The 144,179-nt window shown below is 45.0% G+C and overlaps 3 protein-coding genes across 3 annotated transcripts; 2 read left to right on the top strand and 1 right to left on the bottom strand.

Annotated features, from left to right (window-relative positions):
* Positions 1 to 2,022: 2,022 nt before the first annotated feature.
* LOC117055017 (cryptic protein-like) lies at positions 2,023 to 7,692 on the bottom strand. Its single transcript, XM_033164337.1, has 6 exons — positions 7,654 to 7,692; positions 6,742 to 6,791; positions 6,447 to 6,620; positions 4,846 to 4,960; positions 4,197 to 4,297; positions 2,023 to 2,267 (listed from the first exon to the last, which is right to left on the bottom strand). The coding sequence occupies exons 1-6, from the start codon at positions 7,674 to 7,676 to the stop codon at positions 2,146 to 2,148; spliced, it is 585 nt and encodes a 194-aa protein (XP_033020228.1). The 5' UTR covers positions 7,677 to 7,692; the 3' UTR covers positions 2,023 to 2,145.
* Positions 7,693 to 32,630: 24,938 nt separating this feature from the next.
* LOC117054748 (uncharacterized protein C14orf119-like) lies at positions 32,631 to 33,032 on the top strand. The gene has a single exon (XM_033163799.1). The coding sequence runs from the start codon at positions 32,631 to 32,633 to the stop codon at positions 32,940 to 32,942; it is 312 nt and encodes a 103-aa protein (XP_033019690.1). The 3' UTR covers positions 32,943 to 33,032.
* Positions 33,033 to 42,929: 9,897 nt separating this feature from the next.
* On the top strand, positions 42,930 to 113,704 carry LRRC2 (leucine rich repeat containing 2). The gene is made up of 9 exons (XM_033164561.1): positions 42,930 to 43,050; positions 53,369 to 53,514; positions 78,119 to 78,326; positions 80,621 to 80,777; positions 91,635 to 91,771; positions 104,651 to 104,796; positions 106,271 to 106,426; positions 108,494 to 108,630; positions 113,599 to 113,704. The coding sequence occupies exons 2-9, from the start codon at positions 53,390 to 53,392 to the stop codon at positions 113,646 to 113,648; spliced, it is 1,116 nt and encodes a 371-aa protein (XP_033020452.1). The 5' UTR covers positions 42,930 to 43,050; positions 53,369 to 53,389; the 3' UTR covers positions 113,649 to 113,704.
* Positions 113,705 to 144,179: the final 30,475 nt, after the last annotated feature.

Raw genomic sequence — 144,179 nt, 5'->3', positions numbered from 1 at the left:
ATCTTGTGGTAAATCTCAAAACAAGAAATTCCTTGGCAGATCAACTACAGATGCAAAACACACTGTGTACATTACGGGCTCAAGTCTGCCTTTTAGAAATGCATCTAGCAGAAGTTTAAAAACAAATTTCAAGTAAAGTCCAAGTGAGAGGATCTAATGTAATTCAAGAGTTTCACTGTATGTAGCCCAAAAATCATATATGAGTATTTTCTCCAGATTATGGGAAAGACAGTTTGTAAAAAGAGAGAGAGAGAGAGAGAGAGAGAGAGAATTTCACAGCTTGATAACAATGTGTTCTATAGGCTACTCAAGGATAGCAAATTAAGCCCTCTGTCACCAAAAGTCTATGCATGTGGCCACACTGGCTGATGTTTAAAATGAAAGGAAAAATAAATGGGTGTTCAGGCTTCTGTATTTCCAATAATACAAGCCACCTGGAAAGTTTGTTGAAGTGTGGCATATAAAATGGGCAACATTAAAACACGACAAAACGGCCCATTTATTGGTAATTGCCTGCAAGGAATGGATTATGTGGGTTTTCTCATGCATCCCATGCTAAACATTTTTAAAAATTTATTTATTACAAATAAATATGCTTAGCATGGAATTTTGAGTTTATGGTTAGTTGGTGCATCAGACTGATATACAATGTGCTTGCGTGATCTGTGTGGAAAAGGAATGGCAGTTTGGAATGGACTGAAGGAAGCCTTCAAAAGCAGCGATGCAAATTTGCCCTAACTCAGGATGCTTGAGGAGTCTGTGGATGCTGATAGGAACTGACCTCACTAGCCTGCAGATTAAAACATTCAGCTACGTGCTGGCTTTTGCACTTCCCAAATGTTCCGACGCAATTTGCGGCTCAAAACGATGTCTCAAAATGCAATTGGAATACTCTGGTTTCTCTTCAGATCGTATAAATGCAATTGGAATGCAAGTTCTCATGCAAAGTTTCAAATTTCATTTAATGGGGAAATGGGACAGAACCGACATATGATTGAACACATGCAAACGCGATGAGTACTGAAAATAGATTGGTTCATTAATGTTCCATAAGTTGGAAAGAAAAATCCAATGCATTTTCTTCTTTCAAGGAAAAGAAAGTTCCAGAATATACACAACATTTACTGTTTGCAGCACCTAAGCCATAGAAAATACATTTTTCTTCCACTGGAAGAGTCAGCACCAGAATAAAGAACTGCTTAAATCAGCTTTAAACAGAAGTTAACAAAAAACGGAATTAATGCATTATAGTGCTTTTTCATTAACAAACACTAGTTTAGGCTAATCTGATCCAAAACACCCACCCACCCCACAAAACCCCACATATATTAAATAAAGTAGGAACATCGCCACCCGACCCCACCCCCACTCACCTCTCCCCCCTCCACTTCTCTTTTCTTCCTAATGTACAAAAAAATGAAACTGATCTGTAAAACAAATTACTTGAGGGAGAGAGAGAGATTGCATATACTTTTGTAAACCAAGAAAATCTTTAATAAAAATGCATTTAAAAAATAAAAATAAAAAACAAACACTAGTTTAATACTGGGGCTAATCTTTGAAACAGATGTTAGCCACTGTAGGGCTTGCACTTCACAAGGGATAACCTTATGACTGGTTATTCCAGCATCTCACTGGTTCTTCTGAGATGCTCAGAACAGGACTTTTGAGACCAATTTTAGGGCCTAGCGCAACCACCAGTCCCAATCCTTCAGAGTCAAAGTAGCATATCCTTTTCAGATTTAGCAATGTGACCGACATCAGGATGGGAAACCTACAGCCTCCCAGATATTGTTGGGCTCCAACAGCATCTGGAGAGCTGCAAGTTCTCGATCCCTGGAAACAAAAATGTCAAGTATCAGCCCCTCTTTACTTCTTGAGCAATTTTCTGTGGACATCGCAGAAGTGAGGTTTGTTGAGTTTACTTTGAAAGTAGAACTGGGAGTTTGAAACGACGACAGGCACTACAAATTTTATATGTGGCATATGCACTCTATATGAAAAAAGAAACCCTGTTAAACAGGTAAATTACGAAGGAAAAGCAGTTGAGTGTCCTTTGTTTTAGCCTTTAGTCTTCCTTCTTCTAAAGGGCAAGCAATCATCATAAGGCAAATTGTGGTTATGAATACCAGTCTTAAAGAGTTTTCACAACAGGTAGAGTAGTCCGCAGAGTGCAAAGAAACAGCCTAGGCAGAAGCAGCCCATTGTTTTCTTTAATCTTTGGCCATTTGAAAGTAAATGGATCCATTGCTCTTCCTCGCTTACAGCTGAGAAACAAAACAGAAATGGTCAGTTTGTTAACAGGGGGGGCCCTCGGCAAAGAATTTCAACAGATTGTGCAATTTCCTCTGCTTCTTTGCTAAAGCTAACATCTGCTGGAAGCCAATCACAGATCCTATTCTCAGTTGAGAGGTGCAAATGCGGACCATGAAGAATCCTTTGTGAGCCAACTTATCAGCTCTTGCAGGCATTAATCACAGCATAATCAAATGTAAATACAAACCACAAGGAAGTTAATAGAATGGCTTTTATTTTTAACCCTTTCCTCACAAGTAAAGGAAATAAGCAGATTAATACCCCAAACTTACAAGGATCACATATTACACTGGAACCTCTAAGTTTAAAGCCATATTCTTTCCTTAAAAAAATTATAGGGAGGAAAAAATACTGAACACTGAGAATAAAGGCATTAAGAATGGAGGTGCTGGACTAAAGTTCTGCACTTTTAACAGCCGCAGGACAAACAGAAATTCAACTGGGGAAGTTCTTCCCCGAAATAACATCTTCTGTTAAACTCCTGCTCCTTAAAATGCACTTAATTGAACTGGGAGAATCATTATTTTGGTGGGGATGCATGTTTGAGAGCAGTAAGGATCACACTGTTAGCATATATTTTACATATAAATAGCAGTCAAGCAAGTGTGGAGTTAGTTCCTGGTATAGCCTAATTGCTCAATGAACTTTGTTAAGATAAGACATTTAAATAACAGATATACATAACTGACTGGCTTTCATAGATTTCTGAGGCCAGAAGGGATCATTATGATAAAATTTAATCTGAACTACTCCAACACGACCCATGCATTTGCGTGTTTAGACCTTTAACCTCTCCCTTAAATAAATTCAGACAAGACTCAAATTTTGGTTTGGTTTTTGGCAGAATTTAGGCCACACCTTTATTGATTACAGCAAGTGATTGGTTGCATAGGCTCTGGTTCGACTAGCTCCCTGCACCCTTGCAGGTAGCGCTGACCCAGGGCACCAGTATAGGCCAGCCTAGGGTAAACACCTGGAACAGCGGAAAGCGGGGTCATGCTAGTCCACCACCCTGATGACCCCCTGGACTTGGGCATGGGCACAACCCCTCTCAGGGTTGACCAAATCATTGAGTCCCTGGATTCCTTTAACGGAATACCCTTTGCATAGGGATGGCTAGAGCGTTCTGCCACCCCATCACCGGAACCAGAGCCTATCCGCAACCTTACAAAGTTGTGACAATTTGCTATGCGGCAGGCAAAACCCAAAGGGCACCAGCCAATCAGCCAAGTGGGGGAAATTCCTGCCGTGCCCCTGTCCCAATGACAGATGGCACACGTCGGCATAGCAAGGTCAAGCGCACAAGCCCTAAATATAGGGAGAGGTGGGCGGGTGTTCCGATGCACTGGCCCAAAAGAGGAAGCTCAGGGACACGTGCATGGGCTATATGTAGGTCCCTCAATCCATTTAGCTCGCGTCCCATTGGTCAGATTACACCCATCATCGAGGGACCTACCAATAGGGTGCTGTGGCTATCCAAAAGCTCCCACCCACAACACAAGGGTTTGGTTGCCAGGTCTCACCGCAACACCTCTTTGAGGACCTGATTTCCTTAAATTGCTCTACAAGAAACCTCTTGAGCCTTATTTTCTGCTTCCATCAAATATTCAGCAACAGGGACAGGAAACTTCAAAACTCAGAATGCGGGAAGGTTCCCCAGTGTTATGGTGTGTTGTGACTTTTTATTTGGAAGTGTTTCAAATAGCCTGGAGAAAGGAAGCTACATTGAAATCACCTTTGTTGCTAAGCTCTCAGAAGCTAGGATCCTTCTGGAAAGGTAAATAAAATGGAAGCTCAATGGTGACAAGTCAGAATGATGAAGGACCATCAATATACTGTATAGCAAATTAGCAAAATGATGGATTGAAGTTTCATCTTACCACAGTTTTGCGGAGACAGACAGTGCAGTTTACCAAAAGCACACCGACAAAGATGGCAACTCTTTCGTATCCATTGTCCATGTTTGAACACGCCACAGTTGCTGCCAAGGACAGATCAGAAGGTTCAGAACTTTAATATAGATATTTTATCATCACCATCATTAAAACAGCAGCATAGGAAAAACTTAAACCCAGGCTAGCAGTCCACAGAAAGCGTAACATAAAATAAAATAAAAATCCTTCCAGTAGCATCTTAAGAGACCAACTGGTATGTGAAGAAGTGTGCAAGCACACGAAAGCTCATACCAATAACAAACTTAGTTGGTCTCTAAGGTGCTACTGGAAGGACATTTTTTTAAATCTTTTATTTTGTTTCGACTATGGCAGACCAACACGGCTACCTACCTGTAAATAAAATAATAAGCAATTATAGTTTAGAAATCCTGCTCTGTCCTCCGTCCTAATTCATGCCAAAGAGCATCAGCCTCCAGTGAGCAGTACGAAGGTAAATAGGCGAAAAATATTGGGAGATCAGCTGCATCAAAAGCCTTTCCATCGGATTCACTAGGTCTTTCCCCCACCAATCGACCTTAATTATAAGCAAAGCACGTCTCTCCAGGAACTCATGTCTCCCAGTCAGTTTCCTTACCTCTTTCTTTGATCATATTCACAGTATCTGCCTGTGAAGTGTTGGGGGCATGCACAGAAACTGCCCAGGATGCAAGTACCTCCATTTTGACAGCAATCCCGGTCCAGCGTTTTACCTGGAAGCGAATAATTCCACGGTTTACTAAGAAACAGACCCCCCGCTTTGAACCTACTTTCTCACTTGCTCCACCAAGTCTCCCTGGCTGCCAAAGGTCTGATTTTTATTGGCCTTGAGGGGGGACAATAAAATTAGCTGCCTGTTAAGAGTGTTTGCTCAGTTAAGCCCAGTTTGTTTGGATAAGGATTAAAAGCACACTACTAGGGATTACTCAGTGGCCAGGGAGCAACCCCCTGGCATGTCTCTGATGAAGAAGCTTGTGGACGTCATATAAGTCCACTTTCCCAGAAGCAGACCTCATTCATCACTTAAATAAATGTGGGTTGTTGTTTTTTTAAAGTAGCACCACATTTACCAAAAAGAATGGAAGTCAGATTTTTCTTATGATCCCCTAACAAATGTTTGTGAAACAAAGATTGCTCCTGGATTTGCAGATTTCTGACGGGTTGTTGTTTTGCGGAACACAATGAACTGATATAAAATTAACAAGCACATGGCCTTGTTTTTTATGTGACATTAATAGCAGAATAACATCTCATGCTCTTCTATTAGCCTTGGCTAGGAAGACTATTTCTGATATAACTCAATATAGCTCAGTGATCGACCTAAGCCATAGACATATTGCGAACTGCAACACTTTCCCATAGAAAACTGAGGTCCAGCAAAGTTACAGGGAACCAGGCAGAGGGCCTTCTCGGTAGTGGTGCCCTGTGGAATGTCCTCCCATCAGATGTCAAGGAAATAAACAACTATCTGACTTTCAGAAGACATCTGAAAGCAGTCCTGTTTAGGGAAGTTTTTTATGTTTGATGTTTTATCGCGTTTTTAATATTCTGTTGGGAGCTGCCTAGAGTGGCTGGGGAAACCCAGCCAGATGGGCGGGGTATAAAAAATATTATTATTATTATTATTATTATTATTATTATTATTCCTGTTCAGATATCCAACAGCATAAAAACTGCTTGAACCACATAAAATATTTTCACAGAATTGGCACCCATGAACATCGGAGTATTAAATTAGAAACGGCACAAGGGTTGGGGTTAATTGACAGCAGATTCCCAATGAACACATCTGCATTCATTACATTTTTATCCCACCCTTCCTGCAAGGAGCTTTAGGTGTCCCTCAGTTTAGTCTCACAACAACCCTGTGAGGTAGTATAGGTTAAAGTGGGTGACCGGGCTCAAGGTTACCTAGGCTGCAATCATGAAAACCATTGAACACGACGGGTTTTACCTCCAGGTAAGCATATCGGGGATTGCATTCTCAGGAAGTTTCCTGGCAGAGCAAGGTTTTGAGCTTGGGCCTCCTTTGCCCAAGGCTATATATTTCAAAACTCTTTACCAGACTTTTTGCCTCTGCTATTTCTGCAAATACAGATGGCTGGGACCAGTTGGAATCCAATGACATGTCGAGGGCCACAGGCCATATAATGTTTGTTTTGGCAGCATGCAAAGATGGCAAATGACATTGTTACCTACTTTTAGTAAGACCAGTGAAAGGCACTATCGGCTTATCGAGCTGTTTCCTGCTCTCATAACTCTGGTTCATCTCATTGAAGATATTTAATGTGGTGAGTCGGTCTTTGATGTTATCCTTTGGGGCTGTGGCATCAGCAATTTCTCCAGCATCATGTATTTGCTCTTGTCTGGACCCTTATAGAAGACAAGGTGATAAAAAAGATGATATAAGTTTGTTCAATGTGTGCACTTAAAAAACAACAACCACAGAGTGTTGAGGGGAGGGGAAAAAATAGAAGAAGAGGGAGCTTCTCACCTTTTCCAAAGTGAATGCTTTGCAAGGCCAGAGTCAGTGCTAAAATAAACCTAGAAATGCAAAATCAGAAGAAACAGTTTGTATAGAAAAGGGCTTGAGAGAAAGGTACATGCCAAGGCATGTCTACTCAGAAGTAAATCCCACTGAATTCAATGGAACATGACTCCCAGGTATTTTATTTAGTAAAAAGGTTTTCATGCTCTTTTTTTTCATTTACAAACAAGAAACACCAAAGTGGTTCCAGTCACAATAAACTCAAAACGATATCCCATAAAATGTCTCATGGTGTAAGTTAGTACATAGGAATGCCATCTTAATCGTAAGGTAAAGAATGCAATACTAAACACACTGCGTGGCAATCGGCATAAGTCATACTCAAGAGTAGACCCACTAAAAACACTCTCTGCTCTAACAATGGCTTACTTGGCTATCACCAGCTAAGGAGTTGAGGCTGCAATCCTACTGCTGCTTACCTGGGAGTAAGCCCCATTGAACTCAGTGGGACTTACTTCTGAGTAGACATGCTTTTGTACTGTACTGCAAGCCAAAACTAAATTCCATGAGACTTCAAGCTGAGAATCTTACTCTTAAAAACTAGAGGAAAGCAGCTGAATGGATCAGCCACCACTGTTGCCAAATGGAGGATGCTATCCTGTACAACCATAGAATCCTAGTTTAACAGCTGCATTCTCTTTCATAATATCACCAGGGCAGCTGCTTCCTAAATACATTTGTAGTCTAATTAGTAAAACTTTCTACAGCTCTGTCAATTACCATTAACTCTCGCTGGAGCCAAAATTGCAAGCTTCTGCATGTCTAAAATTTGCTTAGAATTTGCCTCCGTGCATGCAAAGATTTAAAAAGGTGCCTCCTTGAAACCGAGGCAGTTACAGGATATAAAAGCAGACTTACCTGGTGTTTTGTTTCCAATACATTTTCCTGCCGTTTTTTAAAAGCAATGCAGTTTCCAAGGGAGAGCTCTTTGGGCTGTTCTGTGTAGCTGTCTTTACTCCAAACATAGAAGGAGTAACTATAGCAACAGTGAAAAAGAATTGCATATGTATATATCTCTAGCCTAGAGCATCACAGGAGAAACGTATGGCTCCTAGTAGCTCCTCTGCTGGTAAATACTTTGCAGAGGTACAACCCATCAGTTCTAATCTCTCTGAGCTGACTGGTTCCTACCCCTCCCCTAAGATACATAAACACTTCTTGCTGGGGGGGGGGACAGTCACTCACAAGCACTCACAAGCACAGCAGGCGGTAAAGTTGATCCTTAACTGGGAATCTGCTTTAGCATTGGTCTTCACCTAGTGGGTGCAATGCTTTGCAACACCATCAAACATGAACATGATATCTCATCACCTGGGAATTAGATTGAATCTAGCATATGGATTGCACACCTATCTATAAAAAGACTTTGTGGCTGTAACATCCAGCTCATAGCTGTCAACTTTTCCCTTTTTTAAAAGGAAATTCCCTTGTTCCAAATAGGATTCCTCGCAAGAAAAGGGAAAAGTTGACAGCTATGATCCAGCTTCATTCTTCTTCTTCTTCTTCTTCTTCTTCTTCTTCTTCTTCCATAAACACAGTTTTAACAATGAGTCCGTAAGTGACTGTGGAGGCCAATTCTGGATCCACAAGTCCTTCCACAGTGGGGATATTGGTTTCCGGGCGGGAGTTGATCACGGTGTGGATTTGCCAAGTGTGCATTCCTCTTAGCACATTTCTCCCTTGTGTCCTGAGTTCGAGTGTCTTCAAAGCCCATGACACCTTTGGTAAAGACAGTTCTCCAACTGGAGCACTTGCAGGCCAGTGTTTCCCAGTTGTCAGTTTTTATAACACTCCCTCTCTCTCTCTCTCTCTCTCTCTCTCTCTCTCTATATATATATATATGCCTTGAGACAGTCTTTAAACCTCTGTTGTTGACTACCAGCATTACACTTTCCATTTTTAAATTCGGAATAGAGTTGTTGCTTTGGAAGACGATAATCAGGCTCTTCTCCTCTTGCAAACACCCCATAACTTGTGTAGCATCTCGCCTGGTGTAGAGTTCTGGAGAACTTTAAAGCACACAACATTTCCATGCCTTTTAGGTTGGTTCTGCTGAAGGCATTGTGTTTTTCTTCCTGTTTGCTTAAATATTATTTTTAGGGGACAGGTCAAAAGACTGGAATACGGTGACCAGACACAAGACTGGAAAGGGGGACTCCAAAATTTTAATAGTTGTATTGAAGGCAGGATTTTGGCAAGCTATAACTCCTCTTCTACACAAGTGCTAAAGGTAAAGGGACCCCTGACCATGAGGTCCAGTCACGGACGACTCTGGGGTGACAATTTGTTGTTGACAAAGGACAGCTGAACATATAAAGGGCCCCATTACCTTCAGTAGCTTAGGGCCTCATCAAACCTAAATCCGGCCCTGTATGCAGGTAGTCATCTCACTGAGAAAGCTGTGATTAAGAGGTGACAGAAATAAAAGATGTTTGCGTGTCCCTTTCCCATGGCTTCACTGATGGTGAGGGGGTGAGGTACTGCCTGCTTGCCCCACCCTTGATGATGACATGGCGGATGCTGTTGGCATGACTCCTGGGTTGGAGAAATGGCATTCAAATGCCCCCTCCCCCCTCCGTGCTGAAAGACTGTGGGTGGGTGGGATCCCTGCTTGATCCAGGAGATGCAATTAGTACAGCATAGTTCCTGACAGGAGTTAAGACCCTGTCAGAAAAATAGCACCTCTGCTCAAAAGATCAGCGCTGCTTGCTGATTTGCTCCTGGGCCAAGTTCACGGTGTTAGGATTAGCAACAATTTGGGACCAGTTTAATTGTGCGATTGCCTTATCATGGCCACTTCGATCTGCAGAACTGCGACTGTTACAGGGATTACATTATCGAAAATTCTAACCGTAAAACTCTCTGCCTATTGGCAATACTCTTTCCGGCTTAAAACATTGTTGCGTGTTCACACCCAGAGACCTCCCCACTAAATAAATTCACACTTGACTCAAAATTTAGTTTGGTTTTTGGCAGAATTTAGGCCACAACTTTATTGCTTACAGAAAGTGAGTGGTTGCATAGGCTCTGGTTCGACTAGCTCCCTGCACCCTTGCAGGTGGCGCTGACCCAGGGCACCAGCATAGGTCAGCCAAGGGTGAACACCTGGATAAGCGGAAAGCCAGGAACAGACTATGTCCGCCACCTGGACTTGGGCACGGGCACAACCCCTCTCAGGGTTGACCAAACCATCGAACCCCTGGATTCCTTTAACGAAATACCCTTCACATAGGGATGGCGAGAGCGTTCTCCCGTCCCTATCACCTGAACCAGAACCTATCCGCAACCTTACCAGTTGTGATGATTTGCTACAAGGCAGGCAAAACCCAAATGGCAACAGCCAATCAGCCAAGTGGGGGAAATTCCTGCCGTGCCCCTGTCCCAATGACAGACAACACACGACAGCATAGCAAGGTCAAGTGCACAAGCCCTAAAAGTAGGGAGAGGTGGGCGGGTGTTCCAATGCACGTGTGAAAAGAGGAGGCTCTGGGTCATGTGTATGGGGTATTTAGCTTGCGTCCCTATTGGCCTGATTGAACCCTGCATCGAGGGACCTACCGTTTGGGTGTTGTGTCTGTCAATCATACCCACCCACAACGCAGGGTTTGGTTGCCTGGTCTCACTGCAATACGTGCCCTCTTTAAGGGAGGACCTGATTTCTCACCAAGCAATCCTGTCCTCAAGATATGCTGGCTGAGGGACCATAGGTTATGGCAGAAGCCATGCTCCATCAGCAGAATACAAGATACACTACTGCTGCCATGACAGAGAGGCTTCTGATTGGCTGCAGGAGCTTCTGAACGCGGCTTTCACGGCTTCTGATTGGCTGCAGGAGCTTCCTTCAGCCAATCAGAAGCCGCGCCTTGGTTTCCAAACATTTGGGAAGTCAAACGGACTTCCGGAACGGATTCTGTTCGACTTCTGAGGTATGACTGTAGTGGCAATGCTGAGTCTTCAATAGATCTAAAACTTAGTTGCATACCACCCAGTATATCCATCTCTTTTGTTGGGGGAAGTGTAAGAACCAAGAGTATGGAGCACAGATGAAATAAATGAATTGGGGAACGATTAATCTCAGGTTATTTTCCTCTCAGGACTGTAGTATTATTTAACCCTAGTTAATGACTGATGATGTGATTGTGCATTAGACACCAACATTGCACTTATAACTAATATATTTATAAGTTGAATAGTATTATATTGTATGAAATATTTCTATGTTACATTTGTGATGAACTTTCTTAAAAATGCACTTTTTAATAAAGGAAGAAACTCTGAAGAAAAACATATAAAAGAACTAGAACTCTCTCTCAGCATCCAAGGCTTATATTTGGCTCACAATGCTGTGGATTGAAGGCAGAACAAACAGAGAAACAGCACAGTTATTAGTTTTCAGGAGAGATAATCTTTATTTAAATGTTACTTCTGACCTGGGTATATTCCTAATAAAAAGACTCCTAGTTCTATATTAAAAATTGTGTGTGTGTGTGTGTGTGTGTGTGTGTGTGTGAAATAGATGAAATTTCACACTTGGTGCCATTTGCTAAGATCAGAAGGCTGATTTAACTGAAAGGCAACAGTAAAACAACTGGGAAATGTTTCTCACCATGTTCCCACATTCTGTTCCTTTTTTTTTTTCATGGCATGCACACAAAAATGGTATAGGCATTAAACCAACAGATGTAGAATGCCGAGCTGCTGTTTTCCCTTGACTGGCCTGCAAAAAACGTTTGGCACTAAACTGCTGAATGGCTTCCAATATTTGGTGTCAAGAAAGCCCATCGGAAAGTGATTGCTCAGGCCTCAGAATCCGAGAGATGGCTCTCTCCTCCAGCTTTATCAGAAGCAAGATAAGACTGGAGACATTAAGGAACTGGCCCTGGAAATTTCAATCAAGCTTTATTTACAGTGCTGCAAGATTAAACACTGCAAACTGGGGAAAGGACCTTTCCTCTTTGTTTTTGCAGTGCTTCAGCATAATAGGATTGTCAGAGCAAACTGAACAAAGCTGGACCTGGCATGGATGCCCGATTAACCCGCGAAGCCACTGGTGTTGCGTATCGAGGACCTCAATCCACCCCCCATTGACTTGACACAGGAGACAGATTTTTGGTTTGGGTTTTTGGCAAATAATTTAGGGCCACAACTTTATTTAAATACAAATTCGGTGAGTGGTTGCGTAGGCATTGGTTCAGACTACTGTCACACCGGGACAGAGGCTGGCCTAAAACCAGCAATTGGGAGAATGCGACTGAGGAGAGTTAAGGACCGGGGGGAAGCAACAGGTCCCTCTTCCTCAATGGTCCCGGGGACTCGGCTTATGGCCCTAACCCCTACCGGGGGCATCGGACAAAGCATAAGAGTCGCTGGATTCCTTTAACGGAATTCCCAGCATCAACCTGATTCTGGATGGGCAGTGCCCAATCCAGCAATCCACACAGGAACCAATGCCTAACCGCCAACCTTACAAGTTGTGACAAGTTGCTACTGCAGTAGGCAAAACCAAAAGGCACAGTCAATCGGCCAGATGGACAAATTCCTACTGGGCCCCTGCTACAAAGCAGACGACCCCATGACAGGCAGAGCAAAGTCAAAGCAGAGGCCTAAGAAAAAAGGGGGGGCGGGACGGGTGATCAGCAGCCGAAGCCAAGAGAAGGAACACCCTACGTGCAGAGGCTTAAATAGGACGCTAAGCTGTCCATCACAAATTGCAACATTAACTTTTGCCCAGCAACTCCTAACTGACCATTAGCTACTAAGGCCGGCTACCGGCCCCACCCCCACAGGAAGGGAATGTGTCTTGCCAGGTCCCAATCGCAACACGTGCTCTTACTCATGGTAGAACCCGATTTGCAATGGTCAGCTTACCACTCTACCTGCAGTTATCACTCAAAGGAAACCTTAGGGAATGGCATCCATCTCCCATGTGCCCTTTCTATAATTGCCACCCTGAACAGAGAACCAACACAAGGAACGCTGATACCAAATCCTACATATATTAAGGAAAATAGAAACATCATCTCCCCACCCCACCCTCCCATCCCACCCACTTCCTTCCCCCCCTCTCTCCCTAATGTCTCAACAACTAAAATTGATCTGTAAAAATGTTTTATGGAAAAATATGAGAGACATTACACACACTTTGTAAACCAAGAAAATCTTTAATAAAAGAAAAAGAAAAAGAAAAGATGTGAAGGGGGTGGCAACAACAAGAAAAAAACCCTTCTGGGTTTGTTGCTCTGAATATGGACAGCCTGAAACCCACATCGCTCTCTTTTAGAAACTTAGGCAAAACCTGTTTAGTTCAACTCAGACCTTTTTCTTAACTTGCTGAGGTCTGTCTCCCTTGCCAGTATTTTAATGTGAGATCTCTCTTTTTGGATGGAGAGTGGTACAAACTTGTTTTAAAAACACAAAAAGGAAGGAAGGGAGGGAGGGAGGAATCATTATTCACAACTATGAGAACTGTTCAGAAATGTCTGCTGCAACTCACCTACCTCTAAGTGAGTTGACAGCCAGGGCAGTGTAGAGGTTAAATTGTTGAACTAGGACCTGGGACATGAGGGTTCAAATCCCCACTTGGCCGTGAAGCTCACTGGGTGTCACTTGCCCCTCAGCCAAACCTACCCCACAAGGTTGTTGTGGGGATTAAATGAGGAGGGGAACAACTATGTATGTCACCTTGAACTCCTTGGAGAAAAAATGCAAACAGCAAATAAAGAGTCTGAAAGCCCTTCTTCTTCTTCTTCTTCTTCTTCTTCTTCTTCTTCTTCTTCTTCTTCTTCTTCTTCTTCTTCTACTACTACTATTGAATTTATATATCGCCCTATACATGGAGGTCTCAGGGCAGTTCACAGAATAAAATCAAAAGATAAAGCCCCCAAATACATAATCAAAATAAAAGCAACAACCCAATACCCCCCCCCAAAAAAACCCACATTTTAAAAGGGCAGAGGATGTAAATCAGATCAACCAAAGGCGTGGTTAAAGAGGAACATTTTTGCCTGGAGCCTTCATTATAAAGTGGTACCTCTGGTTACATACTTAATTCATTCCGGAGGTCCGTTCTTAACCTGAAACTGTTCTTAACCTGAAGCACCACTTTAGCTAATGGGGCCTCCTGCTGTCGCCGTGCTGCCAGAGCACGATTTCTGTTCTTATCCTGAAGCAAAGTTCTTAACCTGAAGTGTTATTTCTGGGTTAGCAGAGTATGTAACCTGAAGCGTATGTAACCCAAGGTACCACTGTATACCTTTAGGCTTCCCACAGATGGGGAGCCACTGCAGAGAAGGCCCTGTTCTCTTGTTGCCACCCTCCGGACCTCTTGAGGAGGAGGCACACGAAGGAGAGCCTCAGAAGATGATCTCAGGGTCCAGGTAGGTTCATATGGAAAGAGGCGGTCCTTGAAGTATTGCGGTCCTGAGCCATTTAAGTCTTCATAGGTCAAAACCAGCACTACTGTATACATGTAGGGACTCTCAGTTAGGAAGAGTTTCTACTGCTATCCCCGCCACTACTGCTGCTACTCTGTCCATCATCGATTATGCCCTACTTTTCTACAAACGTACAGAGAATGACCTTATTATGTGTGCTACTTTACAGATAACAGTCCTCCACGTGAGGGGCTCTCTGAAAAGTTGAAGGGCTATCTGGTCCAACAGCTGATATATAAAGAGCCATGAGAAGGAAAAGTAGAAGCATTGAAGCTGCCCAAGAACAACTCCAAAGCAGGTCACCTGATCACAGGCTTCCCCACTATAGTAAAATGTATTTGATGTCTATTTAAATTACGGCCATTCTTTCTAAATCTGCATCTAACAGGATATGCAAATTTTCATGCAATGTTGTGTCAGCTTTTGTCCTCTTTTGTGGTGAGGTACAGTATTTGCTGAAGAATTTCCTGTCTCCCTTGTTTCAGGCATCAGATCCAAGTGGGAGGGGGGCAGCACCATCCAAGTCCTTAAATGAGATTTCTAGTTATTTTGGTGCCAAAATATTTGTGATTATGCTGGCTGCTTTTGTTCACCCACAGGGATTTATTTGCTGTAATATCAGAATGAGGCAATATTCTTGGAAGCATTTTGTTTCCATAGCTTTGAAAGGTGTGAAATACTGAGGTAAACTTGCTCCACTTCAGCTATTGTCACCAAATTTTCTTAGGACAAGTGTCCTCGCTCTTCTAACTCCTTAAATTTTATGCTTTCTGAATGGCTTCTTGCTGCTTTTCTTCCCTCATATTTAACTGAAAAATAAAATTATTGATAAAAAAACAGTTAAATACATCAATTTAAAACATTTTAAAAATAGAAATGTTGATTGCAACACATGCCAACATTCTACATAACTGGATAGGCTTGTCTAAAGCAAAATGTTTTGTAGTGTGAAGGACATTCGGCTATTAACTGTGTTGACTTTGTGTAGCCAATTTTTGAATGCGTTTTCCTTGCACTATTCATCATCAGAACCACACAAATACCTTGTCTTCTTCTTCCCACCCCGCTGTGTCACTGTACTGTGATGTCCTTCAGCACCACGGTCACTTATATTGTTTAAAGAAGGTGTCTCTGAATGGCTGCCCAGCAATTTATCTCCATTCGCATACATTTCTAAATAGGGACGTCCCATTCCATAATAATAATTTTACTATTTATACCCCACCCATCTGACTGGGTTGCCCCAGCCACTCTGGGAGGCTTCCAACTATATAAAAACGTAACAAAACATTTAAAAGGTTCCCTATACAGGGCTTCAGATGGCTCAGGATTCGGACAACTCCATATCCTCCAACATTTCTCCAATGAAAATAGGGACGTCCTAAGGAAAAGTGGGACATTCCGGGATCAAATCAGAAACTGGGACAACTTCTCTAAAATGGGGACTGTCCTTGGGAAATAGGGACACTTGGAGGGTCTGTGCTCCCCCTTGAACTATCTCAGCATCTCGTCTAACTCCATTTTGCAGCATTTACCCTGGACTGGTCTCCATGGTTCCCCGCTGCCTTTACTGATTTTTTTTAAAAAAATATCTTTATTAGATTTTATAAAACAAAAACAACAACATATTCAAACATAAACACAACAATACAATTATTTAAAAAGCAAACCTACAATAAAAACATACCTACAATAAAAACAAACCTACAATAAAAAACAAAAAATCTTATTTATTATCACTGTCCTTCACATTGTATATTGACTTCCTCCTATCTCCTCTTCCTGCGTTCCTTGTCTATCATCTTTAGTAATTTCTAAACATCTTGCAAAACCTTATTTACTATAAAAATACCTACTTATTAATCTTAACTGTTATCTTAACTCATATTTCATCTATCTTAAACACTTAACCTAACTCTACATCTACAGTCTAACTTTTCTTCCAAATTATATCTAATTATCAATCATACAATAATTTTTTAAATACAATTTAAATTTCTTCCATTCTTCTTCCACTGCGTCGTCCCTCTGATCACGAAGTTTCCCGGTCATCTCTGCGAGCTCCATATAGTCCATCACCCGCTGCCTTTACTGATTAAGCCGCCACCTTGTATCTCCTGCACCTTCCAGCTCAGACTAGATTTTGCAACATCAACTGCTTTTTGTGTGTCGAGGTCCCCAAGCCACCCCATAAATAAACACACACTTCGCACAGGAATTTAAGTTCAAGGTTTTTTGGCATAATTTCTGGCCACAACTTTATTAAAATACAAAATGTGAGTGGTTGCTTAGGCCAGTGTTTTTCAACCTTTTTTGGGCAAAGGCACACTTGTTTCATGAAAAAAATCATGAGGCACACCACCATTAGAAAATGTTAAATTTTTTTAACTCTGTGCCTATATTGACTATATATAAAGTAATTTTTCAAATTTTCCCACGGCACACCAGGCAACATCTCACGGCACACTAGTGTGCCGCGGAACAGTGGTTGAAAAACACTGGCTTAGGCATTGGTTCCGACTATCTGTCCCCGCCTGGGGGCAGACTGACATCCGCCCGCCTTACGGAAGTCAGTAAAGGGAAAACACTTTGGGGAGAGAATGGGAGCCGGGGGGGTCAGGCCCTCGCCTCTCCCCTAATGTTCCCAGGGGCTCTTGCGTGGCCCTAGCCCCTGACCAGGGGGTACGGACAAAAGCATGGTGAGCCCCTGGATTCCTTTAACGGAATTCCCCGCGCAGCAGCAGCATTGGAGGGGCAGGCACAGCCAACCACTTCCCCTCCACCAACCAATTTTAACCAATGCCTAACCACAATCCTAATTGCTACGCAGTAGGCGAAAACCAAATGGCACCAGCCAATCAGCCAAATGGAAAAATTCCTACCAGGCCCCTGCCCCCAAAGCAGACGACCCCATGACAGGCATAGCAAGGTCAACGCAGTAGCCTAAATTATAAGGAGGGCTGGCAGGTGATCCGTTGCATGCAGCGAAGAGGGGCTCACTCTGCGTGCCAGCAACCTTTATAGCCTCAGGGCTGTCCATCACAACTTGCTACATGCGATTCCCCCCAACGACCCACAGAGCCCAATCATAGCCCTTGGCCATCTAAACGATCCCGCCCAGCAACAGAGGGGTGACTTGCTGGCCCCCACCGCAACATGTGCTCTCCATGAAGGAGAACCCTCTTTGTGGTGTGCTTGTTTGTGGAGAGCCAGTGTGGTGTAGTGGTTAAGAGCGGTAGACTCGTAATCTGGGGAACCGGGTTCGTGTCTCCACTCCTCCACATGCAGCTGCTGGGTGACCTTGGGCTAGTCACACTTCTCTGAAGTCTCTCAGCCCCACTGACCTCACAGAGTGTTTGTTGTGGGGGAGGAAGGGAAAGGAGAATGTGAGCCGCTTTGAGACTCCTTCGGGTAGTGAAAAGCGGGATATCAAATCCAAACTCTTCTTCTTCTTCTTCATCTTCTTCTTCTCCAGGCCACAGCCTGGTCCCATAGCTACTGTTTTTAGAAGACCACAAAGGGTTCATGTTCTGGTCTCATTTGAGCACTGGGTCAGATCCTCATATTAAGAAATGGGTCAGCTGCAGTCCAATCCGTTTTTGTTCTCCAGTCCCTGCTATTTGACATTAGGATGAGAAGCTCCAGAGCAAAGCTACAGATACAGCTGCTCCTGTAATAGCTTCTAAAACCTCTAGGCATTTATTTTCCTGAAATGTTTCAAGTTGAGTGAGATCTTCAAAATCTGCTTCCTTAGTGCTTTGGATTTGATCTTGTGCAAAACGAAAGCAGCCAACTTTGTATATCAATTGACTGGAGGGTTTCACAAGTGTTTCAATTTGCTGAAATTGAGCCAGAGAATGCCAAGTCCCCCCCCCCCCCCCGGTTGTGTCTTGGGGGCAAGCAAGGTAACACAAAGCCAGGATGGCAGAATTTAGCTCTTGTTTATATAGCACTGCAGTTAAATCAGGCCCAAGGCTGCAGATGAAGAGAGTTGTCTCTCTGTCAGCTTTAAGTCTCTTCAGTGTGCCTGAATGTTGTAAACTTGAAAACAAGATTAGCACTGATGTACACAAGAGCAACAAAAGGACTTTACAAGGATCTATACAGATAGAATCAAGTTCTTAGGGAAAGCTATTGAATAACATGTTAAGCTTAACTTGGGAATTATCTCTTGAAATTGCTTCTCCTTTTTCAGGTTGTAGGTGCTGGGAGACACCAACACACATTTAAGAGAAAGTGATCAGTATTGTCTTAGGTATTTGTTTGGGGATATTTGGCTAAAGTAGCAAGCTTTTAATTGTGCTTACACTTAAATGATGGCAGGGAATGTTTCAAACTCATCAGAGTTAAGATGATGTCCCATCTAGCTTTGAAGAGTTTAGCCTGCTGGAACACAAAGGGCTTTTGTAGCTAGCAAATTAAGAAACATATCATAATCCACATAACTGATTTATTGTTCTTTCACATTAAATACAGTATCTGAAATTGTTAGGAGGCTTTAACATGTTACGCATGGCAAAGATAATAATAATAATAATAATAATAATAATAATAATAATAATAATTTATTTGTACCCCACCCATCTGGCTGGGTTTCCCCAGCCACTCTGGGCAGCTTCCAACAGAGATTAAAATACATGAAAATACCACACATTAAAAACTTCCCTGAACAGGGCTGCCTTCAGGTGTCTTCTGAATGTAAGGTAGTTGTTTATCTCTTTGACATGAGATGGGAGGGCGCCACTACCGAGAAGGCCCTCTGCCTGGTTCCCTGTAGCTTTGTTTCTCACAGTGAGGGAACCACCAGAAGTCCCTCGACATTGGACCTCAGTGTCCGGGCAGAACGATGGATTTATTTTCTTTTGATCATGGTTCCCCTCCTCTCTCTCCTGTCTTTCAATGCAAAGCAACGCCACCATGCTAAAAAGCGGATTGTTACCCACTCTGGTTTGTGGTGTGATAAGGCAGGTTAAAAACTGAGACGGATTCTGCACGATTCTGCATTCAAGAGTTGGAAGAATATATTTGACATGGGGGGGAGATGTGGGTGTCCACAGAAATAATTTAGGGGTGGGGTGTCTATGACTTTTAACTACAGGCTGTTTCCCAGAATCCCCTTATATTTCTATATATTTACAGACCACTTAATGCCAAAATAGATGCTGGCAGCGGTGCCAAAACAAAAAGGAATTCGGGAGCTTTATCAAATGCTTGTCTTAATCAAAGTAGACCCATTGAAATTAATGGACATGAGTAATTTCGGTTCATTAATTCCAGCAGGTCTACTCTGGGTAGGACTAGCACAGGATACAACCCAAAATTTCAAACCTGTGGAGAGGATTCCCTTTCTCCCTTCCTTTCACAAGTCCATATGTATATATGTCCAATAGATATAGTGAATGTAGGAAATTGCTTTCACCGAGAAGGTGCAACTGTTTAAATTTAGTGTCCGTAATAATTTTGCCCGTGCTCTGCCGAGAAAATGATGTTGCACTAAATAGCATTTGGGATCTTGCACCTGTCCGCTTTTCCTGCCGAGGTCATAACACACATGTCTTTCCCCCTTTCTCTCGGTTTTTATAAATGCTATTAACTTTTAACAAGCCCAATACTCTACTGGTGCATATAGAGAGACTACTTAACCCTATATAGCTGTGTGTGAACCTTTTCCCTCTCCCCCTCCACGTTACCAACTTGAAGCACCTGATGATGACCCATAAGCTTTTAGAACAACAAGGCCACATTTCTCCACCGTCCAATTACCTCCATAAAGCGAGGAGTTATGTTTCCAGTGTAAATGCTGAGATGGAAGAGGAGCAGGAACAGGAAACAAATAACGTGACTTAGTGAACTGTTCAGGTTCCTTGGGATCTCTTGGCTGAAATGCCATTCTGAAAGATAAAACTGCTTTGAACATGCTTCTGAAGTTGAAAGAAGGACGCAATAAAGACAAAGAGCAGAAGTGGAAAGTTGTCATGGGAGACAAGGAAGGGGGCGATATTTTTTTTTAAGACCTTAAGCTATGAAATGGGAATCTAATCTGTTTCTCAGCAGGCTTCTGGGTCTGAAATGTAATTTCTGTTGTTACAGTAAAATTGCTTTTCTTACATGGATTTTTTTGTTTTTTTAAAAACCTTCATTACCTATAATTAATTTTTCCAGTCACATTTTCCCCCTCACATAAAAATGAAAATGCCCTTATTTTGTTCTGTGCAGGGTGGCAGACAGGAGGATGACCAATATAAGAGAACCCAGCATGAACAGTTTCTATGAATTTAAGACCGCTGCTATGAACTTATTGTTGTGATATTATGACATGACGAGCTGCGAACGCTGCAGCAAGGTCACAAGACTCAAGAGTCATGTTTCCTCTCTGTGGGAATTACACTGGGCATACCAGCTCCCACACATGTGATGTCATTGTATTTTACTATTGTACTGTCTCTTTTCTGTTTTGCATCAGGAGATGCAAGACGCATTAAGACACAGCTCTGAATTATGAGCTGCTACGCAGAGGCATACTCTGCTCTTTATCTACAATAAAGTAGATCTTAGCCAAATGGCTTGTGTATGTTGTTTTCAAGCTGGGAACAACTGCATATTACAATTGTGCCCCTGGACTCAAGAAGCCAGAGGGCACGGAAGCTTCGTCCGCCTTGGGGGTCAGTCTCTCAACTTGCCCCCGCGGGAAGTTTTCATAACATTGGTAGCAGTTGGCTGGTTTTCGAACATCGGACCTCTGATTGACTTCTGCCTGATGTTTATCTGCCGGCAAAGAAAGCAGCCTTAAACTGTGTGCTTCGTTCCGGGGGAGTTATTTCGTGCTGAAGACGGCCGTTTCCCGCTGTGAGAAGAAGACGCGTTAATTGGACTGTGAGTAGCCGGACTGATTTACGAGGCAATAAACCTCAGAAGGCTAGGTTTGTTTGCTTAAATTGCTTTCTGAAGACAGAGAGTGAAAAGCCTGCTTTTCGCCAATATGGCAAAGGATAGCAAGCAGAGCAGCAGCTCCCTTTGTCCACTTCTCACTGATGAAAATTATCAGACATGGCGTATTAAAATGGAAGCTGTGCTTACCAGGCAGAATTTGCTTGATGTGGTCACTAATGCCCCTCCACTGCTCCCTGGCCCTCGATGGCTGAACAGGGATAATCAGGCGAAGGCGACCATTGTTTTGCATCTTGACCAATCTCAGTTAATACACGTCAGAGATTTGGTCCACGCTAATGATTATTGGGTTGTTTTGCAAAATGAACATTTAAGGATTGCGGCAGGAAGTTCCATGCTGCATTTCCAACGTCTCACCAACCTAAGGTTAAAGGAGGGAGACAATTTGCGTTCGCATCTTAACCATATGAAAGAATTAAGAAGTGAACTCGCACAACGCAACGTTCAATTGAACGAAGATGTGTTTTGTTTCATGGTTTTGAATAGCCTCCATGCCGGTTATAGTGCTATTGCATCACAGCTAGGTGCCCTGGATGCTCAAAACTTAATCGTGGCCAGAGTCTTCTCAACTTTGCTAAATGAGCAAGATCGTTGTGCTGCTCAAAATGAGGCTAATGGAAGGGGGAGTGAAGCAAGAGCGTCCTCAACCCCACCTAGTGGTCCAACTGAGCATGTGCAAGCTCTTAAAGTCATACGCTGCACAAACTGTGGAATGAGAGGACACAGTTTCCAGACCTGCAGAAAGCCCAAGAAAGGATCTAACCAACAAGCCGGTGGATCTACAGGCAAGGCACAAGCCAAAGTCTCCAAAGGGCGCACATTTGCATTGCTTACACAAGGCGTGCAGGAGCAGGATGACATTGACATTGACCTGGCTTTTGTTATTGACTCAGCTGCCAGTCACCACATGACCGCAAACAAGCGTTTATTTAAGACTTTTAAGAGGCTGGACTCCACCGTGTCGCAGGTGAGTGGAACACACCTGAAATCGACTGGAGTTGGAACTGTTTATCTTCAGAGTCTCCAGCTATCTATAAGCAACGTTCTCTATGTGCCAGAAATTGCCTACAACCTGCTAAGTGTACCGCAGCTTACCGAGAAGGACTGCGAGCTCAGGCTGCGCAAAGGACTGTGCACAATTTATAAGGATGGAGAAGTTATCCTTACAGCTCAGAAGAACAAAGATGGACTTTTTTTACTGTCTTTTGAAAATACTGACTGTTGTTATGATGTTGTTGACTCTTATTTTGCAGGAGCTGAAAAGTCCAAGGAGACTACCAAACAGCCACGCAGAGAAAAGGTCACAAGATGTTTCCAGCAGGTCTCTGCTGATGTAATAGGGCTTTTGCCACAATCTAGAGGCGGAGCTACCTGTTATTTATTGCTGTGTGATCAATTCTCTAAATTCTCATGGATTTACACTATGAAAAGTCCGCAGCAAGTCTTGGCCAAGTTCACTGAATTTTGTGCTAAGATAGATTTCATGCATGATGGCAAAATTGAATGTTTGTATACTAATCAATTACCAGTGTTTGATTCACAGGAGTTCAAGGACTTTCTAAGTCAACATTGCATTCGGCACAAAGTTGCTGTCAGCCAATCATCATGGAACAAAGATTTGTGTGTTAAAATTAACACAATACTACGTGAGGGTATGCAGGCGCAATTGCTAAGTGCAAAGCTGTCTGAACAGAATTGGGCTGAAAGCCTATCTGCCTTCACATATGCATGGGTCAGGAGTGTTCCAAAAGGAATGGAATGCTCACCTTATGAGATACTGTTTAACAGAAAGCCTTCTGTTAAGCATCTTAAGGTTTTTGGTTCTCAGATGTGGGTGGAATCACTTGAAGGTGCCACCATCCAAGGCATTTTTATGGGCTATGAGAAAGGTCAATACAGAATTCTATTGCCTTCCTCAAACACAGTAATTCTTACTCAGGAGGTAGAACCTACTGTAAAGCCGGAGACACAGATTCTCCAAAGCTTTCCCATTGATGTCAATACATATGAGGACACTGACACCAGCAGTAGCAGTGCAAGCTCAACCACGGCTAGTTCCGACACAGGTGACACTGTCATTGAGAGAACTCATGCTATGACCAGGCCATCTACAGATGATGATGTGCTAGGATCTTTAGAGCCACTGTTTACAATTGGTAAAGTTTCTCCAAAAAGTCCTGTTCAGGAGAAACTCAGCAAAGAGGATCTACATCTTGTGCGTAGATCTGAGAGAGTAACAAAGGGTCAGGCGCCCAAACGTTACTCCAAAGAGTTTGCAATCTCAGCTGTTGCAAATGTAGCTGTAGTTTGCACTCAGGCTCATTTCACAGGTGTGAAAAAGCCACCACAACAGGTTGCAAAGTTCAACACTGTTTCTGCCAACACACACAGAGCAAGTGCTCTGGTCCCCTGGAGAGTTGGTTATCAAAGGCTTCAACTGGTAGAACCAGTCTCAGAGAGTTCCAAGGATGGAACAAAGACATCAGATTCATACTGTGTATATGATAACTGTTTGTTTACTTCTGTTAATAATGCCTTAACTTTCGCCGCTCTTACATTGTCTAATATCGGGGGAGGATGTTGTGATATTATGACATGACGAGCTGCGAACGCTGCAGCAAGGTCACAAGACTCAAGAGTCATGTTTCCTCTCTGTGGGAATTACACTGGGCATACCAGCTCCCACACATGTGATGTCATTGTATTTTACTATTGTACTGTCTCTTTTCTGTTTTGCATCAGGAGATGCAAGACGCATTAAGACACAGCTCTGAATTATGAGCTGCTACGCAGAGGCATACTCTGCTCTTTATCTACAATAAAGTAGATCTTAGCCAAATGGCTTGTGTATGTTGTTTTCAAGCTGGGAACAACTGCATATTACAATTGTGCCCCTGGACTCAAGAAGCCAGAGGGCACGGAAGCTTCGTCCGCCTTGGGGGTCAGTCTCTCAACTTGCCCCCGCGGGAAGTTTTCATAACACTTATGACACCCTTCTCTACAAACTCCCTCTTGATTTATATTCTCACAGGCCACTTCGCAGGGCTGTATTAACACTTGGTTGGTACCTACCTTGCTTTGGAGACTGCTAATGGGCCACATGAGGACCCAGGTGGCGCTGTGGGTTAAACCACAGAGTCTAGGGCTTGCTGATCAGAAGGTCGGCGGTTCGAATCCCTGCCACGGGGTGAGCCCCCGTTGCTCGGTCCCAGCTCCGGCCCACCTAGCAGTTCAAAAGCACGTCAAAGTGCAAGTAGATAAATAGGGACCACTCCAGTGGGAAGGTAAACGGCGTTTCTGTGCGCTGCTCTGGTTTGCCAGAAGCGGCTTTGTCATGTTGGCCACATGACCTGGAAGCTGTCTGCAGACAAATGCCGGCTCCCTCAGCCTATAGAGCGAGATGAGCGCACAACCCCAGAGTCGGACACGACTGGACCTGATGGTCAGGGGTCCTTTTAATGGGCCACGTGACAGGCAAAGTAAGGCCTCTCCATTCATCTTCTCTACAGCAGTGTGTAGGACCATTTCATTCTCCTGGCTGTTCCATCACTGACCTTAAACCAGAGACGGGGAACCTGTGACCCTCCAGATGGTGTTGGACTACAGGTGAAACTTGAAAAATTAGAATATTGTGGAAAAGTCCATTTGTGTAAGCAATTGTTTTCATTAGCTACTGGAGTTTAATATATGAGATAGACTCTCAACTTTGGGGTTTTGATCAGCTGCATGCCATAATCATCACAATTATAACAAATATCTCACTTTGCATGTCATGAGTCTATCTCATATATTAGTTCCACCTTTTAAGTTGAACCTTTCCACGATATTCTAATTTTTCGAGTTTCACCTGTATATCTCTCCTTGTCCCTGAACCGTTGACAATGCTGGCTGAAACTGATGGGAGTTTCTTTTATTTATTGAATTTATATACCGCCCTATACCCGGAGGTCTCAAAGAAAAGATCACAATATATAAAATCAAAATAAGAACAATAACCCAATAACACCCCCCACTCAAAAAGAGCCACATTTTTAAAAGGGTAAAGGGTGTCAATCAGGTCAACCAAAGGCCTGGTTAAAATGGAACGTTTTTGCCTGGTGCCTAAAGGTAGGTAATGAAGGTGCCAGGTGAACTTCCTTGGGGAGAGCATTCCACACATGGGGAGCCACTGCAGATAAGGCCCTGTTCTTGTGTTGCCACCCTCCGGGCCTCTTGAGGGGGATGCACACAAAGGAGAGCCTCAGAAGACGATCTCAGGGTCTGGGTAGGTTCGAGTTGAGTCTAATAACATCTGGAGGGACACAGGTTCCACATCACGGCAAGAGGACCTGATGGTAACAGCTCTCTGCCCACCTGGGATTCCCAGGAACTGGCATTCAGAGACATTTTGCCCCTGATAATGAAGTAACAACATAGCCATAATGACTAATCGCCTTTGACAGGCTTATGCACCATGAATTTGCCTAATCCTTTTGTAGAGCCATCCAAGTTGGTGGTCATTGCTGCCTCTTGTGGGAACCAGTCCCATAGCTGAACTCTGTGAAGTACAGTGGTCAGTGGCGTCGCTAGCCTCTGCGCTGCTGGGGGCGGCGGCAGCGCAGAGGCACCCCCCTGGGGGAGGGGCACGACGCACGTGTATGCAGAAAGGGGGGATTTCCCCCTTTCCGAGGCTTTTTTTCGGCAGGGGGTGGTGACCAGCGAGGAGGGGGTGACAAGCGTGCCCCCCCTCGCTGGTCGGGCCCCCCCCCGCCGAAAAAAAGCGGGCGGAAAGCCTGGAAAAGAAGCAGAGCGGCGCTTAAACGCGCCTACTCTGCTTCCTTTCCAGGCTTTCCCCGCCCCCCCGCGGTTTTTTTCGGCGGGGGGGTGACCAGCGAGGAGGGGGTGACAAGCGTGACACCCCCCCTCGCTGGTCGACACCCCCCCGCCGAAAAAAGCGGCGGCAGCACCCCATCCGTGTGCTGCTGCTCCCGGGGTGACGGAGGGCGCAGCGGCGCGTGGGAGTGGCGGGAGGGATCGCCCCCACCCCCCGCTGCTCACCCTGTCACTGGGGGCGTACCACCCCCACCGCCCCTCCCCAGCGACGCCCCTGACAGTGGTACCTCAGTTTTTGAACGTCTCCGTTGACGAACATTTGGGTTTTTGAATGGTGTAAATCCGGTAGTAAGTGCTTTGGTTTTTGAACAAGCCTTGGAAGTCGAACATGCCATGCGGCTGTTGCTGAGTGCAGGATCCTGAGGCCCAGTTGTCGGCTATTGAGTTTTCGGTTTTTGAACGTTTCAGAACTCAAACAGTCTTCTGGAACGGATTACGTTCGAAAACGGAGGTACCATTGTATACATTATTTTGTCCTGAATCTTCCAACATTCAGTTTTCTTGGATGTCCACAAGTTCCAGCATTATAAAAGGGAGCAAAACAACCATGCATAATTTTATACACCTCTGTCACGTCCCCTCTTTAAATTCTCTAATTTAAAAATGTAAAGGTAAAGGGACCCCTGACTGTTAGGTCCAATCTCTGGGGTTGTGGCACTCATCTCACTCTATAGGCCGAGGGAGCCGGCGTTTGTCCACAGACAGCTTCCGGGTCATGTGGCTAGCATGACTAAGCCGCTTCTGGTGAACCACAGCAGCACATGGAAGCACCGTTTACCTTCCCGCCGCAGTGGTACCTATTTATCTACTTGCACTTGACGTGCTTTCGAACTGCTAGGTTGGCAGGAGCAGGGACAGAGCAACAGGAGCTCACCCCGTCGCGGGGATTCGAACCGCCGACCTTCCGATTGGCAAGCCCTAGGCTCTGCGGTTTAACCCACAGCACCACCTGCGTTCTCAAATTTAAGAAGCTCCAAATGTTGCAACCTTTCCTCATGGGAGAGCTGCTTCATCCCTTTGATCGTTCTGTGTTGGGTGCCCAGCAGTTCCCCTCAGCCTCAGAACATTCATGATCTGATGTACGTGTCTGAGTTTCAGACTTGTGATTTGCCCTCTATCGGGACGGAGCCACGAGCCCCACTCCCTCATGTTCCCAGTTAGTAATAGAAATGTTTCATGCAACAGCTCCTGCTGAGAAGATCCTGGCCCTGACAGATAATCAATGGCTTCCAAGAGTAGGTCAAATCATTTCACGCCGGCACACGAAAGGCAGTTTAAGGCAGTGAGCATGGGAGTTCCAAGGAGACAATTTTAACATGCTATTTTCTCAAGACAGAGCAGGGTATATTGACAGAGAGGATGATGAGGGGGTGTATGTCTGCTCGGCAGTCCAATTCGAAGGATCAGATGCAGCCATCTAGAAAAATAATAATAATAATCTCTCAGTTTGCAGGCTTTGACAGCTCTCCCTGCCCTCACCCCAATATTGGCTCTTCGTCTGTATGGCACGGTGGACTATGTGTTGGACTAGCTGCCCAGGGTTCAAATCCCCACTTCAGCCACAAAGCCTAACCTACCTCACAGGGTTGTTGTCAGGATAAAATAGGGAGGAAAAGAACCAGGGGCACCAACTTGAGCTCCTTGGAGGAGATATACATGCAATAAAACACAATAAAAATAACTTAAAAATTTAGTTTTTCTCGCCATTGGCTATACCAGCCTTCCACCACTGAACCGCCCTGAGATCTAGAGGTGAATGGCAGTATATAAATTAAATCAGGCATAGGCACACTTGGCCCTCCAGAGGTTTTGGGACTACAACTCCCATCATCCCTGACCACGGGTCCTGTTAGCTAGGCATGATGGGAGTTGTAGTCCCAAAACATCTGGAGGGCCAAGTTTGCCTATGCTTGATTTAAATAAATAAATAAATAAATAACTGGTTCTCTGTAGAGGTTTTGGACTATAACAACATCAATCCCACAAGCCAAATGTTGGCCCTCTAGGTCTCTGTATCTGGCCCTTGACACTTTTTCCAGGGCATGCCCCTGAGCAGCCTCCTTGGGTGTTTTTGCCTTGCTGGAATGTGTCATTGAACTGTGATAACGGTCCCATCCTCACTATAGATTTAAAACGGTCTCATACCACTTTAAACAGTCACAGTTTCTTCCTCAAAGAATTCTGGGAAATGTAGTTTGTTAAGGGTTCTCCTTATGCAGATCTGAAATCTATTTTTTATATCAGGCATAGGCAAACTCGGCCCTCCAGATGTTTTGGGACTACAACTCCCATTTTCCCTAGCTAACAGTACCAGTGGACAGGGGATGATGGGAGTTGTAGTTCCAAAAACATCTGGAGGGCCAAGTGTGCCTATGACTGCTTTATATCTTCACACTGGGGAGGGGGGAAATACTCTTAAAAGAGGAGTGGGCTTCTTATATTACATTAGAAAAATCAGAGACATCTCACAATAAATATCAATAAAAGGAAATTTTATTAGTAAAATGATATTGATTTTGAATTTGTTTTAAACTGTTTTTAATGTATTTTAAATTGTTGCAATCCACCCTGGGATTTTAGGATGAAGGACTAGTAATATTGAGAGAAAAAAGTTGTTGTTAGGTATTTGTCAATTAAAAATAGAGTTGCCTATGGCTGAAGAAGTTCTCCTCAGGATATTTGAAGAAGTGTGCATGCACACGAAAGCTCATGCCAATAACAAACTTAGTTGGCGGGTGGCGCTGTGGGTTAAACCGCAGAGCCTAGGGCTTGCTGATCAGAAGGACGCCGGTTCGAATCCCTGCCATGGGGTGAGCTCCCGTTGCTCGGTCCCAACTCCTGCCCACCTAGCAGTTCAAAAGCATGTCAAAAGTGCAAGTAGATCAATAGGTACCATTCCGGCGGGAAGGTAAACGGCATTTCCGTGCGCTGCTCTGGTTTGCCAGAAGCGGCTTTGTCATGCTGGCCACATGACCCGGAAGCTGTACGCCGGCTCCCTCGGCCAGTAAAGCGAGATGAGCGTCACAACCCCAGAGTCGGACACGACTGGACCTAATGGTCAAGGCTCCCTTTACCTTTAAGGTGCTACTGGAAGGAATTTTTTTATTTTTTATTTTGTTTCGACTATGGCAGAGCAACACGGCTACCTACCTGGTATCTGAAGAAGTGTGCATGCACACGAAAGCTCATACCAATAACAAACTTAGTTGGTCTCTAAGGTGCTGCTGGAAGGATTTTTTATTTTTTATTTTTATCCCCTCAGGATGTCATTCGCTTACAACAGAAACATGGCATCCCCCAGGGCAATGAATTTTGTTTAAAAAACCCCCCCACAAAGCCTAATTTAAACATATGGAAGAAACTTACGCAGCTTGTCAAACACACTTTCTTCTTGCAGAGGCTGTAAGTTTGGCACCAGTTCCAGCTGTGCACAGCAGGCTCTTCCACTTAGAGCTATAGCTGTGGACATAAGAGGATCGGCCCATCTTCTGAGCCATCGAGGGAAAAGTTCAATTACTATTGGAGGAGCTTTGTCAGGAGGCTCTGCTATGATCCGAAAATCACAACATGGGATTTTAGAAATAATGAAACACAGCCCCTTAGAATGCAAGCAAGTGTTTCACTTGGGGGGGTTGACAATTTGCTGACTCGGAAACAGAAGGATGGAGAAGTAAGATTAGCGGAGTAATCTTCCAAAGCTCGGGGGGCCAATTGTATCTTTTTCTCTCTTTCAAAACCACACACTGTTCTTTTATTCCATTGGCTGCCTTTATTCCTCAACTGTGCATCATAGTTTAAGGGCTTAACAATCTTTGGGGCCTCCTGCTGCTGTCCCCCATCATCCTGATGAGTGGTCCTCACTTTGATGAGCCAAAGCGGATGATCGCTTCTTCTCCTTATCTGTAACTGCTTTCCTTTTTTCCTGCCTGAAATAAAAAAATAATCACTGATGTATCTCCAATAACAGCCTGCCCCTGGTGGGAAGGATAGCAGTATGTGGGATTTCTGATGATGAGAAATATATTTATTGTGGGCTGTATCCAATGCTGAGAAGGAACACACAAAACTTAATGGACTTTAGGTTTGTTGTGGCCATTAATGTCAATGCGTCTACTCTGAGTAGAGTATAACTAAAACTGGATACAATCCTATTTATTTGGAAGGCTTATATACACCTTCTCCCTAGGCTTGCCGGAAATTTGACAGTTATTAATAAGGTGGCATTTGATCCGCTGTAAACAATTACACAGACACTCGAGAATCACATCCAGACAGACAATAGGAAGTGTTGCAGCTGCTTCTGCATTTCTCCCATGAAAACATTGCAAGGAGTCCTATTCTTGATGGAGCACAACTGCTTCTGCCATTTCATGTCCATTGTACAGTATCCTCTAGGAGACACGGGTGGTGCTGTGGTATAAACCATTGAGCCTCTTAGGCTTGCCGATCAGAAGGTCAGCAGTTCAAATCCCTGCAATGGACTAATAATAATAATAATAATAATAATAATAATAATTTATTTATACCCCCGCCCATCTGGCTGGGTTTCCCCAGCCACTCTGGGTGGCTTCCAACAAAAGATTAAAATACAATAATTCATCAAATATAAAAAACTTCCCTAAACAGGGCTGCTCTTCTAAAAGTCAGATAGTTGTTTATTACTTTGACATTGGATGTTCCACAGGGTGGAAGCCACTACCAAGAAGGCCCTCTGCCTGGTTCCCTGTAACTTTGCTTCTCGCAATGAGGGAACCGCCAGAAGGCCCTCGGTGCTGGACCTGTGTCCGGGCAGAATGATGGGGGTGGAGATGCTCCTTCAGGTATACCGGACCGAGGCCGTTTAGGGCTTTAAAGGTCAGCACCAACGCTTTGAATTGTGCTCGGAAACGTACTGGGAGCCAATGTAGGTCTTTCAGGACCGGTGTTATGTGGTCTCGGCGGCCGCTCCCCGTCACCAGTCTAGCTGCCGCATTCTGGATTAGTTGTAGTTTCCGGGTCACCTTCAAAGGTAGCACCACGTAGAGAACATTGCAGTAGTCCAAACGGGAGATAACCAGAGCGTCCCAGATATAACCAGAGTGAGCTCCCATTGCTCTGTCCCAGCTCCTGTCAACCCAGCAGTTTGAAAGCACACCAGTGGAAGTAGATAAATAGGTACCGCTGTGGCGGGAAGGTAAACAGTGTTTCCGTGCACTCTGGCTTCCATCACGGTGTTCCGTTGCACCAAAACCGGTTTAGTCATGCTGAGCGACATGACCCAGAAAGCTGTCTGTGGACAAACTCTGGCTCCCTCGGCCTGAAAGCGAGATGAGCGCCGCAACCCCATAGTCACCTTTGACTGGACATAACCGTCCAGGGGTCCTTTACCTTTTTTTTTTAACCACAGTATCCTCTGACCTTTCAGAAGGAGAATAATTGAATTGAACTAATTTCCCAGCAGTGACAAAGATCTGAAGTCATTACTGTGGCTGTCTGGGGATGGGAATCTTCCCAGTATCATTTTGTTTTGTGTTCGGATGTGAGCATTATGCAAAATTGCTTGCAAGCTAACTCAGTAGAGAGTTTAGAGAGATACAAACAGTTGCTTGTGCAAACTTTGCTTTGGGCAGAAACATGGATTCTGGGGTGCCTTTTTGTTTCCTTGCCTTGGTTTTTTCTGGCCTTGTTTCTTACAGAAAGCAACAAAATCCTCCCCCCCCACCACCACCCCAAGATGTAAGCTTCTGTGTGCTGGTTTCCCTTACATCTGCCTCTCCTCTTGGTGTTAACTTCAGCTGGCAGCATTACAGACCATTTGAAAGCAATGCTAAGTGTGAAGCTGTCAGTGAGGAGTCACTGAGGAAGTGGCAATAGCTGTTAGGAGCTCCTTTGCAGAAATATCCTGAGTCCTGGAGCTTTGTTAACCCTTCCAAAGTCAATTACAAAGGGATGAAACCCAATTGTGGTGCCGCCAAACCTTAGTTCAAAGAGATTTTGCATCTGAAAAGCTTCAGTTTCCCCAGGGCCGAAACTTTCTTACAAATCCTTCTGTCTTCTACATTCTTTCAAGCCCAAGATATTTGGCAGGAATAACCCAGGGATATATTTGCAGGGATACCACCATTTCCTGAGTTGCTGGCAGCCTTAGCTGTGACATGACTGGTATGATTTTTTTTTTGGCTTGCCATTCAGGAGTTAAAGGCACTAGTCCTCTGGAACCAATAGCTTAAGAATTGCAAACATAGCTCTGCTTCATCCCATGTTAAGTTTTCTCTTGCCCTCACTTTGTATTTCTCTCTTCTACAGTCTTACTGTGCTGTGTTTGAGATGAGTTGACCTGAAATCAGCGTTTGACCTGATAAGTGTACAGTAATATTCATGGCACGCTCTGTAGAAGCCACAACACCTAAGTAAAATTGAGGAGACTCTCGCCATGTGATTACTTTTCCCATTGAATATAATGTAATGAACACTGCAAAAAATACTTTTTTAAAAAAAAAAAGGGAAGTAAAGGGAGTCTCCTCCCTGAGGTGAAAAATGGAAGGGGCAACATTGGGTGTCGGGACGGGAGGAGGTGCGTGTTGAGCAGGGCGTGGACTCAGGATGTCTGAACCGCTGCCCCTGCACTGGCTGTCGGGCTGGGCCCCGGCGCAACGAGAGCAGTTCCTCCGCGACCTGGTGGACAAGGCTGTGCCTTGGAAGGTGCTCCCCCTGCTGGAAGGGCTGGCGGGGCTCAGCGTGGGACCCGGGAAGCCCCCCTCCATCTTTGAGTGCCAGATGAGGCTGTGGGACCAGTGGTTCCACAGCTGGTCAGAGGCCGAGCAGAACGAATTCGTCGGGCAGCTGGAGGAGGCCGTGCCGGATCTGGCCTCCCGGTTTTACCAAGAGGTGGCGGCGACCGCTGGGAAGGCGTAACAGGGGCTGAGTAGCGCCTCCCCCTACTCAAAAACATTATGCAGTGACTACTTTTACATTCCTCATGGTTGTTCCAGGTCCTCCCCCTCCCCCCAATTTTCTCAGTCTTATGTGTGACTGTCAGTTGTAGGGAAACAGAATAAACATATATACCCCCCCCCAAAGGGAAATAAAATACTAATAGTGAACTCTGTTCTCGGAGTGCCATTCTTATGTTGCCAAAATGGCAGCAGCCAAAGCGAGAGAGCAGGGTATCCATATGCTCAGGTGAAAAATGCACCTCTGGGTTATTTGTGGGGCATAGGAATTCGTTCATCCCCCCCAAAAAAAGTAGTCCGGCCCACCACATGGTCTGAGGGACGGTGGACCGGCCCACAGCTGAAAAAGGTTGCTGACCCCTGTGTTAGTGCAAGGATTTCTGTTAAAAAGCAATGAAACATTCATTTCTTTTCTTCCCTTGCTCTGTGCACCCCCTAAGTCTGTTTTAAGGGTTCCCCCAACTCTCTGGATCAGATGAAGTTCCACGGCACAACTGGAAATCCTTGTGCTGATAGGACCTGTTAGCTGGATGCCACCCTACTTAAAGCAGCCCATCGAGAATTACGTTCACGCACAGAACGCTACCTGCACATTGAAAGCCTCTCCCCTTCAATTGAGCTAGTAGAGGGGGAAATGAAATGGAGTCTTCTGTAAGAGGTTTGGACTGAGGCAAGGAAAAGAGAGACAAACACCTTTTAGATTATCCTTTTGACAAAGGTGCTGTGCTGGCCCCAAGGGTTTGTCCGTGAAGCGAGGTCCAAGTCCAGTCCTGGGTCTAGGGGTCCAAAGGAGGTCAGTCCGGCGGGGAGCGAGGCAGGGAGCAGGTCAAGGTCCAAGTCAGGTGCAGGCACAAGGTTTCAGGTTGAGCATACACTTGCAACTAAGTTGCTCACGCAACTTGAGCTGGGTCTGGCTGGCTTTTATCTGGCCCTATGCTTAGGGCGGCCCTGATCCTCCGGAGACTTGCCTCTCCTCCGGGCCTGGAGGCGAGCACTCCTCCTGAAAGCACTTAGCTCTCTTCGCCTCTCTGTCCTGAGCCTCTGTAGCTCAGGAGAGGCTGGTGGGTTACTGGACCCAGGGGCTGCCTCAGCTTCCTCTGAAGAGGCTGGGAGTGGAGCACCTGCAGGCAATGGGTCCTTCCTCCCATCAGGAGCCAGAGCAGACTCTGCTGATGCCTGCACCTGGGGATCCAGCACAGGTGGGGATCCTTCAGGCTCAAGCCCTGGCCCCGGCTCAGCTGGTTCTGGAGGCGGGGAATCCTGTGCAGGCTGGGATCCCTCAGGTTCAGCATCAGAGTCTGACTCCCAGGCCATCACAGGTGCACTCTTGGGTCGAGGAGAGCTGTTATGATAATACGTTAACAGTCTGAACGCACAAGCCCAGATAAGAATGATCGGCTTCTGAAGTTCCCCAGGAGGAGCGTATTAATTTTGCACGGCACCTGTGAATGCCTTAAACTTTTTCCAGTTGTGGTTGGAAGTATTAAAACCTCATTTACAGATCACAGTGATTGATGCCGGCCCTAATGGGACAACTCACTGCAACAAATTAGGCACTTAGTGCCATGTAAACTGGCCTCTCCCCCCCCCATCATTACCTTCTCTCTTGTTAATTATTTTAAAGTTATTGTTTCATCTCTGTGTAAGCCACGGACAGAAGTCATTAGTTCTTTGTGGAGGGTTTCTCTGTTCTTTCCTGTAATTTGTCATGGCATATAATGGAGTGCAGTGCCTCTACCTGTAATTACCTTTTGTAATTACCATGCACATCTCCCTCCCTCCCTCTCTTTATTGTAATATTTGTGTGACAGACCAAAAAGCAATATATTTAATGGAGGGCTCTCATTTAGATCTTGTTATTGATATGGCAAGCTCTCTAGTGACATGACAACACACACAGCCTTTAGCAAATTGATTCGCTTCCAATTATTATTATTATTATTATTATTATTATTATTATTAATGTACTGCCCTATACCCAGAGATCTCAGGGCAGTTTACAGAATAAAATCAAAATATAAAACCCACAAAATACATAATCAATATAAAAACAACAGCCAAATAACCCCCCCACAAAAACATATTTTAAAACCTCTCCTCTTTCACCCCCTATTTTTTTGGGGGGGGGAGGGGGGCTGACACTCATATGCACATACATTAGCCTACCGAAGAGTTCAGTGCTTCATAACTTTGCTTCCCATCTGACCCACCTCTATTAAAAAGGCATTTTATTGGAGGTTATGCCAGGTGATACAAACTCCATGGTGTCTGATTTGTGGTAGCTGTTTAACACATGTGAGGAAGCACCTGATTTTGAAACGAGGTGGTGAATATGCTTGTGTGAACTCATCCCACAGTTGCACTGCAAGGATTGGCTTGTGAAAGCAGGCTTGATTTCAGTGAGTCTAAACCCATAGCCTAAATACCTTCTTCAGACATATTACCTAAGAAGAGGGGTAGGCAAGGCTTACCAGGCATGGGCCGGATCACTACCGCGGAGATCCTCCGTGGGCCGGACCAGGGCAGTGTGACACCGGAAACCGCGTCTGCACATGTGGCTTCCAGCAAGTGGTATTCAGCCATCATGGTTAGTAGCCATTGATAGACCTCTCCTCCATGAATTTATCCAGTACAGTGGTACCTTGGTTCTCAAACTTAATCCGTTTCGGAAGCCCGTTCCAAAACCAAAGCGTTCCAAAACCAAGGCACGCTTTCCCATAGAAAGTAATGCAAAACGGATTAATCCATTCCAGACTTTTAAAAAACAACCCCCGAAAACAGCTATTTAACATGAATTTTAATAACGAGACCATTAATCCATAAAATGAAAGCAATAATGTACTGTACTATAAAATAAACAAGACATTATTGTAGATGATAAAAATCAAAATTAATTTTTTTTCTTACATGCACTGATGATAGTCATTGTTTGGATGGGGTGCTTTTATCCATTTCTGCAGTCACACTATCAATCAATCAATCAATCAATCAAATTAATTGAAAAAGCCTCAAAAGCAAAAACGCAAAATAAATAGCAAAAACAAAAGTGCCAAACTTAATCAGTTTCGGAAGTCCATTTGACTTGCGAAATGTTCAAAAACCAAGGCACAGCTTCTGATTGGTGCAGGTGCCCCGGAAACAATAGCTGACAGCCATACCGGATGTCCGGATTCCGAAAAACGTTTGAAAACCAGAACACTTACTTCCGGGTTTTCGGAGTTTGAGAACCAAAGCGTTTGAGAACCAAGGCATTTGAAAGCCACCCAAGTTGGTGGCCATTACTGCCTCCTTGGGAGCCAGTTCCATAGTTCCCGTGTGAAGAAATATGTTCTTTTATCCATCATGAAGCATCATCCGATGTTCATGAATTCTCGTGTTTTGAGGGAGGGAGAAAAACTTTTATACCTCCAATTTCTCCATGCCACGGATAATTTTAAAAACTTTTATGATATCACCTCTACCTTGAAAGGCACTTGAAAGACTGCCAGAATTTATTTATTTATTATAAATTTATTTGTTTTTTTTCAAATTAGTATTTTACAATCACATATCCAACATACAACATAAAAACAAGGTTCCAAAAAAATCTCCTGGACTTTCCTCCTCCCCTTTGTAGGTCCTATTATTAATCATTTCCTCCTGCATCTTTTATAATAATCCAAATCTTTTACATCTCTATTATATCCAAAATTCACCATTAGACTACAAGTGTTATTCCAATCCTACTAGTGATTTGAACTGTTTTTAACAATGGTTTTTAAGGTAAGTTATAAAATTTCCCCAATCCTTATTAAAACTTTGGTGTTCCTGATTTCTGATTCTTCCAATCATTTTTGCCAAACTAGCAAAATTTAGTGCCCAGAGTATTCCATGGGAATTTAAGCTACAATCATGTGCACACTTGTTGTTGTTGTTCAGTCGTTCAGTTGTGTCCGACTCTTCATGACACCATGGACCAGAGCATGCCAGGCACGCCTATCCTTCACTGCCTCCCACAGTTTGGCCAAACTCATGCCAGTCGCTTCGAGAACGCTGTCCAACCATCTCGTCCTCTGTCGTCCCCTTCTCCTTGTGCCCTCCATCTTTCCCAACATCAGGGTCTTTTCCAGGGAGTCTTCTCTTCTCATGAGGTGGCCAAAGTACTGGAGCCTCAACTTCAGGATCTGCCCTTCCAGTGAGCACTCAGGGCTGATTTCTTTAAGGATGGATAAGTTTGATCTTTTTGCAGTCCATGGGACTCTCAAGAGCCTCCTCCAGCACCATAATTCAAAAGCATCAATTCTTCGGCGATCAGTCTGCACACTTACCTAGGAATAAATCCCATTTTACACACCGGGAATTGTGAGTACATGTGCACTGGATTGTGTTGGAAACTGTGCTGAAAATGCAAAGCCTGTGAGACGCAGAATTCCAATAAACAGAAGAAACCATTACTGATTTGGAAGACATATGTCCTGTCATTTATGTAAGTTGTGACTATGATCTGCAGCAGGTGTGGTGCTGAACTACAGCTGCTGTTATAACCTGCCCATTGGCCATAGACTTCCAGTGTCATTATTTGATGTATGTGACCCATCAGAGCACTAACCATCTTCAGTCAGCAGATGGCACTGTGAGTTTCATTGCTAATACATCACCTCTTGCAATGCATGCTCACCCCACCCCGCCCATGGGAAATACCCACAATATGGGTGTAATTATGACAGTCCTGTAACAACAATAACAAGGGGATCTGTGTTGGTCCATAAAGGTAAAAAAAACAAGTCTGCAGTTGGCTAGTGTCTATATTAAAAGGTAAAGGACCCCTGACAGTTAAGTCCAGTCGCAGACGACTCTGGGGTTGCGGCGCTCATCTCGCTATACAGGCCAAGGGAGCTGGCATTTGTCCGCAGACACTTTCCCCAGGTATTAAAAGGTAAAGGGACCCCTGACCATTAGGTCCAGTCGCTGACAACTCTGGGGTTGCAGCACTCATCTTGCTTTATTGGCTGAGGGAGCCGGCGTACAGCTTCTGGGTCATGTGGCCAGCATGACTAAGCCGCTTCTGGCTCACCAGAGCAGCGCACAGAAACACCGTTTACCTCCCCGCCAGAGTGGTACCTATTTTTCTACTTGCACTTTGACGTGCTTTTGAATTGCTAGGTTGGCAGGAGCTAGGACTGAGCAACGGGAGCTCACCCCGTTGCGGGGATTCGAACTGCCAACCTTCCGATCGGCAAGCCCTAGGTTCTGTGGTTTAACGCACAGCGCCACCCGCGTCCCTTTCCTGGTATTAGGAGCCACCAAAAGTCTCAAAAATGTGTCAAGCTTTCGTGACATCTTGTACTCTTCTTCTAGCAAGATGCTACACAAGTTAGAGAAGGTGGCTGGATGAAGAAAAAATATAAACAAAAAGGGGAAAGAATTAAGCTACAACAGCCTCATAGTTATACTTTCACAATTATTTGAGCGGGCAAGATTTTCTTTGGGTTATCCAAACAAGCAAAAGGGGTATGTTATGGGGGACAATAACTTCTCAATTCAGGGATCAGGGGCTACCAGTTACACACCTTTTCCTGTTTAATAGACAAAGGTTGCATATCATTAGCACCTGCAAACAGACAGAAAACAAGAAGTGAAGTATGGGTGTAGCCAAGGGGGGGGGCAGGAAGGGGCAGCTGTCCCCCTAAATAAATAAAAATCAATAAAAAATACATAGCAAACTGAGGTTCTTCTGCCCCCCCCCAACAAAAGGCCTGTCCCCCTAACAATAACCCTGGCTATGCCCATGCTGAAGCCTCTCATTGCTGGAAAAAGCTTCACCTGTTGATATTCTGCCTATTTTCATGGGCTTGCCGATCAGAACGCCAGCGGTTCAAATCCCCGCAACGAGGTGAGCTCCCGTTGTTCTGTCCCAGCTCCTGCCAACCTAGCAGTTCGAAAGCACGCCAGTGCACATAGATAAATAGGTACTGCTGCGACGGGAAGGTAAATGGCATTTCCGTGCGCTGCTCTGGTTTCCGTCATGGTGTCCCGTTGCGCCAGAAGCGGTTTAGTCAAGCTGGCCACATGACCTGGAAAGCTGTCTGTGGACAAGTGCCGGCTCCCTTGGCCTGAAAACAGGATGAGCGCTGCACCCCATAGTTGCCTTTGACCGGACTTAACCGTCCAGGGGTCCTTTACCTTTACCTTTACTTTCACAGCAATTGGTGAGGTAATCATAATGATCAGGGGCATTCTTTGGAAGGTTAGTCTGTGGATTGCTGGCTTTTCAATCAGCTGCAACAGTGCGTTGCAGGGGCGTACCCAGGATCAAAACAAGGGGGGGGCAAGCCATGGTCATTCAGGTTGTGACATTTCAGCACGGAAAGGCGAATGAAACCAAAATTTTAGGGAAATTATATATAATTATAGCAGTGCTTTATTACGGTAGTTATTACAATTATTTGCTTGATTTTTAATTTTTTTTTTAATTCTAGTTACATGTCTTATACCAGGGGTGGCCAACTCCCAAGAGACTGTGATCTACTTTCAGCAGTGATCTACCCCCGTTTTTTGGGGTTCAACTCAAAGTTGTTGACCTTTTTGGGGGATGAGGAATGCCCCGTTTTTTAGGGGTTCGGTTTGTTTTTAGATTACTGACCACATTATGTAAACAGCAAACAAAAACAGCTTCAAAAAAAAAACAGAAAAACTTTACCCCCCAAACAGAAAGCCCCAAATGGCTGAAAAACTCAGTTTCCCAGGATCCTCAGCCCTTGCAAAGGAACTACTCAGCACGCAAGGGAACTCAGTTTCCAAAGCTCCCTTGCAATGATCAGCCGGCGCAAAACACACACACACACACACACACACACACACACACAGAGTGTTGGCCAAGAGCTCAATTGCTATTGAGATTTTTGGGAGGGGGAGAAAGACCAATAGTTTTTAGGAGAGCCTTTTTTACCTTTTAGGCTGCCGATAACCATTTTATTTTATTTTATTTTATTGTTTGCTTCAGGCCCCCCCCCCTGCCCCCTGGGTACGCACATGGTGCTTTGCATTGTAGCTTGACAATCAGATGATCACATTTGTCTTCCTGCTGAAAAAGGCTTTCCCTGAGAACTCCTACTTATAGAGCCATTGTGAAAGGCATAGCTAAAAAAGTTGACTGAAACATTGATCATCCTATTATCTGTGATCTCCCTCCCCTGCCTTTTGACTCAAACTCAAAATTCATTGCTTAAAATGCTGGACTTGTATTTATAGTTAATCGGAGTGAAAGCGGAACATAAAACTAGTTTGCCGTGTTATGTTGACAAAAATCAATCGATCAATCCTATAACCATGGAACTTTATCAGTAGCATAATATAGTTGACAGTGCGATGCTCTCTGTGCAGTTTCTGAAGTGGTGCATTATCATTAGTCTCGGTTTACATTCAGTCACCAGAGGAAAGTGCTCACTCTCAAATATACATGAGAAAAGCTCATTTGAGGCAATATGACCTTTGTACATTTCGAGTAATTTGAAAGCCCAGCTTTGAAACCATAATCATAGTTCCTCGGCTGACCGAGAATGTCTGAATGTTCAAAATAATAAACCAACCCTTAGAAATCAAGAAATAAACAAAAATAACGAGATCTGCAAATGAGCTTCTCTCTCTCCCCCCCCCACCCTGGGTTACTGAATCCTTCAGACACACATCCATCAAACTTACCTCTGCAAACATGAAGGCTAGAAACTTGCATCTGAGCCTTCTAAAAAATAAAAACCAGAGTGACCTTTTAGCCTTGTGTAGTAAGTGGCTCATATTGATTCATGTTGCTGTGGAAGAGGGGAATGCACAGAAGCCATGATCCAGTGGAAGACATTTCGGCTGATTTACTGAGTTGATTGGGATGAAAGGCTAGAATTTGATGTGACACCAATGGCCTCCTCGTACGTTCGGTTCCTTGTCTAATGAAAGAGGCCAAAGGTTAGCTGATGGTTGGTGACATTCTCACTACCGTAATCTGCTCAGAGTAACTGATTCTGTTGCCAACAGCAGACATGGGAGATGGGGAACGCAGTGGGGATTGGAGGGTTAAAGCTCCCTGCACCCTTCACACTGGGTTCCCAATCCATATTGTGGGTCCTCGAGTTTCCTATTGGACTTTAAAAACAGCAATTCATAAAAGTGCTAATTGCATGCATGGCACTGTGCCTACTTTCGGCTCTTTTGCAGCTGAATAAGAAGCCGAAATCAGCTTTTTATTAGCAGAATTAGACCGAACCAAATAAGATATTAAACCAGAGTAAGTTAAGAAATAAAAGAAGGGAATAAAAAATTTATAACTGTGCGAGAAATTTGGGTAAAAATTAACAAATACAGCGATGTTAATTGGAAGTCCTTTTGTTTGACAACAAGTAGGTTTTAAATTTTGATAACTACGCTGACTTTTTGTGTTGTCTTGTTTTGTTCTGTTTTTTGTGTTGTTTTTGTTATTAAGCTTTTTGTAATTTTGTAATATTTGTTGGATGTGTTGGATGTGTGAATTGTGTGAATGTTTGTTTTAAAAATAATAAAGTGTTAAAAAAAGAAGAAGAAGCCGAAATCAGCAGCTGCAACTTTCCTCTGCAAAGAAATGCAGCGACGGAGGAGGCAAAACCCCTTTCTTTTTTGCCTGTTGTGCAGTGGGCAAAAGCACGATGCTTCAGCACATAGCCGACGCTTCAGCACATAGCCAATGGTGGCAGCCTTCTGCAACAGCCTTCTGTTACGGCCCCGGCAACCTGTTTACCGAGAGTCCTTGAGTGCTTCCTGGCACAGCTACTTCACATACATTTCAAAGTGGCTGTCTCAGAGATGAAGGCCTGCCAGGAAATAAAAGTTGGATCCGTTCCTGAGAGCCCTCTTTGTGACTATATCAGGAAGCACAGAGCCTGCCAAGTTCAGAAGGGCAGTGGCACCTAAACAGTGAGCGTGTCTGGCCAGACTGTTTTGTGACTGGGCCCCAGTGCTGTCAAGTATCCCGTTTTCCCCGGGATTCTCCCTTATTTTAAGCAGTTTCCCGCTGCTCTGCCTTATTTTTTTATTTCCCTTAAATTTCCCGTTTTTAATGGAAGCAGCTCCTCCCCTGCTGGCCAGGGACTGGGTGGGAAGACCTCGCCTACTTGGAGAGAAAAGCCTCAGCCCTCAAAGCAAGTGGGAGCCGTTTCCCGCGCTTACAGGGGGGTTTATTCCTCCCCCTGCATCAGCCCCTATCCGTTGCCGCCGAGCCCCTCAGCCGGCCAATAGGGTTAGCTGGCGGGCGGAGCCTGGCTGCCTTTGAGCAGCTGCTGTTTCTGTCCTGTTTTGATGGGATCAGACAAGAAGATGATGGGGCTCCATTGCGCGGAGCACATGGCTGCCCTCCTCTTTGCTCCGCTCCGAGCCCGCTTGGAGTTTACATTGCTGCTCCGCCCACTTTTGCTTCTGGCTCCGCCCACCACTGACATGTGACTGTCCCCGGGATAGGTGAGACTGCTGATCCCTTATTTTCAAATCCGAAACTTGACAGCTATGGCCCCTGTCCCCAACTCCTGCTCTGCAACACCACTCCGGTCACCCTGTAGCCATGACAGCTGCAGCTACTTTCAGTTCTCTTTCTTATTTCCTTATTTTATAAAGAGGACTCCAGTCTGAAGGAAATTAGTCTAATTCTAACAGAGTATCAAAAAAAACAAAAAAACAAAACAAAAAATCAACTTGGCTTCTTTCTTCCTGGAATAACACTCTGGCACCTCTGTGTGATTTTAACGAATGCTGGGACTACAGGTCAAAGGAATGTTGTTTTTATCACCCTCGCCAAAGTGCTGTTAAGATGCTTAACCTAGTAAAAGTTCCGTTCTTTTATCCGAACGGAGCTTTGCAGGGCTGATATTTCGAACCACAGATCATGTTAGCACATTACAAATATAGAACATTAGCAAATCTGGAAGGCCAGTCACGCTGGCAAGTTTAAACAAATAGAGATACGGGGCTGACCAACTGCTACGTTGTTGCTGTAAACAACCTCAGAGTTTCCAGTTTTCCTTGCCACACAGGTACACCGAGGAGCTCAGAACAATAGTGCTCTTTAGGTGTAGGTAAGTGGTCCGACTGTTTTGCTGGCTGTTGAGATGACAGTGGTTCGGATCTGTTGGGGATCAAACATGCAAAGTCATCAGTGATGATTGATGCTGCTAATAGTGTTTTAGTGCCTGCCAAAATGTGTGTGTTTGCGTGAGAGAGAGACAGAAGGAGAAATTAATAAATAAATAAATATATAGATTAGAGATATAAAGTTTCAGCCCGAAACATGATAGTTTTTGGGTACACTTGGTGTTTCATATACAATGATAAGTTAACTAAATGCATTCATTACACCGACCTGAACTTGCAATGTATATAATGAGGTGTGTGTGTGTGTGTGTGTGTGTGTGTGTGTGTATGTGTACACACACACACACATACCTGACTGCAGTTACTAGTACTCTCTATGTCTCCACTGTAGAAAACAAAACAACCCCTGCCTCCTAAAAACTGTACTATTCTATCTCAAGGGCATAGGTTGGAGTGAAAATGATTTACTATATTAAAAAAGAGAGAGAGTTTTGGGAGATTGGCTATTTATCTTTGTTGCGTGTCAGGATCTTGAGTGACGTTTAAAAGAGTTATAGAACGTATGCTCATGAAGGTCACGTGCTAGGTATCTAATGGATGTAGAGCGGATCTGGTAAGCTGAGAGACATTTGTGTGTGAGAGGGAAAGTGTTGCTGCAGATCAAAAAGTTACGTTGCAGATGAACAAGTTATCACCTGGCGCCTATCGCTGTAAGAAGAGGATGCATGTTAGTTGAAAAGTGAAATACCAGCAGGGAGTAAATATTAAGGCTGGAGACAGATGTGGTAGACAGGGTTATTAGGGGCTCCAGGTTTGGAAGAAGAAGAAGAAGAAGAAGAAGAAGAAGAAGAAGAAGAAGAAGAAGAGAAGAGTTTGGATTTCATATCCCGCTTTATCACTACCCAAAGGAGTCTCAAAGCGGCTAACATTTTCCTTTCCCTTCCTCCCCCACAACAAACACTCTGTGAGGTGAGTGGGGCTGAGAGACTTCAGAGAAGTGTGACTAGCCCAAGGTCACCCAGCAGCTGCATGTGGAGGAGCGGAGACACGAACCCAGTTCACCAGATTATGAGTCTACCGCTCTTAACCACTACACCACACTGGCAACATGCCTCAGTTTCTGGAGGACAACCGGAGGAGAAGACTATTGCTTTCATGTCCTGTTTATGTGGGTTTCCCATAGGCATCTAGCTCTATATTGTCTATGCTGACTGGTCATGGCTGTCCAGAGTTTTAGACAACCTGGACTTTTTAAAATGGGAATTAGGCACATTCACCAATGATGATAAGTCTATCAATGGCTACTAGTCATGATGGTGATATAGAACCTTTGGAATAAGAGACAGTTTGCCACTGAATACCAGTTGTTGGGGATCATGAGTGGGAGAGAGTGCTGCTGTGCTCATGTCCTGCTTGCAGGCTACCCAAAGGCATCTGTTTGGTCACTGTGAATAGAGAAATTTGGACTAGACCGACTTTTGGTCTGATCCAACTCTTCATATATTCTTATTAGGCTGCTAATTTGTTATCACTAAGCAGTTTAAAAATACAGTTGTTAAAAGGACATTGCATGATATTATTTTACTCAGAGCAGACTTCTTTAAATTAAATGGACCAAACATAGTCATGTTCATTAATTTGAGTAAAACTTAGAAGAATACCACCCATTAGCCCTACTGACCAACAACAGCATCACCTGTGGGGGTGGGGTGGCTCTCTGACAGATTTCAATTTCAATGTGTGTGTGGGGGGGGGGGTGACAAAAAAATTCCTGCACCGGGTACCACCTGACCTTGCTACGTCTCTGGGCCTAGCGGGGAAGGACTGGAGCTCAGTGGCAAAGCACTTGTTTGCCTGCAGATACCCTCTGGTTCTGGTATGGCTGGGAGAGAACCTGGTCTGAAACATTGGAGAGCTGTTGCCAGTTGTTGGAGACCCAGTGAATGAGAGAGGCCAATGGGCCAACTCAGCATATGACAGCCTTAGATGCTCCTAAGCTGCTATCAAACAATTCGTTGTAATTATGATAACTATTCACGAAACACTGATATTTGGGCAATAAAATAAAGATGAGAAAGATGAAGTGAAATCAGCAAGGAAGGAAGGAGCTTCAGCCACATGGCAGGAGGAGGAATCTGTCTGCGGAATTGTTTGGGCATCTCAGTCAAGAGAAAGGGGAATACATCCGCAATGAATCCCTCTCTGCATGTAGCTACAGTAGCATCCATCAAGTTCGATGGGAAACACATTAGTGCTATGAGAGCAGGGGAAGTACAAAAAGTACTTTCAATTGACTACTAATTAATCCATAATTAAAGACATAATTAATGAACATCCCAAGAGGAGCTTAGACTTTGTGGGCAAAGATTACAGCAATAAAAGAGAACCCTCTTGATAATATAATTTCCTTTGATGATTTACTGGATTTAGGGCGCTGCAGGTGATTCTCTTGCAGAGGGTGTCGAACTGAAGGGGTGCAAAATTGAAACTGTCCGTAATTGAGAAGATTCATTTGCGGGAACCAAATTTTAGTCTTGCATATGGCGCCGTATTACGAAAGTCTAGCCCGGTCTACCGTGTGTATGAGGAAAATGACAAGTTTCCACAGGTGCTGTGTTGCTCACCTTTTGGGGCCAGTGGGCACATCTGGACTTTTGTGAAAGTGCCCTGGGTGCAAATGAAAGATTGGCTGCTTTGGGGGCCTGGCATAACACAAAATGGCTGCTATAGCTAAAAGAGTGGGAAAAGAGACAAGCTCACACAATGGTGAGGGGCCTCCCTCCATTAGAACAGTCAAGTTGCAACCATGACATATATATCCCAGAGCATGTCACTACTGTCCTTGCCAGAACCAGTCGTCCCAATGTGTAGGGTTGCCACATGCCCTGTATAATACAGGATTGCCCTGTATTTCAATGTATAATGCTACATCATTGATACAGTTTTGTCCTACATTTCAGGTCTTCTCTCTCTCTCTCTCTCTCTCTCTCTCTCTCTCTCTCTCTCTCAAGTTAGGGATCCTCTCCAAATGCGTGTGTTTTAAAGGGTGTGTGAAAGGTCATCCATTTAAGCTCTGGGTACCCAAGCACAGATAGATTTACAAATTCATGTCTGGCTTCAGGAGCTGCTTGGAAGTCCCCATATGATGGTGGTGCAGGGGCTCTAAGATGCAGCTTCCGGGCTGCCTCCACCTTCCCTGACTTCACGCTGCCTATCAGAGCTTGTGTGCAAGCAGGAGGGGGCAGGGATCTCTCAGTTAGGCAATGGGAAGCCTCCCTTCCCAGCTGATGGATCTCCGCCCCCTCCTGCTTGCACGCAAGTAGGAATGGGGTTGGGGCTGCTCCTCTGGGAAGGGATGCAGAAAATAGTAGAAAAACAAGAACTCAGGCCACAAGGATGATTCAGTTGATTCAAGTTTTTCAAGTCTCTTATGGATAGATTTATTTCTTAAAGTTTATATACCAGGTGATATTAATGTGCCAGGACAAGGCCCTGTTTCGGTGATTCTTCTTCAGCTAATAGAGTCTTAAAGTCTTAAGGTCGATGTGTACCGGCTGCTTAGAGTTAGTACACTTTAAGAAATAAATCTATCCATAAGAGACTTGAAAAACTTGAATCAATTGAATCATCATTGTAGCCGGAGTTCTTGTTTTTCTACTATTTTCTGATGGGAAGGGTGGCATCGCACTGCCCAGACTTCGCTGCTGTAGGGGCTAGGGGCTGATGTAGGGGGAGGAATACACCCCCCTGTAAGCACGGGAAACGGCTCCCACTTGCTTTGAGGGCTGAGGCTTTTCTCTCCAAGTAGGCGAGGTCTTCCCACCCAGTCCCTGGCCAGCAGGGGAGAAGCTGCTTCCATTAAAAACGGGGAATTTAAGGGAAATAAAAAATAAGGGAGAGCAGCGGGAAACTGCTTGAAATAAGGGAGAATCACGGGGGAAATGGGATACTTGACAGCACTGGCCGCCGCTCTCAGCCCTTCCATGCCTGACCCACCGCACCACTTCCCCACCACCACTGAAGAACCAACAACTCAGAGGCCCCTCAGTCACTGCCATCGCTGCAACATCAAGGTCCCGAACGTGTAGTATTTATTTATTTATTTATTTCAAGTGTCCCCAGATTCATTGAAAAAAATCTGGTAACCTTAGCCTAGATGAGCTTTTAGTTAATGAGTGCTGTGAAATGTAGTTTGCGAAAACTACATTTCAACAGAAGATTCATCTTGAGAATGTGTTAACTGTGCACGTTAGTTTCAGTCGAACCTCAGCACACCTACATCTCTGGCAGAACTGGGTCTGCAGGCTTCCCTGCAAAAGTAAAATAAATGGAGGGGAAATATGTAAATGGTATTGGTTTCCGCAAAACAAATACATAAACAAAACCAGGAAGCCAGGACCGACGAGACGTGCAAATAATAAAAATTCCATTTCTGAAGCCTGAAACTGTGAATAATGTTGGGAACGTAAGTAACACTAATGTGGCACGCAGTGACTGTTGAATAATAAAAAAGCGGCTTCAGATCTAGCCGTTGTGCGAATGGTAGCAGCTGCTTTGAAAATGCTCTGAAAAGCAGAAAAGGATTTTGCAGCAGCCCTGCTGCATCGACTCATTCCTTTTGTAAATCTGAGGTAGCAATCGGAGAGGCACCGGCATGATTCTAGCTCAGTCTGTTAAACACAAGCATATTGATTCAGGCGCGGTAAATTCTCCATGTGTAAATACAGTCATACCTCGGGTTATGGCCGCTTCATGTTGCGTGATTTCGGGGTTGAGAACACGCCTCCCGCACAGATCGCGTTCGCAACCCGAGCATCCACTGTAGGTATTGGTAAAGCTAGGATTACCTGCTCCTATAGACTCCAAAGTCTATAGACATTACCAAAGCAAAGACATTACCTTGCCGACAAAGGTCTGTATAGTTAAAGCTATGGTTTTCCCAGTAGTAATGTATGGAAGTGAGAGCTGGACCATAAAGAAGGCTGATCGCCGAAGAATTGATGCTTTTGAATTATGGTGCTGGAGGAGACTCTTGAGAGTCCCATGGACTGCAAGAAGATCAAACCTATCTATTCTCAAAGAAATCAGCCCTGAGTGCTCACAAGAAGGACAGATCCTGAAGTTGAGGCTCCAGTACTTTGGCCACCTCATGAGAAGAGAAGACTCCCTAGAAAAGGCCCTGATGTTGGGAAAGATGGAGGGCACAAGGAGAAGGGGACGACAGAGGATGAGATGGTTGGACAGTGTTCTCGAAGCGACTAACATGAGTTTGGCCGAACTGCGAGAGGCAGTGAAGGATAGGCGTGCCTGGCGTGCTCTGGTCCATGGGGTCACGAAGAGTCGGACACGACTGAACGACTGAACAACAACAACAAATAGACTCCAACGTGCGGAGCTTGTCACAGGCGATGCCGTTGTAAATTAGTCATCAGCTCCCCTTTCCCCAGTATTGGACACTTTCTTCTCTGGCTGTGACCCTCTTCCTTTTTATAGTGTATTGCCGAAGAGACCAACTTTCACGATCTCTCTGAGTGATAGATCATAAAGCTGAGTGAAACAGTGGCGATGTATCATCTAAGAAAGGTGGCCTGTGACCTCAAGAATAATTCAAAAGCCTTTAGGAAAGATGGGCTTCGCCAGCAACAGATATAGTAGAAAGTCGTGCAGAAACTGCAGCTAAATGCCCTTCCACCCGAATCCTGTGAGCTGTATGTGGCAAAAGCTCATCCAAGAGAAGAGGTGTCATAAATCAGCAGATGTTTTCTGACAGTTTTCCCCCATAGCGTGAGCAGCTAGGCAGGGAGGATTTATCCAAATATGCCTTATTCAGATATACTACGTAATACGAGCACTTCCTTTGCCAGCACAGAGCTGGGTATTTATGGGCGATGATGCAGGTGATAAATCGTACATGAGTCAGAAGGTGGAAGCACGGGTGGTAGAATACAAAACGAAAGGCTTGTAACTGGAGGAGGTCGGTGTACACATTTGTGATTTATATCTGCCCTTTGCCATGCAGTAGGAGCGTATCACACAGAAGTGAGATGAGAATTAGTCTTCATTATGGCAGTGCCCTTGAATTTCTCATGAGGATGCCCACTAGCTTTCCCCAACCTCATGCCCTCTATACTTTTGGACTACAATTCCCATCATCCCTCGCCACTGGTCATGCTGCTTGGTGCTGATGGGAGTTGTGATTCTAAACATCTGAAGAGCACCAGGTTGGGGGAAGCTGCTCTAAAATGTCCCTTGCAGGATAGGGTACGGGAGTCCTGGTCCTAAGGGGGCTGCCCTTCCTGTGCTAGCTTGCCTTCTCTTGATGTGTGGGCATGCATGTGGTTTCTAGAAAGCCACCTGCCCAGGCATTGACCATACTCATAAGAATATAGGAAGCTGCCTTATACTGAGGCAGATCATTGGTCTATCCAGCTCAGGACAGTCTACATGGAGTGGCAGGAGCTCTTCAGGCTTTCAGGCAGTGTTCTCTCCTGGCCCTTGCGACGAACCTCCAGTTCAGACTCTCCCCTTGTTACTAAGTAATATTTTTTTTAAATCAGGTGTTCTGGGTCAAATTACCATGCACCCCACCTGTGCCTCTGAGGTCCGTCTGTTATTGCCTTTCCCTTTGATTAATAAACTGGGAATCTCTTAGTAACGGGAGTTTTCCTGTCCAGCGGCCGTGGCCAGTTATATCCGCTGCTCTGGGCTTCGGGGGTTAACCTCTCCTTTGCCTATAGTTCAGGGCCTCTCTTTATTAGATCCCCTCACTATATCAGTTGACTAAGCCCTCTTAGCAACTCTGTGGCAATACTAGGTTTTCCGCCCACTAGCCCCTCCTGAGGGAACTCTAAGACACAAACTATCGCCTTTCAGATTAGTTTTGCCCTTTCCCTGAGTTCCCCTCCTCAAGAGCTTATATAACTCGCTGGACCAAAAGAACGACGATATTATCTTGGCTCAACAAACAAGAGATCTTTATTTATTACAGAGCATAACGGTTTCAGTATTGGTTCATAAGCTTAGTTTCTTAACAGTGTAGATTCTACTTTTCAGCAACATAAACACATCTTCAACAATCCTAACCTAACCTAAACCTAACCTCGCCCCACACCCTCCTTCTTCAGTCACCACTCTCCAACCCTCTCACACACACAACCTCAACTCCCTTCTAACGGCTGCTCCCTCCTTTTAAATAGCGGAATGTCCCGCCTCTCAAGGGGTGTCTGCCACTCAAACTGGGGAGCCCGTTAACTCTTACAACACCATGGGTCTCTAAACAGCCCCTAACTTAAGCCCTACCTGAAGATGCTGAGAATCAAACCTGGAATCACCTGGATGCAAATCGGATGCTCTACCACTGAGCTACAGCCCCTCCTATTTGCATTATACAGTGGTACCTTGGTTCTCAAACTTAATCCGTTCCGGAAGTCCGTTCCAAAACCAAAGCATTCCACAACCAAGGCGTGCTTTCCAATAGAAAGTAATGCAAAACGGATGAATCAGTTCCAGACTTCTAAAAACAACCCCTAAAACAGCAGTTTAACCAGTGACACCATTGATCCATAAAAGGAAAGCAATAAACAATGTACTGCAGTCACACAATCAATCAATCAATCAATCAATCAGTAGCTGAACTGGGTTCCACACAAAACAAATAAATAAAAATTCCTTCCAGTAGCACCTTAGAGACCAACTAAGTTTGTTCTTGGTATGAGCTTTCGTGTGCATGCACACTTCTTCAGATACTGAAGAATCTGCTGGAATGAATTTTTTATTTTTTATTTTGTTGTGACTATGGCAGACCAACACGGCTACCTACCTGTAGGTTCTACACAGCCACAAAAAGAAAACAAAAAAGTCGCAAAAATGTAAAATAAATGCAAAAACAGCCGGAACCTCAGTGTGACACTCAAAACGGAAGTGTGGGACACAAATCGGAAGCATAACACTCAAAACGGAACATGTTCAGCTTCCAAAAAAAGTTTGCAAACCGGAAAGCTTACTTGTGGGTTTGCAGTGTTTGGGTTCCAAGTTGTTTGAGTCCCAGGGCATTTGAGAACCAAGGTACCACTGTATACAGTATATATATATATATAGGGGGGGGGGGGCATTAATTTTTAAAATTGTAGCCAGAAAAGTGCTTTACTGCTACCGGTATTTAAAAGTTCAGTTACAAAAATTAACAAACATACAAGGGCGTCAGACAAGGGTGCCTTTTGGCTCCACTACTTTTTAACTTCTACCTTAACAACCTAGTAGCTGCACTAACTGATTTGGATTTCCACCCGCCAAAGCTCGCAAACCGGCACATTCCCGTCCTTCTATATGCCGACGATGCGGTTATCCTATCCAGAACACCAGTCGGTCTCAAAAGGGCATTAAGGAGGCTTGCTATATATTGCGAAAGAGAATGCCTCAAAATCAATTACCAAAAAACTAAGGTAATAGCGTTTGGGAAAAAATCAAAGCCCAGAAGCTGGGAACTACAAGGACATAGATTAGAGCAAGTTTCCAACTATAAATATCTCGGAATGGCAGTACAGGCCATAGGAGCAAATAAAATGCATATAAATTCTGTTGGAAGCTCAGCCGAAAAATCCGCAAACTGTATTCTCAAATTCTACAGAACACAGGGGGGCTTCTTCGTTCCGGCGGCCCTTAAGTTATTTAAGGCCAAAGCGCTGGCTCAGCTCCTCTACGGAACCTTTCTAGGCCCGTCCTCCTCCTCTTTCTCTCCCTTGGAACGTGTACAATCTAAATTTCTCAGAGCCCTCCTGCACGTCCCCAAATGCGTATCCAACGCATGGATCAGACTCGAAACGGGAATGATGAGTGTGGAGGCTTCAATACGCCTAACATCAATTTATAAATGGCTGGCTCTAAATCTGAAACCCCAAGGGATTGCACCACTGATCCTTTGCGATCAGTTTCAGTCCGGGTGGCAGTTAGCGGTCCTGAATTCTCTCCAGAATATGGGCCTTTCCCCCCAAGCCCTCTTAAAGATGGATCCAAGGCAAGCTAAAGTAACAGTCAGACAACGACTCAGTGACATTGAAAGACAACAGGACTGTTCAAGATGCCCTGAATACAGAACAGGAGAAATCGAGAGATACATAGCTGCCCCGGCACCTTACCTCTCCTTTCTCCTGTCAAAAAACTCAAGAAGGGCGTTTACTCTTGCCAGAAGTGCGGCATTGCCCACGCCAGTGCTGGAGGGGCTCTATAAAAAAATCCCATACGCCCAAAGACTCTGCGCATGCCCACTAGGGGAAATAGGAAGCCCTGAACACTCGTTCTTCAGATGCCCTCTATATGAAGAAGCTCGAAGGGAGATCATGGACCCCATACTGGTGAGGTTTGCAAGCCTCCCAGAAAAGCAGTTATACAACCTGCTCTTGTTAGGTAAAGACCCGATGATTACCAGGGCAGTTGCCAGATTTTGTGTCCAAATTTGCAGATATAGACCTTCTTCTCAGCCCATCTAAGTTTCTCCTCAATGGAATCTCGAGCGAGCCGGGCTCAGCCTTCTGCAGCCACTATTTTAAATCTTTAACATTGTAATGCAATTAATATTTTTTTAAAAAAAATCTTGTTCAAAGAGTTTTATATATGTAACATCCCCAGAAAGTGTTTCGTCAAAGGGATCCGCTGTATTTATTTTTATTTTTACTTTACCTCCTTTTTAAGAGCTGGTCTTTGACCGTAATAAAGAATGATTTGATTTGAACAGAGTTATAAAATGGTGCTTAGTTAGCACAAAGGGTGTTAAGCTGTGACAGGTCACTCTCCACGTCCCTTCAAAGAGATGCAAAGAAAGTTCTAAAGACGTAGCTGGAAGTGTTCGATGGATTTTAAGAAAGTCGGCTTCAAAGTCGGCTTCAAAGATGAAAGCTGAGTAGAATTCCATAGGAAGAGATGCTGTAGCACAAAAGAGTTCAGAAGGGATTTCCTTTACGTTGAAATGAATATAGGTTATGTAAAAAGTTCCATAAATTACGTAACCCGTATTAAATAGTGGACAGAGAGATGAACAACATATTATTTGGTGGAAACCACACTGCGGCAGGATGGAAACAGTACTGAAGGTGATGAATAAAGTAAGGAATATGGATTATTAAAATTATTACAAATACTAATTCTAATATTTTTTTTTGTTTTGATTTGATTGTCATGTCCTCATCTGAAATGAGGTCTGAAAGGATTGTATGCTATGCCTAACTATATTATCTTATTTTATTTTCTTTGAGTCATCGGCCTCTTTTTCCTTATACTGACGCCATGTTAATAAAATTGTTATTGCAGGAGAATCTTAATGTCAGCAACATGGGGCATCAGGTGATCATATTAGACTTTTCGGCCATAAGAGGATTGTGGGAGATTCGGGTTAAGAAGCACAAAGAACGGGAAAAAAAGGAGAAGCAACGAATAGCCCAAAGTGCATTAGAAAAGTAAGGAAATGTATCGTTCTTTTTAATCTTCACCTGATAAATTGCCTGAAAACTGAATTATAAATCAAGCTGTCGATGAATCATTGTCAACAATAGCCTGTCTGCATTATTTTATTAGATAATTTCCCTTTCCCTAGGGGGATGCATGCTAACACCCTGCATTCTTAAACACACTGCAGAAGTTAAATATCTCTTTGCTTTATCGGAGCCAAGCTATTTCAGACTCTATCCTGAAATTACCTCCTGATTTCGGCACATCGCATTACATTTATTGGGATGGCTATAGCTGCATCAGGGCATGAGCAAAACCGTGCAAACTTAGTATGGCCCTGAAAATAAAATAAAACAAACTCCATGCCTGCAGTTATGGAAACTTTGAAAAGAGACTTGAGCAGGGGTCTGCAACCTTTGAGACGAAAAGAGCCACTTGGACCCGTTTCCAAAGGAAAAAACAACAACTGGGAGCCGCAAAACCATTGCGACATTTAAAACAAATATAACGCTGCATATATTGTTTCTTACCTTAATGCAATAATAATAAATAACGTATAGGAGCCAATGCAAAGTATAATCAGTAAAAACAACAAGAATAAGTTCTTACTTTTTTGCATTGACTCAGGGGCGTACCCAGGATCAAAACTTGGGGGGGGGGGGCGCAAGCCATGGTCGTTCAGGTTGTGACATTTCAGCACGGAAAGGCGAATGAAACCAAAATTTTAGGGAAATTATATATAATTATAGCAGTGCTTTATTACAATTATTTGCTTGGTTTTTTAAATTTTTTATTCTAGTTACAGACCAGGGGTGGCCAACTCCCAAGAAACTGTGATCTACTTTCAGCAGTGATCTACCCCCGTTTTTTGGGGTTCAACTCAAAGTTGTTTTTGGGGGTGGGGTGGGAGAGAGGGCTTCCCCCTCTAAGATAGGTTGACAAGCGAACTAAGAAAGAAAGAAAAAGGGGGGGAATTTGGTTTAGAAAGGGAGAGGGAGGGACACAAAGGGAAAGAGAGAAAGGAAGAGACGGGGTAGAAAACAGATGGGGGTGAGAATGGAAAAGTGGGGTGGAAAAAATATAAATTGGGGGTGGGGTGGGGAGAATATCTATTAAAAATATGTAGTAGTTTAAAAAATAAAAATAAAGGGGGAAAATCTTTTTCTTCTTTTTCCTTTTTTTGAAAACAAAAACAAAAGGGGAAGAGAAAAGAAAAAGGGGGGATAGAGGGAGAAAAGGGTAATAATAAAAATTCAAATAGAGTGGCTGCAGCAGCTGTGGGGGGTATTTGTTTGTTTTTCGTTTGTTTGTTTGTTTGTTTTAAAAATGGGATTTCCCCCCTTGGATTAAAAGAGGAGGGGAGGAAGAAAAAGAGAGGGGGGATGTGGGAGAGCAAGGCAAAAAGCCACAAAGCAAAAAACAGGTTTGGGGGGGAAGGAAAAAAAGAAAAGATATTGGGGGGGGGAATTAGTAATAAAAAATATTTTAAAAATAGTTTTTTTAAAAAAAGAAAAGAAATAAAGTAGGGGGGGTCGGGGTCTCCCTTTCCACAGGGGTGGCGCCCCGCCGCCATCCCTTCGGCCACCAAGCGGCCCAATCCCCGGGGGCTCCCGCAGCCTGCCAGGCCCAGCGGGAAGCCCCCCAGCAACAGCAGCGGCGGCTGCGCATCGCGCCCGCCGACCTCCTTTCGGCCGCCATGCGGCCCGATCCCCGGGGGCTCCCGCTGGCAGCCAGGCCCAGCGGGAAGCCCCCCAGCAACAGCAGCGGCGGCTGCGCATCACGCCCGCCGCCCTCCTTTCGGCCGCCATGCGGCCCGATCCCCGGGGGCTCCCGCCGGCAGCCAGGCCCAGCGGGAAGCCCCCCAGCAGCAGCAGCGGCGGCAGCACATCGCGCCCGCCGCCATCCCTTCGGCCGCCATGCGGTCCGATCCCCGGGGGCTCCCGCCGGCAGCCAGGCCCAGCGGGAAGCCCCCCAGCAACAGCAGCGGCGGCTGCGCATCGCGCCCGCCGCCCTCCTTTCGGCCGCCATGCGGCCCGATCCCCGGGGGCTCCCGCCGGCAACCAGGCCCAGCGGGAAGCCCCCCAGCAGCAGCAGCGGCGGCAGCACATCGCGCCCGCCGCCATCCCTTCGGCCGCCACGCGGCCCGATCCCCGGGGGGTTCCCGCCGGCAGCCAGGCCCAGCGGGAAGCCCCCAACGAAAGTGTCAGCGGCGGCAGGGCCCATCGCCCTCCCGCGCCGACGGCAAACAATTGGCCGCCACGCGGCCCGAACCCGGGGGCTCCCTCAGCGCTCTAGGCACGGCAGGCAGCCCCCTAAGCACAACCATAACGGCCCGATCAGCGGGAGGCCCCCCCAAGGCAAGCGGCGGGGGAGGGGAGCAGTGTCCTGTGCCCTCCCGTGCCGCCAGCGACGCTTCGGCCGCCAAGCGGCCTGATCCTGGGGCTCTCCCTGTGCCATCAGGCCCGATCCAGGACTACATACCTGCAATGTGGAGCTCCTGGATCCTGGACGTTCCTGAACCTGCGGGAGAGAAACGAAAAGGGGGGAAATCTGGCGGCTCTGCCGCTTTTACCTGGGCCTTGACCCCGCCCCCGGCCTCTGTCCTTTGTCCCATCCTGGCCGGAGGCAGGTCAAAGCCCATCGCCCTCCCGCGTCGCCGCCTCCTGGCTCCATCCCCTCCTTTCTCAGCCTCGCCGGGGAGTCACCATTTTGCGACCGCGGGGAGCCTCAGCAGAGGTGCCGGGGAGCCGCATGCGGCTCCGGAGCCGCGGGTTCCCGATCCCCGGACTTGAGGAAACAGGCCAAGGATTTCACCTTGTTGAGCATCTGGTGAGCCTAGAGCGTTCCCCAAACACCTTGACTTTTATTTGACCGGTTAACCACCTTGGACATTTAAATGCAAAGTGGGGTGTATCTGTTTTAAACAAACAAACAAACAAACAAACAAACAAACAAACAAACAAACAAACCTCACCAGCCCTCCCCTATTGTTTTCCCTCACCAGCTGCTATTGAGAGATATGTGTTCTATGGGTGCATTTAGGGAATTTTTGACTCTGGTCTTCATGGTCTTTGGGGAAAATCTGCCTCTTTATGTGAGTTATTCCATTTACTTTAGAAAAATCTAGTGAACAATCCTGCTGCATTTGTGGGCGCAGCTGTTCATTTGACTGAGGTGGGGCCAGAGGCGGAGCAAGGTGGATGCGGTCCACTCCGGGTGCCATCCGGGGGGGGTGTTTGACATCACCACACTGCCCCCCCGGGAGGCTTGTGGTGGCCGGCGCGCACCCCCTGGGACACACATGGTGGCCCTCTGGGATGCTAGCCCCACCCCCAGGGTGCATGCTGCTCCATGTGCCAGAGCACGTAGCTCCGCCTCTGGGCGGGGCAGGGGTGGAGCTCTGTCCTAAAGTTGAAGCTTGACAGCATTGGTAACAGCCATTTCTAGACATGTCCTCCATGGCATCACATGGCAACCAACTGTGGCATTACGAAGCTTGTGGCAAATATGTCGACTGTGTGAAAAAGTACTCTCTTCTGTCTGTCCAACTACTGCCAACAAATTTCATCCAGTGGCCCCAGGTTCTGGTATCAGGGGTGAATAGCATCACTTTCCCTAAAACATGCGTAATTCTATAAACCCCTAGCATGCCCTCCCTTAGTTATCCTTTAAAAGAAAAATTAAAAGGTACTTACCCTTTTCTCGTTGAGATGTTCCAGACTCTTTATCATGTTAGTTGCCCTTGTATCTCTGCATTGTCAATCTTTTAAGATAGGAAGATAAACATAGGAAAATGCCCTTTTAAAATGTGCTGGGAGGGGGGATTATTGGGTTGGTCTTGTTTTTCTTTTTATTGTGCATTTTGTGTTTTTATATTGTCATTTTATGTCGTGAACCGCCCCGAGACCTGCAGTTATAGGGCGGTATACAAATTTTATTGTTGTTTAGTTGTGTCTGACTCTTCCTGACCCCATGGACCAGAGCACGCCAGGTACTCCTGTCTTCCACTGCCTCCCGCAGTTTGGTCAGACTCATGTTGGTAGCTTCGAGAACACTGTCCAACCATCTCGTCCTCTGTCGTCCCCTTCTCCTTGTGCCCTCCATCTTTCCCAACATCAGGGTCTTTTCCAGGGAGTCTTCTCTTCTCATGAGGTGGCCAAAGTATTGGAGCCTCAGCTTCAGGACCTGCCCTTCCAATGAGCATTCAGGGCTGATTTCAGTCCATGGGACTCTCAAGAGTCTCCTCCAGCACCATAATTCAAAAGCATCAATTCTTCGGTGATCAGCCTTCTTTATGGTCCAGCTCTCACTTCCATACATCACTACTGGGAAAACCATAGCTTTAACTATAAGGACCTTTGTCGGCAAAGTGATTTCTCTGCATTTTAAGATGCAAATTTAATAAATAATAATATTAAATAGTAATATATCAGGCTGGACTGATTGCCCATCTACCACATCATCACAACATCACCACCACCACCATCATTATTATTATTCTAAATTGCCTATTTTTAATGTTTTATCTCAGAGTATGCTAAGAGGCCTTGGCTGTCATAACAAGCAAACATTTTCACATTTGACAGGAAATATCATTAATACCAGAAGTCTACAGAAACACTCTGTTAGCAGCCACAAATCTTTGACAGAACATACAAGTATCCTGATGGCAACTCTTAAATTCTCTCTGAATTACCAGAGAGCTAGTTGCATTCACTTTCATATTACAGCTGCAGAGCTGCATGTTTGCTCAAACCAAACAGACTCACGTTTTCATCAGTTATGCATGAGAAGGACACAGACTTATATTAACATTTATTTCAATTTGCTGAAGAGTTTATGAGCCACCCAATGGTCTCTAGTGTGCAAGAAGTCAAAGATTTCCTCTGTACATTTCTCCTCTTTATGGGACTTGGATGACACTTGAGAATTTCACTCCTCTAAAACAGGGGTCAACAAACTTTTTCAGCAGGGGGCCGGTCCACTGTCCCTCAGACCTTGTGGAGGGCTGGACTATATTTTGAAAAAAATATATGAACAAATTCCTATGCCCCACAAATAACCCAGAAATGCATTTTAAATAAAAGGACACATTCTTCTCATGTAAAAAAAACGCTGATTCCTGGACCGTCCGCGGGCCGCATTTAGAAGGCGATTGGGCCGCATCCAGCCCCCGCCCCGGGCCTTAGTTTGGGGACCCCTGAGTTAAAGGATTCACAAGCTCTTCTTCCTCACTTCAGCCTTCCAGCGCCTTCTTATCCTGCCACCCCCATCTCTGCAAATTTCCCTCAAGCCTCATGCAACTTCCCCTGTCTAGCACAATATTGTCTGCTCTGTCTGGCAGCAGCTCTCCAGAGTCTTTCTCATTATTTGATCCTTTTTGAATTGGAGATGCTGGGACCTTTATCAAAGCAAAGCACATGCTCTTCCACTGATCTGTGGCCCATCGCCTGAATTACGGTATGTCCAGAAGTGTGCACAGTATTTCCCAGCCATATCATAGGCTATGCACACATTACACATTTACTCTGGCTCCTGTGTGCTCTTGCCACTAGCATTTGAAGCTGTGCACACATGATGTTAGTCACAATCTGTATCTACTCTGTCATTTGCGAGAAACACTGCTGATTGATGCATTTTCCCTCAAACCAGCTTCCGTCCAATTTGAAAAAAATAAGCCACATTCACTTTGCAGAGAAGCTGAGGTGTTGCACACGCCCAGATGGCAGCTTCAGGAGTCTGCAGGCATGGGCAGGGCCGCCTTAAAGGGATCGGCCGCCCTGGCGCGAGGATCCCTCGGCGCCCCCGGTGGGCCGCCTCTCCGCTCACCTCCCTCCCGCGCTAGCTGCCCCTCGGGAGGGGGGGTGGGCGAGCGGGGGATGAGGGGTGTGGCGCTGCAAGCCGGCCGCCCTCCGGAGCCCCAGCTGGAGCGCTGGGAAGGGCGCGCAAAGCCCCACGCCGCTCCAGCGCCACGCCCCTCATCCCCCGAGGGGCAGCCAGCGCGGAGGGAGGTGGGCGAGCGGGGGATGAGGGGCATGGCGCTGGAGCGGCGTGGGGCTTTGCGCGCCCTTCCCAGCGCTGGGGCTCCAGAGGGCAGCCGGCATGTAGGTCGCCCGCCGGTGGGCGGACACGGGTTGGGGAGGGGGCGGCCGCTATGCCGGCGGGCTCGCGGGGCGCCCCTGGGGGGCCTGGCGCCCTGGTGCACTTCGCCACCCAGCCCCTATGATGAGACGGCCCTTGGCATGGGGAAACGAAACTGTTAATGTGCATCGGGGGAAGACAGCTCTGTCCCCTCTCTGATGAGTACAGCAACATGCAAATACAACGTGAGACACATGGGAGATGAAACAACCTCACTGCCTTTTGAAGCAGTAACGTTTACGTGTCCATTGATTGCGAAGCCTGCACTTAAGCAGTGCAGTATGGTAAAAATCATTTGACGCTGCCGCAATGATGATATGCTTTCAGGCTTGACAAAGGCTGCAATTATGTTTAAAAATGCTCCATTTGAATTGAACGTGGCATATTTCATATCAACCCAAGAGAAAGAAAGAAAATCTTTGATAAATTGAGGGTTTGATGTGTCAGAGGTAACAGTGTATTTTGTCAAGTGAGTTAAACGATTGCTTTTCATTTGATTATATCGGCTAAAAGTGGCATGTTAAATCTTGTTATTGTGAGCTTTAAATAGAAGTTGTTGAAGTTACTTTGAGAGAGGCTAAAAGAGTCCAGCAGGTATTGTCAATGGAGCAGGGATTTGTTATGCTGCAAAGGCCTCCATCAATGTGTTCTCCAGTCACAAAACTGTTTTAAAGACACGCTGAAGAGGACTCTTCTGTTGAAAGTTGGATTCTCTCTTCCCCAAGGCAGTGCTATTTGGTGTTCAGTTCCCCTCACTCCATAAGATCTTATGAGATTCCAGCGAGATCTCATGAGATCTTGCTGGAAATCAGTGCCAATGCCTACGCCGCTTCTCTGCTGGTGGTGGTGCTTGGGTGGGCAGCACCATAGGGGCCTCCATCACCCCACCTCATGGCTGAGCCAGGCCTGGTGAGCATAACCATAATGCCTCCTTGCCTGACTTTGCTACCAGCCATCACACCTCTGTGGGCAGACCCTCCATGCAGTGGCGGTGAGTATTTGGATGGGAGAAGGTGCTGTATTCATGGGAGCTCCCTGTGCAATTTAGAACCCTGGTTATGCTGAGTTCAGGCCTTTGTCTTCCAATGCATGGAGGAAGCAGGGCCAGTGTCAGGAACGTGCCCCCAACCCCAGCACACCGGTAGAGTCAGCCTTGAAAATTGAGCTGAGTGAGGAAGAGGCTGACTCTGGAGATGAGAGCTGTCTGTCTGATTTTAGAGGGAACAGTCCAGGGCCCCTCCTTTCCAGGGAAGAAGCGGTTAGTTCCCAAGGGGTGGAAGAGCTGGATGTCAGCCAAGGCGTTGCCAGGCAACCAGCAGATAAGATGTCGGAGGCTGTCTTCTGAGGAAGAGGTAGCTCAGCCCTGCAGTCCTAAAACTAGGAGATAGAGAGGCTCTGGGAGCAACAGAAGGGAAGGAGACGAAAGGCGTTCTTCCTGTTGGGGGAGGAACGATGAGTCAGACTGAGCAACTAGATTAATGAGAGCAGGCAGATTGCCATGCTCTGAATGTGTTTTTCTTTTAAATAAGCTTGTATAAAACTGACGGAGGCTCTTTGCTGCTTTATCAGGCTGCCCCCCTGCCAGAGATCATTATAGCCAGCCACACAATCCCACTCTCCATCATACAATGGGGGAATCGCCAGAATAAAGAGGGGAATTGGGTGTACTGTAGAACCGATGGGCTTGGAGAGAAGATACCACCTGCTGTTGTTGTTAGCATCCATCAGTCTTGAAAGACAATGGAGTGCGCCTCTGGGGGCGAAGTCAAGCCACTGGAGAACCACAGTGCCTATTATGGCTGCAGAGATCAGTAACTCGTAATTGCTGCCTCCCGCATTGTTTTTGCTGCATTAGTGACCTCTCTGAAGGTCCTGGGCTGCCCAGATGACAAGACCTTTCTCTTGGCCTTGCTGATGTGGTCCAAGGGAAGCAGAGCACCAGCTTGGCTGCAGGAGTTGCTGGAAGGAGGTGTATATGGCACCACCCAGATTTAGGGTGTGTAGGGTTTATTTCTCAGCCTTTTCTTCTTTTATTCATCCCATGTCTGGAATGGAAATCAATCCAGCAAAAACAATGGGCACTCACTGTTGTTGCTTTCAGTCTGCAAGTGATATGTAACTGACTGCATCCCCAGCAATTCCATTGTGTTTCCTTTACACTGAAATGAATAGGGTGGGATGACATAAAGGGAATGTAATTTACAAATGACATTAACTTACGTAATTTTGCCACAGTGGTCAGTGAAGACTATTAAATAGTGGGTGGACACAGCAGACGGCACAGTGATTCTCCAAGCAGCTCTCTTTATTCTCAGGCTGAAACTGAACTGAACTGAAGGGCTCAGCAGCCTGCTTATATAGAACTCAGCTACAAGCAACAGTAACAACTTTCTGTAGTTACCCAATCCCTGAACGTCACTTTCAATCCCTCATTTGCATGTGCGGACCTGAGTGAGAACTGCAGCAAATGAACTATATACACACACCCCTAGTGGTCTAGGGTGAGAACTTCAATACATAACAAAGACCGACTGCAGTGGAATGGAAACAGTGCAGGTGGAATAGATTTTTTTTTTTTTGCCTCTTATATCCTTAACTGTGATAGCAAATTTTGCTTTCTGATTTTTCAGAGAAGCAGATTTGTCTCTGAAGTGGTGGCTGTTAAGCTTTATTTGTCTGCCACAGTTTATTGCTGGTTAGGGGCTATTTTCTCGTGGTGGGCAGGTAATGTTGCTTCCCTCTGAGTCCTGCCATTTCAGTCGTGATGTGGATTGAACTGCGGTAGTAAAGCATTCAATGCACAAAATGCCAAACATTGGAGATGACATTTGAAGCTTTTATGGCCAATTGCTATACCCTGTTGGAAACTCCTAATAATTTTCTGTGGGGAAAACAGAAATTATGAAATGCAGAATTACTAAGATATCATTAGCACATGGCCATAAGGTGAAATGTACCACTTAGGTTTCTAAGATGAAAATGGCAGTTGACCCAAACTTGCACTTTCCCTTAGGCCCATCAAGTGTGTGTGTGGAAAGCTTTGTGTATGGCATCAGAAAAGGGCGAAGCAGTTGCTTTATGGATGCATGACACACACATGTGTAGGGTAGTTACAGGTAGGTAGCCATGTTGGTCAGCCATAGTCGAAACAAAATAAAAAAATTCCTTCCAGTAGCATCTTAGAGAACAACAAAGTTTGTTATTGGTATTTCCTTCCAGTAGCACCTTAGAGACCAACTAAGTTTGTTATGTGTACCCATAAGGAGCCCCCTTTTTAAGCTATAATCCTACCAATCAGCTATTGTCCATACACCCACATAGAAGACACACTGGGTAAAAAGTTGTATTTATTAATATAATAAGGAGAGGAACTACAAGCCAATTTAACCAAATTCATAAAGCCTGAGCAGGTGATGATTTTAGTAAATGGCACTCCTGGATGTGTGAGGAAAAACGAGACCCGTAACCCATGTGTGGGTAATTGGCAAAATAATCAACTGAACATTTGGATTCAAAAAATGGGGCTTAAGACACTCTCCATCGGGAGACAGCCCCCAGCAAAGTTTACAACAGTCACAGTTAAGCAGTAGTACAGCATGGGAATATAAGTTGTTAGACTCCTTTTCATATCCTGTTTAGTCCGCTTAAAGTGCTTGCCCGTCTCTTAACTCATCTGGCTAATAATAATAATAATAATAATAATAAATTTTGTACCCCGCTCTCCCCGGCCGAGGCCGGGCTCAGAGCAGCTAACATAATAAAAACAACACAATATGCATACAAACAGACATCAATTAATTAAAATACATCTTAAAATTAATTCAGACGTTAAAATATGGGCAGGTGGCAATTATCAGGTTGGAGTTGAGGGTGGTTAATACTTGCAAGGACCAACTGTTTCCACTGATCAATGTACAGACCACGCTGTTAAGTAAGTTTAAAAAGCTTTACTTACAAAATCCAAATGTCTGATTCATGTGTTATTCCATGCAGCAACTACTCAGGTAGAATACTCTTCGGTATAATATACAGAAAGACAGTTCCAAACATGCAGTCTGAGACATGTCCTTCCTTGTTAGTTACATGTTGTAAAGAGAGAATGAGAAAAGGAAGAGAAGCAGCTTCACTGTAACTGGAGTCTAGGAACACAATTCTGTGGCCTTAACCCCTTCATGTATTAACTAGCACTCATGCATAGTTACGTTTGACTGCAATTTCTCACAAATCTAACTCATCCATCAGTGTGGAGTAGGCAACAAAGGAGGGACTCTAAGGCCAATCAAAGAATCTCTGCCCCGAAAAAGTATCCTATTTAGCTCCACCAGACCAGCAATTGAGGGCACAAGGAGAAGGGGACGACAGAGGATGAGATGGTTGGACAGTGTTCTCGAAGCTACTAACATGAGTTTGGCCAAACTGCGAGAGGCAGTGAAGGATAGGCGTGCCTGGCGTGCTCTGGTCCATGGGGTCACGAAGAGTTGGACACGACTGAATGACTGAACAACAACAACAAGACCAGCAACTAGTAGAAAACCAAAGGATGGCTAAACTTGGGTAGGGGCAGGCTTATATAGCCTGGCTCAAAGGTCCTCTCTTGGCCAGTAGCCATCACATGCTGCCCCCTTTCCCTCCCTCCATTTGGGAGCAAACTCCTGAGTCATCTTTGCAGAGGAGGAGGGGTGGGGAGAAACACCCCTCTACTGTGCAAGCTGGAAGGATATTGACAGGGAAGAGAGAGAGAAAAAAACAGGGAAGACAGGGAAGAGAGAGATAGAGCCAAGTAAATGCCTCATGAGATTTTTTGTTTTTTAAAAGAGATTTTTGTTTTCAAAATCCAAAGGGGAGGGGAACTGACTGTGCATACTCTTTCATTTGAAATAGCGAGGGTTAATATATGCAGCAGCCTGATTCCAGCATCCTCCTGGGGTTAGAACAGCCGCATGGTTTCTCTTACCTTCCCGGTAAACCCAGCACTTTCTGTGTTAGCATAAGCATTCACGAAGAGACAGCAGCACTTCCATTTTACAGGCTGACTTGGAGTCTAGCAATGAACTCTGGCTTACACATAATGAGCTTCTACACGTTCGTTTGGTCATACCTACGGCATACAAATGTCTGATCCATCTCTAGAGTTAATCAAACAACATCAAAATTCGTATCACAGTTTTTGGCTTTCCCCGCTTGTCCAAGGTTTAGAAGTACACGCTGAATGAAACGGCCGGCAATTGATTTGGTTGCTACTTTTCTGGGTCAGGAAGGCTACATAGATTCATTGAATCAGCAATGATGCTCAAGTGATTAGAGTTATCTGATCTTGAAGTGCATAACACATTTATTCAGAACAAATTAGCTATCTGCCTTTTTGAACAACCAGAAGCCTCCATATTTTGTCTCTCCTGGCACTGCCCACAATTCCACTACCAGTATATTATATTCCCCATATAATGCATAAGAAGAAAGTCTTGTCCCAGAGGGACAATTGTGCTACTGTTTGCACCCTGTTTTAAATACCGGTATATGGGAAGGGGGAGGATGGTGAGGAGGGGGGTGGGGTAATGGGAATTAAGAGGTATATTACAAATGCTGACCACGGTACTCCGATATCAGAGGGGAAAACGGATTTTGAGAATGGAAGAAATACTTTATGGTTTATGGTAAAATGTGTTGATTTTTTATATTTTTGAAGTTGGAATCAGAAGGAACAATGGCAACAGCTTTACTAAGTTAAATGAAGAAAGGATATAAGAAGTTAAGATTTGGAATATGATATTTTATTTGATAAGAACAAGTTGTATGATTTAAGACAGTGTTTTTCAACCACTGTTCCGCGGCACACTAGTGTGCCGCGAGATGTTGCCTAGTGTGCCGTGGAGACGGTTGGGATTTCCCCCCCTACTCGGGTGAAGATGTCGCGGTATGGCCATTACGGTGGAGGTGAGTGGCGCGGGTGGAGAAGAGACCGCAGCGACGCCTCTCTTTGGCTCTTTTCGAGGCCCCGCTTAGCTAAATTCGCGGCGCCTAGGAGGGGACTCCCCTCGGGGTAACGGCAGACGGGGCTTGTGGCCGGACCTGGCGGGGTTTGTTTTCCCGCCCTTCGGCGCTACTGACGCTGCGCGGGCAAAATGGAGGCGGCGCCAAAGATGGCGGCGCCCAGGGCTGCTTCGCTCGCCTTCGGCAGCGATGAGATGGGCGGGCTGGTCGAGGGAAGAAGCCGCGAGGGCGGCACCGCGGCGGTGCGTTTGGCGGAGCCGTCGGCGGAGGGAGGGCGGTGCGAGGGTGGAGAAGCGGCGCCGGAGGGCGTGAAGGGCAGTTACCGCTGCTTGCTCTTCCTCTGCCGGCTGCCTGTTCGTTGGCGCGCTTTCCAGGAGCCTCTAATAAAGGGAGCGGCGGCCTCCCCCTTTCTCCTTCTACACGCGCCTACTTAAACTTTTGTGCCCCGAAGTATGTGAAGTGCGCTTCCTATGCGGGTTTTTTTTAATTAATTGCTTTGAGTATCTCGGCTATAACATCCAATTAGATTGACAGAAAAACTAGGCGAAATCTTTTGCGTTGATACAGGGTGTCGGTATAATAGTATTATTTTCCTCCTTGCCGTCGCTTTGACGTGGGCCCTTCCCCGCCCCCTCCATAAGCTGCCAGCATGGATGCTGGAAACTTGCGTTTATGATGGTTGCAGCCCTCCTTTTGCGGTTCAGTGGGAGTGCAGTTTGGCAAGTGAAGTGAACATAGCCTGAAATTGGCTTAAGACTATTAAGGACGTGTATTTTCTTGGAATTTTCCATAAAAAAATCTTTTTTCTTTTGCGGGCACCGGACTGTGTCCTGGGTATGGGGGGTATGGGGTTTTTTTGACATCATCTTCCAACTTCCTTCCCGCCAAAGCACAGTGTGCGCAGCAGCGGAGAGAAGAATTTCTGTTTACTTACTATTTCATAATAGAGTAATTATAAAATACTTTCTTTGTGTTTATTTGATTCCTATTTAAGAGAATTACTTTATATATAGTCAATATAGGCACAGAGTTAATTTTTTTAACATTTTCTAATGGTGGTGTGCCTCGTGATTTTTTTCATGAAACAAGTGTGCCTTTGCCCAAAAAAGGTTGAAAAACACTGATTTAAGATGTGTTGGTTATAATTGTAATGAAGGGGACAGTTCAAATAGCTAAATATCCCATATTGATTATGAATGCCTTAATTGCTTTCTAAGCTTGTTTATTTGTGTATCATTCACAGCATTTGTGCATTAATATATTTTCTGTATTTTTGTAATATTAAGAGAGACAAAGGAATGTGCCTAATGTTGCTTCTTCAACTATTTCTGGGAAATCAGCCAAAACTAGCCAGCAGCTTCAAAGTTTTGATAACGGTGTACGGTCTGGAATTAAACAATGGCCTGTTAATACAGAAATAGCACCTTGGCTGTTACCATAGAAACACCATCATGAGAGAGGGGGACGGAAAGCCCCTTTTAAGGAATGTGCCGTTAATTGTGGTTAGCCTTTAATGGGCTTAAGAGCTAGTCTTATTGATTGATCATACTGGAGGCGTCAGGCTTGTTGGAGTTGTGTATCCATTACATGTATTGGTATGTATTGATTTATATTTGTGTATTGTTCCTATGGGTCTTTGGGAGAGGGGCAGCTCTGAGTTGTGTGAGCAAGGGGGGGCTCTCAGCCTTGGACGGGATGTATGCGCTTTCTGAGCAGACAGGAGGAATGCAGCTGGAGTTGGCTCCTGCCACCTGTATTAATATTATGTTCAGTCCATTAAGATGTAAGGTATTTCCTAGTTAGTAGACTCATCCCCCTGCATGGGTATTATTGATTTATGCTTTTGTATTTCCTATCTAATGCAATAAGTATTATTGCCGGTTAACTGAAGTTATGCTTTCTTGCTGATTAGGCACACACACATGCCTTATGAATAGGTTCAACCTTCAGCATACAATAGCGGATCTGTGTGCTCACAAGCTAGGTGATGTTGCTATATTTCTGGGAAGCCTGCCAAGTATATTCAAAGCTCGCCAGGTACACATTCCCAGACTGGGGAGGCTTTGGGAGGTTACCCTCCTAGGGAACATGTGAACCTTGAGCCAATTTTCGGTTTCTATTTTCGGTTTCTGTATTTTCTTTATAAGGAGTACGCGCCAGTCTCTCAGTGCTCAGTCCAACTTTTGGATTGTGCCTTTTGCTTTACATATGTAACTCAAAATAAATCCTGCTGAACCCTGCATGGTGTTTTGCCTCTTCGTGTTCCTGAATCCACCGCTCAAGAGCTCAAGAGCCCATTATGGTCTTACAGTAAGACTAAGATTAGATGTAAGAAATAGGATTTTACAACGTTACAAAGTTACTAAAGAAGATTAGAAATGAACGCATAAGAGAGGACGTGAGGAAGTCCCAGGCCTAGGATTTTAAAGAAGAGAAGGATTGTTAAATAATTGTGTTTTTTTGTTGGTGTGTTTTTGTGTAGTGTATGTAGTGTGTGTTTTTGTATTTTGTTTAATTTGATTTTGAAAAACCCAATAAATTCTTATTAAAAACAAACAAACAAACAAACAAACAAATAAATAAATAAATAAATAAATATATGGAACTAGATGAGTGCTCAAGCCTCACTGCTCTTTGAACTTAGGAGCAAAACTAGATAGGCACCTCCCCATTTTTGGGTGGCACAGCATCTCAATACAAAGGCACAAATACCCCTTTTAGAATTCATAAAATGGTGAGAGAGAGAGAGAGAGAGAGAGAGAGAGAGAGAGAGAGAGAGAAGTTGTGACTCTTACTGCTAGTGATGCCCTCTATATTATTTAACAGATGCCCATGACAGAAATGGGCAAAAAAGGGGAATATTTTTACCCAGCGGCAAAATATTCTAGTCTGAATTCTGAGAAGTTGCTTGACCCAGGGCTTCTGTGTAAGAAATCAATACAAACTCTCCTTTCTTACTCATTTTCTTACATTTATTCTGATATTTATTTTATTATAAATAAATAATCTGGAATTTTGCTTAGTTCAGTGAGTTACAGTAACTTTCAGTGGTGGGCAGTGAACACAAGGTTCACCTGGTATATGTAGCTTTTGGAAGCAGTCTTATTTGTTCCAGGTTAGCTCTTTGTCATTCCAGTTGGATTAGTTATTCAGAGGAAGTGGTTGTGCATTTAACTTATGGGGAAACGGAGGCAATTCTTCCTGCTGCATGACTGTTTTTAAGTACAGATAGGGTGAACCTACAGAATCAATGGCCAGCTGCAATCAGCCCTTGGGAACTTTCTTTTCTATTAGAGCAGCTAACTTTAAAGGAAAGTGCTGGTGCTGTGATGGTTTTTATTGTAACCATCTGTAGTGTCGTTAATAACTGGAGGCAAGAATCAGGTACAACATCTCTTTATTTCAGACACAGGGAAGAGCTAACAGGAAAGGAGAAAACTGGGGTTTATATAGTAACAGTCATCTAGTAGGGAGAAAATACATTTTGGCGGGAACCAATGGCACGTCTTCCCTCCCGTGGAAACCAATCCAGCAGAGGATCCAAATCCTGCTCCCTGAATCAGCAAATGATTGCCGTTCCCGCTGTAACTTGTACATTCAAATAAGGTCTGTAATACAACACAATACACTATATTAAACATCTTGACTGTGTTATTGCTTAATACACAACACCATCTATATGTGATCTTTCATATGTAATTTAAAAAGAAAGAAAAGAGGCAACAGAGCTACTTGGAAAATTGTGGACTGCCTAATCCCTCCCCTTTTAACAGAACAATTCAGTTTGGCAATGTGAAAGACTTCTCAATCACCATGATTATTCAGAGTAGAAGCAAAGCCAAGGCTCAGCTGTACCTTTTGAAGTCAACGTAGCTATGCTTATTTAGAGACATTGACTATCATGTTTTGACAAAAAGCGTTGCTAAGACTGCAAAGAAGAATAGACCATTTCCGACTCTCTCTCTTCTTTGAGCATAGAGACAGTTTTCACCTGTGTACATTCAAATAGTGGTGTGATAATATGACCCTACATGGTGGTATAAGAGAAGAAGTAGAAGAAGAAGAGTTTGGATTTGATATCCCGCTTTTCACTACCCGAAGGATTCTCAAAGCGGCTAACATTCTCCTTTCCCTTCCTCCCCCACAACAAACACTCTGTGAGGTGAGTGGGGCTGAGAGACTTCAAAGAAATGTGACCAGCCCAAGGTCACCCAGCAGCTGCATGTGGAGGAGCGGAGACACGAACCCGGTTCACCAGATAACAAGTCTACCGCTCTTAACCACTACACCACACTGGCTGAGAACCATGATACTCATAGAATTAAGTTGGAAGGGATCCCAATGTCGATCTAGTTCAGTCACAGCTAAAGAAATCATAGCTAAAGAATCACCTGACGGATGGCCATCCAACCTTTGTGTGGATGTTGGGTGTCACTGGGGAAGACCTGGGATCCTTCAGCAATTTGTGTGGATGCCCCATGTGTTTATATGCGACAGCTGCATTAGAGAATTGCTTTGGGCCCAAAAGTGTTCTCAGGGTCTGAGCAGGCCTCACCAACCAAGGTTGGCAATTGGACCCTTCTAGGGAGGAAGAGCTATAAAAAACTTCCTCTTTGAACAGTGCTCTTCCAGGCTTGGTTTGCTCCTAATCCCTAGCCATTTTCAAGTGCTGCAAAGGTGTAACCTCTGCAAAATCAGGGTCACATTGTGTGGAGTACCGATTGCATGACAAGGACACGTATAGTTTAGGTTAATGGGCAAAAATAGGCCACAACTTTATTGGTTAGAGATGTGAGCGGTTTGGCTTAGGTACTGGGTGAAACCAGACTATATCCTGACTCCTGCCCTTCTGCAGGAAGTCTCCTAAGGGTAAACCACCGGTAGGGGGAGCCCTATAATATACATCAGGCTTCCTCAACCTCGGCCCTCCAGATGTTTTGAGACTACAATTCCCATCATCCCTGACCACTGGTCCTGCTAGCTAGGGATCATGGGAGTTGTAGGCCAAAAACACCTGGAGGGCCGAGGTTTAGGAAACCTGATATACATCAAATCAGGGCACCCCCAGGGTCCCAAATGGAGTCGTGGCATGGCCCTAGCCCATGCCCAGGCTTCGGACAGAATACAGACACACACCCGGATCCATTTAACGTGATACCCTTATTGAGGAGGGGCAGGCAGAGGCAACAACCTCCCCTCCCATCACAAAGGCTTACCCAACGCCTAACCTTACAAGTACAGATATTATACCACTTGAGTGAGATTTTCAGTATTCTACATTCTCAGCCAGTTGTAGACAGTAAAGGCTTGCACTGAAGACTTCAGCCAACTTCTGAAGTGGACGAATGGCCCTGTGCCAGAAGGCACTGCAGCATAAAATTTGCTTACTTTGATCTTTTCCTTGGATGTTGAGGATGGTAGAGTGAAAAGGGTCTGTGATTAAAGAAGGTGCTATTGATGAAGGCCATTTGCAATTTGCTGGATTCTCGCAATAAATTGAATCAATAGCAGCACCCACCAAACAAGCTGCCAAAAACAAAAGTAAAGAGAATTGAAGAAAAACAGACATGAGTAACAGGGAATATAGCTTAGGGAAAGCCAACTACGTTATGATAGTGTAGCAGCAGGGCCGTCTTAAGCTTATTTGGCGCTGTGGTGCAAGGATCCCTCTGGCGCCCCTCACCCCCACCCCCATGTTTCCCTCCGGGCGGGCAGCAGCTGCAGGGCGGCTCCTCTGGCAGGATGGAGGCTCTGGGTGTGGCACGGCGTGGCATGGCAGAGGTGGGCAAGGGCAGCGAGGGTGGGGCTGCCGGCAGGGCGGCTCCTCCGGCAGGGAGGAGGCTGCAGGCGCGGCGCGGCATGGTGGAGGCGGGCGAGGGCGGCGAGCTGATGCTGGGAGGTGCCATGTCCAGCCTCCGCCTCTTCCCTGGCATCCTCCAGAACTTGGCACCGTGGCGCCCTGCGCCACTAGCCTCTATGGCTAAGACGCCCCTGTGTAGCAGCATTTGCAACTGACATTTGTGCTGACATTACTGGCAATTAACATTGAAGGGGAATTTTCTCTGGCAAAAATAGGTAGGTTATACCTGTTTTTAGCATTATTGACATTGGCTTTTCACATACCATCTTTGAATATTAGTGAATAAATGCCAGCTAAAATGGCACTCAGCAATAGTTATCTGGACCTACTGCCCTCCAACATGGGCAACTTGCAATTCCACTGATCTGGTAACACAAAGTTCTTAAAAACACTGCGGTCACATGCCCGTACCTATCAACAATTCCAGTGAATAATGCTCTGTGTTGTTTCCTGCACCCCAAGGCTCCAGAACCAGTACAGTACAGTCATACCCCGGGTTGCGCACACTCCATGTTGCGTACATTCCGGTTGCGTACTCCGCTAACCCAGGAGTGCAACACGGAGCGTGGACGCTTCTGTGCATGTCCGCATGGTCCACACATGCGCGGAAGCGTTCTGTACAGTTCGCACATGCGCTGAAGCGGTCTGCGCAGTTCGTGCATGTGCAGAAGTGCGATATTGCGCTTTCGCGCATGCGCAAAAGCACCACCTGGGTTGCACACTGTTCAGGGTGCAAACGGCACCCCGGAATGAATTAAGTGCGCAACCCGAGGTACCACTGTATGTGTGTTGCAGTTGTAAGGCTTTCTAAGACAGTAATAAAGATGCAGTGCTTTCCCCCCTAAAAAAATGTTTATTTTCCTACTCATATTGAAATACTGCCCCTCAATGAGGCCAAACTTAGATTCACAAAATGTTTAGGGTTATGTGTACCCCTGCGTCCCCCCAGGAAAAAATGCACTGTATAGATGGATAGAAAAGTTGCAGAGGAACAGGAAAATAGCCTAGCCCTGTGTTTCCATTTCCCAATATAGTAAGATACAACAGGATGCTTTAGAAACAGGGTATGCGAATTGCAAATGATTTAGTTCAGTGGTTTCCTATACGGACAGAATTCTGAGAAGGCTAAGTGCCCTCAGGGCCTATGGAAATTAATAGGAACAGTTAAGCATGCAGATAAAAACGTATTCGTCTAACGCAGGCTTCTGTCAACCATGTATTGTTGCCTGCCAAGTGTTTCACCCTCGTTTCTGCAGTCTGAGACAGAAATTTGACATCTTGGGGAGGTGTGCAAAAGTGCAGTGCACTCCACATAGTAATTGGAAATTGTGTGGCCTTGGTCTAGAGACTGAATGGCCAACATCAGAAATAAACCAGAACATCTAACTTACCCACATTGTGTAAACCCTTGACTGAATGATTTGCATGCCTTTGCCGACCTTGCGGGGTAATCTGCTAACTATTGCAAGAGTTGAGTGCTGCCCTTGAATTTCATGTCCTTCAACATTTCACACATGGAAAAAAGAGCACTTCTGAGTACTGGCAAAAAGACCCTTATCCCATACCATGGGTTGCTCCCTGAGGCTCTCCCTCTCAACATACCCTTTGCTGAAAGCTTTTCTCTCCCTGCAGTACATTATATTCATTAGGGGTGAGCCCTGGCCGTACAATTCACCTTATATCTGTAGCACTGCAGCCCAATTTGTCTCAGATCCACTCTGCGCATTTGCGATTAGTCTTATGTGAATCTTGGTTTGACTTGTTAAATCTGAACCTCTGTTTTGCCTCCGTTGCTTACCGTATTTTCGCTCCATAAGACGCACCTTTTCCCTCCTAAAAAGTAAGGGGAAATATCTGTGCGTCTTACAGAGCGAATGGTGGTCCCTGGAGCCGAATTGCCCAGGGGCCAAAAGCAGCTCGTGCTTTTTATTTTACAAAGAGAAAAGGGGGTGTTGAAAGGACCCCCTCAGCAGCTGATCAGCAAGAGAGATAAGAGTCCCGGCTCCCTTTCAGCCCCTCCCCCTTGCCCAGGCCTCCATTGTTGAATGTGCTGCAGAGGGAGGTTGTTTGTTTCCCCAGCGACATGTGACTGGCTGATTAAATTATCTGTCTGGAAACTGTAGAAAAGGCTCCCTTTCCTTAAGAAGCTGCAGAAATGTGAGTTGAACCCCATAAAAATGGGGCTTTCCCCCTTTTGCAAAAAAAGCTGCAAAACTTTCAGCTGATCCTCAAAAAAACAGGGCTTTTCCCTTTGCAAAAAAAGCTGCAAAACTTTTAGCTGATCCTAAAAAAAACACCAAAAAACCAAAAACAAACCAGGGCTTTTAGAGGAGGAAAACCAGAAATTTTTTCCCCCTTGTTTCCTCCTCTAAAAATGAGGTGCGCCCTACGGTCCGGTACGCCCTATAGAGCTAAAAATACGGTAAATATTACAGGGAATTTGGGGAAAAATGCATGTGGCCCGCTGCTCTTAAAATGCCCTGTTCACAGCCAGAAACACAGAGGAGACTTAGCTATATGTCCATACAGGATCCCACTGAACTTACTGACTCCAAAATGCCCTCCCCTCAAAAATAAATAAATCATATTGTATCTTGGGAAGATATTTCCCTGCAATTAAAACCTAGAACTTTCCACCAAAATGCCCCACCTCTCCAGCCCCTTTCCTTGCTTGAGCTTAGGATGTTTCAGCAACAGCTTTGCTTCATTTCAAAGGAGGGGAAATGCAGTGGTCTTGAATCTTTCTTTTGAGCACCCAAATCCACAGAACCGGGACCATATAACACAGGTCCTGAGAGATCTGCATTGGCTCCCAGTACGTTTCTGAGCACAATTCAAAGTGTTGGTGCTGACCTTTAAAGCCCTAAACGGCCTCGGTCCTGTATACCTGAAGGAGCGTCTCCACCCCCATCATTCTGTCTGGACACTGAGGTCCAGTGCCAAGGGCCTTCTGGCGGTTCCCTCACTGCGAGAAGCCAAGTTACAGGGAACCAGGCAGAGGGCCTTTTCGGTAGTGGCTCCCGCCCTCCCATCAGATGTCAAGGAAATAGCTATCCTATTTTTAAAAGACATCTGAAGGCAGCCCTGTTTAAGGAAGTTTTTAATATTTAATGCTGTATTGTTTTTAACACTATTCGGAGCTGCCCAGAGTGGCTGGGGAAACTCAGAGAGATGGGCGGGGTAATAATAATAATAATAATAATAATAATAATAATAATATAACCTGTAGGAACCTATTCATCAGTTGCAATAATTTTTGGAGGCCATTCTCTGTGTTCTACCACCAACAGAGATGTGATGGGCAGAAATGCAGGACAGGGCTTTATAGGGACAACATCTTGACTGTGTAATTTCTTCCTAAGGTTAGCACGGCCCATTTTCAGATATCTTTTAGGTGGGCAGTTAAGACATTTTTATTCCGCCAGACTACTTCCACTGCATTTTAACCTTGTGAGCTATAGATTTGTTTTGCTTGGTTTTAATTGTACTGAAATTTTAGGCCCCTCTGAATGTCATTTTTATTGTACATTCATGACGATTTGTGCTAATGATGTTATTGGGGTGCTCATATACAACCCTGCTTTCAGTTCTGTTTGAAACGGTTTTGGGTGGCTGCACGGCTTCATTTCCAGTGAGTGCATATCCTATAACTTCATGGCTGAAATCCCATAACTTTTTATTACACAAATGTTCTGGGTTGTTGTTTCTGGTTCTGCTTCTATTGCACTGTATAGCCCCTCCGGACAGCAACAATGTGGCAGCACTGGGTAAGCATTGCAGAATAAACTAAAGCAGAATAAATCCACACCGAATGCACTTCATATAGCAAAATACACCTGCTAAATAAAACACCATTCTGCAGGGGTCATGTGTTGTAAGCCGCCTTGGTAGCCTTTTTAAAAAAAGAACTGAAAGGTGGTAGAAATATGTTTTAAATAAACAATCCATGCAGTAGATTTTCTTCATTGGCAGGAGGTTGGCTTAGATGACCTTTGAATGCCTTCCAATTCTTTGCTTTACTGTCTGGGGTATGGGAGAAGAGACTGAAGATAAATCGGGGCCCCCCCCTTAAAGAGACCTGGCAACCAAACCCTGTGTTGTGGGTGCAGTGGTGGAGCGTCATGCTCTGGCACCGGGGACGGGAAGCAGGTGGGGTGGGGCTGGCGTGTGTTCTGGGGGTGGGCCGCGCCGCCCGCAGGGGCATGGCGCATGTTCGGGGGTAGGGTGTGCCACCCGCAGGGGCGGAGCACGTGTTCTGGGGGCGTGGCATGCAGCGCTGGTGGGGTGGCAGCCGAGGTGGAACCCTACCAGGATCGTGCTGCCCGGGGCGCCCCGCCCTTCCTACTCCAGTGTGTGGGTGGGTATGATTGGATAGCCACAACACCCAATTGGTAGGTCCCTCGATGCAGGGTTCAATCAGGCCAATGGGACGCAAGCTAAATGGATCGAGGGACCTATAAATACCCATGAACGTGACCCAGAGCTTCCTCTTTCGGTGCGTGCATTGGAACACCTGCCCACCTCTACCTACTTTTAGGGCTTTTGCGCTTGACCTTGCTATGCTGTCGTGTGTCGTCTGTCATTGGGACAGGGGCACGGCAGGAATTTCCCCCACTTGGCTGATTGGCTGTTGCCATTTGGGTTTTGCCTGCCACATAGCAAATCGTCACAACTTGTAAGGTTATGGATAGGCTCTGGTTCAGGTGATATCCCTATGCGAAGGGTATTCTGTTAAAGGAATCCAGAGACTCAATGGTTTGGTCAACCCCTGAGAGGGGGCTGTGCCTGAGTCCAGGGGGACATTTGGGTGGCGGATAGAGCATGTCCCCGGCTTACCGTTTATCCAGGTGTTCACCCTTGGCTGACCTATGCTGGAACCCTGGGTCAGCGCTACCTGCAGAGCAGGGAGCTAGTTGAACCAGAGCCTATGCAACCAATCACTTGCTGTAATCAATAAAGTTGTGGCGTAAATTTTGCCAGAAACAATAAGTGCTGGTTATAAAATGCACCCAGTCTAGTTCTAGGTTGCTGGCCTGATCAAATACTGCAGACCTTCCAAGTGTCCCTATTTTTCAGGGACAATCCCAGATTTACAGAAGCCATCCCAGTTTGGAATGTCCCACTTTTCCTCAGGACGTCCCTATTTTCATTGGGGAAACGTTGGAGGGTATGGAGTTAGGCAACCCCTGAGCCAAGGAGACAAGTAACTATGCAACGTTTAGAAGACATATGAAGTCAGCCCTATATAGGGAAGCTTTTAAATGTTTAATGTTTTATTATTATTTTTTATATGTTGGATGCCGCCCAGAGTGGCTGAGGTAACCCAGTCAGGTGGGTATTAGTGGTACCCCGTGTTACGCATGCGATCTGTTCCGGATCGTGCTACGTAACACGGGCATGCTTAACACAAACACCCCCCCCCCCCAAAAGAAAAAACACTGGAGAGCTGCTTTCAGTCAGGGCTATGTGTTCTGACTTGGTATATGGCAGATTACAGAGTCTCCAAGTGTCCCTATTTTCCTTTGTTTTGTTTAGTCGTCTTAGTCGTGTTCGACTCTCTATGACCCCATGAACCAGAGCATGCATTGGAAACTCTCACTTTCTTCTCAAAGCTTCTCCTTTTTTATGTCCATGGAGTTTTCTTGGCAAAATACTGGAGTGGTTTGCCAGTCCCTTCTCCAGGTGGATCGCATTTAGCCTAACCCTCAGCTATAACCTGTCCGTCTTGGGTGGCACTGCAAGGCATAGCTCATAGCTTCTTGGAGTTATTCAAGCCCCTTCGCCATGACAAAGCAGTGATCCACGAGGGGCCTATTTTCTTTAGAACACTCCTATTTTCATTGGAGAAATGTTGGAGGGTATGGAGTTATCCCAAGCTGTCTGAAGGTAATCCTGTATAGGAAAGTTTTTTATGTTTAATGTTTTATTATGTTTTTATAAAATAAAAAAATCTTTCCAGTAGCACCTTAGAGACCAACTAAGTTAGTTCTTGGTATGAGCTTTCGTGTGCATGCACACTTCTTCAGATACACTGAAACAGAAGTCACCAGATCCTTAAATATAGTGAGGGAGTGGGGAGGGGTATTACTCAGAGGGTGGTGGGAATGGGTGAACATATATGTTTTTATATATGTTGGAAGCTGCCCAGAGTCACTGGGACAATCCAGTAAGATGTGTGTGGGGTATAAACAGTAAAATTATCATTGTGGAATGGGGAGTCCCTATTTTCATCAGAGAAATGTTGGAGAGCATGAGCTTACTTTGTTACAGAGCATCTCAGAAATGAATGGGAGTCCATCAAGAGTGAGTTTGGCTTCCTTCTGGTGCCTATTAATGTACAACAGAAGACCCAATGGATATTCTTTTCCTTAGCCAAAGAACACTAGTTCCACATGCAGTCACAATGTTCGTATCTCTCCCTCTGTTGTTGTGTGCACAGTCACACCCACTTCCTGTGCTTTTAAGCTGTTGGTGTTGTTTTTTTACAGAAATTATACGATCTCATTTGGAAGCTGAATGATCTTGTCTTTTTTGAAACACGATGTTATTACATGTGTTTTTTATGGGGCGGAGAGAGAATAAGAAAGAAAAGAGAAATGCTTTCATTTGTCCTGTTTCAGGATAAGGCAAGAATGGGACATTATCCTAGAGTGCAGAAGAAATGGCATTCCACAAGCCGCGTATCTGAATAATGGTGTTGTAGATACTAACAGAATTTTGGATAAGGTTGAAAACAACTCGCCTCTCATTAAGAAGATTGCCTTGTTGAATGAAACGCAGAAAGAAAGAAACAAATTTATTTTTCAACTTTCAGGAGAACACTGGACAGTAAGTGGGTAGAATATTTGGGTGGTGCAACACTTTGCCACAAATGATATTGAGGTTAGAGGATTAAATCAGTTTCCCCCCACCTTTTATATAATCACATTGGTCACAATCTATCAGAATCAGGTGCGCCAACATCTATTGACTTCATTTGACTTAAGCATGCCTCAACTTTGTTGAATTAGAGCCTTTGCTTGTAGGCTTGCAACATTTTCTTCTCTAGCCTTAGAAAAAATGAATTGCAATGCCTTGTATAAAGCAAAAGTTAGCATAATACTACAACAACGTTCATACTTGAAAAATAAATACGAAAAGGGATCAAAAGAAAAGCAGAAAAAACGAATGTGAAAATATGTTTAAAGGACACTTGAAAACTTATTATGACTGGCTTTTCAGAATTGTGCTTCCCACCATGCATATGGCTATAGACAGGCTTATATGGCATTTTAGTGCTTGGTTTACAAACCAGCTCATGATAGGAAGTGAAATTTACACAGGCTTCCTTTTGGCTCTGCTCTTCAATTCCCTCATGTTCTTCAGTAATCTTCAGAAGCCAGCAGGAAGCTGATAAATTGTTCCACAAAGACAGCCACTAGAAAAGTCTAGCCTTCATCTTTAATAGGAAAGCAATATGGAAGCCCGCTGCATTTCCAACATAATTTAAAGGCAAGGTAGGCCATAGCTGTCAACATTTCCCTTTTTTAAAGGGAAATTCCCTTATTCCGAATAGGATTCCTCGCAAGGGAAACGTTGACAGCTATGAGGTAGGCTGGAAAGATCTCCAGGGTAGCTTTCTACTACTTTCTACTACAGAAGGTTGCCCAGGAGAGAATGTGGCTCTCAGACTGAAAAAGTCACAAGGGGAAACCATTCGTGGACATAAGCACTACTCAAACTTAATTTATCCCCCAAAGATGGCCCTGTTTTACAGCCAGTTCCAGGGCTGAGAATGTCCAACTCAAAGTGGCCTCTAGTGAGGTTGGGCAGGCCTATCTGGCTGTGCTGGCAGCACTTACAAACAAGGGGTGTGTGGGGTGGTCTGGGGAGACCTATGCAATCTGAATTCTGAGACCCGGTGGTCCGAATTTGGGCTGAGGCCCGGAGGTTTCCCATTCCTGTTCTAGAAGATTGTCACTTCGTCCCTCTGAGCTTCGTTTCTTCCTTAACTCTTGAAAAAATAAATATTGCTAAAGGGAGAAATGAAGATCAGAGGGAAGGCAATCTTCTAAAACAGGTGAGAAACCTCTGGAACATCTTTGCCAGTTTTGGTTTCTTTTGGTTTCTCATGGACAACCTTTTGCCCTGTGCTTTTTGCCTCATGTAACTCACACCTATCTCAGCTGGCTGTTTGCCTCATCAAGGAAAACATACATGGTGTTCCTGCATTGAGGGGTGAGGGTCAATCTGAATGATGCCCTGAGCAGCTTCCAGTTCTTGGCCTCCTATATCCAGTGAGAGTTAGAATCTAGGAGAGGAGGTTGCTGAACCAGTCAGACAAGCTTCTTTTATGGAAGACAATGACCTTAGATGGCCACTTAAGTGTCCTCATCAGCATCCAAAAGATTGAGGCAGAGACATTTTTTTCTGGCTCTGTGCTGAACTGTGGGGCTCCTCTAGCAACCATATCTGGGAGCAAGATGTGTTAATGTGGTGAGCACCTCCATCTTATGCTCAAGTTACCTGTATATATGTGTGTAAACAAAACCATCTATCCTATAGACACACCACAGTCTCTGCTGAACTTCATTCCAAGGAAACCAAACCCTGTAAAAAGTTATGGAATCCCTGGAGACTCTCACTGCCCAGAGATTGGGGTGGCATGTATGTTTTCTTTAACAGCAGAAACAGCTGCTGGGGAATGATTTATATTTGGGAAATGGCTGGAGGCAAATTGACTAAGACACCCTCCTTCAGTCACTGCAATACCTGGGACTGTTTTTAATATATATTTAAAGAGATGTGAGATCTGATCACATAGTTCCAGCATCTCCTCTAGTTCAGCATTGTGTATTAAAAATACATGTATTATTGGCATTATGAATGTGTGTAAGTTGCTGGTCTTCCTTTTAAAATACATGAGAGAAGACCAAGAGAGAGCTGCCCCCTCCCCTTTTCATGCATGTTAAATGGGGGGGGGGAGATTGTGATTTCATAGAAACATAGATGGAAGTGCATAGTATAATGAAACACATGTCCATAGCACGTTTAGTAACATCAGCTTGCATCTCAAAATGTTGACAAGATTCTGTTTGTGAATATTCCTAAATAAAGACCTTATGCCTGTCTCCTTTTCTTAGGAATTTCCAGATTCTCTGAAAGAACAGACACATCTAAAAGAATGGCATATTAGCAATACTATGATCACAACCATTCCAGCCTACATTGCCTTATTTCAGGAGCTGAGAATACTAGAATTACCAAGTAACCTGATCACAGAGCTTCCGACTGAAATTGGTAGGTCTCCCGCTCCCCAGACATCACCTTTGTTGTTTATCATCACATTCAGTGCTGAACTGAAAGGGAGCACGCATTTCCTTCACATTTTTCGCCTCCTGTCAAATGCGCTTTCTCACTTTTAGGTGACTTTTTCCATACTTTGTGTGTGTGTGGGGGGGGGGGGAAGATGCAATTCACCACTTTCCTGTCCCCTGTTATTTGGGAAGCAGGCAGGAGGACTCTCGGACCCTGCCAGAGCCCTCACGCCTCCTTCCCAAAGCTTTAGGAAGGAGGTAGGAAGGTACTGTGTGGAAGGTTCCCTAATCCCACCTCTGATGATTGACTGACTGCCTAAACGAACACTTAAGTGAAAGTAATGCTGGTGGATGGGTGACGGATGTATCCAGATGCACACCAGGTTTTGCAATGGCAGTACTTTTGGGTGATTTCAAATATGGTGATTTGGGGCTTAATTTGCGAACGATATTGCAACTGGGTTGTTGACAACAGGTCACACTTCCCATCCCAGAAATGGCAATTCAGGGTTGTTATTTTCTTGAGTTTGAACCAAGAGAGTTATGTTTTTGCTGTTGTCAACTTTTAAAACCCAAGAACCTTGGTTCATTACAGAAGTGGGAAACAGTTCATCTACTTAAAACTAGAAGTAAATAAAATTTAAATGGCGCATTTGTTTTTCACTTTTTTGGGGAGGTGTTGGGGTTAAATAGCCCAGATCATAGCGATATTAACTAGTTAACTAAATAGTATCTAATGCCAGCTTAGATTTTCCCAGCTGTTAAATTAACACTAATGGATATGATTTATTTATTTATGTACATTATACTTTATGAATATAATTGCCAGCTGATATCAGGATATATTTTATGGGCAATCTGAAAGCTAAGTGCATTAGTAAACCACCCACAAGGCCCAAGCATGAAATTTATGGGTATGAAACAAAAAGTCAAAGTCTGGCTGTTTTATTGGTGTTCTGATCTTTGGGATGAAACAAACCAGCAAGCTTAATTGCTTTAAGTATTCCACAAGGTGGCAGTGGAGAATAGAATAAAATGGAATCCTCCTCCAAATTAGATTCTATCTCAAGGTCTCTTCTTCTTCTTCTTCTTCTTCTTCTTCTTCTTCTTCTTCTTCTTCTTCTTCTTCTTGATTTTTGTTCTTTCAGCTGATAGACGCAAGAGGCGTTCTTGGAAATATGATTTGCCATATAAAAATGAAGAGCGGTGGGTGGTGGTAGTTAGTTGCATAAAATGCTCTTTGCTCATGTGTCCTTCCCTGTCCTGAAGAAAGTCCTCTTGAAAAATCGTTGGCCTACACACTCTGGCTAACATAAATTACTACGATGAAGTGCTTGTTCCAAATCAAATGAGGGCATTTGCTGGAGATGTATGAGTTGCATACTTGCAAGTGACCAGCATGGTAGCCGAGGTGCCATTTTCAAAATTCCCTCATGTCCTGTCAGAATAGTTGATGCTCATTTTCCTTGCTTTGAGTTGTAGCCAATTAAGTTCTACAGGGCGCTGTGGTCTAAACCACTGAGGCTATGGCTTACCAATTGGAAGGTCGGTGGTTTGAATCCACACGACGGGGTGAGCTCCTGTTGCTTGGTCCCAGCTCCTGCCAAACTAGCAGTTCGAAAGCACATCGAAGTGCAAGTAGATAAATAGGTACCTCTCCATCAGGAATGTAAATGGCATTTCCGTGCGTTGCTCTGGTTTCGCCAGAAGCGGCTTAGTCATGCTGGCCACATGACCTGGAAAAATTGTCTGCGGACAAACGTCGGCTCTCTCGGCCTGTAAAGCAAGATGAGCGCCACAACCCCAGAGTCGTTTGCGACTGGACTTAACTGTCAGGGGTCCTTTACCTTTACCTTTAAGTTCTACACAAAGTAGACCCATTGAAAGGAATGGCCCGTGATCACGCCCATTAATTTTAATGGGTCCGCTCTGAGTATGATTAACATGGGATACAACCATTTGTGTAGTATCAATAATTGCAGCATTACAGAATATGTGAAAACCTCGACAGAGATGTGCTTTGTATTCATTTTGGTGGCAGTCCTAGACTGTCATCGTGTAGGGGGAGGAGAAGTATATGGACAGCCAAGGGCGTTTGGAAAGTTTTTACTGAAGCCAATCATTGGCTGAATATGCAAGTTGTTTTTAAATAGAAAAGTGCTTTTATCCCATAGTCTCAAGTGATCAGCTGCGCACAGATTTTCTGAAGAAGTGTGCATGTACACGAAAGCTCATACCAAGAACAAACTTAGTTGGTCTCTAAGGTGCTTCGGGAAGGATTTTTTTTTTTTAAATTTTTATACAGATTTTCAAGATACTCCTTGGGTGGCAGCAGGGAAGGGGAGCTCTAAAGTTAATGAAATTTGCAAAGGGAAGGGTTAAAGTAATAGAGTTGATTCCTTGAGATGAAGGACAGACAATAAGGAAGGAATGAGCTAGTTCAATCTTCTTCTTCTTTGGCGATCACTCATAGCCAAGTAAGGTTGTCTTCCATAAACACAGTTTTAACAGTGAGTCCTCAAGTGACTGTGGAGGCCAATTCTGGATCCACACATCCCTCCACAATGGGGACATAGGTTTCCAGGTGAGAGCTGATTACAATGAGGGTTTGCCAAACATGACTTCCTCTTAGCACGTTTCTCCCTTTCGTCCTGAGTTCGAGTGTCTTGAAAGCCCATGACACCTTTGATAAAGGCTGTTCTCCAATTGCCGGTGTTTATACTACATTTTTAAAGATTTGCCTTGTGAGAGTCTTTGAACCTCTTTTTTTTTTATTAGAGATTTTCTTGGTTTACAAGTATACAATGTCTCTCGCATTTTTCCATGTAACATTTTTACAGATCAATTTTGGTTGTTGAGACATTAGGCAGAAAGGGGGGGAGGAGGTGGGTGGGGTGGGGGGCGATGTTTCTTTTTTCCTTAGTATATGTAGGATTTGGTGTCAGCATCGTTTGTGTTGGTTCTCTGTTGTTCGCTTGTATGTCCTTGGCGGTGAGAGGTCGCGATCGGCGTAGGGTGTGCTTGTTCCTTTGTGGTTGGCTGTGGTGATCTTTGGAACCTCTTTTGTTGACCACCAGCATTACGCTTTCTATTTTTAAGTTCTGAATAGAGTAGTTGCTTTGGAAGACGATAATCAGGCATCCACGCAACATGACCAGTCCAACGAAGTTGATGTTGAAGAATCATTGCTTCGACACCGGTGATCTTTGCTTCTTCCAGTACACTGGCATAAGTTCGCCTTTCTACACAGGTCATAACCAGTCAAAAAAGGTTATTGAAAAGCTGAGCAATAGGTCCTCTGCCCACCTCTGGGGAAATTGCTCAAGTATTTCATTGTGTGTGTGTGTGTTTTAAAAAGTAGGATTTTCTTAACTTGGAAAAAAGAGAAAAGGAAGGCGAAGAAGGAAAACATGGAAGGAAGATGTTTAGCTCACAAGATCATACAAATGTCTTCTAGAAAGTGAATGAACAAAGTGTGGAAATGTCTCACACCTGGTGTAAAAGCAGGTCAGGAGATCCACACCCTTTAGGATGTTCAATTTTGGTTTGCGATTCCAGATAATGCTACACACATTCAGTTGCAGTCCTGTAGGCTTCTTTTCTGGAGATATCATGCTTAATGTCTACATGTTGGGGACCAAGGACAGCAGCCATGGCACTACTTTGTCCACCCAGTGTTCCTGAATCCACGGACTCTAATGGTCCTTTGTTCATCAACTCATTTTCTGCTAGAAGCACAATGTTTTTCCTGTCTCTAGAGTACGTGTAAACTTTCCCCCTTTGTGTATTCCAGCCAGCCTTTCTTCAAATCTCTTGACTAAACTTTATGCCCTCCGTGTTTCTCTTTCTCTCTTAGGCTTCCACACAAATCTTTCATCTTTACTCCAGCTGCAGGAAAATTGGGACGTGTGTCCTTTGGCTGTGCTGCTCCATGAGTTAGTTGGTTCATGCAAGAATGCAGCACAAAAAACATACGCCAGCTCATACTCCTCCCTGAGCTCAGTGGCAGCACCGGAGAGGGAAAACCGGGACATTCCAAGAGCAAATCAGAAGCTGGGTTGGCTTCTGTAATTCAGGGAATGTTCTGGGCAAATTGGGACACTTGAAGGTCTATTGTATATTTATTTATTTCTGGAGCCATTTTTTAAAAAAATCACTCTCCCTTGTGAGTACTGAGTTGTTGTTGTTGTTCAGTCGTTCAGTCATGTCCAACTCTTCATGACCCCATGGACCAGAGCACGCCAGGCACCCCTATCCTCCACTGCCTCCCGCAGTTTGGCCAAACTCATGCTAGTTGCTTTGAGAACACTGCCCAACCATCTCGTCTTCTGTTGTCCCCTTCTCTTTCCCAACACCAGGGTCTTTTCCAGGGAGTCTTCTCTTCTCATGAGGTGGCCAAAGTACTGGAGCCTCAACTTCAGGAGTACTTCAGAGTACTGAGTTACTTAGTGCTTATTCCTCCAGTTTTCCCACCAGGCTCTCCCTGTGTCTAGGGTTAGGCCCAGGCCTCTTAGTCAAGCTGGCCTTTTTTCTTTCACAGAAAATGCACCACCATCAGTATTTATACATTTACATAAGATTCTTCTTATATAATGATTAGGTGGTGTTGAACCTTCCGTGACATCATAGCAGCTCAGTAAATGGATTGGATGTGTGAGGTGCTCATGGGCAATAAGCAGCAAGCGTCACTTATTAGCATTCATGGAAAGATTCCTTACCTTTCAAAAGGGCTTTAGGTACACAAATGGCTTTATAATGGTCTCTACTTACAGTTTTCTTAACAGCCACTTAGGAACTCTAATGCAGCTTTGCATTTCCACAATAATAACAACACCCAGTGCCTATTAAAAATTAAAAGTTGTACTTTAATTACTGGTTTTAACGTGTTTAATGATGGTTTTTTTTTTAAAGGAAGAAATAAAAATAAGAATAAATCATGACTCAGGAATGACTGGGATGGTGCTGCAGCTACTAATTAAAAGTAAAATATTCTCAGGCATGAAATTACCAGGGAAACTGGATTTCATTACTGCCTTAACTACTACTTCCACTCAGAAGGCACAAAAATACATTGGTTGTATCATCCCCCGCTCGCCCACCCCCCCTCCCGAGGGGCGGCCAGCGCGGGAGGGAGGCGGGCGGAGAGGCGGCACACCAGGGGCGCCGAGGGATTGTTGCGCCACGGCGGCCGATCCCTTTAAGACGGCCCTGGCGTGACACATCACCTGTGGGGGCGTGGCACCCAGCGCAGGTGGGGGGGCTGCTGCAATGGCACCCCACCGGGATGGGGGCAATGCGCTCCCCCCGCCCCCTCTTCCTCTGCCAGTGTTTCCCTCCTCCCCTCCGTGGGTCCTTTAAATATCTTAATCAACTGCATATTATAGTTCATCTGAATTATAATTCTCCAAAATATCCAAAATCTTTATAACATTGCAAGAGCTATTCAAAGCCCGCCAAAGAGTTCAAGTGTTTACAGTGTTCTTTTAAATACAATCTATATTTGTCCCATTCTCAGTTGAAGTTTTGATCCCCCTGATTTTTGATTTTCCCAGTCAATCTAGTCACCTCTGCATAGTCAAGTAGTTTCACCTGCCAATCCGCCTTAGTTGGCATCTTATCCTCTTTCCATCACTGGGGAAGCAACATCCTTGCAGCTGTAGTTGCGTATATGAAGAGTCTTCTCAAATCCTTCAGTATATCTTCACCTAAAATTCCTAAGATAAAGGCTTCTGGTCTTTTGACAAAAGTTATTTTAAACATTTTTAAAAATTCATTATATATCATTACCCAGAATTCCTTTATCGTTTTACAATTCCATCACATATGATATAAGGTGCCCCCTTTTTCCTTACATTTCCAACAGACATTCAAGTTAGTCCTATACATTTTCGCTAACTTACTGGAGGGAACACCCCCTGTCTGAAACTTGGAGAGCTTCTGCCAGTGCAGACCATGTTGAACTAGAGAGACTAATGGTCTGACTCAATATAAGGCAGCTTCCTATGTTCTGATGGGGCCAGCTCTGCCATTAGGCAAAGCGTTCCACCTCAGGCAGCATACTTTGGGTGCTGTGAAAAGGCAGCAAATAGTTACCTGCTTAATTTGTTATTATATTTTCTTCATCAGGCAAAGAGAGATGTGCATGTGGGATTTCCTGCCTTGGGTGCCAAAATAACTTGCCTGGTCTTGGTTACTATGCACCTTGATTTTGGAGGAGGGGGTGTCTTTTTACTACTTTGCTTCAGGCAGCAAAATATCTTCAGAAGCCACCAAATCCACTAAGACCAATAATTCAGAAAATTGTTGGTACGTCAGCACAGTCTCACCTTGCCCTAATTTTGCAAGACAATGATCCTTACATAACCTTGCAGGTGGCAGGGTTTTTGAACTCTGTTTTGTCCCAAAAAAAAAGGCGAAACGGCCAACTACATGACTATTAAAGGTTTTTTCCTAACATTTCCCCTCTAGATTGCAGTTTTAATACTACTTGGATGTAGGTTTACTTCTGACGGCCGCGGTACGATATTCTGTCATTGTGGTTTCTGTGTATCCCTGTGTTTTTATGCTTTGTTCTATGCTATGTTTATGTTTATATGTCTATATGGGCTTATAGCTGCAATAAAATTTCTGTCTGTCAGAAGCCAGCCTTGAGAGCTAGTGTGGTGTAGTGGTTAAGAGCGGTGGACTCGTAATCTGGGGAACCGGGTTCGTGTCTCCGCTCCTCCACATGCAGCTGCTGGGTGACCTTGGGCTAGTAACACTTCTCTGAAGTCTCTCAGCCCCACTCACCTCACAGAGTGTTTGTTGTGGGGGAGGAAGGGAAAGGAGAATGTTAGCCGCTTTGAGACTCCTTTGGGTAGTGATAAAGCGGGATATCAAATCCAAACTCTTCTTCTTCTCTTCTTCTTCTGTAATGGGGCAAGGGACCAAATGGGGATTTTCCAGTTTAGAATCGAGTTCAGCCTCACCTCTGCCTTTGGCCCTTTATAGAATTGGAGCTCTAGTTCATGATTTAGTCCTTCACTTGATTATAGTTTCTCCAGTTCTATGTCAGAGCCAGAGAAGTTTAGCGCTTGGATAGCCTGGTGAAATATGCTTCCTTTTATAGCCGTAGTGACCCAAATTTGCTTCCGATACAACTTCCCACAGCCCCAAAGTATGGTGTGCCTCATCACTTGGCAGAAAAGAGAGAACACCAGACTTTTATACCGGCATTTCCTCCTTTGTGCTAGTCCAGGGGTCTGCAACCTTTAAGACCAAAAGAGCCACTTTGACCCGTTTCCGAAGGGGAAAAAAAACCTGGGAGCCGCAAAACCATTGCGACATTTAAAACAAATATAACACTACATTTTATTTTTAAAAATCCGATTTAAATAAAAAAAAATCGATTTAAATAAAAAAAATCGATTTAAATAAAAAAAATCCATTAAAAAAAATCATTAATTTTTATCCACCCTGGGGACCACTACCAGGTCACAGCCTGATCCAAGGTGGGTTGCAACAGCATACAAATATTTGATTTGTTGTTGGGTTTTTTTAAAAAAATGAGTCCTCAACTGCACACTTGTGTTAAATGTTTGTCCCATGTCTTATTGAAGACTGCTGGCTTTTACAATAATCTTAGTGTCTTTTACCCTTAATATTCCCGACCAGAGGCTATGTTCACCTCTTCCAACCTCCTCTCTTGCTAAATAAAGCACAGAATTGCACCAGAGAAGCCTGTGATGTTTGTGCTGACTTGCATACAGGTGGCTGTAGTAGTTCGTAGTGTTCAAACCTTTTTAGGGGAGTTCCCTGCCCCCTTAATGACAATGGCGATAGATTTTGCACATGAACACAGATCCAAGTTAGGACTCCTCTCTTCCACGCCAACAGGTGCTTTGTCAAGGCTCCCCTAACACACACTCAGGACAGAGGAAAAACTGCAAAACGTCCCGGCCTTGCTCCGGGGCAGACAGAGACGCGCGCCCGCGAGAGCGAGGTCTGAGGCTGCGAGCGGAACCAGGAGCGAAGGAGGCAGCGGCAGGGAAACAGGCGCCGCTTCCTCGACCATTTTTTAAAAGAGGGCTTCCCCCCTCGCCCGCCACCCGCCGCCCCTGGCCCAGCCCGCAGCTGCCTACCTCGTGGTCGCCTCAACGCAGCAGCCAGCAGCCTTCCGAGAGGAACCGCGGCCAGCCCTCCCCCGCGGTCCCACGACCCAACCGAGGAGTCCTGGCCTCCAGTGCCCGTGCGGGGGCGCGTCTGAAGTCCCCCTTCCTGCCCCCATCCTGTCCCGCCTCCCAGCTGCCTCTGGATGCCGCGGGGTCCCACATACCCACCGACCCCGGAGCTCCCCTGTCCGCCCCAAGGCCGCCTCCCACGCTAGGAAGACACCCGGAGCTGGGCAGGGTTGGTCCCGCCAGGCAGGCTCGGGGGGCGGCCTCTCCCATGGGCGCCTGCTTCGGAGGCGGGGTCTTCAAAGTTCCCCCTCCCGCTCGCCCAGCTCCATCTCTTCCCGAAGGAGCGTGCGCGCCTCAGGCGCGCTCCGCGCCAGAGCCCTCGGCTGAGCTGCACCACCTCTACTGCGTCCCCACCGCCTCCGAGCCCCGCTGCCCCGCTGTTCAAGGCCAGGTGATCCTGGGTACGCCCCTGAGCAGCGCCCTCAGCCTCCGGAGGGCGGGCCGCCAGCCAGCTGGAGGGCGGTCGCTGCCAGCTGGAGAAGTGGGCGGGCGTATCCGCCCCGGAGCCGCGGCAGCCGTGTAAAAGAGCCGCATGTGGCTCCGGAGCCGCAGGTTGCTGACCCCCGTGCTAGTCTCTTCTTCTGTAGTTTTTCTAGATGGCTACAGCAGGCTGCAGATGTCGGATTGGTGGAGCATCAAATGTTGCCTTTGTGAATTAGTACATGCCAGGTAATGTGGAGTATAACATTCAAGAGATGCATGGCATGTTGGACTGTGGCTGGGGAGATCTGAGCAAACCGGATTCAAATCCCCACTCATGCCTGAAACTCAGGAGGTGTCCTTGGGCCTATCACTTTCCCTCTTCTGACCTAATTTAGCTCATCCTGGGATAGTTGTTTGTACCATCTTGAGCTCCTCAGTGAAAAGGCAGACAGACAGACAGATCAATAATTCAAAATGAACATACACATTTCATATTCTCCAACACTAGAGAGAATTGTGCTATCGTGCAGTTGTCTTTTATGAGAAACGATCTTTTAAACAAACAAACAAACAAAAACATTCTCAACCCACTAAGAAGGCACTCCAGATTAACTGGGCCAGCCAATTTAATCTATATATATAAAATGCAAGTGTCTCTGCGTCCAGTCCGTGTGTCTCTGGGTTTGCGCTACTGCGCATGTGCCCCAGGGACACAGGGATTGGATGGAGAGAGATCGTGCGCGAGCAGCGTCGGCAGTTGAAGCGGGGCGGTTGAATCCGAATGCCGCTCTCCAGAGGACGAGGGGAAGCCGAAGAGGGAGGTCATGCTGCCGCTCTCGCTGCTGAAAGGCTCCCGCCCCCTCCCCTCTCTTTCCACCTCACCGTACACCACCCCCTTGCGACGGACGCCCTTGGACAGCATCCGGCCGCGGCGCCTCACGCTCTTCCCCCCCTCTCTCCGGCCAGGCGTCTCTCACTGGCCAGAAACACTCATCGGCCAGGCATCGGCGGAGGCGCGGCGCAACCGGCCAACAGCGGCGGACGCCACTGCGCAGGCGCCGGGGGCTTCCACAACGGCTCCTCCATCGCCCTCCCGCACCGCCGCTGATCAAACGGCCGCCGAGCGGCCCGATCCCGGGGCTCCCACTGCGCTCTAGGCCCAGCGGGAAGCCCCCAAAACAAGCGGCGGCGGCAGTGCCGCGAGCCCTCCCGCGCCGCGCGCATCCATTTTGGCTGCAGAGCGGCCTGATCCCGAGCTCCCACGGCCCGCCAGGCCCAGCGGGAGGCCCCAACGACCCACGCCACCCGCGTCCCTTTGGGCCGGCAAGCGGCCTGCTCCCAGGCTCCCGCGGCCCAGCGGGAGGCCCTAACAACAAGCGGCGGCGACGGCAGGGCCGCGAGCCCTTCCGCGCCGCCCGCATCCATTTTGGCCATCGAGCGGCCTGCTCCCGGGCTCGAGCGGCCTGATCCCGAGCTCCCGCGGCCCGCCAGGCCCAGCGGGAGGCCCCAATGAAACGCGGCGTCGGCCGGGCCCTGAGCCCTCCCGCGCCGCCCACGTCCCTTCGGGCCGCCAAGCGGCCTGTTCCCGGGCTCCCGCGGCCCAGCGGGAGGCCCCAGCAAGCGACGGCAGGGCTGTGAGCCCTCCCGCGCCGCCCACATCTGTTCTAGCGCCCGTTATTGTAACGGGCTGAAACCACTAGTTATATTATATTGACATATATATATAGTCTGATGTCAAGCACCATTTTATAATTAACATATTTATTATCTTAAAAGAGGTATTCCCTTCCATTAGAGAATGGTGAATCCTTCATTTAAGATAATGTTTGTGTTGTGTTTAATCTAAAAGTGTAATATAAACACGTGTTGTCACCTTTTTATTTAGAACTATTCCCTCACATGGAAATGTGTACAATTAAACCGTTAATTTATTAATGCAGTTTATCAGCAATTGCATTAGGCTGCCCTGATTCCTCCCTCTCCCCCCTCCATGAAATCATATCAGGTCTGTTTTCCCTGTCTGTATTATGCTGGCTCATCCAGATTTCTCGTTGCTCTGTTGCTTTTCTCCGGGAAAACTCACTCCGTACCACTGAATCGGAAAACCGCTTGGCCCCGTGTTTTCCAGGGGCCTCTTGTTGTTACCGTAGTCATTGGAATTACTGCACAGCTGATCTTAGCTCACTTTATTTTGACAGGCTGCTTAAAAAACCTGCAAGAGCTCAATGTGAGTTTTAATCGCTTGAAGGCTGTCCCTCCAGAACTGGGAGACTGTGAGAATCTGCAAAGACTTGATTTGTCTGGAAATCTAGAACTAGCAGAGCTCCCGTTTGAAGTAAGATTTTTGATTTCGCTTTTGGTATGGTAATCAATTTGGGTGGTGAGATGATGATGACGATGATGATGATATTTTAAGAACCCATGTGATAAAATTGACTTTCGCAAGTTCACGACACAAACGTGTTTTAATGGCAGCTTTAGAATCCATAAAACTGGAAAGCCTTGTTGCTGGAAGAGTAGGCTAGAACAAATGAGTCTCTGTTTTTATATACGACTATGTTACGGCTCTCATTGCGCTAGTGAAAAGGAGAGCAAAATCATGCCAGGAGGTACTTTGTACTGGGCTAATAATAGTGTAATGGGTGTCTGCCAAGAAAAACAAAATTATGCAGACAGCTGGATGCATGCATGCAATCTACTACTACTTAGGCGGGGCCTATTAAAAGCACATGGCCAGGTTCCAAGGCTGCCATCCACAGCAAAACCAAAAATATTTGGCAGAGGTTCAGTTACATACATTTATGACTGTGGTCCAGCTCATATCTTTCTACAAAACACAGAGACATCTCACCATGGAACATTCAGCTCTGTGACAAGATTAGGTGTGCATGCTTAATAGGAGAAGGGATTCATCGTCGTCTGGTCGCATCCATGAGGGAGAGTACAATACTCAGGAATAGAAAGGATTTGCATGTAGAGAGGCCTTCAGCGCCAAACAGGAGAGGCAGGACTGAACCACATGGACCAACAGTTTGATTTTCTACAAGGAAGATACATGCATCGGAAAGAAGTCCCAAACAGAGAAGAATGGCAGATTAAGTTGATGAATTATGCCGAAATGGCAAAAATGGCTGGAAGAATCAGAAACCAGGAAGACCAAAATTTTAATAAGGAATGGGGAAAATTTATAATCTATCTTAAAAATCATTGCAAACAGTTAAAAATGTTAGTAGGATTGGAATAACACTTGTAGTTTAATGGTGAATTTTGGGATATAATGGAGATGTAAAAGATTTGGGTTATTATAAAAGATGCAGGAGGCAATGATTAACAATAGGAACCACAAAGGGTAGGAGGGAAGTCCAGGAGATTCTGTGGAATCTTGTTTTTATGACATATGTTGCATATGTGTTTGTAAAATTTTAAAACTGAAAAACCAAATAAATAAATTCATAGACAGATGCATCCATCTATACATACATGTAGAGCAAAAGTAGATGAGAAATCAGAGATACCAAATTTGCAGATCTCCAGCATCTCACTTGGTATATGCTTTATTTGTGTGCAATATATGTAATACATTGGAAATTTGTTTAAAGACTGACATCTTAAATAGCTTTTCTAATACAGTATATTCCTAAAATTTGCTGTGGAATAATTCATATTTTAGACTTATTGTGACATTTGTGGGTTGGGCAATTCGTTTTGTCAAAAGCTCCTTGATTTAATGCGAACAGTTTTTAGTTGCCAAGCATGTGGCTGCAAGGAAGTAAGATTTTAAGGAATGTGTTTGCAGTCACTGCAATTACCCTTGGAACAGTGCCAGGCCAGTCTAACAAATGTACAGGACAGCAGCAGAAGCAACAAAATTGCCTTTCTGCTTCCTATTTCCACAGGGAAGGCAACACACATATTCCAAGGGTGCTGAAGCAGTGGTCTGTCTAAAACAGAGCCAACATGCCAGAATGCTTTCTTAGGAATCAGGATTGTGGGAATCAGTGCATTAATTCCTAGAAAAACAGCACTTGCCCTATAAGGGCGGTTCAAAAATTCACCCTAGCTTACAATTCTAAGCACACATCAACTAGGTGTAACAAGAGGTATATCTTGGCTCCCTTGAACCATTGGGAAGGAGATGTATTGGTGCCTCTGAAGCTGAGACCATGGACCAGAAACTTAAGAAGTTCATCCCCCCCACACACCTTTTTCGCTCTACCAGTGACTTCTTCCTCAGACACTGGGGTCTGTCTTCCTTCCTTCTCCTTTGTCAGTCCATCTGTTTGCCTGACTTCCTCCCTCCCAGAGCTAGAGTGTAGAGGCACAATTTTTGTACCCCCCCCCCCCGCTGTACCCTTGCCAGGGGCAAACTCGCCAACCCCTAGGTATGCCTCTGTGTGGAACACATTTCTAAGTAAACCTATTGTTCCATGATCAGTCCCTCTGTATAATTTGTGGTATTTGTAGGTGGTGCTGTGGGTTAAACCACAGAGCCTAGGGCTTGCTGATCAGAAGGTCAGCGGTTCGAATCCCTGCAACGGGGTGAGCTCCCATTGTTTGGTCCCTGCTCCTGCCAACCTAGCAGTTCGAAAGCACATCAAAATGCAAGTAGATAAATAGATACCACTCCGGCGGGAAGGCAAATGGCGTTTCCATGCACTGCTCTGGTTTGCCACATAACCCGGAAGTTGTACACCAGTTCCCTCGGCCAATAAAGCGAGATGAGCACTGCAACCCCAGAGTTGTCCGCAACTGGACCTAATGGTCAGGGGTCCCTTTAAATCTGGGATGTAATTCTCCTGAATGTTGTTAATAGGCCATTTTAAAGCACTCTGCTGAGTGTGGTTCTTCCATGCAGGAAATTCAAAAGCTGATTTTAGAATCACTTGTGAAAATGTACTTCAGCCTTCCCAGAATATTATTAATGTTACATAGAATCATAGAATTGTAGACTTGGAAGGCACTACCAAGGGCCATCCAGTCCAACCCCTTGCAATGCAGAAATCTCAGCTGAAGCATCCAAGACAGATGGCCATCCAACCTCTGCTTAAAACACGGGTAGGCAATCTAAGGCCCGGGGGCAGGATGCGGCTCAATCACCTTCTCAATCCGGCCCACAGACGATCCGGGAATCAGCCTGTTTTTACATGAGTAGAATGTGTGCTTTTATTTAAAATGCACCTCTGGGTTATTTGTGGGGCATAGGAATTCATTCATTGTTTTTCCCCCAAAATATAGTCTGGCCCACCACATGGTCTGAGGTACGGTGGACCGGCCCATGGCTGAAAAAGGTTGCTGACCCCTGGCTTAAAAACCTCCAAGGAAGGAGAGTCTACAACCTTCCAAAGGAGATAATTTCACTGTCAAACAGCTCTTACATTTCAGAAAGTTTTTTCTGATGTTTAGTCTGAATCTCCTTTCTTGTATATTGAACAGGTGGGTAGCCGTGTTGGTCTGCCATAGTCAAAACAAAATCGAAAATTCTTTCTAGTAGTCTCCTTTCTTGTAACTTGAAGTTATTGTTGTGGAGGTTCTGGACTCTCCTTCCTTGGAGGTTTTTAAGTAGAAGTTGGATGGCCATCTGTCCTAGATGCTTTGGTTGAGATTCCTGCATTGCAGGGGGTTGGACTAAATGACCCTCGGGGTCGCTGCCAACTCTACAATTCTATGATTCTATGATGCTGGGAGGTGTGAGAGATAGTCAGTCCTGGTGTTATGTGTATTTAATTTATCTAGACCAAAAAAACAAAAACAAAAAAACCCTTCCAGTAGCACCTTAGAGACCAACTACGTTTGTTATTGATATGAGCTTTCGTGTGCATGCACACTTCTTCAGATACCCAATGGACTTCCATTTCATGCGGCTCAATGTGTTGCCTTCCATAGTTCTAGTTACAGGTAGGTAGCCGTGTTGTTCTGCCATAGTCGAAACAAAATAAAAAAATTCCTTCCAGTAGCACCTTAGAGACCAACTAAGTTTGTTATTGGTATGAGCTTTCGTGTGCATGCACACTTCTTCGGATACCTAGATTTATCTAGGTTTGCATTTCTGTATCACGTTTCCTTGGGAGAGAATGCCGTCCCATCTTTGTTGAACCCATATTCCCATTGCTTCCACAAAGAGGGAAGGCAGGGTCACGTAAACCATCTGCCAAATATTTTCACTTGCCCCTGCAATGTTTGCCAAAAAATCTGTCCATCTGAGGAAAGCAGCAGCTGTGTTCTTTTTCTGGGGGAAGGGCGTGGTTTCTGGGGGACTGATATTGGCATAGCATATAATTCCCAATATTAGCAGGAGGGTGTGAAAATGGAAAGGGCAGGTGGTGAGGTGTCAGTTGTCAGAGGAGATTTGTGGAAGCATTAGCACTACATGAGCTTCTATAAATGTTTGGGGGATGCTAGGGCTACAATCCCATGGACCACAGATAGGGGCCGGGCTAAGGCTCAGGGCTGGGCTCGTGGGGGTGCCCCTGGGGGGTCCGGCACCCTGGTGCGGTGCGCCACAAGCCCCTATGGATGAGACGGCCCTGAATGAACCAGAAATCCAAATCTTAGGCCTGGACAATCTGAGACTCACCGGACCAAACTCCATCTATCTGGGCTTGTGCCCTCCAGCATTAAAAACAAGTCATGGAGGGCTTTTCTCACTTCCTTTTAATGTCTAAGAGTTGGCCAAATTTCAAGGAGCAGTCAGGAGCACATCTCCAAGTGCTAATTTTCAATATCAACAAAGGCAAATGGAAAAGAAAAAGATATTTAGAAAAAGTTTGCTCAGTGCTTGTGAAGATTTATTGGATCAATTGCTTCCCTGGCCCTATTCTTTTGGGACTGTTAAGGAGCAGCTCTCGTTACGCATATCTATGGGGGAAACTGTGCCACCCTCATAAAAGAATTCTATTCCAGTCAGGAATCTGCTTACTTAACAATGAGATTATTTCTTCTTCTTGTCAATAAATGTCAAATTTTGGCTAGTATCTTTCAGAGGGTTTCTTTCAGTCCCAACAACAACAACAACAACAACAACAACAACAATTTATTATTTATACCTCGCCCATCTGGCTAGGTTTCCCCAGCCACTCTGGGCGACTTCCAACAAAATATTAAAATACAGTAGTCCAGCCTTTCTCAACCTTGGGTTCCCACATGTTTTTGGCCTACAACTCCCATCATCCACTGCTCCTGCTACCTAGGGATGATGGGAGGTAAAGGTAAATGGACCCCTGACCATTAGGTCCAGTCGCGGACAACTCTGGGGTTGTGGTGCTCATCTCGCTTTACTGGCCGAGGGAGCCGGTGTACAGTTTCTGGGTCATGTTGCCAGCATGACAAAGCTGCTTCTGGAGAACCAGAGCAGCACACGGAAACGCCGTTTACCTTCCCGCCAGAGCGGTACCTATTTATCTACTTGCACTTCATGCTTTCGAACTGCTAGGTTTGCAGGAGCAGGGACTGAGCAATGGGAGCTCACCCCGTTGAGGGGATTCGAACTGCCGACCTTCTGATCGGCAAGCCCTAGGCTCTGTTGTTTAGCCCACAGTGCCACCCGCATCCCTTTTAGGGATTTAGGCCAAAAACATCTGGGGACCCAAGGTTGAGAAAGGCTGCTGAGTCCATCAAACATTATAAGCTTCCCTAAACAGGGCTGCCTTCATACCATACAAGTATAAAAGTTGGATTGAAAGTTCATGATCACAAAGTTCATGATCACATGTTATATTCAAAAGGCACAATGCTGCTTTATGGCAAACCAGATCTGCTATTAGCTGAAGGATAAAAAAGTAGCTTTCCCAGTTGTGAATATATGATTCAGTAATGCTACATGTAAGCAATTGCCATTCTGCTATACCAGCATCCATCAAACAGGCAGATTACATCTCTAACGTATCAGTCATTGAAATGTTGCTACTATAATAGCACATTGCCAAAGATCAGTGTCTTTTAGCTATGCCTTAACATTTACCTCCCATCTTTTCCCTTGACATTTATTTAGCATCTGCCATTGCTATCCAATTCCAGGGCTCCATTTCACTGATATTATCTTTGAAAATGTTCTCAATATTTTCCACCCTGAAGTGAACAATCACTGATTTTTCCCCCTCTGAGGGGAGAAAGCAGCTAACTAGTGTTTTATAGTTTGCAGCATAACTGTATATTTTTGGGGTAAGGTGTGTGTTTGTTTGGGGGGGGGTTATATTTCTCAAATATGAATGTTTGCAAATAAAATTACCTCTCTAAGAACTTCTTGTTTTATGTTTCAGAAAGGTTTTCTTGTTTTAATGGCAGTTTATGTCAAACGAAACGATAGCTTACATTGCAGTAGTTCCTAGTTACATCAAAATATTCTTCTTCTTATTGTTGTTGTTGTTTAGCAGTCTGGTTCACTGGGAAAACAATTCTGTATTAGCTGGTTCTGCAGCCTGCAGAAAGGACACTGAGAAAAAGCGGCAAATAAGGGGCAGACAAACGAAATTATTGCCAGGCCCTGACATCTAATGCTTCATGAGTGGGCTAAAATCATTCTTGCTTACATTTATTTATGTATTATAAAGCAAATATGCATACCCAGGAAGGACCACTTAATAGTTAAAAGGTAAAGGTCAAGGGACACCTGACCAATAGTCCAGCCCCCCACAAGGTCTGAGGGACAGTGGACCGGCCCCCTGCTGAAAAAGTTTGCTGACCCCTGCTTTAACTACTGCCCGGGAGCATTGTGAACAGACTGAGAAATGTGTGAAAGCTCAGGAACGTTTAGGGCATGGGTAGGCAAACTAAGGGACCCAGGTGGCGTTGTGGGTTAAACCACAGAGTCTAGGGCTTGCTGATCAGAAGGTCGGCGGTTCGAATCCCTGCCACGGGGTGAGCTCCCGTTGCTCGGTCCCAGCTCCTGCCCACCTAGCAGTTCGAAAGCATGTCAAAGTGCAAGTAGATAAATAGGTACCGCTCCAGCGGGAAGGTAAACGGCGTTTCCGTGCGCTGCTCTGGTTCTCCAGAAGTGGCTTTGTCATGCTGGCCACATGACCTGGAAGCTGTCTGTGGACAAACGCCGGCTCCCTCGGCCTATAGAGCAAGATGAGCGCCGCAACCCCAGAGTCGGACACGACTGGACCTAATGGTCAGGGGTCCCTTTACCTTTTAAGGCAAACTAAGGCCCGGGGGCCGGATCCGGCCCAGTCGCCTTCTAAATCCAGCCTGCGGACGGTCTGGGAATCAGCGTGTTTTTACATGAGCAGACTGTGTCCTTTTATTTAAAATGCATCTCTGGGTTATTTGTGGGGCCTGCCTGGTGTTTTTGCATGAGTAGAATGTGTGCTTTTATTTAAAATAATGAAGAGAGTTAACAAGGATTCGTCAATATTTAATGATTATTTAAAAAACACAAATCTCCTGACAGAAGTATAAATAAATCTAATAAATAGAGAAGTTAGACCAGGGGTCAGTAAACTTTTTCAGCAGGGGGCCTGCCCACTGTCCCTCACACCTTGTGGGGGGCCGGACTATATTTTGAAAAGAAAAGAAAAATGAATGAATTCCTATGCCCCACAAATAACCCAGAGATGCATTTTAAATAAAAGCACACATTCTACTCATGTAAAAACACCAGGCAGGCCCCACAAATAATCCAGAGATGCATTTTAAATAAAAGCACACATTCTACTCATGTAAAAACACGCTGATTCCCAGACCGTCCGCGGGCCGGATTTAGAAGGTGATTGGTCCTCCAGGCCTTAGTTTGCCTATCCATGGAATATGGCACATGAGTTGAATTTAATTGACTATAGCTTTGTTTCAGAGAGGTAGCCAAGAACTAAAATGATCACAGACCTCTGCATTCTGACATGCTACGAAATGGGCAGTTCACACTAAAACTACAATCAGATGACCTTATCAGCGGATCCTTTTCAATGACAAAAATATAAAAAAAGCAGAACTGAAAACGCACCCATTAATCAAACAACTCTTTCCGTTCAGGGACGTGGCGTCCTTTTCTCTCAGCCAAAACTTTCACTGCCAGAGAGTTGGGAAGCAAAGCAACGGGGGTCTTCTGGAATGTTGCTCAGGCTATATTTTAAAGCAGAATGATTAAGATAAGCAGAAATATAGGTCGTTTGTCAAATAAAGATGACAATTTTGATTAAAAATGAGGACAGCAGTAATGGTGGCTGGGTAGTTTGACTGTCAAATGCGGTATAAAATGAAGCTTGCACAAAGCTTGCATTATAACTGATTCAGAGTTGGATAACAAAGTGCTTAAAAGGGGGGAAATACAGAGGTGGCAGAATAAACTGCCGAGGTAAAAACTGATAAGCTTGGTGCACTTGTTTAAAAATAAAATGTTGCCGAAGGTGCAAAAACCCATCATTCTTCTAAAGGAAATAAAATGTACATGACTTCCTTTATTAAATATACCATTCAGCTGCCATAATTTCCACTGTGTCCTATACCTCAGGGAATTTTTGTTAGCATTTCAGGGAGGGGGAAAAATGAAATAAAAACTCTGTTTGGCTTCCATGCCGTATAGAAGCCAGACACATTTTGTTAAATATAGCCCTACATGAAAGAGCCCAGAGGAGCTGTTCTTTACACAGTATGATCAGAACCCCATATATATTCTGAGGCACAACTAACCCAAGTTTCTTCTCTCCCGCTTTAGTCCGTTTCTTCATATTTCTTTGTCACATTCCATTTCCAAGGGATTATGAAGTAGAAGGGAGGCACTCTTTGTGGTATAAAACTAAGAAAATTAGGAAAACCAAACAGCCCACAGCAGGTGTGTATATATGCATCCCCCCAAGTCAGACCATTCGTCCAGGATTTAGGTGAAGTTGCTTATAGAAATGCTTTCTTTGGCACCCAAATAATTGCACACTCTGCAACAGAGATCACTTAAAAGGGTTAGAAGAGCAGCATCGAAATAAACTGCGAAGCAAGAAAAGATTTTGAATACCAGAGAGAAAGAAACAGGAACAAGCACCCATACTTACAGATCCCCTTTGTTGTGGTGGCACTGTGTTTCAGTGATTCTGCTCCCACCTTTGGGACTATTCCAGAAAACAGCTATTGCGTGTCAAGGTCCCCAAACCACCCCTCAAGTAAAACACACTTCACACCTGATATAAGTTTTAGGTTTTTGGCATTAATTTGGCCACAACTTTATTGAATACAAAATAAGTGAGTGGTTGCTTAGGCATTGGTTAAGACTATCTGTCCCTCTGGGGACAGAACTGCCATCCACCCGCCTGTGGAGTCAGTATAGGGGAAAACACTTTGGGGAGAGAATGTGCACCCGTTCTCCCCAAATGCTCCCAGGGGCTCTTGCGTGGGCCCTGTCCCCCGACCAGGGGAAACGGACAAGCACGGTGAGCCCCTGGATTCCTTTAACGGAATTCCCCTTGCAGCAGCAGCCTTGAAGGGGCAACCACAGCCAACCTGCCCCTTCGCAGAATAGGAGGGGCAACCACAGCCAACTCTGCCCCTCCTCAACCAATTTATAACCAATACCTAACCGCCAACCTTACAAGTTGTGACTAATTGCTACGCAATAGGCGAAAACCAAATGGCACCAACCAATCAGCCAAATGGAAAAATTCCTACCAGGCCCCTGCTCCAACGCAGACGACCCCATGACAGGCATAGCAAGGTCAATGCAGAGGCCTAATAACAGGGCAGGAGGGCGGGCGATCCGATGCACGAAGCCAGGAGTGCTCCGACACTGAGTGCAGGGTCATTTATAGGCTCTGGACTGTCCATCAACAAGTTGCAACATATGAATCTCCCCAATGACAGCCAGAGCCCAATCACAGTAGCGGCCATCCATACAAACCCGCCCAGCAGCAGAGGGGTGACTTGCTAGCCCCCACCGCAACACATGCTCTCCATGAAGGAGAACACGCTTTGTGGGAGAGGGACACTAGTATCAGACTAGCGCACCACCAGAGTTTCAATTTCAAATCCATAAATCTTAGCCATAAAGCTTACAGGGTGACAAAGCTTATTACTCTCTTCCAGGCTAACCTGCCTCATAGGCATAGATGACAAAAGGGGGGGGGGAGGAGACACCTGAGTAATCATTCAGACCAGGCTTCCCCAAACTAAGGGACTCAGTTTTCCGGCCTGCCACCCACTGCCGCCGCCCGCTGCCACCACCCATTCTTCCTGGTGTGGTGCGGCGTGGCACAGCTGGCCACTTTCGGGTCAGTGGAGCACCAGAAATAGCTTGTGCGCACGCGTGCAAGCGTCATTTCTGGTGCACTTATGGGCCAGTGGAGCACCGGAAATAGCTTGTGCGCGTGTGCACGGCCTCTGCAGACCCAAAAGTGCACCGGAAATAGCGCGTGCACACTCCCCTGCCCTCTGGCCCACCGCGCGATCGGCGCTGGAGGAACTGGCCCGAGGCTGGGTAAGTTTGGCGACCCCTGATTCAGACCAGTCAGTCAATTATCCACTATATTTCCCATGTACTATTTAGTGAGTGTCTTATTAGTTGTGAAATATTATTCATGTCGTTACAACTTCATATTCACATTACATAATTTTTTTGCAGTCTAGCAGTTGGCCTGGGATGCTGAAATACTTGGCAGCTTCTGAAGGACATCATGACTGACCAGGACTTTTTGAGATAGGAAAACAGGGATCTTCTTACAGGGGAGGAGGTGACAACTAGACCACTGACATCTGCTTGACCTTTATATACTTTTGCTGCTGATAAAGTCCTTTTCTGCCGTTCGGCATTTGACTTGAAATATCATCTTGCTACCAGAAGTCTCTTACTGCTTGCTTGCTTTTCCAGTTCGATATTCAGAGTTCATGACACAGCTTCACACACCCAGCAATTATGGGTGATTTTATTTTGTTTCTTGATAAAATCAATGCCGTACCTATCATTGGTAATTTGCACCTGTTGCTCACGAGGTAAAGGTAAAGGGACCCCTGGCCATTAGGTCCAGTTGCGGACAACTCTGGGATTGCGCCGCTTATCTTGCTTTACTGGCCGAGGGAGCCGGCATACAGCTTCCGGTTCATGTGGCCAGCATGACTAAGCCTCTTCTGGCGAACCAGAGCAGCACACAGAAACGCCGTTTACCTTCCCGCTGGAGCGGTACCTATTTATCTACTTGCACTTTGACGTGCTTTCGAACTGCTCGGTGGGCAGGAGCTAGGACCAAACAATGGGAGCTCACCCCGTTGTCTCCCTCGGCCTATAGAGCGAGATGAGCGCGCAACCCGAGAGTCGTCTGCGACTGGACCTAATGGTCATGGGTACCTTTACCTTTACCTATGCTTGGAAAACAGGCTAAAATTTAGCAAGAATTGCTACTGGCAACTTCTGTTTATCTCAAAGGACTCTTTTGGATGAAATACAGTATATGGGAGTCATATAGGAGTTATGCCAGGTAGAATAAAGCAATGGCACACAACATTGCTATGATGTTTCTTCCACAAGGGCTCGTGGATTGTACCCCCACAAGCAAAAGAAGATGTTGTTTACATTCTTTCCCATATTTCCCCTGCTTGTTTACTTTTATTATGCCTTTTCTAGGAAACAGGATTAATATGATTTCTTGGCTTTCAGGTGTCTTTTGCTCTCCAGGAAAACTGTTAGATTAAAGCACAGCATCATCCTTTGCCAGTCTCCTAAAGAACTGGGGACATTAAAATTCTGATCCTTAATCCATTTCTTGAAAGCAAGCCTAACTGATTTTAATATAATGTGTGTGATCTAGGCAAAGTTAGGCTCTTTTATGTCCCACTGATTTCCATGAAAGAGAAAGTTAAGCACATTTAATTAATATATGCAAGTGAGCAATTATCATTTTTTACCCTCTGGGGCATGTGAAGCTTAAATGTGTGTGCCTGTATCTGAGTCTTCCTAATTGTACTTTCAAATATTTGCAGTGCAAGCCCAACCCAGATTACTAGCTGTGGTTGCAGCCTTGAATGAAGCATCTCTCATCTATGTAGGAACGTTTACCGGTATATATAATATAGCAGGGTTAAACGTTTCCTTATTTAAATTTACACGGCAGCAAGTGGATTGCTGACTCGTTTGAGTCCTTTTAAATAATTATGTCTTCTACCTTCCTGCCTTCTTGGTTGTTAAACCCCTTTGTCCTTCTTAAAAGAAAAATACACATGAATCTGAATGATAACAATATAAACTAGTTTACTGTCAGATTCATTGAGTACACACTTAGGTTACAAAAGATATAAACTATATATTAGATTTTAGTGAGTCCTAAAAAGACTCCATCAGAGCATTTACTACTTAACACTTCTATCAGCAGCAGCCTAACTGACCAACAGACCAAACTGACTGTCACATAGAGGCAGTTAGTCCTCTCTTAGAATGTTGAATTTGACTGACATATCCCACACTCTAGCTGCTGCCACTGACTGGAGAAGATTGGAGGATCGCAGAAAAAAGGAAGGAGGTTTCTCATCTTCTTTAATGTTCCCCAAGTGGTCAACGTCTAGTGAATGTGTGCAGAATTGTAGACTGAGGCTACAATCTTTCCCCACCTACTGGGGAGTAAATTCCATTGAAAATGGGTCTTACTGTTGTTGTTGTTGTTGTTCAGTCGTTCAGTCATGTCCGACTCTTCGTGACCCCATGGACAGAGCACTCCAGGCACGCCTATCCTCCACTGCCTCCCGCAGTTTGGCCAAACTCATGCCAGTCGCTTCGAGAACACTGTCCAACCATCTCATCCTCTGTCGTCCCCTTCTCCTTGTGCCCTCCATCTTTCCCAACATCAGGGTCTTTTGTAGGGAGTCTTCTCTTCTCATGAGGTGGCCAAAGTACTGGAGCCTCAACTTCAGGATCTGCCCTTCCACTGAGCACTCAGGGCTGATTTCTTTAAGGATGGATAAGTTTGATCTTACTAATCTTACGAATGAGTAGTAATTATAGGATTGCAGCCTTAGAGCAGCAGCCTGAGCAATATTTTCAGTTTCTAGCATTGCTTTAAAGTCAGGAAGAATGCAAACAGTGGTATTATTTTTACCCAGAGCACACCTACCTATTGGAATTAGTGGGTCTAACTTTGTCATGTTCATTAATTTCAGTGGTTCTGACTAAAGCTCATTTGAATAACGCCCATACAATTTTAATTATTAGATAATTCTTTATGCTTATTGGGAAAGACAAAAACCCCAAGCTCCATAATTAAATGCATTCTCCCCTCACTGAATTCTTCATAATTGTTGGTTTGTTTTACAGCTAAGTAACCTGAAAAAAGTGACCTTTGTGGATGTGTCAGCAAACAGTTTCCCCTCAATTCCAATATGTGTGCTTCGGATGTCAAGTTTGCAGTGGTTGGATATGAGCAGCAACAACCTCAAAGATCTCCCACAAGACATAGACAGGTAGTCCTTTATATTGCCTTTGAAATTAAGTTTGGTTGTAACAAACGAAGCATTGACTGGCTATACTGTCTAAATTTGGAGGTGGCATGGATTGGAAGGTTGTCTAACTTAGTGGTGGCTGGTACCCGTTAGCCAGGCATGTCCAACTCCCAAGAGACTGTGATCTACTCCCAGTATAAAAAAAACTGGCAGTGATCTACCCATTGTCATCGGAGGGAGAAGGAGGGTACGTAGGGTGGGTGGGTGGATTGCCCAGAGTTGTTGAGCTTTTTGGGGGAGAATTGCACAGAATATTTTTAGCTTCTGTACTGTAAGGATCCCATGATCTACCAGGATCCGCTGGGGATCTACCAGTAGATCATGATCTACTGGTTGGACATCCCTGCCATTAGCAGAAGGGAGGGAGACCACCAGTATGTGGAGCCACAGCCAATGAGAGGCGGAGACAACAGATTCTAGTTCTTTCCTCATTCTCCCCACTGCTGAATTCTGCAAGTGGAACACTGAGACTAAGGACTTATCCACGCCTCCATTAGCTCCACTGCTTTCCACTGGGGAAACCTGATATTTAGTGCTGAGTTGGCTTTTCTGTGGATTGCCATTTGTTCTGATTTAGTGCTAAAGAGTGAGTTTTCCAGGGGAAAGTGGCAGGGCAAAGGGAAAACTGCTCAGACCCGTGCCTGAAAAAGTGTCGGACAAGAAGGAGGCCTCTCAGATCCATGTTTTCTATGCATGGGATATAGTGTGGATGAGCCCTAAGAAGGAGGAAGCTGCCAGTCAGTGCCACTCCATGAACTGGTAGCAAATAAGAACTATCATTTGCGGTGGAAGCTATGAAACCTTGGGATGTGCACAAATATTCTGGTCTATGAGCTGGAAGGATGGTGGCAGCTAAGCCACATGTCTGCTGTCCTGCTTTGAAAGTAATTATGGTTAAGACTCTATAGCCATCTTCAGGTGGTAAAAGGAATGTGTGAAGGCTCAACTTGGGTCAGGGGCATGAAGCCCTGCCCACAATTTCCCCTCCTCACCCAACATTTACATGTTCAGCATGAAGCTCAACAGAGAGGTTCTAAGGGCATTCAGAATCTTCCCAGTTTCAGTCCTTGTGTCCTTTTGCATGCCTGAAGGAGGTTTATATCAGGGATGGGGAACATGTGACCCTCCAAATGTGGTTTGACTCCAGCTTCCATCAGGCCCTGCTAGCATAGATGATGGTTCGGGATGGTGGGAGTCTCCCAGTATCCTTGGTTTATAGTGTATTTAGCTTAGGGCTGTGCCTGACATTTCTACACACTTTCACACAAACACCATCCTCCATCAGTTAATGAGAAAAGAAATTGCATTCCGAAATTATCAAATGGGAAATACAGATTAATGTATCATATCAATAGGAAGTTTGCTAGTATATAAGCAAACGTATCAGCTATGGTATTAATGCATTTAACTATCCAACTCTTATTGATCTCCCAAGGCTGGAAGAATTACAAACTCTTCTCCTGCAGAAAAACGAGCTTACTTATCTTCCACAAGCTTTGGTCAACATGTCGAAGCTCACTTTACTGGCAGTGAGTGGCGATAAGCTGGTTTCGATGCCCACAGCTATATGTGAGTCAACCACAGGTTTAAAGTAAGTAATCAATAACAACTTCAAAAAGTGTTCTTCCTTTTCTCTCTGCTGGATCCGTTCCCCTAGATTCTACAATGGATGGAATCTAATCCTGCATTTTCTTCACATAATCTAACTCCCTACACACACACACACACACACACACACACACACACACACACACACTATTACATCCAGGTTACAAGGTGTCACAAACAGATAGCAGAAGAAGCGTCTTGACAGATATGCTTGTAAAACAAGGGGTGAGGGAATAAGGGAAACTCTTTTAGGTACCCAAGAAACTATGCTCATGCCTTGCTTTTGGGGAATAGGAGCAATGAAGGCCACACACACAGTAAACAATTTCCCCAACAATCCTTGAAACTGTAGTTTGCTAAAGGCGCTGGGAATTGTAGCATGTTGAGTGGTGAATATGGTGAGTACCGGCGCCTATTTTTCTAGAAAACAAGCACTGATCATAACCTGCTTGGCAGGGTTGGACTGGATGGCCCTTGTGGTCTCTTCCAACTCTATGATTCTATGATTCTATAACCATATTTGCAGATAAGATAAAGCTTCCTTTAGCCCAATTAATTCCGTAATAATCCATACTAGCTGCCATGTTAAACAAATTCAGGACAACCCACACAATCAGTGTGTGGGTGCAATCAGTATTGTGTGATCTCCACAATTAGAACATATCTAACTTCCTTTGGTAAGCATAAGATTGTCAGGGTTGGTCATATGCTATGCTATTCCATGCTCTCTGTGGCAGCCGTTTTGGATTATGGCACCCCCAGCAGCTATTTTGTGATGAGTACTCTCAGTACTCTCTCAAAATTCAAAATTTGCTCACTCCTTGTAAAAGGTTGCTGACCCCTGGTTTAAGGTCTTTGCTCTCAGAACCAGTAATTCTATCATGGTCTCATGGGGGCTAGTAGGGATCTGAATATTGAGCCATGGAAGTGTGCCAGGAGGTACAGAGTTCACATATTGTGGGAATGTTAAGGAAAGTGGGAAAGGATATATTGAATAAGTATCCTTCCTTCACTCATACTAGTGAGTGATGTAGCAGAGCAGATTGCCCTCAATATAGCAGGAAGTTAGTATGCAGATTCATTTGAATCTCTTTAGTTAAGTAATCCAATTTGGCTTGCCCAGATGGATTATTCCTGGTGTCCCCTTTTATCCCTCTTAAAATAATAAAGACACAAGAGATCTTCCTTAAAAGTAACAAGAAATTTACTCATATTCGGTTCACAATTAGATCCCTGAAAGGCAGGCTTTCCTTAGTAGTTACATAACAGTCTGTGAGTTTATCTCACATGGAGAGTGAGCTCATGTGCTGCTGGCTGAGAGCCAGCAGACAGCAAAATTATATTAAGAGAATAAAATGGCTGCAGGAGAGCAGCAAGCAAGAGAGGAGAGCAAGAGAGAGAAAATGGTTGCGTGACTCGACTTTTATGGAGTCAGCCAGGGCCACGCCCATCTCCCAGGTCACATGCAGGGGGAAGTCGCTCCAGACCAATGGAACAGGAAGTTACACTGACTGGATGTTGCCCTGTCTGTGCCCACTCTAGGAAAACGAAGAATGTTGCATTTGACTGTTCCAATGGATTACTGTACACCCCACACATATGAATCTGGTGTTTTCCTCCTTCATAACTCTAGTTAACTCCCTTGAGTTAAAATATTTTTCATGGTTTCCCCCGCTTAAGATTGCTGTGCAAAATTGAACCGAGAGGGTGGAGTTGAAACTATTTTTATGCTCCTCAGGAGGTAGAAAATATGTCTTTCAATTCAATAATTAAGCATGTGCTCTCAGTCCTGTGCATGTCTGCCTCCACAAGGCTACTTCTGAATTAACATTTATTCTAGCTAATTAGCATGAAAAGTGTGTGGTTTCTATGCCCACGAAAAGAGTAGCAAACTTTTGCCCATAGATAAATGGACTTTGCTCAGTAACCAAGTAGGAAGAACAGAAAATTTATAGGGCGATAAATCATTTGGCATATAGCAAGTTACAGTCTGCTCATGATAAGGAACATTATATAACCCTCTTCATGCTAATATTTCATTTTTTTGCAGATTTATAAGCCTCAAGGATAACCCTCTTGAAACAACCTCATTTCAAGAGATTGACAAAATAACAGAAAGTGACCGTGATCGTGAGCTGTTTGAAAAAGAATTTATGAAAGCCTACATTACAGACCTCAGAGAAAGAGGTACAGACATATATCAATGAGATTGCAGCCTAATTTCCTTTTCATTCCAGTGTATTGAGATGCTAATTTCAACCTGATTTCTTCATCACATTAGGGAGGAAAGTTAGTCAACTATTCACTGCTATCCATGTGAGGTATTTCATAGAGGATCTGGAATCTGGCACAGAGTCAAAATCCTTGAGAACAGCCATTTAAAGCAGAAAGCGAGTTTCTCGATCATCTTATGGAGGTGTGCTTGAAATCTGCAAGAAGTGCATATAAAAAGGAGAAGGCTGGGAATTAAAGATTTTATTTTCCACCCTGTAACGCTGCCTTCCTCTCACTTTCCATTGTCACGGTCATGTCATTTGGTACATAGCTGTGAACATCACCTTGAGAGGTGTGTGGAAGGAGAGAAGTTGTTGTTGTTCAGTCGTTCCCGACTCTTCGTGACCCCATGGACCAGAGCACCCAAGGCACGCCTATCCTTCACTGCCTCCCGCAGTTTGGCCAAACTCATGTTAGTAGCTTCGAGAACACTGTCCAACCATCTCATCCTCTGTCGTCCCCTTCTCCTTGTGCCCTCCATCTTTCCCAACATCAGGGTCTTTTCCAGGGAGTCTTCTCTTCTCATGAGGTGGCCAAAGTACTGGAGAGAAGTAAATGAGTAATAACAGTCCCTAAAGCAGCCCTGCCCAATAATTTAAAAACTCTTAGCCAACCATATAACCATTCTTATCTGAACTTAAGAGCCTACTGGATCAGGCCAATGGCCCACATCCTGTTCTTACCCAGATGCCTTCTGGGAAACCGGCAAGCAGGACCTGAGTACGGTTTCCAGCAACTCACATTTAGAAGTATCTCTGCCTCCAACCATGGAGGCAGAGAATAGTCATCATGGCTAGTACCCACTGATATCCTTGCCTTCCACGAATTTGTCCAATCCTCTTTTAAAGCGATCCAAGTTTAAGAATGTGCCAACAACTACAAAATCATAGCTCATTAAGTTCATCTACCCCTGGCTCCAGAAGGCCCCGGTTATTTCCAAGAAAGCCAATTTCATGCTAAACCATGTATAGAGCCTCGGCATAAACATATTTGTCTTGCCAGTAGTTATGTGTAGAATTATTTCTCATATTATGTCCTGGAGCCAAAGAGTTTCTACCCAAGCAGTGGTACTTCTGAAGCTGCTTTCCCTAGTCCAGCACCAAGCCACGTGAAAAATGATTTTATTGAGACAGTGGTACCTTAGTAGTCGAACGGCTGGGCTCCCGAACAAATTGGCTTCCAAACGCCGCAAACCCTGAAGTGAGTGTTCCGGTTTGCAAACATTTTTCAGAAGCTGAACGTCCAACATGGGTTCCATGGCTTCTGATTGAGTGCAGGAAGTTCCTGCAGCCAATCGGAAGCCGTTCCTTGGTTTTTGAACTGTTTTGGGAATTGAACGGACTCCCGGAATGGAATAAGTTCGAGAACCAAGGTATCACTGTACTGCCATAATGGGCCAGTCCTCAGTGTTACTTATATTCAGGAATGCTGCATGTCAGAGTGACCTTGGGACTGCTGGATCTGCCCCTCACTTTCTCAAGAGTCCTCTGGATTAGGCTCCTTAACTATGCCAGCCTGGAACCTTATGGTTTCAATGGGAAGGAAGAATTAAAAAGCTACCAATGAGAAAACAAATGGTGAAAAATGATCCCATCTCCAGCTTTGGCTAGTTGTCAGAGCTTTGGATGTGATGGAATGCGAACTCTCTCTCCCATTCAGGCTTCCTCCAACAAAGCCCACTGAATATTTGATCAAAACTAGCCCTCTTTTACTTCCCATTCCATATAAACAAAATTCACAAGCGATGCATTTCAGACTAAGACTCTGAATAGATGGTAACTTTTCATCTGAAGTGCTGTTCTCAGAATCATTTGTGAAAACACCCTAAGCTGGATCAGATTTCAAGAATCCAGTTGGGAGACATCCCTGTAATTCACAGAAGGTAATGATCATGTTGGAGGCATCACATTTATCGAACTTAGTGGATTTATAGACAGATAACTCTCTGCTTACTTATCTGTTTTGGAAGCTGCGTGTGGACTCAAAACGGCTGGATATTGGTTTTTATTGCCAAGTGGCCAAACACTGCCATAAGCACCTACAAATCTTTGCCATTTTTTAGGGCAAGGAGCCCATCCATGCTTCTTGAAAGTAAATAATTACTCCAACTGGGAGCCATTGAGGGATTGGGTTAACAGCTGGATTGCAGGAAGGCAGTCTGAGGCAGAAGCTTTAGGGGGATAGATTAGGAAGGTTATGTGTTAGGTCAGGAATAACTATACATGGCACTCTAACAGACTTTATGATTTGTCCAAGCACATAAAAACCAGAGGCCTATGAGAGTCTGAATTGAGACGAGTCATGAAGTTTGTTAGAATGTCATGTACAGTTACTGCCTTAAACAGTACATTGTCAGTTAATAATTAGGAGAACAAGCAATACCTTGACTTTTTTTTTGGAATTAGACTATGTGGAAACTGAAGCCTCATATATGCAGGTGAGAGTGGTTCCTGACCCAGAGACAACATCAGTTGCTTTAACACAGGAAATGGGCACGTGTGGCCTTCCTGATGTTGCTGGACAACAAAGAGCCATGTGGTGTAGTGGTTAGAGTGTTGGACTAGGACCTGGGACATGAGGGTTCAAATCCCCACTTGAGCATCATGAAGCTCACTGGGTGACTTTGGGCCAGTCACTGCCTCCAAGCCTAACCTAGCTCACAGGGTTGTTGTGGGGATTAAATGAGGAGGAGAGAACTATGGATGCCACCTTGATAAAAAGGTGGGATATAAATGCAGTAAATTAGAATAATAATATAACTGCCATCATCCCTGACCATTGGCCATGCTGACCAGGGCTGATGGGAGTAGAAGTCCAACAACATCTGGAGACCACCATTTCTGTTCAGCTCCTGGATGGTGAGGCATTGTTCAAAAGAGTGTTTCCTCTGTGTCCAGAGGAGGACAACCATGTCCAGAGGAGGGCAACCAAAATGGTCAAAGGCCTGGAAACGATGCCTTATGAGGAACGGCTTAGGGAGCTGGGTATGTTTAGCCTGGAGAAGAGAAGGTTAAGGGGTGATATGATAGCCATGTTCAAATATAGAGGAGGGTGAAAGGTTGTTTTCTGCTGCTCCAGAGAAGCGGACACGGGGCAATGGATTCAAACTACAAGAAAGAAGATTCCACCTAAACATTAGGAAGAACTTCCTGACAGTAAGAGCTGTCCGACAGTGGAATTTGCTGCCAAGGAGTGTGGTGGATTCTCCTTCTTTGGAGGTCTTTAAGTGGAGGCTTGACAGCCATCTGTCAGGAATGCTTTGATGGTGTTTCCTGCTTGGCAGGGGGTTGGACTGGATGGCCCTTGTGGTCTCTTCCAACTCTATGATTCTATGATGCTATCATGGTCCAGCCTCCTCCTCTGTCAGCAGAACATGATTCTTGGTTGCTGCAGCTTGAGGGATGGGGATGGGGGGGGTAAGAGAATGGCCTCTTCTTCACCATGGAAAGAGTCACTGTTCCTGAATTATGCCTTATTGCCTTGGAACTATTCAAGCAACAAGCTTTGTCTCCAGTTCAAGGACAAACGAGTCAAGGAGATCACAATAGTCATATGGCTGACATGGGGATGGGAAGCATTGATTATGCCACCAGAATGTCACAAGGGGCCCAATGAGTAGGGCAAGCCACTTCCTTAGGACAAGTAGAGCTTTGGTGTGAAGCAAGGATAGGAAACCTGCAATCCGGAAGAAGCCATTGGTTCCTAGCTCTCACCAGCCCCTGTCAGCACGGCCAACATGAGGGGTTGGCAAGATTTACCTCGCCTGGGCCAGTTCACTCCAGCAGAGATCCCTCTGTGGGCCAGATCGCGCGCGCGAGACTGCGATTTCCGGCATCTGCGCAGACGTGATTTGACACGATTTCCAGCGTCTGCATCTGTGCAGATGTGATTTTAGGCATCTGAGCATGTGCAGACGCAATTTCTGGCACTGCGGAAGCGAGTCTCCATGCTGCGCTGTGCCGGTTTAGCGCGTTGCACGGAGATTCGCCGAACGGGCAGCTCGATTCGGGGGCGGCTCGTGGGCCGATTAAACGACTCCCGTGGGCCGCTTGTGGCCCATGGGCCTTAGGTTGCCTACCCCTGGCCAACATTATGGGCTGATTGGAGTTGGAGTCCAACCAACTTTGGGGAGCTACAGGTTCCCCACTCCTGGTTTTAAGCTTTTTTCATTATCTTTTCTCCCCTAACTTCTTGTAAATTAAGTTCATTGCTTCTTTTTCTCTCTGAATAACATGATCAGTTGTTTTCTTTCTGAATTTTTTTTTAAAAATATGGATACTACATCTTTCCCATATGCTTAAACATATTATTTTATCATACAGGATGTCTTATAACCCTGCCCAATTTTATTATTATACTTACTATATATCTAAAATGGCGGACCTCAGAACTGAACCTAGTGATCAGATAGAGTGTAGAGAACTGTGTACAGCACCTTGATTATCTGAATAAGTGTGCATGCACACGAAAGTTCATACCAAGAACAAATTTAGTTGGTCTCTAAGGTGCTACTGGAAGGAATTTTTTTATTTTTTATTTTGTTTTGACTATGGCAGACCAACACGGCTACCTACCTGTAACCTTCCCTTGATGTGTTTGAAATCCTGTGTGGAGCTTATCATGTGTATTTATTCATTTCATAGAATTTATATACCATTTGATTGTAGTGATTTACAACACCTCAGAGTGGAGACAGTATATCCATGTGCAGGGAACGCTCCTTGCAACAAAAGTTATTAATTTAAAATGTTTGGAGGATTTGGGTGGAGGGTGTACACCAGCTTATTCCCGCAATTGTTTCAAGACCTGCCTAACCAAGTAAGCTACGAGCATTCAGAGACTGACAACTAACATAGTATACTTCTATTTTTCTCTTTGCAGAGATTGTTCCTTGCTACACTACAAAAGTATCACTTAGTGTCCAAATATGAGGTCTGGGATTCGTACATCATCAGAGAACCCAAAGGTTTAATTTTGCCATAACAAATGGGGAAAAAACATATTTAGTATTAAATGCCAATATAAGCTCTGAAGAAGAGGAAAAAGAAGAAGAGGAGGAGGAGGAGGAGGAGGAGGAGGAGGAGGAGAAGAAGAAGAAGAAGAAGAAGAAGAAGAAGAAGAAGAAGAAGAAGAAGAAGAAGCAGCAGCAGCAGCTATCAGTGTTTATGGAAGTTTTGTTGCATTAGCTTCAAATGACCAGGCTATGATGTGATACTTGTCATCTCCATGTGACTCTGTCTACCATTGCAAAATGTTTCTCATGTGAAAATAGTCGATTCTTTAAAATACGTGAGAGAATGTAATTTTTTTTTAGACCAAAAGCAAGCACCTGGATTAAGATCTTCCCTTCTGTGCTGACCCTTTCCGTGTATGTGTTGGTTCTACTACAGCACTGTAAGAATCAATGCCTACCGGTAATTAAAGCTGTTTTTCCAGGCAGAGGGTTTGCTGCAAATGCCCGGTGTCCAGAACTAGTGTTCTCTGACACTTACAGCTCACAAGAGGACTGTACCATTCCCCAGCTGACCATTCTTTGGAGTAGTGGGATCAGCACACCATCACTATCAAATCAGTGACTGTGGTTCTCAGTTGGTACCATTTCCTAGAAGTACCTTTCCTCTCACTTCCTATTTAGTGGGACAGCCACCAGGGAAAGCTTCTGTCTGAACAGTGCCTTGGCTAATGGCAATTTCCCTGTAATTGTATCCTCGGAGAAAAGGTGATTGCTTGCAGTTAACGCGTTTACTCTGCTGTTCAGAACTGCCTTTTCCCCACGCTGCTTTACAGCTGAAATTACTGTCAGAAATATGGAGACTGCAGTGCAGAATCCTGCACGGATATGCCAGATGTGTGCACAGTTCTGGGGTGTCGTCCGTCCCCCCAAGTCTTCTCACAGTAGCTTCAAACCTTTAAGGAAGCAATTTGCAGTTGAGCACGGCTATGGCAAAAGTAAATTAGAACAAAAAGTCCCAACCCAAGTAAACAAAGAAACAGGGCCTTTTTGCTTTGATTGTTGGAGCAAGAGTTTGCCTCATCCAGTGCTGCTTCCTAAAAATCCCTGAGTGCCTTGGGATATAGAGCACAAATGGGAACTGCCATTTGGGAATGTGTTTGATTGTATTTTCAAAATCTTCATTAAGAGCAATAGCTAAGTATGCCAAATGAGTAGAAAAAAAACTAGCCTGGCCCGTTCTTGTGTATTTCACAGCAACTTGATATGCAGAATTCATAGGGGTTTTTTCTTCTTCTTGCTGCAAACAGCTTCAACACTTGCTAATAACAGCTACTGCTGAAGACACAGTTATAGCTGCCAGCTGAAAAGTTGGCAACCCAAATTATGGCACAGCGGCAGTTCTTCTGACAACTAGCTTCTTACAATTTGAGAGATTTGTTAGAACTATAAGAGAGAGAAAAAGAGCTCAGGAAACACGTTTCAGCTTTTAAAAAGCTAGAGTAATGTTTTAAAACTAGGCACTTTTCATTAGTATTGTTAATTCTGAAATGGCAGTATTTTCCTGTCATAAAAATATTTTTATTTTGTTTCAGTGTCACAGCCGTAAGTTCACTTTCTCTTATGACGGTTTACTTGTTTTGTAGTCTGTCGTAACTTTTTTTGTATGTGCAGAGTAGACTTTCAAAATGATTTTGTTTTGCATAGTTATTTTTTTCATTCGTTCAATAAACCATACTGATAACCTGTGAAGTTGTGAAGTTGTTTCATTTGTATGACACCCAGCAGATGTAGGCAGGTAAAAGGTTGAACAGACAGCTTATACTACCACATAAACTTAGCAAATACCCATGTCATGTACAATGAAGGCTGGAATGCTATACACCAGGGGTAGGCAACCTAAGGCTCGTGGGCCAGATGCGGCCCAGTCGCCTTCTCAATCTGGCCTGTGGACGGTCTGGGAATCAGCATGATTTTACATGAGTAGAGTGTGTCCTTTTATTTAAAATGCATGTCTGGGTTATTTGTAGGGCATAGGAATTTGTTCATATTTTTTTTTCAAAATATACTGTAGTCTGGCCCACCACATGGTCTGAGGGACAGTGGGCCGGCCCACGGCTGAAAAGGGTTGCTGACCCCCTGCTATACACACAGACCTGGTGTCGCCCCATCATCCTCAAGCAGCAATATCCCCATATGAGCTTCTGATGTCTCCCCTCAGAACATCTCACTGAGCTATAAGCAAATATTTTAAATTCCTACAGTTTCCATAGTCAAGCTATGCAGGGCAACCCAGAGCGCTGTGGGAAATTTTAAATGGTGGCTCACCACACCAACCAGGCATGACCAACAGGAAAGTCCAGAACTTGGAGGGCTTTTTGGCAAGGATCCCTTCAAATCTGGAGCCGGCTGGTAAAGTTGGTGTTACAGATTTGGGAGGCAGACCTCCCTAAACCCCAGAAATCAATAAATGGTAGGATTCTGATTATTTGGGATGTGAAGGAAGAGAAATACAAGCTGCAAGGGAATTCCTGAGCTAGCCTGTGCAAAACGACCTGCAAGCTAGGGCCATTAAGAAACAATAGAGGGTCATTGAGAGGCCATTGGCAATGCAAGCGATATTGTCCTTCCCCCTTGCCCTGAGGTGTGAACAGAGACAGGGGATTTGGAAGGTTGCCAGGGCAACTGAGGGTGAGGTGACAGGAAAAGAGAGTCTTGAGCAAGGTGGAAGGAGAAGGAAGAAAGATTGGGATCCATCTTGGGCCGACTGGCTAGAGACTGGCTGGGAGAGATGCCTTGGACTCCATGGCTGCACTGCTGTGGGAGACAAGCCCCTCTTGAAATGGTGGAGACTGAAATTAAAAAGGTAAAGGGACCCCTGACCATTAGGTCCAGTCGCGGACGACTCTGGGGTTGCGGCGCTCGTCTCGCTTTATTGGCTGAGGGAGCCGGCATACAGCTTCCAGGTCATGTGGCCAGCATGACTAAGCCACTTCTGGCGAACCAGAGCAGTGCACAGAAATGTCGTTTACCTTCCCGCCGGAGTGGTACCTATTTATCTACTTGCACTTGACGTGCTTTTGAACTGCTAAGTTGGCAGAAGCAGGGACCGAGCAACGGGAGCTCACCCTGTCGCGGGGATTTGAACCGCCAACCTTCTGATCGGCAAGCCCTAGGCTCTGTGGTTTAGAGCACAGAGCTTAATTTTGCCTAGACTGTGCCTTAAAGATTTGCAAGCAAGCAAGAATGTAGTCACCAATAATTCAGCATTTTTGAGGGGTAAATAACACAGTTAGTAAGTCTTGGTTAGTCACATACCAAGAATGCTGAAAAAGAAAATACAATTATCTTTCCTTTCCTCTGGACCAGTGACATTTAGACACCACCTGGAACTTGAGAACTTTTCACTTCAGGAAAAAAGAAAAGCGCCCATTTATCATATGTGCTGACAGCATTTCATATAACGTGATTTGTTATGAACAGGGCTCTGGTACAGGTTTCATGCACCAAGAGGCCAAGAAAAGATGAAATCAGTTTCAGTTGCAGGAATTTAATTGTTAATACAAAGCACCCAATAGGAATTAGAGTAAGGCGAGGGAATCGTTTTACTTCCAGCACCTGAAACAGTAGAACTTTGATTGGCATATGTTCCATAAACTCCAGCTGTTTTTTTTTTTCTTTTTCCATCTTTATTTAAAACAAAATAGAAAATTCTTTCCAGTAGCACCTTAGAGACCAACTGAGTTTGTTCTTGGTATGAGCTTTCGTGTGCATGCACACGAAAGCTCATACCAAGAACAAACTCAGTTGGTCTCTAAGGTGCTACTGGAAAGAATTTTCTATTTTGTTTCGACTATGGCAGACCAACACGGCTACCCACCTGTAACTGCACCTTTATTTATTTATACTTACTGAATTTATATCCCAACTTTCAAGTTGACTGGGGGCCACTGGGCTGTACACACACACACACACACACAAGCAATCACCCTCAATTACAACCTTTCCACAACTTAATCATATTAAACAGAGGTAGGCAATGCAGTGCCTTCCAGATGTGGACTACAACTTGATCATTCCCAGTGGTACAAGGAGAAAGATTGTATTGGAGTTGAGAGGCAGAAGTGATTCATGCGGGACGTGGAGGAAATGGGTAGATTGGAAGAAGAGGTGCAGAGAGTTGTACTGCTGGGATGAGTAAAAGATCTAAGCCCCGTTTAGGCATTCTGCTTGCACCTACTGTAAAACCTCCATACAGTCAGGGAGTATGTGGCTCTGATCTCCGATCTCTGCCCTGATCATCATCCCCATTGCCCCCATCACCATCTCATTTTTGGTGAAGCAGGAAGCAATGTAGCCATGGAAATTGCTTTGGAAATTAGGGACAGTTTTGTGTTATGGCAAAAGGGTAGTCACCAGGCATTCGGGGGGGGGGGGGAGTTATTGGACTGGTAGTGATTATGGCAATCACCATCACCTCCTGGCAAATAGAAGGGGAAGAAATGGAGGCAGTGAGAGATTTCACTTTCTTGGGTTCCATGATCACTGCAGATGGTGACAGCAGTCACGAAATTAGAAGACGCCTGCTTCTTGGGAGAAAAGCAATGACAAACCTAGACAGCATCTTAAAAAGCAAAGACATCACTTTGCCGACAAAGGTCCGTATAGTTAAAGCTATGGTTTTCCCAGTAGTAATGTACGGAAGTGAGAGCTGGATCATAAAGAAGGCTGATCGCCGAAGAATTGATGCTTTTGAATTATGGTGCTGGAGGAGACTCTTGAGAGTCCCATGGACTGCAAGAAGATCAAACCTATCCATTCTGAAGGAAATCAGCCCTGAGTGCTCACTAGAAGGATAGATCCTGAAGTTGAAGCTCCAGTACATGGCCACCTCATGAGAAGAGAAGACTCCCTAGAAAAGACCCTGATGTTGGGAAAGATGGAGGGCACAAGGAGAAGCGGACGACAGAGGACGAGGTGGTTGGACAGTGTTCTCGAAGCGACTGGCATGAGTTCGGCCAAACTGCGAGAGGCAGTGAAGGATAGGCGGGCCTGGCGTGCTCTGGTCCATGGGGTCACGAAGAGTCGGACACGATTGAACGACTGAACAACAACAAAGTGATTATGGTGCTTTCCATAGATTTGATGAAGTGAACATGTGCAAGTGCCGACCAAAGTTGTTGAGCTGTTTTTTAGGATTGAGTTTTTTTTAGGGTTTTGCCCCAGAACATTAAATTGACCCCCCCATGGGCTTTGGATGTGGCTGATTAGGACTATAACTCTCATCCCTGATCAAGGGACATTTTGCCTGGGGCTGATGGGAATTGTGGTCCACCAGCATCTTGTATCTACTGTACTATCCTCATAGCTGTCAAGTTTCGGATTTGAAAATAAGGGATCAGCAGCCTCACCTATCCTGGGGACAGTCACATGGCAGTGGTGGGCGGAGCCAGAAGCAAAAGTGGGCGGCACTGGTGTGAACGCACTCAGTAGGCTTACTGTATTTTGGAAACGCTGCCCGTGGGCTACGACACCTGTAAGCGCGGGAAACGGCTCCCGCTTGCTTTGAGGCTGCAAGGAGGCGAGGTCTTCCCAGTCCCTGGCCAGCTGGGGGAGGGGGAGGAGCTGCTTCCTTTGAAAAAACAGGAAATTAAAGGGATATAAAAAATAAGGGATAGCAGCGGGAAACTGCTTGAAATAAGGGAGATTCCCGGGGAAAACGGGATACTTGACAGCACTGACTACCCTGGCTACCCCTGTCCAAGCTGTTAACTCCATTCATTGCCCCTTTAGAAAACAGAGCTCATTACCTTAGTAAGTGAAGTTCATTATCTATTGCTCTCCTCTTGCCTTGGGTTTTACATTGAGCTTGTTTCTCTTTGACGCTTGGTAAGATTAAGTGCTCATTGAAGCTTTTTTTTCTGGCTGACCTGGCCACTCGGAGGTCACATTACATCTAGACTGTGTTGCCCCTGGATGTAGAAAAGCCTTCCTATTATTTAGTGCTGCCTTTATTTCTTACATTTTATGGATTATCCTGAGACATTTAAAAATGGGTACATGGGTCAGACAGATCATTTATAATTTAATTGCTGTAGTTACAGCTGACTACGCTTGGAGGAAGTAACAATCTTTATCATGCTTTGTTTAGAAAGAAAATCTGTATAATTGAGTTCTGGAACTACCTTTTGGCTTCCTTGTTTTTGGTGTCTGTAGTAATTAATTTCTCTCTTGAAGCACTAATTGCCTCGGGGCAATTATCATACATCTATGTTCCTTACACTCCTTGGCGTACTGTTATTGTCGAAGAATGTTAATACATTTCTGCTCCTATTCTGACAGGACCTTGTTGTGCGAGTTACAGATGATGCAGACCCATTATTCCTGCATGCTCTTGCAGTTTCTAGTCAGATGAAAGTCATGTCAGCCTCTTTTGTTTGTGTTCCAATAAGTAAGTAAGTAAGTAAGTAAGTGGCGGAAAACTCATTCTGAATCTGACCGGACACTGGCTAGAGCTCAACTTCGAGCCTAACAAGTGGCAATGGCAACGGCGAAGAGGGCCTTCTTCACCGTTTCTATTGCATCTGCAGAAAACAGCAGCAGGAGACTCTTCCAGGTGGTTCGCAGTTTAGCAGAACCACCATCGTCATCGGGGCCTGGTAGGGACCCCAAGATCTCCTGCAATGCTTTTGCAAAGTTTTTTGCAGATAAAGTCGCTCAGATTCGGAAGGAGGTAGATTCCACCGTGGGAGCAGGGCTGGGGCGGGAGAGTGCTAGAGCTCTGTCTAGTCATGTTTCATGGGATCAATTTCAATCTGTTACCTCCGAGGATGTGGACAGGCTGCTTGGACGAGTGAAACCAACCACCTGTGTCCTTGATCCTTGCCCATCCTGGCTAATAAAAGCGAGCCGGGAAGGACTGGGCGATGGGCTCCGCGGGGTGGTGAACGCTTCCCTCTGTGAGGGAGTCTTCCCATACCCGCTGAAGGAGGCGGTCATTAAACCGCTTCTTAAAAAAACATCTTTAGACCCGGCCAATATGGCCAACTATCGCCCAGTCTCAAATTTACCATTCTTGGGCAAGGTGATTGAGCGGGTGGTTGCGGAACAACTCCAGGCACGCCTGGAGGATGCGGACCATTTTGATCCCTTCCAATCGGGATTCAGGCCTCATCATGGGACTGAAACTGCCTTGGTCGCGCTGGTCGATGATCTCCGGCGGGCTAGGGACAAAGGTGAGAGCTGTTTCCTAGTTCTGCTGGATCTCTCAGCGGCCTTTGACACCATCGACCATAACATCCTTCTGGACCGGCTAGAGGGGTTGGGAGCTGGGGGCACTGTTATACAGTGGTTCCGCTCCTTCCTTCTGGGCCGTGTTCAGAAAGTGGTGATGGGGGATGAGTGTTCAGACCCCTGGGCTCTCACCTGTGGGGTGCCTCAGGGTTCTGTCCTCTCCCCCATGCTTTTTAATATCTATATGAAGCCGCTGGGAGAGATCATCAGGGGGTTTGGGCTGGGTGTTCATCAGTATGCGGATGATACCCAGCTCTACCTCTCTTTTAAATCAGAACCAGTGAAGGCGGTGAAGGTCCTGTGTGAGTGCCTGGAGGCGGTTGGAGGATGGATGGCGGCTAACAGATTGAGGTTGAATCCTGACAAGACAGAAGTACTGTTTTTGGGGGATAGGGGGCGAGTGGGTGTGGGGGACTCCCTGGTCCTGAATGGGGTAACTGTGCCCCTGAAGGACCAGGTGCGCAGCCTGGGAGTCATTTTGGACTCACAGCTGTCCATGGAGGCACAGGTTCATTCTGTGTCCAGGGCGGCTGTCTACCAGCTCCATCTGGTACGCAGGCTGAGACCCTACCTGCCCGCGGACTGTCTCGCCAGAGTGGTACATGCTCTAGTTATCTCCCGCTTGGACTACTGTAATGCGCTCTATGTGGGGCTTCCTTTGAAGGTGACCCGGAAACTGCAATTAATCCAGAATGCGGCAGCTAGACTGGTGACTGGGAGGGGCCGCCGGGACCACATAACACCGGTCCTGAGAGATCTACATTGGCTCCCAGTACGTTTCCGAGCACAATTCAAAGTGTTGGTGCTGACCTTTAAAGCCCTAAACGGCCTCGGTCCTGTATACCTGAAGGAGCGTCTCCACCCCCATCATTCAGCCCGGACACTGAGATCCAGCGCCGAGGGCCTTCTGTCGGTTCCCTCACTGTGAGAAGCAAAACTACAGGGAACCAGGCAGAGGGCCTTCTCGGTAGTGGCGCCCGCCCTGTGGAACGCCCTCCCATCAGAAGTCAAGGGAATAAACAACTACCTGACATTCAGAAAATTCCTAAAGGCAGCCCTGTTTAGGGAAGTTTTTAAACTGTGATATTTTAAATGTATTTTAATGTTTGATGGAAGCCGCCCAGAGTGGCTGGGGAGACCCAGCCAGATGGGCGGGGTACAAATAATAAATTATATTATATTATATATTATATAAGTAAGTAAGTAAGTAAGTAAGTAAGTAAGTAAGTAAATAAGCAAGCAAGCCACTTGGCAATTCTAACCTGGGCCCCCCTAGATGACCTATTCATCAAGCATTCCTTCTGATTTGCTGGCACAAAGCTTACGTGGAGGTAAGATGATTGTTGTTGTTTAGTCGTTTAGACGTGTCCGACTCTTCATGACCCCATGGACCAGAGCACGCCAGGCACTCCTGTCTTCCACTGCCTCCCGCAGTTTGGTCAGACTCATGTTGGTAGCTTCGAGAACACTGTCCAACCATCTTGTTCTCTGTCGTCCCCTTCTCCTCGGGCAGCTAGTCATGTTGAACACAGTGGAATTTACTTCTGAGTAAACATGCATAGGAGGGATGCGGGTGGCGCTGTGGTCTAAACCACAGAGCCTAGGGCTTGCCGATCAGTAGGTTGGCAGTTCGAATCCCTGTGAAGGGGTGAGCTCCCGCTTCTCGGTCCCTGCTCCTGGCAACCTAGCAGCTCGAAAGCACATCAAAGTGCAAGTAGATAAATAGGTACCACTCTGGCGGGAAGGTAAATGGGATTTCCGTGCGCTGTTCTGGTTTCGCCAGAAGCGGCTTAGTCATGCTGGCCACATGACCCGGAAGCTGTCTGAGGGCAAACGCTGGCTCCCTTGGCCTGTAAAGCGAGATGAGCTCTGCAACCCCACAGTCGTCAGGGGACCCTTTACCTTTAAGGAGCAGGTCATGTTGAACACAGTGGAACTTACTTCTGAGTGTTTATGCATAGGATGGAACTGTATGTAAACTGAAGGCAGGTCTAGACTTTCTTGTTGGTAGTCGCCTCACCCCCAGAGGACTTCCTTGCTTGCAAGTGTGAATCAGGAGCTGAGTTGTGGCAGACCCTGCTACATTAAACCATTCAGAACCCCCAAATATCTTGGAAGTTCCTGTAGCTGAGACCATTAACTTCCTTGCTTACAATCTTGGCTGCTCCCATGCTGGAATGACTTCCAGAAGTGAAAACAAAACTATTGATATTCTGCATGGATCCACTCCAGGGATGCAATCCATCAAGCATTTCTATTGTACAGCTATTTCTCTGGGCTATTCACAGGGGTCACATTCAAAAAGTTATGTCCTGCCCCAGCAATGTTCCTGCAAGATACTTTTCTTCTGATGTCTGAAGAGTCAGCAACGATCACTTGCAGAATTTTTAGCTTGAAAATCTAGTTCGACAATTTTTTAGAAAGAATTTTTAGCTTCCCCCCCTTGAAATCTGTTGACTTTTGTTTTAGCCTTTTCATCTGAAATCCACTGACTTTTTAGAGAAGCGTCTCCTAGAAAAAACCCAAAAACAAATTCTTGGCAATGACTTTTTAAATCATTTTGGCAGAGATAAAATTTCCAACAAGTCAGTGACTGAGTTTCAAGCTCATTTATTTAAACAGCCATACTCATAAATGACTGGCCAGATGTCCAATTTTGGACCAGCCTGATGCAATTTTGACACCTGTGGCTTGATTTGGATATAAAGGAAGGCTGTACGTTTCAAAGATAAAAACACTTGATTGGAAAGACCGTGCCCCTCTTCAGTAGTTGCAGTTGCGTGTAGAGGTCCCCAAGACCACCCCCAAATAACTCACACAGCACACAGGAATTTGGTTTAAGGTTATTGGCATGATTTTGGCCACAACTTTTTAAAAATTAAATTACAACATGTGAGTGGTTGCTTAGGCATTGGTTCGACTATCAGTCCCATCCAGGGGACAGGCTGACTTCCGCCCGCTTAGTGGAAGTCAGTAAAGGGAAAACACATTGGGGAGAGAATTGGGGTCGGGGTGGCCAGGACCCTCACCTCTCCCCAAATGTTCCCAGGGACTCTTGCGTGGCCCTAACCCATGACCAGGGGAACAGACAAAAGCATGGAGAGCCCCTGGATTCCTTTAACGGAATTCCCCGCGCAGCAGCAGCATTGGAGGGGCAGGCACAGCCAACCACTTCCCCTCCACCAACCAATTGAATAACCAATGCCTAACCGCCAGTTTTCCCAGTAGTAATGTACGGAAGTGACAGCTGGACCATCAAGAAGGCTGATCGCCGAAGAATTGATGCTTTTGAATTATGGTGCTGGAGGAGACTCTTGAGAGTCCCATGGACTGCAAGAAGATCGAACCTATCCATTCTCAAGGAAATCGGCCCTGAGTGCTCACTAGAAGGACAGATCCTGAAGTTGAGGCTCCAAGTACTTTGGCCACCTCATGAGAAGAGAAGACTCCCTGGAAAAGACCCTGGTGTTGGGAAAGATGGAGGGCACAAGGAGAAGGGGACGACAGAGGATGAGATGGTTGGACAGTGTTCTCGAAGCGACTAACATGAGTTTGGCCAAACTGCGGGAGGCAGTGAAGGATAGGCGTGCCTGGCGTGCTCTGGTCCATGGGGTCACGAAGAGTCGGACACGACAGAACGACTGAACAACAACAACAACCGCCAACCTTACAAGTTGTGACTAATTGCTACGCAGTAGGCGAAAACCAAATGGCACCAGCCAATCAGCCAGATGGAAAAATTCCTACCAGGCCCCTGCCTCAAAGCAGACGACCCCATGACAGGCATAGCAAGGTCAACGCACAAGCCTAATTAACGGGGGCGGGTGGATGATCCGGTGCATGCAGCAAAGAGGGGCTGACGCTGCGAGCACCAAGAATATATAACCCCTGAACTGTCTATCAACATTTGCAACGTACAAATCTCCCCAACGACCCAAAAGCCCCTATCAGCAGCCCTGGCTATCTAACTGGGTCCCGCCCCAAATACAGAAGGGTGTCTTGCTGGGCCCCCACCGCAACACGTGTTCTCTATGAGGGAGAACAAGCTTTCCAAGCAAAGTGCCCAATGTCATAGCTTGTCATGTGTTGTGCGGTCTCTTGCCATTCATGCAGTTTGATGACGTGGGACAGGTGCTTTCTATTATGTGAGCTTAAGACTGTAACCATAGTAATTGGGGGGGGATGGGACCAAGTCTTTTGTTATTACTTTGTGAAAGGAACACGAATACAGTATGTCTTTGCAAATATAAATTGGAAGCTGAAAGGGCTTTGGTCTCCTGTGAAATTAGCTTCCTTCTCTCTAGAAGTATTGTTTGCTTTTCTCTACAAAAAAAAAAAAAAAACTCTCTGTAACCTGAGACTTAGAAAATTATGGTAAAAAAAAAAGCCATTTACAAAAGGCGGGGGAAAGGATAAGGCAGAACAAGGTGAGAAGATATGCCAAAAAAGAGAGAGAGGGAGAAATCAATTGGGGTCAACCTGGCAGAAGAAATGTATTCTCAGTAATTTGAAGATGGAATACAAATTCCTCCTACTTTTGGGGATTAGAGGTTTCGAAGAAAGCTTCCTAAGCTTCCTTTGCCATTTGTAAAGCAAATCTGAAAATTTACCATAATTGAAACCTATTTGATTGCTGACTTCGTTTTTATTGTAGCTGGACAGGAGTCTGTTGAAGGAGAAGCTGTGTGGATCAGAGAAGATGCTTTCAAAGAGGCTAATTGTATCAAAGGGAGGTGAAAATCAGAGTTATCTTTGATATGAAACCTCAAAGGTTTCTTAGACATGCTTTGACCAAGAGATGGAGAACAGTGATATTACGGATGGATTGTAGTTTGTGAAATGCTCTCCCCAGAGAGGCCTACCAAGTTTCCGTGGCAAGCAAAGACAGCTTTGTTCTCCTGTGCATTTTGGCAGCACCAAAGGTTTTAATCTGTTTTTGTATTTTTAGATTTTTCTATTTTTTACACGATGTTAAATCACTTTGGGACCTTTTGTTGGGAAGTGGTGAACACATTTAATAAGCCTACTTCCTGGTTCCAGCTGCTTCTGATTATGCTGTCCCTGGACTCAGCTATACAGCTGCGAATAAAACATTTAAAGTGTGTTGCAATGTGCAATATACAAATGTCACACTAGATGGCGATGGTAAGCTATGGGAAATTCAATATATTTTTCAAAACGTTTTTTTAACATTTAAGCACTCCTCCCTGGGTTGCCCCACTGTTTTTCCTGCTGGGCGCATGGCTGAATTTGGCATGCAGCAGGCTCTACGACTTCTCTTCCCAGGCACACTTTGGAGCCCCGCATGGAGGTTCGATGGTCCCTTGGGCAGGGCTGCCTGCTGGAGTGTGGCTGTCCAGGGCTAGTGAGGCAGTGGGCAAGAAAGGCCCACCCACCCCGGCTCAGTGGGCAAAGTGGAGCATGGTGCTGCAGCCCTGTCCTCCTCCAGCGCTCCATCGTCCCCACGATGAGTTGCTCCACCTGCCCCGATGGAAGTGGAGGGCACCTGCCCAGCCAGGTTCTAGTTACATAATAATAATAATAATAATAATAATAATAATAATAATAATAATAATTTATACCCTGCCCATCTGGGTGGCTCCCAACATAACAACAACAACAACAACAACAAAGCAATGAAATATCAAACATTAAAAACTCCCCTAAACAGGGCTGCCTTCAGATGTCTTCTAAAAGTCAGATAGGTGTTTTTCTCTTTGACATCTGGTGGGAGGGCGTTCCACAGGGCGGGTGCCACTACCGAGAAGGCCCTCCTCTGCCTGGTTCCCTGTAACTTTGCTTCTCGCAGGGAGGGAACCGCCAGAAGGCCCTTGGAGCTGAACCTCAGTGTCTGGGCTGAATGATGGGGATGTAGACGCTCCTTAAGGTACACTGGGCCGAGCCCCCCCCCCCAAATCCCACTCACTTAGGCATTTTCTTCCTTTTCTGTCTTCCTGTTGCTGCTGCATCTGTGACTGGAGCTGTTGGGGATGGCTGCACCTGGTTGCCATACACCTGGGTTTTCCTGGGCATTTTACCGCTTACCAGAAATCCCCCCCCCCTGACGCAATTTCAGAGGGCCCAGTCCCGGAAAACCCAGACTTATGGTGGCCCAAGATAATCCCAAATTAGACATCCAAACACTATTTTTTCTGTTGCAATATAACCAACATGCCATTGTTTCCAGGCTTTAAACTTCACAGTGAGGGCTCCACAGGTACAGGTAAAAGTAAAGGTAAAGGGACCCCTGACCATTAGGTCTAGTTGCGGACATCTCTGGGGTTGCGGTGCTAATCTCACTTTACTGGCTGAGGGAGCCGGCGTACAGCTTCCGGGTCATGTGGCCAGCATGACTAAGCCGCTACTGGTGAACCAGAGCAGCTCACGGAAACGCTGTTTACCTTCCCGCCGGAGCGGTACCTATTTATCTACTTGCACTTTGATGTGCTTTCGAACTGCTAGGTGGGCAGGAGCAGGGACCGAGAAACGGGAGCTCACCCCATCGCGGGGATTCGAACCGCCGACCTTCTGATCGGCAAGCCCTAGGCTCAGTGGTTTAACCCACAGAAGAAGAGTTTGGATTTGATATCCTGCTTTATCTCTACCCGAAGGAGTCTCAAAGCGGCTAACATTCTCCTTTCCCTTCCTCCCCCCACAACAAACACTCTGTGAGGTGAGTGGGGCTGAGAGACTTCAAAGAAGTGTGACTAGCCCAAGGTCACCCAGCAGCTGCATGTGGAGGAGCGGAGACGCAAACCCGGTTCCCCAGAATACGAATCTACCGCTCTTAACCACCACACCACACACAGCACCCTCACTACAAAATCACGAGTGAAAAGGTGCCTGTATCAGGCAGCTACAAGCTAAAGTTGCTGGAACGGAAGAGGTATTTCAAAATAAATGAGAGAGAGACAGAGAGAGAGAGAGAGAGAGAGAGAGAGAGAGAGAGAGAGAGAGAGAGAGAGAGAGAGCACTGTTGCAGTGAAAACAATTAAAAATTGGAGACTTAATAAGAGTCACTTTGGAAATTACAAAATTATGAATGCAATGACCAAAACTTACAATAATCATTCTTGCAATGTATTCAGGGTAAGAAAAAAATGCAAAAGAAAGCTAAGGAATTATTTAAGATCTTTAAGAGCTACCGGTATTCCCACTGGGCTTGCATATTTTGAGTAAAGTCTCCCCATCACGCACTAGAACCCCATGTCCTGTTTCAATCCACATTTTGAAAAAGTTGAAGGCATGTTAAGTTTCCATTTGAACATGGGGGGTGGAACCACTCACAAAACTGGAGGCAGTTCTGTGGTTCTAATGAGGAGAAATGTTGATGTGTAAAATATACCCGTAAAAGCATACGGTTTAAACATTAAAGTGAGCCTATTAGAGGAAGGAAGGTGAGTAATCAAGGCAGGTGGGAGTGAGGGAAAAGACCAAACTTTATTCTTCCACTGTCAGAATGATTCATTTTTATCACTTTATGTTAGCCGACCCAATAAAAGCATTTGAGCTCTTTCATCTGGTTTTTCATCTCCTTTCTAAAATGCCATTAAGGAGTCCCTATAGTGGACTGCAATATGGCCTCCATAGTAATGAGGTAAAATCTTCTTCAGCTATTCCAATTAGTTTATTTTTTAATTGACCTAAGAGAGTGTCTTGTTTGTAATTAGTAAGAGGAGTTTATTCATGGTAACATAAGCCGTTTCTTCTTCCAAGAGGTATTCCAACCAAAGAACATAAGAAAAGTAAATGTTAGAAATCTACTGAACGGGGCTGTTGTTGTTTTTTTTTTCCTTGCTTGTGCTTTTTAAATGTTTGTGTAGCAGAATGTACTTTGAAATGAACTCATTAACACCATAGGTGGCCCTTTTAGAAAAAGAAAAATAGCATATTTTCTAATATTGTAAAGGCAAGAACAATAGAAGACTTGCTGGGATGGAGTAAATCATGCTTGGTGCAATTTCGTGGTGTTAGTTTTCCCCTACTGCTTTACAAACTGCTGTGGATAATTTTCTCTAACCTCCAGCTTGCTCTTCGTGCCTCCATTAACATTGGGGCTCTAATGACATATTTCCAGGGCTGTGCCTTGTCCCTCAGTTTTACTTCTCTTCTAACAACTTGCACAAAAGACACAGTAGGCATTATTACTACCGAGGCGAGTCCAAGTGGCTTTGGAATGGCAATTTGCCTCTTGCGTCCTGCTCTTCTATTAACAGAGAGATCAGCATAAAATGGTCATTAGCTACAACTGACTTGTGAATTTGTTTGCTCCATGTGGCCTTCCAGACAGGGGCATAGCTAGGTAAATTGGTACCCGGGGTCAAAAAAACAATTGGCACACCCCCCCAGGCATGGGAAGGTCAGGTGGTACCCGGTGCGGAAAATTTCTTGACAACCCCCCCCCCATTGACCACCCTCCCACAAAAATGGTTTTACGTTATTTCATATTTTCTTACAAAGCATTAATAACAAGTAATAATAAAAAAACCCTTTTATTTATATCCCGCCCTCCCCGGCCAAAGTCTGGCTCATGGTGGCTAACACAGGATACATAACATTGGTATAAAATCAAACAATAATTAAATTACCTCCTAAAAACCTCTCAAAGTCTAATTAGATGGCTTTCCACAGGGTTAGGGTTGGGAACAGTAAGTGTTCTCTGAACTGAAATTTCAGCCTTCATGACATAGGAAAACAGCCAAGTGAACAGCTATTTTGGTGGAGGAGGGTCAAGATATTAACTGATATGCATGGAATTTCATATATAGCTATATAATCCCTAGTATAGTAAGATAAGACCTTCGGAGCACGCATTTTAAAAAAAATTCCTTGCTAATTTGTCATCCCCTGCATTATGGAACCCGGGGCGGCCCACCCCCCTCGCCCCCCCCTTGCTACACCCCTGCTTCCGGATGTTCCTGGACCACAGTTCCCATCATCCCATGTGATGCAGAAAAAGGTTCCTCATCCCTGCTCTTAGTGACAGCCTAGCTTTTTGCTTATTGAGATGACTAGCTGAGAGGAAATTATTTTTGACTGGGTTATATTTGTAAAGGAGTCTGGGTAAGGTCCTTGGTTTGATGATACTACCTCTGTGTTGTCGTCGTGGGCTCTTGGGCTCTTGGGCTTGCCAATCGTAAGGTCGGCAGTTCGAATCCGTGAGACGGGGTGATCTCCCATTGCTTTGTCCCAGCTCCTGCTAACATAGCAGTTCGAAAGCATACCAGCGCAAGTAGATAAATAGACACCGCTGTGGCAGGAAGGTAAATGGCATTTCCATGTGCTCTGGCTTCCTTCATGGTGTCCTGTTGCACCAGAAGCAGTTTAGTCATGATGGCCACATGACCTGCAAAGCTCTTCTGCAGACAAATGCTGGCTCCCTTGGCTGAAAGCGGAGATGAGTGCCTCACCCACCCCATAGTCAAATTGAACTGGACTTAACCGTTCAGGGTTCCTTTCCCTTTCCCACCTCTGCTTTGCATGCAGAAAGTCTCGTGTTCAGTCCTCAACATCTCTCGGTAGGGCAAGGAGAGGACTCTGTGCCTGAAACCCTGGAGAACCTCTGCAACTAAGTGTAGTGCAGTATAATGCAATTTTCTATGTTCTTAACTGTATATATACATATGCATTTGTTTATTTTTAACTAGACTAATGACAGATCCTGAAGTTGAGGCTCCAATACTTTGGCCACCTCATGAGAAGAGAAGACTCCCTGGAAAAGACCCTGGTGTTGGGAAAGATGGAGGGCACAAGGAGAAGGGGACGGCAGAGGATGAGATGGTTGGACAGTGTTCTCGAAGCGACTAGCATGAGTTTGGCCAAACTGCGAGAGGCAGTGGAGGATAGGCATGCCTGGCGTGCTCTGGTCCATGGGGTCACGAAGAGTCAGACACGACTGAACAACAACAATGAAATTATTTTTTAAAAAGGTGTAGAGAGAGTAGAAGAAAATGGAGAAGTTTTATTTAATGCAGTGACAATGTTACAAAAACATGGTTAGGAGAAAAGCAACCGATACAGAAGGTGAAACATGAGCAAAAGTCTGAACCAGGGTTATCAACTCAAGAAGGCAGAGGCAAACCAAACTGTTCAGGTGATAATTTTTCTAAGTTCCTATCTTGGCAACCAATTTTGCCTGGCCTTCTTAATTTCTAAAATTTGAAGGCAGTTACCATGGGGGAATAATGAACCTATACCTTACCTGTGTACGGATGGGCAAATCTATTAATTTCAATTTCTCTCATTTTTCCAATTTGAAGTTCCATTCTCCACATCAGTCTTTCAAAAAGTCATTTTGAAAATCCATCAGCAAATTTATCCTAATGTGCGCATGTTGGCATGCAATTTTGCAAATATACACATTTATGGAATGCAATTCCCATTTTGTATTCTTGCTCGCTGTGTTCACTAATAAATGGATTTGTATGCGCACTTTACCCTAGTGTGCAAATTTGTGTACACATTACCTGTCTGGAGAATTGCATTGCAAAATTTGGAGAAATCTGAAGGATGGCTGTGTTTTGTGGAAACTGGGAAGGTTTGCCTTTCAAAGCATACCAGATCAAATTCTCTCTTATCCCTGTTCCTACCTCCATTTCCCTCCTTTTCTTGTCCCCTTTGTTTTTTTCTTTTAGATTGCAACCCCTTTACAATCATTCTCTGTAAGCAATCATTCTTTGTGAAGCACCATGTGCAGAAATGCTACTATGCAAGTAATAATTATGACCATAATTTGGTTCTTTTTTCCTCTTCTTATAGAGGGCAAAGAGGCCCAAGATTCACATTTAGTTATTTGTTTTCAGAACGTCATTACTGTTCCTCGACTTTTCAGTTGCAAAAGCAGCTGGACTCTCCCATGCAGAAGTTGGAAAAAGGCTAACAACTGCTGAAAACTAATGAGACTGGTGAGCAGAAGAGAGAAGACACCTTTCTCTGACTTGTGATGTGCGTGGCCTAATGAGGCAAGGTTTTCAACTGGAAAACACTTTGTGTTTGTTCCACAGGGGATTTTTTTTTTAGTTTTGCTGCTAGTTCACTGCATTAAGAAATTTATATGAGTGTCATGGATCATAAAATGGGTATTGAATTTCAGCGTGTGCAAGACTAGGAGACTCAAATCTACATTAAAGGTAAAGGTAAAGGGACCCCTGACCATCAGGTCCAGTCGCGTCCGACTCTGGGGTTGCGGCGCTCATCTCGCTCTATAGGCTGAGGGAGCCGGCGTTTGTCCGCAGACAGCTTCCGGGTCATGTGGCCAGCATGACAAAGCTGCTTCTGGTGAACCAGAGCAGTACACGGAAACGCCGTTTACCTTCCCGCTGGAGCGGTACCTATTTACCTACTTGCACTTTGATGTGCTTTCGAACTGCTAGGTGGGCAGGAGCTGGGACCGAGCAACATTAGGCTATTGTAAAGATGGAGCACTGAATGCAGTAGTCGATTAATAGGTATGTCCAGTATACACAGTTAACTGAGGGGGATACCTTTGAAGAAATGACAACAAGCAATGCATTGTCAAATTCTAGTATTTTAGTGTGTTGCATTGTTTTCAATATTCATTTGGTCCTGGCGAGTATTAACCACTTTCAATTTTAACCTGAGGATTGTCATTTGTTCAGTTTTAATTTCAATTTTAATTTATTTGAATTAATTTTGGGATGCATTTTAATCAATTGATTGCTTGGTTTTACAGTGGACACTCAGGTTGTGAACGTGATCCGTGCAGGAGGCATGTTCGCAACCTGCAGCGCCTCTTCTGCGCATGCGCAGGTAGCAATTTGGCCCTTCTGTGCATGCGCGAAGTGCGATTTAGCACTCCTATGCATGCGCGAGTGCCGAAAAACACAGAAGCAACCCGTGCTGGTACTTCTGGGTTCAGTGCGAGTGCAACCTGAAAAAACGTAACCTGCAGTGTTTGCAACATGAGATATGACTGTATACATATTGTATTATTTATATGATGTTAGCCACTCTGAACCCGGCTCCAGCCAGGGAGGGCAGGGAACAAACAAACAAACAATAATAATTTCTCCTACTCCCCAATTGGGATGCAGGTGGCGCTGTGGGTTAAACCACAGAGCCTAGGGCTTGCTGATCAGAAGGTCGGCGGTTCGAATCCCCGTAATGGGGTGAGCTCCCGTTGCTCGGTCGCAGCTCCTGCCCACCTAGCAGTTCGAAAGCACATCAAAGTGCAAGTAGATAAATAGGGACCGTTCCAACGGGAAGGTAAACGGCATTTCCGTGTGCTGCTCTGGTTCGCCAGAAGCGGCTTAGTCATGCTAGCCACATGACCTGGAAGCTGCATGCGGGCTCCCTCGGCCACTAACACGAGATGAGTGCCGTAACCCCAGAGTCGTACATGACTTGACCTAATGGTCAGTGGTCCCTTTACCTTTACTCCCCAATTAAAGTCAGTGGAGGGTGGTCCATTTGGCCTGTGAAGGCCTTCGTTGACACCCATTAACAGGGCCAATCTCTGAACTTACATTTTACAAGTGAGTCTCTAGCCCTTTTAGAAAGACAGCTATGAAACATTGTGTGAAGGTACCCTCCTTAAGCAATTTCTGTTAAATGAGCCAGTCTGGCTACTCCCATTTGTAAGTACTTATAATCAATGAGTGAAGTCATAGCTGTGATTGATGGGTGAGTTGTTTGGATGCCAAGCTATAGGAATCCCCAAGTATTCTAGCAGGGAGGAATTTATGATGGTGCAATTGGCTGAAGAAGCTTCCACAATCGTGGAGAGGAGAATCCGATGCTAAACCTCTCTCTATCCACCCTAGGAGAGGGTGACCCAGTGCTTCATATGGACCCTGGAGATGCCCTCTGAGATACCATAGGATTGCAGGGCAAGCCTATAATCCCATTCTCACTTCTAAGTAGACATAGATAGCTCAGCTGGAAAAGCATGAGACTCTTAATCTCAGGGACAGGTTGATCATTTGAGCCCCATGGTGGACAAAAGGTTCCCACATTGCAGGTGGTTGGACTAGATAATTCATTGAGTCTATGATTATAGAATTGCACTGTAAATCCCATAGTACAGAAAAGAATGAATTAAATGTCATCTAACTGTGCCTCTGCCCCTGGTGATACTTTGGGTTCGTTGCTGTTCATTGAAAGCTTTGAAAATGAATGATGCCCATAAGAGGACAATTTCCCCCTCTCATAAGATACCAAATGTAGACATGTTAGCAGAATGCAGAACACCCACTTAATTGCATTGTCTCATCTCATTGTTTTATGGTGCGAGCATCACAAGTCAGCAGGAAAAAAGATGTGTTGTCTTTATCCAGTTGGCTCTGTCTTTACAACGCAAACAAGATAGGATTAAGAAATGTAAGTAAAACAGCGGAGGAAACCTTTTAATGAGTTTTCTGATTGTGTTGTGCTTTCCAAATTATGCACACGCAGTAGGGGATTTATATATATCTAAATTATCTTGCTGCAGATAATGGAGGTGGTGTTCAGGAGTCCTGAGGTTTGTAACAGATGGCACTAAACTGAAACTGTGGATGGCACTCAAAACAAGGGGGGGGGGAACCCTTAAGATGGTATTGACAGGTGGTGCAGAGGTGAAAATGCATCCCTGTGGCTCAGTAAGAAAGACAGCGGTGCAGTAATAGGCAGCTGCAGTATGGAAAAAGAGACCGAGAGGACAAGTTTAAAAGGAGCTATAACTAGCTTCTGAAGTGGGTGTCTGCTAGTTGATGTAGAAAAAGGGCAAATCAATATGCTTGTTATCTCCAAGACTTCAGTACTCCTTTCCAGTTTTCTGCATTCTCCTGTGAAATCATTAACGAACAGCATATTCTTGAAATTTTGTAGGGGCTGTATGTTTTGTTAACCTAACTGATCTTTCCTATGTAGCTTGAAATCGCTTAAGAACTAAGGTTTACATTCAAAACTTGGTTGTCACAGGAGCTCAGCTTAAACCTTAATTTGAAATTCTGTTTTAAGTAAATATTAGCCTGTGTACATAAAGTAGGTTGCAGATAGAACCACAGGACCACTAACAGTTCAGCATCACCTTTCAACTAGAGCTGGTCCTTTTGTTTTGTGCACACACAGCTCAGTGTGAAATATGGAATGTGACACACATTTGAGGTTCGTGAGATATCTTTAGCTTATGTCTTGGAGAGTGAAAGAGGGTCATTGTGGTGTAACGGAAAGAGTTGTGTTTGGTTGGTGACATCTAGGGGCAGATCTACGCTCATGGTTTATAATGTTAAGGAAGGGTTAAGGAAGGGTTTTCACAATGTAGATGGACACATTATGTTTTGCTTGTTACATTATAGCGTCTAGATCAAGGGAGGTAATAGTACCACTATATTCTGCTCTGGTCAGACCTCACCTGGAATACTGTGTCCAGTTCTGGGCACCACAGTTCAAGAAAGATACTGACAAGCTGGAATGTGTCCAGAAGAGGGCAACCAAAATGGTCAAAGGCCTGGAAACGATGCCTTATGAGGAACGGCTTAGGGAGCTGGGTATGTTTAGCTTGGAGAAGAGAAGGTTAAGGGGTGATATGATAGCCATGTTCAAATATATAAAAGGATGTCATATAGAGGAGGGTGAAAGGTTGTTTTCTGTTGCTCCAGAGAAGCGGACACGGGGCAATGGATTCAAACTACAAGAAAGAAGATTCCAGCTAAACATTAGGAAGAACTTCCTGACAGTGAGAGCTGTTCGGCAGTGGAATTTGCTACCAAGGAGTGTGGTGGAGTCTCTTTCTTTGGAGTTCTTTAAGCAGAGGCTTGACAGCCATCTGTCAGGTGTTTCCTGTCATCTGTCAGGTGTTTCACATCTGTCAGGTGTTTGATGGTGTTTCCTGCTTGGCAGGGGGTTGGACTGGATGGCCCTTGTGGTCTCTTCCAACTCTATGATTCTATGATTAATAATGCAGAGCCACCAGGAACCGGCAGTAGGGAAACTGCATCGTTACAGACAAAACAAGGTAAGTAATGCTTTAAATTTACCCGTATGCCCTGCAACGTTTTAGAATGATATCCAATATCATCCTAATAACGTTAAGAAGGTCAGTGTAGATCCAGCCTAGGTTCAAATCCCTACTTAGCCAAGAAGCTCACTGACTAACCCTGAGACAATCACAATGAAGTTATGCACAACATACATTTAAAGCAGTCATATACCACTTTAACAGTCATGGCTTCCCCAAAGAATCATGGGGGCTGTAGTTTGTTAAGGGTGCTAGGAGCTGTAGCCCTAAGAGCTGTAGCCCAACAACTCTCAACACCCCTAACAAGCTAGTTCCCAGGATTCCTTGAGGAAAGCTGTGCTATTAAGTGGTATAACTTTAAATGTTGGGTGAGTGTGTCAACTGTCACACGGCCTGGCCAACCTCCCAGTGCTGCTGTGGAATAATATGGGGGTGGGGAACCATGTACATCTCTTATAATCTTCGATTAAAAGGATCAAGATAATATTTACATAAGTGCTTCCGTAAAATTGGTGTGCAGTAATAGAGTATGTACAAAAGGAAATGTTTCAGTACCAGGAAAACAAAAACAGAAAGCAGGTGTAATGTATTGGTTAGCAGTGTGAGTGGTGAGCCAGGAAGTAGCTACATGCTTAAGTTGCACAGTAGAAACAACAACAGGCAGTCACGGTATCTGTACCTCAGATAAAATACAAAACCGTGTATATCTCTGGATAGAAATGTATTAATTATAGAACTAAACTGACAATATCATCATACAAAAAGTATACATAGATATTTCCTCAGAGGCAACGCCTATATATGCTTTAAAACATCAAAGTGCTGATTCAAAGTGCAATATACAAAGTGCAATATAATGTTAAAGATGGTTATGCAACTTTCAGCTTCATTTATTTCTGTGTATTATCAAAATGTGTGGAAAGAATATCAGTAAAATTGCCCACTTATGGGAAGAAATAAGAAGGGGGCTCGTGCCATGGAAGCCTACACTATTTCCCTCAGGCATTGCCTCTTTCCTTAAAAAGCAGAGACATCACCTTGCCGACAAAGGTCCGTATAGTTAAAGCTATGGTTTTCCCAGTAGTAATGTATGGAAGTGAGAGCTGGACCATAAAGAAGACTGATCACCGAAGAATTGATGCTTTTGAATTATGGTGCTGGAGGAGACTCTTGAGAGTCCCATGGACTGCAAGAAGATCAAACCTATCCATTCTGAAGGAAATCAGCCCTGAGTTCTCACTGGAAGGACAGATCCTGAAGCTGAGGCTCCAATACTTTGGCCACCTCATGAGAAGAGAAGACTCCCTAGAAAAGACCCTGATGTTGGGAAAGATGGAGGGCGCAAGGAGAAGGGGACGACAGAGGATGAGATGGTTGGACAGTGTTCTCGAAGTGACTAGCATGTGTTTGGCCAAACTGCGGGAGGCAGTGGAGGATAGGGGTGCCTGGCGTGCTCTGGTCCATGGGGTCACGAAGAGTTGGACACGACTGAACGACTGAACAACAACAACAACATGTCACTATAGGGCAGCCTGGGAGTTGAGCTCGAGGCAACTGCTTGGAGATAAAAGAAAGGAACAGCACCCTTGAGGTCTTCCTCTCACCGACAAAGCCTCTGAGCCCCACCCCATCACTGCCCATTGGGTTATGAGGTGCTGAGCAGGGTTTCTTTTTTGAAAAGTAGGTCGAGCTGAAGTAGGAAGCTGGAAGAATGGCTTCCCACTTCCTCTTTCAGCTCTGTGAGATTTTCAAAGCTCAGATGAATTCTACTGGATATGACTTTTATCCAGATCCCTCAGTGAAGCCTTTGCATATGCGTTCCCTCCCCCCCTTTCTGGCAACTCCTGGCCTGCACTATAATAATAGTTTTGCTTTCTCTTCTGTGGCCTCTACTTGCTGATTGCTCTGTTTCTCTGAGGACAAATATGCCATCTGTACCTCCTAGCATTGCTGAAGGCAGCTCCTCTTCCGCTCCTCTTTGCCCGAATGCAGAAGTAGAAAAAGTAGAATGCAACACAAAATTTTAAGCAAACATTATATCATGCCACCCCTTAAAAAAACACATGACTATTGGTATCTCCCAGGCTGACCGTGCTGTCCTAATTGTTGCTGGTATTGCTGAATTTGAAGCAGGTACGTTGGAAGAATGGACAGACCAGTGAGCGTGCCTTCCTGACGAACAAAGACCCTTTCTCCCTTCTCCAGGTAGCACCATCTGGTTCTCATGATGTGGTGTTAGAGATGCACAGCCTCAGAATAATTGAATGAACTTGGCAGTAGTAAAATACCAAATGTGAAGATGAGTAAACAAGCGGTTTATAGAATTTATAGAATTTCTCTACTGCTGTTCATCCGAGGATAACAGGGCAGTTTTAAAAAACAACATAAAATGGTAACAAACAAAAACAATGCCCCCCTCACAGTTTAAAAGGTCATTTATGTTGTTGTTCAGTCGTTCAGTCGTGTCCGACTCTTCGTGACCCCATGGACCAGAGCACGAAACTCATGTTAGTAGCTTCGAGAACACTGTCCAACCATCTCATCCTCTGCCGTCCCCTTCTCCTTGTGCCCTCCATCTTTCCCAACATCAGGGTCTTTTCTAGGGAGTCTTCTCTTCTCATGAGGTGGCCAAAGTACTGGAGCCTCAACTTCAGGATCTGTCCTTCTAGTGAGCACTCAGGGCTGATTTCTTTAAGAATGGATAGGTTTGATCTTCATGGATCACTGCCTTGTCGTGGCGAAGGGGCTTGAATTACTCAGGAAGCTATGGACAGGTCAAGATGGACAGGTCATAGTGGAGAGTTTGGACCAAACGTGATCCACCTGGAGTAGGAACTGGCAAGCCACTCCAGTATCCCTGCCAAGAAAACTCCATGGACAAAGACAACAGGCATATAAAAGATATGACGCTGGAAGATGAGCCCCTCAGGTCGGAAGGCGTCCAACATGCTACTGGGGAAGAGCGGAGGACAAGTACAAGTAGATCCAGAGCTGATGAAGCGGCTGGGCCAAAGCCGAAAGGACGCACAGTTGCTGATATGCCTGGAAGCGAAAGGAAAGTCCAATGCTGTAAAGAAAAGTATTGCATAGGAACCTGGAATGTAAGAACCATGAACCTTGGAAAGCTGGATGTGGTAAAAAATGAGATGGCAAGAATAAACATTGACATCCTAGGCATCAGTGAACTAAAATGGACAGGAATGGGCGAATTCAGTTCGGATGACTATCATATCTACTACTGTGGGCAGGAATCCCGTAAAAGAAATGGAGTGGCCCTCATAGTCAACAAAAGAGTGGCAAAAGCTGTACTGGGATGCAATTTCAAAAATGATAGAATGATCTCGATACGAATCCAAGGCAGACCTTTTAACATCACAGTAATCCAAGTTTATGCACCAACTACCAGTGCTGAAGAAACTGAAATTGATCAATTCTATGAAGACTTACAACACCTTATAGAAATGACACCAAAGAAGGATGTTCTTCTCATTATAGGGGATTGGAATGCTAAAGTAGGGAGTCAAGAGATAAAAGGAACAACTGGCAAGTTTGGCCTTGGAGTTCAAAATGAAGCAGGGCAAAGGCTAATAGAGTTCTGTCAAGAGAACAAGCTGGTCATCACAAACACTCTTTTCCAACAACACAAGAGACGACTCTACACATGGACATCACCAGATGGGCAACATCAAAATCAGATTGATTATATTCTCTGCAGCCAAAGATGGAGAAGCTCTATACACTCAGCAAAAACAAGACCTGGAGCTGACTGTGGCTCAGATCATCAGCTTCTTATAGCAAAATTCCAGCTTAAACTGAAGAAAGTAGGAAAAACCACTGGGCCAGTAAGATACAATCTAAATCAAATTCCTTATGAATACACAGTTGAAGTGAAGAACAGGTTTAAGGATTTAGATTTGGTGGATAGAGTGCCTGAAGAACTGTGGATGGAGGCTCGTAACATTATACAGGAGACAGCAACGAAAACCATCCCAATGAAAAAGAAATGCAAGAAAGCAAAGTGGCTGTCCAATGAGGCCTTACAAATAGCGGGGGAGAGAAGGCAAGCAAAATGCGAGGGAGATCGTGAAAGATACAGGAAATTGAATGCAGATTTCCAAAGAAGAGCAAGGAGAGACAAGAGGGCCTTTCTAAACGAGCAATGCAAAGAAATAGAGGAAAATAACAGAATGGGAAAAACCAGAGATTTGTTCAAGAAAATTGGAGATATGAAAGGAAGATTTCGTACAAAGATTACCACAATTAAGGACAAAAGTGGAAAGGACCTAACAGAAGCAGAAGACATCAAGAAGAGGTGGCAAGAATACACAGAGGAATTATACCAGAAAGATATGGAGGTCTCATACACCCCAGGTAATGTGGTTGCTGACCTTGAGCCAGACATCCTGGAGAGTGAAGTCAAATGGGCCTTAGAAAGCCTCGCTAACAACAAGGCCAGTGGAAGTGATGATATTCCAGCTGAACTATTTAAAATTTTAAAAGATGATGCTGTTAAGGTGCTACACTCAATATGCCAGCAAATTTGGAAAACTCAGCAGTGGCCAGAGGATTGGAGAAGATCAGTCTACATCCCAATCCCAAAGAAGGGCAGTGCCAAAGAATGCTCCAACCACCGCACAATTGCACTCATTTCACACGCTAGCAAGGTTATGCTTAAAATTCTACAAGGCAGGCTTAAGCAGTATGTGGACCGAGAACTCCCAGAAGTGCAAGCTGGATTTCGAAGGGGCAGAGGAACCAGAGACCAAATTGCAAACATGCGCTGGATTATGGAGAAAGCTAGAGAGTTCCAGAAAAACATCTACTTCTGCTTCATTGACTACGCAAAAGCATTTGACTGTGTCGACCACAGCAAACTATGGCAAGTTCTTAAAGAAATGGGAGTGCCGGATCACCTCATTTGTCTCCTGAGAAATCTCTATGTGGGACAAGAAGCTACAGTTAGAACTGGATATGGAACAACTGATTGGTTCAAAATTGGGAAAGGAGTACGACAAGGCTGTATATTGTCTCCCTGCTTATTTAACTTATATGCAGAATTCATCATGCGAAAGGCTGGACTGGATGAATCCCAAACCGGAATTAAGATTGCCGGAAAAAATATCAACAACCTCAGATATGCTGATGATACTACCCTGATGGCAGAAAGTGAGGAGGAATTAAAGAACCTTTTAATGAGGGTGAAAGAGGAGAGCGCTAAATATGGTCTGAAGCTCAACATCAAAAAAACTAAGATCATGGCCACTGGTCCCATCACCTCCTGGCAAATAGAAGGGGAAGAAATGGAGGCAGTGAGAGATTTCACTTTCTTGGGTTCCATGATCACTGCAGATGGTGACAGCAGTCACGAAATTAGAAGACGCCTGCTTCTTGGGAGAAAAGCAATGACAAACCTAGACAACATCTTAAAAAGCAAAGACATCACCTTGCCGACAAAGGTCCGTATAGTTAAAGCTATGGTTTTCCCAGTAGTAATGTACGGAAGTGAGAGCTGGACCATAAAGAAGGCTGATCGCCAAAGAATTGATGCTTTTGAATTATGGTGCTGGAGGAGACTCTTGAGAGTCCCATGGACTGCAAGAAGATCAAACCTATCCATTCTCAAAGAAATCAGCCCTGAGTGCTCACTAGAAGGACAGATCCTGAAGTTGAGGCTCCAGTACTTTGGCCACCTCATGAGAAGAGAAGACTCCCTAGAAAAGACCCTGATGTTGGGAAAGATGGAGGGCACAAGGAGAAGGGGACGACAGAGGATGAGATGGTTGGACAGTGTTCTCGAAGCTACTAACATGAGTTTGGCCAAACTGCGGGAGGCAGTGAAGGATAGGCGTGTCTGGCGTGCTCTGGTCTATGGGGTCACGAAGAGTCGGACACGACTGAACGACTGAACAACAACAACAAGGTTTGATCTTCTTGCAGTCCATGGGACTCTCAAGAGTCTCCTCCAGCACCATAATTCAAATGCATCAATTCTTCGTAGATTGTTTAATTAGCCAAAGGCCTGAGAGAAGAGGAATGTTTTTTTTCCTGGCACTTAAAGATATCAAACCCTCCAACATTTCTCCAATGAAAATAGGGACATCCCATTCCATTATGGTAATTTTACTCTTTATACCTCAAACATCTTACTGGGTTGTCCCAGCCACTTTGAGCAGCTTCCAGCATATATAAAAACATAATAAAACATTAAAAAAACACTTCCCTATACAGGATAGCCTTCAGATGGTTCAGGGGTCGGATAACTTCATACCCTCCAACATTTCTCCAATGAAAATAGGGACATCCTAAGGAAAAGCGGGTGGCGCTGTGATGGGTGGGTGGCGCTGTGGGTTAAACCACAGAGCCTAGGGCTTGCTGATCAGAAGGTCGGCAGTTCGAATCCCCGCAACGGGGTGAGCTCGGTCCCAGCTCCTGTCCACCTAGCAGTTCGAAAGCACGTCAAAAGTGCGAGTAGATAAATAGGTACCGCTCCGGTGGGAAGATAAATGGTGTTTCCGTGCGCTGCTCTGGTTCGCCAGAAGCGGCTTTGTCATGCTGGCCACATGACCCGGAAGCTGTACGCCGGCTCCCTCCGCCAGTAACGTGAGATGAGCGCCGCAACCCCAGAGTTGGACACGACTGGACCTAATGGTCAGGGGTCCCTTTACTTTTACCTTAAGGAAAAGTGGGACATTCCAGGATCAAATCAGAAACCAGGATGGCTTCTCTAAATCAGGGACGCCCCTGGAAAAAAGGGAGACTTGGAGGGTCTGAGATATTTAATGAATGTGCTAGACAAGGTCCTTCCTTGTGTTGCCACCCTCTGGACCACTCACAGAAGAGGCACTTGAGGAACGGCCTCAGATGATGACGGTCTGGGTTGGTTCATGTGATCAGAGGTGGTCCTATACATGGAGTATGGAAGAGCGAACACAGACCTAACAACTGAGCAAGAGCCATTGCTGAAATCTGGAAATATCCCATCCAGCACCCATAGCAATTGTAATAATAATAATAATAATAATAATAATAATAATAATAATAATAATTTATTTATACCCTTCCCAGCTACCAACAAAGATTAAAAATACATTAAAACATCAGTCATTAAAAACTTCATCAAACAGGGCTGCCTTCAGATGTCTTCTAAACATCAGATAGTTGTTTATCTCCTTAACATCTGATGGGAGGGCATTCCACAGGGCAGGTGCCACTACCGAGAAGGCCCTCTGCCTGGTTCCCTGGTTTTAGCTATTGGAGTTAAGAACAAAGTAATAGCCTTTGGGAAAACAGTGCATTCAGTTATTGAGAGGCGCTGCTGTCTGACTGTGATTTGTCGAATGTTTTATTTATGGCAGGACAGTGCTTTTTGTTAAATGATTTATGTTTTTGTTAAACGTGTCTGTTTTCTGGAACACCCTAGCTGTGAGGTAAACTTACATCCACTTGCGGGCACAAACAGAGCTGCTTTTTTATTTCATAAAATCCACTAGACACAATAAATGCCATTTTTCACCCAACCTTCTCTGAACTCTGCCCTGCTAATCTGTCTCTGCTGGGATTTACTTTTTACAACCCAGTTTCTAAAGGAAGACTGATGCCGAGCTGCACTTTTGCCCTTCACCTCCTCCTGTCCTGGAGGAATATTCTTGCTACGAGAATTTATATCTTTCCAACAGTAACACTCTAAAAAAACCACCCCAAAGAACAAACAATTTATTTATTTTTGGTAGCAGTTGTGGGTCCCATGCAACAAAAGCCACAATTTGCCACCAACAGATGCCTCTTTGAAACCTTGGACAAAAACATGCCAGCTTCCTGGAAACACTGACCTGGAATCTTAGGAATGTTCACATTTCAGAAATAATCAGCACTAGCAAAAGAAGCAGGGGTCAGCAAACATTTTCAGCAGGGGGGCCGGTCTATTGTCCCTCAGACCATGTGGGGGGCCGGACTATATTTTTTGGGGAAAAAATGAATGAATTCCTATGCTCCACAAATAACCCAGAGGTGCATTTTAAATAAAAGCACGCATTCTACTCATGCAAAAACACCAGGCAGGCCCTACAAATAACCCAGAGATGCATTTTAAATAAAAGGACACATTCTGCTCATGTAAAAACACACTGATTCCCGGACCGTTCGCGGGCCGGATTTAGAAGGCGATTGGTCCGGATCCGGCCCCCGGGCCTTAGTTTGCCTACCCATAGTATGGATGATTTTTGTCTTCTAGGAATTTGCACCGCGCCCCCTTTGCTGAAA

This window comes from Lacerta agilis, chromosome 11 (assembly GCF_009819535.1).
Source record: "Lacerta agilis isolate rLacAgi1 chromosome 11, rLacAgi1.pri, whole genome shotgun sequence".
NCBI classification, from domain to species: domain Eukaryota; kingdom Metazoa; phylum Chordata; class Lepidosauria; order Squamata; family Lacertidae; genus Lacerta; species Lacerta agilis.
This window is presented reverse-complemented; position numbering and strand designations above follow the sequence as displayed.

Bases quoted from the DNA above. Each gene is read 5' to 3' on its own strand.
- LOC117055017 (XM_033164337.1), bottom strand. From the start codon at position 7,676: ATGTATTGGAAACAAAACACCAG. The intron at 4,961-6,446 runs GTAGGTAACAAT...ATTCGCTTCCAG, and splicing joins TTTCACTGGTCTTACTAAAA to GTAAAACGCTGGACCGGGAT. The intron at 2,268-4,196 runs GTAAGATGAAAC...TTTGTTTCTCAG, and splicing joins TCTGTCTCCGCAAAACTGTG to CTGTAAGCGAGGAAGAGCAA.
- LOC117054748 (XM_033163799.1), top strand. From the start codon at position 32,631: ATGTCTGAACCGCTGCCCCTGCACTGGCTGTCGGGCTGGGCCCCGGCG.
- LRRC2 (XM_033164561.1), top strand. From the start codon at position 53,390: ATGGGGCATCAGGTGATCATATTAGACTTTTCGGCCATAAGAGGATTG. The intron at 78,327-80,620 runs GTAAGTGGGTAG...TCCTTTTCTTAG, and splicing joins TTTCAGGAGAACACTGGACA to GAATTTCCAGATTCTCTGAA. The intron at 108,631-113,598 runs GTACAGACATAT...TTCTCTTTGCAG, and splicing joins TACAGACCTCAGAGAAAGAG to AGATTGTTCCTTGCTACACT.